This window comes from Xenia sp. Carnegie-2017, unplaced genomic scaffold (genome assembly GCF_021976095.1).
Source record: "Xenia sp. Carnegie-2017 unplaced genomic scaffold, XeniaSp_v1 HiC_scaffold_14, whole genome shotgun sequence".
NCBI classification, from domain to species: Eukaryota; Metazoa; Cnidaria; class Anthozoa; order Malacalcyonacea; family Xeniidae; genus Xenia; species Xenia sp. Carnegie-2017.
In genome coordinates this window covers 8,184,783-8,328,961 of record NW_025813447.1, presented here as the reverse complement: position 1 = coordinate 8,328,961, position 144,179 = coordinate 8,184,783, and the positions used below count along the sequence as shown (strand labels likewise).

Sequence of the window (144,179 nt, the reverse complement as noted above, 5' to 3'; positions counted from 1 at the left end):
TTCATTACCTTTGTCTGTTTTTCGTTCCTACGGATGCTCGAATGAAGTGTTGCCTGCTAACTTGGGCTTTTTGTGCGTTGATGGAAACTTAATTGTATCTACTTCCCAAGTCCTGATTGGCAGGAAAAACTGTAAGACAGGTGACACAGGTAAAAGCTATTCCTCGCGGTGACTAAAGAGTCCAGTAGTTGCTTTTAATTTAAACATTTAGCATAAACGAAAACTTTTTCAAGCTTTTTAAAAGTATACAATTTTCAGCATCAGTGTCTGCATCGTATTCTTATGCCATTTCCATTGCCGTTTTGTACATTAAGTGTTTAATTTCAAACGTCCTGCTGGGGCGTCTAAATGCAGGCACTTGTGATTTAAGGAAAAAATTATAAATTATTTTAAATTTCTGCTCTCATGGAGTCAAAATTGCTCGTGCACTGTATCAGACTTTTCTGGTCAGTTTAGAAGAATTCTAAGACCAGCATTTAATCTATTTGTAAAAACTTGCATTCGTAAACTACTTTATTCCTCAAACATTACGTCATCATATATATTACGTAGATTCATATACAAAGTTTCATTTATTTCTGAGAACACACTAGATTTGTAGGAAACTAAGAAATTTGGCCAATATTATAAGTAAAATTTTTAATAAGTCTATATTCTATAAATGATATAATTTGAGACATTTAATTTTTCTTGAAAAGTCTGTCATTCAAAACGTTGCAACACCCAACTGAGATTAAGTTAAAAACGTTTTCTTTTGTTAGGTTAGAGTATACAACAAATAACGAAAATATAAAACTTTATTACATGGCTGAGACAAATGGCACATGATCATTGGTTTCATTTTGGTGAAGATTAAGTCATCTCTAAAAAAGTCATCTCTTGAAAACATTAACATTTAAACAGAAACGAGGAATGCAGTGAAAGCTGGTTTTGCCGTACAGGGGCTGATGGCAAGAGGGATAGTCTGAAGATTGAAAAGTTGAGCAAATTTTCAACGTTGGTCGGGTCATTGTGATATGGGACTGCTGCATAAAGAAACAAGTTTCTCATTAAAAAAGACGACATTTTCTTTATTTGATGACATTTCCATGTCTTTGCTTATATAACTTACATGAGTATCTTCACAAAAATTTTGCGCCATTCTTGTGAAAGATTTTTTTCAAGCTTTGACATGCAGACCTTAAGTATTCGACATACACAATTTTAGAAAAACGTACGTCATTTAGCTGCTCTGTTTTTACTGATTCTTGACATTTATCATAATAGTTTGCATAAGTTCTTTAAAAAACAATGGGAATAAACAACAGACTTCATTTTATCCATTTCTTCGAATCTAAGCTTCTCTTAAGCTTTTTCAGAAATTATTTGATTCTCTTTCTAAGAAATACATAGACAGGATACATTTACGTTCATTACATAAACAACCAGTGTAATAATAGAGAGTTTAAAATAGGCTACAGCCTTATTTTAAAATCTGCGTTTTATAACTATTCCACTTCAGGGTATCTGATACAAAGTCAAACACAACTGTATTAACAAAATTACCAATTCATCTTTTCTCTAATCAATAGCAACTGTTTGCACGGAAGTTGAGCTAGGATGGTGCAAAACTTAAACAAATTTCTTGACATTTTCATCTGTTTATTACTATTTGTTGAATTGTATAAAAACTCTTTAGTCAAGTCAAGTTTTATAACCTTGTATAAGCAGAACGTCTAGGTTAATAGAATCCTGAGAAGTAGCTACTGTTTGTGTTGATGTTGACTTCTCTAGACTTAGCTAACCTGCGTGATCTGCATCTAAAAACATTTAACGATACTCCCGTGTTTAAAACATTCACTCACATTTACACGTTTCTTAAATCATCTCAATTTGGACATTTTCGTTGTAATTTTGATTTAAGCGACTTTTGTTGACGTGAAAAATACTGGCTTGTTTCACCTGCCGAGAGTCACGCAAACCGCATATTAAAACACACGGTTCTACTAATGAAAAGAATATTTTAAAACAATAATGGCAGAAGACATTTACGTTTATGTTTATTGATGACATTATTTCAAAACTTTGGCAATTTAACGCAAATGCTGAAAAAGGTAAAAATCAGATGACAAAGTCGGTGGGTCATTTGTTTTTAGAAACATTTCGTGACTAAATTTGCTGTGTAGACAACTTGTAATGAGGAATAGAATTTTTGACACAGCGGAGGTTATAAATTTGGGTCGAACAGTTTTACATTTTAAAACTTCCAATTGATGTTTTGAGGAAGACATATATTTCAAAACAGAATTAAGAAGCTAAATAAGAGTTACAGCATACGATGTTCTCTGTTTGAAATTGAATTTCGCCATAGGTAAAAGTCCTGCAATGTATAATGAGAAGAATTCATATGTTGTTTGGAGTCATTGAAAGCAATTGTAGCTAGTTGCACAAAAGCAGTTGTAGTTCAAGTAATAAACACTTGTAGCATACGAGCAAGAAATTTTTGTCTTTTAACAATCGATAAAAATGATAAAAGCAACGTTTCTTTTATACAAAATCAAACGACGTGTACATGGAAATTTCTAGTTTTCCTACACAGTAAGTCCAAAAAAATTCTGTGCTAAAAAAAACTAACAAAATGTCATTACTAAATTTTTCATCTATAGTTCTTTGTTCAAAGCTTTTGCAATAAAGAATTCCGACCAGCACTTTTAGATGACATATATTCAAAAATATTCTGATCATTTACACGCCCATGTTAGCAAGCTACAAAATTTTCAATAGTTTCTTAGCAACGAAAGTGTTTACGATTCAATAAATTCATTAGTAGAAGCAAATAGTATTGCACTGCATGCTGCTATTTGAAATAAGAAAGGAAAACTTTCATAAATGCCTATAAACATATTACGTTTTTCTTAGGTAGAAAACGCCAGTGCAACACATGCAGTAATTGCATTTCAATATAATATTAGTCCCGCAGTTGATAATGGGAAGAACGTATGTATTGATTATCAAGTACTAAAAAATACTTCTCATATATATATTGGATGATGAATGCTCATCATGCAATATAGGTTAGCAGCATGCTCATCTAAGTCCTCATCGTGCATTATAGATAAGCTGTCGCATTTTCTGAAGTTGTTCTGCCACTGTAAATAATGACATCACCATGGCAAAAAATAACAAATCAACGTGAAACAAATTAAGATGGTTTCAAGTAAAATGAGAATATGCAAAGCAACCATGATCTCACTTCACAATACATAAACATATATAAATTTTACAGCATCATTTATTTCTGTAGAAAACTTTTGATTTTTCAGTGCGTCATCTATGCACCAAATATTGTCTTAATTGTTGTTGAAACCGAATTACTGAATTTAGTTGTTTAATTTTTTAAATGCAATTTAGCAACGTTTTTCGTCTTATACCAAAGATTATTTTATCATTGTTAGCTGTGATGTTAGCGTACGCACCTGCTGAAGTGGGTGTGCAACATTATATTCGGTGAATCCGAAGAGAACAGTTGCAAGTCAAAAACAAAGGCTTCTAAGTGTAAGCTTTTTCATTGAATGCATATATTTTTGTAATTGAATGTCCTACAAGACTTTCGATGATAATTTGTCCATTCTTGTATACTTATACTTAAACTGTAAATTGTCTAGTCTTCAAACGATTACTAAAATCAAAAAACTGTTTGCTAATGACATGTCACCCGATGGACGAGATTTTGTACAGACAAATCTGCAATTCAATACCTCATTCTGCAATTTTATACCAATTGTATTCATGGTGTTCTGGGATTCTAACCCAGAGGACGAACTCTTAAATTCGAAATGCTTAAATTCAAAAATTCTCAACCATAAAAATGAATTTGAACACAAAAACATCTGAATCATTGTCATCATTTGTCGGGCCCATATCACGGACACATTTTTTTGCGAAACGAAATGGAAGGAAAACCAGCAAACCTGGTAAAAAACCTTCCGAGAAAACAAAAAGTAGTTTCAATTTTTCAGATGCTTAGACAATACGAAAATCATAAAACAATTTTGGATTTTTTAAGTTTTCGAAGGCTAATCCAGATAGTCTTATACTTTGGCAGCATCATGCACTGGTTTTGATGTATCCAATTATTAAATTGATATTTCAAATGGAAACAAGTTTTTTAAAAAGCAAACTATTAAGGAAATGCTAGTTCTCTACTAGGAGATTAATTAATCATTCCACATTTCCACTTATCATTCAGTGCGCTGGTTTGCTTTTTTAGGCAATCTTTAAAATGGGGCAGTCAGGTCAGATTTTAACTTACTTGAAAAATGCAACCTAAGCATGCGCTATGTGCTTTCCTGTGCTTAATATCAAAGATTTAAAATACGAAATCTTGTACACCTAATTAAAAACTGCAACCTAAGTATATGCTGTTTGAGTCACTGTGGTCAATGTTATAGCTGCAAAAAATGTTAAATCTTGTAACGATATCTCTCTATGAACATGATAAAACTGTGAAGTGAATAAGGCTCCTATCCATCAAAGCAACATTTTTGATAAAGTCAAAATATGTTCTCTTTGTTGGCTTTTTGCAGCTCTCTTTAGTCTTCTAATAACGATGTTTTCAAGTTCTTTCAATGTCATCAGGAAATCCATTTAGCTACCTTGAAGTTAGAGCTTTAAGTATGTTTCTGCGTAGATGCGTGTGTAATACAGATGGCCCAGTTGCCAGAAGAGTCACTTTTCAGGTGAACGACAGCTTTTGATAAATTCATCACGTCATACTTGCCATGCAGCATTTTGACTCATGCAGCATTTTGAAGTTATTTTATGAAAAAGACCTGATTTTTCTAAAAACTTACGAGCTTATGTTGCCTTCATGTAGAATTAAAATTGTTTGAATCCCTACTGTTAATGTGGTCAATCTAATCCCTAACTGTCCATTTTAAAGAAGTGGATAAATGTTTTTACTGTAATCGTTTTTGCGATGATAACTCCATCAAAATTTACGTCGAAGTTCCTTTGCAACATGCACTTATTGTTTAAACGCTAGGGGATCTAACAATTTCAAATGCAAAGGAACTTCGACGTAAGGGAAATGGTTTTGCATTTAGGAAACGATACGATAGTCAATGAAAGAAAAAAACGTCTTTTCACATTCAAAACAGTATTACGCATGCAATTGCCTTGTGTTGTGTATGTCAAGCATTCTCTATTATAAAATAATTAACGAAAAAACCTGAATAGTTGACAACTCATCTACTCTTGTTTTCTTTTCGAATAACACTCTTCACACATCGTAGACTTGACTACCACAATCATTTTAACACCAATGTGTACATCATATTCCCGTATCTCCTTTCTGAATGACTTTCATTTTACGAACGCGAGACAAACCAAATATGGCGTCATATCCAAGTGCAATTCAAAACCTACATTTTCTAACTTTCAGACGTTCAACATTACATAGTTTATCATATTCTTTACATCACCACGGTGCATCATTGCATTCCAACTAGCATTGCTGTTTATCAACAAACCCACACTAAGGTTGTGGTACACTTTGTCCAGTATTCATTACATTCACATAAGTATTGCCATGTCACTATACCTCGAACTAAATACAGCTGTCAATATTACCCATCCTAAAAAGACGTTCGACTTTGATATAGAAGTAGATTTCATGTTTTGAACTTTGAAGTATAATATAAACACAAAGCAGAAAGCATCGCTAATACCTTCCATCCAACAAGAGGAGCCACATCAATAAAATGTTTACAGTAGAGTTGATTCGGTTTAAATGTAGCTGACCACACACATAACAGCGGGGCCCTTCATTGATACATTCACGAACAACTGCATTTGCAACGAATCCAAACTACAGACAAACATTTTATTGGTCATAAAGATTTGTCTTCTCGATGATGAACTTAATTCAACCAAACTTTTCCTAAAACAAACATGCAAGTTCCGAATTAAACTTGACATAAGAATAAAACTGCATTGCTAAGTGTATAACATGTTTTTTTCATCTTGTATAATTTACCCTTCCGTACCATCATTTTCAAACAGTTCGCAGAGAGAAGCAAATTTACTTAAATTTTACAACGGTTTACATATATGACACACACTTTATTCATAAAAACTAGCATCTTCGAAGCATATAGATGAAACTATAATCAAGTAATACTTTCCGTTAGTCGACAACGCTATCAAAATTTTCCAACCTGATTAGAACTTCGTAAATAGTATATATTCATACAATAAACAGCAAACACAGAAGTTCTGTAACAAATTCTTTTACAACAAGGATGGAAAAGATTGTTCTCCTTTCTTGAGATCGCAATCAGACCGATTTTGGAAAGTATATCCGTTCGTTTACACTTCGATTACCTCTTTAACTACTTTATCCTATACTTACATTTTTGAAGCACGTTTCCCCGTCATCTTCTAGAAAAAAAGTAAGCTAATAACACATTTATGTAATTTAATTTGCATACATGCTATACATGCATTCCTCATTTGAATTGATAAAAAGGCGATGCCCGATAATGGACTCGTGGAATTAGCTTTACTACAACAAAGAGCAATTCCACTAGGGCCAGTCACACTTGGCACACAAACAGGATACGCTTACTGTAGGAAACAAACAGTTTGGCCTTTAATATGGTGAAAATCTCTTTCTCCTTCGACTCCTTTGGAAATGAATGTTTTTCACATATTCCCAGTGCTGTTGCTCGCTGAACAATCGATTTCAAGATCAACATGTAGTGAATTCAAAAAAACGTAAAATTAATTCACTCGACGATTGTATATTTGCAATGAAAATATCAGGGTGTATAAAAATACCTATAGAATCATATTATTATCAAAATTTGAAAGCCAAATCACAAATGCTGGTCCCGCTGGTCCGTAAACATGCAAATTCAGATAAATTTCCTATAAGGCATATTTTAAAATGTTCCAGTCATGTCAAATTTTCATGGGCTAAGAAACTTGTGTATATGTACGAGTATGGAAGCATGTAAATATGAAATAATAAACATATAGGTTTGATTTCTAAAGATTTCATTTTATTCAGCCTGTATTATTTGAGATTCCAGGTACTACAGGTTCTATCAGGATACACCGTATCAATAACACAGATTTTAAAAACATGAAAAAGAAGCTTTGCATGGGGCAGAAACATATCAGATTTGGAATATAATTTCGTATGTGTTTAGCAAATAAAAACATATGAAACCGTGAAATAAAAGAAACCAAAATATAGAGAAATAATACTTATCCTAATTGAATGCATTTTAATCATTGATTTAGCATATGAAGTATCTTGAGTATTATGAAAAATCGATCCGGCTCTTGAGATGGATTCCCTTTAATTGATGATATCTACGAGTAAATATTATTTCTTCAGTTGCGTCACCAACGGAACTACGTCAAAAATTGTATGATGATTCTGCTTTTCTATTATACGTCTTAAAGTCTGGCCCTGTACGTTGTTGATACAGTGCATGCTCATCAGGGCTTTGTTAACCTCATTGAAGGCATGGGGCCTTTCCTTTGGGAGGGCCTTTTGGTTTAAACTTCATGTTGCTTAGAAAATTGCCACGTTAAATAGTTGATTCATTATAAGAAAGATCTCCTCCAGCGCATTTAACAAAATTTAGAATTTGGTTGAAAAACTCAACCAAAATACTCGAGTGCATGTGATTTTCCTAGTGTTTAGAGAAAAAAAAATAATAGCGATCAAAAAATACTCAAATAATAAAAATCTCTAAGGTCTGAAATCAGCCCACGTGTCCAAGAAAGAAGGGCAAAATATTTGGGGCCTTTTTCTAACAATACAATACAGTCATCTTTATCGCCATCATATCTAAAGTTTATCTTCTGACGAGTGTGCAGACATTACACAGTAACCTTTCTTGATTTTGTACTGCAAACTCCTTAATGATAACAGACAGATCCAGTCACATATCAGATTATATGGTCATGATCGCTAAATTGCCTGGTATTGAACCATTGACGTGCAGTAACCGTCACTAGAAGATAAATTTGCAAGGCAATCTCGACGTTGGAAAAAGTAGTCTACTAGCATTTGAAGATGATTAACCTGAGCAAGAAGAGCTTGCTGCCGATGTCGTCTGGTTTGTCATGTTCGAAGAATTTGGGAAATGCAACATACTGACATAACTCGCCCTCAAGGACGTTATCAAAATCATCACGGATTCAGGATAGGCAAGTACGAGTTTTCAGCGTGATTCCTTTGAATTCTTCTGGGGACATCTCTGATAGATGACCGAAAAAGTTAAAACGTGGTGAAATAACATGGTAGGCTAACATGTATTAATAATCAAAGTGACAGATTTATCAACAACTGACAGTAAACTTTCCAAATTCGAAAAGTAAAAGTAAAAGTAAAAGAAACGATATGGATAAATTCTCCACACCTTTAAGAACCTCGTGGTCAAATGGCCATAGTCCTTGAACTGTTCGTTGTTTAGAGCTAGTATTATTGTGCATGAGCTTCGTTTTCGTAGCTTGTATCATAAGTACTTCTCAAAACTAAATCAAGAGTTGACAAGGTTTTCGTGACAACTCCAAAGTTTTCAACACTTTGAACATCAACTATTTGTTTGCTATGGACTGTTAGTCCACAATAGATCCGAGCAGCTGTTGTTGCTCTCAATTCTTTAGTAATCTTTTTAAAATTTATATCATAAACGTTTTTCTTTGTTAAGTCAACGGACATTTCTAAGCTGATTCTTAAGATAAATCAAGAAGCTGGCTTGATTTTCTGAAAAGTTCAAGGCTGGCATTACCATGAATTAAAGTGTGTCTAATTTCACTTCCAATTCCTTTCAGACAATGAATGCGTCTGCTCTGATTCGTTACGCAATTTTACTGGTGGGTGGCCCCTGCTTGCTTTAGTTGGGTGGCTCGAGGCCCAGCTCTTAATCCGGCCCTGTATGGCTTCTACGCTAAAGCCTGAGCTCTTTAGTTATCAATTTATTGTGCAATAAATCAAAAATGAAATATTTGTATGTTACTTTATTCAATTGAAATACATTTTCGATAAAAATAAATCTGTAAGTCGTAAATGTAAATACGCTTTCTTTATTGTTTGTGCTTCAAAATACCACAAAACTCACTCTATTTTAGCTGACGTTTTCAAAGTAGTTAAGGTATCGTTATTAGTTTTTAATAATTTTTAACAGCATGTTTGAGACTTGCACCAAATTTGCTTGCATGTAGTTTGAAAAAATAATTACAAGAAAAGCATGTTTCACAATCTTATATTACACAAATCGAAATTGTTCGTACACCTATCAATTTTATTTACATTTTTGAAAATTTTCCGAGAGAATGGAAATCACGGCATTGTAACCAGTGTAACGGGGGGATTTTATAGCCATTTTAAAAGCAACGGAGTAACTTGTTTTGTAGTTTTAAGTTTTAACCTACTTTAAATAGTTAATAAAGTTGCACCATGAATAGTCCTTTATAAAACTCAATAAAGAACACGAGACCTACTGTGTATAGCTATTCCTTAATTTATTTTTATACAAATTATTACAAGTGTAAATGAAGTTATTAAACTAAGCAATGTTTATATCTACGAGTAAAATTACAATTACCAGCGTAACTAGCCATATTTTTAAAAACATTACATCGTAAATTATGCTATAGACGGATATCAAGTGCTTTTTAAACGTTAAGTATCATAGGTTTGGTGTCTAAAATCTGCTTTAAAAAGTGTGAATATAATGTTCGAGCATGAATAATATTGAATCAAGTTGAATTGTTCTGGTTCTTTTTGTTACTTTGCCTTTGCATATCTGCAAACATTTGTTTAATTTCGTTATTTTCTGCCCTCAATTGGTCATTCTCTTCCCTTAATAGGTCATTGCTTGCAATCACTTGGTCAATTCTTTCCCTTAGTTGGTCATTCACGGTTCTCATTTGTGTACGAAGTTCGCCCACATCTTGATGGAAATCTCTAATCAATTCTACAATCTTTGACGATTGCTCCTCTAACAAATTATCCATTCTCGGTATTTCAGGTAAAGCCAAGTTATTCAAATTGGCTCTAATGTTGACAATAAAACATTCTTTCTTGAAATTGGCCAAATTGTGGACAAGATCAAGTCCGCGTTTCAAAGTTTTCCATGTATCGATTGAATGACTATACTTTATAGCTGTTTCCGTGTCTGTAAATAGTTGAAAATATTTATTAGCAATGTATGGTAAGTCTTAACAATCTTAAAAGTGTTATCCTTATTGTTTCCATAATTTCATGGAAGCACAATTGCTAATACGCATTTAATATATACGACGAGTTTTTAAAATGGACATGTTTCGACATCTCATGGTGTCATCTTCAGTATAAGTGAAATAATAAATTATCTTGGTTGTTAACATTTGACATAATACAAAACCCGACAGCACAAATTATCCTCACGTTCGTTTACAAAACTCCCAAGCAATGAAATTAGCACCAGTTAAATGTGAAATTTCTAATCTATCATCTGGTCTTACTTTTTTTAAAACAGCTAAAGTATTTTGCGATATATTTGGGATTGAAGAACTCTTAAGTAATTCACAATATTTTTACATTCACAACATATTGTCACTAAAGCGTAGCAAAAGACGGGGCAATGACAAAGTTGACTTACTCATCCCATCATTACTATGATAAAACGCTATAACAAATATAAGAACTTGGAAACTATATAAAAAGCTTGGCATAGCTGTAGCTATTATTATGAAAGTTTTTTAAATAAGTCTTACAAAGCATGAACTAACTTAAAATTTAAGTTCAATATCGTTGATATAAATGATTCATGCAATGATTTGTTACAGTTTTGCACTTTCACGTGTTGACAGAAAAATGAATGTTTATCAATCATTGAAGATTATATTTATATACATACTATTATAATACTTATATATATATTATTAAAATACTTATTAATAGGGATATAAATAATAAATGTTTTGGAAATGATATAAATGAAAACTAATAACTTTTGCATGAGCATTAATTTAATGACATATAAGATCATTTTCTTCTGCCTGCATGCATGTAAATCTTGTATAGGAAAATTGCAATAAGTGTTATCCTTATTGGTTATCAAAATTGTTATCCAATATAAATGAAAGGAAAAGGTCATTTCTTTTATAGCAATTAAGTTCTCATATCATCAACGTGTATTATATATGATTTTTAAGAAAAAGAAAAATTTATTTTAGATGACGTTTAGTATTTTCCACTAATGAAGTTTACAAAAGTATTAATACTGAACAGAATTGTAATTTCTTGCGCCGTTTTGCTAGCGTATGCAGCTAAAAAAAGTTAATGGGAAAACCCACACGTTTTATTATGTTTTTTTCCAACATTGCTCGCTTGCTTATTAGAATTTTCTCCTTTATTAAAACGATCTTTCGAGAAAACAGGCACCAACATGGTTTCAACGATACAAAATGCTCAGCTAGGAGCCTAGGACTATTTCTTTGACACGCTATATCTTGCAATAACTTTGGCACAATTTATATTATATGTTGCTCTAACTACTTGAAAAAATAAACTATTGATTCACTAATTTTCCTTCAATTTAATACTAACAATCACTGTCGTCAACTTTGGCAGTTTAAAAGTGAATTTTCACATTGCATTGCCGAGGAAAGAAAAAAATAAATTCAAAATAAAATTGTCGATGGCACGAATTGAGCGTAATTCGTATCACAGCAGTTGTCAATACTTCGTCGCTAAGCAATAAGATATAAACGATTGTGACTTGCGTAATGTAGAATAGACAAGAACAAATTTTGAAATATGATTTGAAAAAGTGCTGCTAGAAAAACAAATGGTTGATTTTATATTGTAGAACTGAGAAGAACTCGTAAGGCAAACTTTGTTTGTGCAAATTTTTGTAGTCCTGTACCTCAGGAAGAGCTGAGCTTACGAAACCAATGCGTTCTCTTTCATTTTTACCCAAATTGTACTTTAATTATTACAAGTGAAAATATTTTCACGACGAATGGTTTTAGATAAAAAGTCTGAAAATAGAGTAAAATGTTTAATTTTCTAGAATTTTTTTCAGGAGGGAATTTTTGATTGAGAAGACAAAAAAAATACGATACAAGAAAAGCATCAATAGAGCTCTCTGAAATGCTATAGATACGGCTTTTCTAGCTACTACTACCATAAAACACTTCCTCAACTTATGCAGAGTATAAATCTTGTGCGTAGTAGTGATAAAATTAGTTACATAAAAATTTAAACGTAGCTACATAAGTGTACAAAAAGTACATGCAGTATAGCTTTAGCTGTCATCAAGGGATAAACGTTTTTATAAATACGTCATAAAAATAATTTCATTACGTTTGTCTGTTTTTCGTTCCTACGGATGCTCAAATGATAGTGTTATTTGCTAACTGGGGCTTTTTGTAAGTTTATGTAAAAAATTAATTGTAGCTATTTCCCAAGTCCTGATTGGCAGCGAAAAACTCTAAGACAGGTATCACAGGTAAAAGTTATCTCACGCGGTGGCAAAAGAGTCCAGTAGTTGCTTTCAATTTAAACACTTAGCATAAATGAAAACTTTTTCAAGCTTTTTTAAAGCATACAATTTTCAGCATACTTATGCCATCTTCGGTGTCTACATCATATTCTTATACCATTTCCATTGTCTTTTGTATATCAAGTGTTCAATTTCAAACGTCCTGCTTTAAAACAATAGAAATGCTGCAGTGTGATAAATACAGGCACTTGTGGTTTAAGAAAAAAATTTTAAATTATTTTCAATTTCTGCTCTCACGGAGTCAAAATTGCTCGTGCACTTTATGAGGCTTTTCTGGTCAGTTTAAAAGATTTATAAGACCAGCATTTTATCTACTTGTAAAAACTTGCATTCGTAAACTACTTTGTTCCTCAAACAATACGTCATCACCTATATTGCGTAGATTCATATACGATGTTTCATTTAATTCTGAGAACACAATAAATTTGGGGGAAACTAAGATATTTGGCCAATATTATAAGTAAAATTTTAAATAAATCCATATTTTTTAAATGATATAATAAGAGACATTTGATTTTTCATGAAATTTTTGTCTTTCAAAATGTTGCAACACGCATCTGATAATAAGTTAAAAGCGTTTTCCTTTGTTAGGTTAGTGTATACAACAAATAACGAAAATATAAAAGTTTATTACAAGGCTCAGACACGAATGGCACACGTTGATTGGTTTAATTTTGGTGAAGAGTAAGCCATCTCTAAGAAAATCATCTCTTGAAAACATTAACATTTAAAACAAATGATTCAAATATTGCGTTTAGATGCGAAGACATAAACGCAGAACAAAAAAAAACAAGAATACTTTTGAAAACTTGAGTGATTCGTCCGGCAATTCTACAGCAATGCCGTTTATGTCAGGCAAAATAGTCCGTTCCCCACCCCCAAAGTTTGTATCCAGTGCACCTGTCATGACAAAATAAACCAAAGGAAATGCTTATCTTAACAACAAGTCTTCGGTGTGCGATGAGCATGTTTTGGTTTTTTACATTTACCTTTACAATTCTTTAATTTGCAATCAAAGTATTTTCTGGTGTTTCTTGAATTATAATATTGCCAAGGAAAACTGTTGGTTTTTCACAAAAATTTAATTTAATGAAAAAATAATTAATACAAGGAAAACTGCAAAACAAAGTTTTGAGTTGTAAAATTGTGAATTGCAGTTTACTTTAGCCTTAAAAATAAAGTGATATGTTTTGATATAGAATATACTTAGAGCTAGAACAGAGGCCTCAATGACATTTTTTTACATCTTAATTAGACGCTACACATAAAGCTCTCTTTAATAATCTCACAGAAATTTCATGCGAATGAAATATCGGTATATGTTTTCGGCAATGTACCTATTTTGTACTTCACTAGTATAAAAATACACAATATCATTTAATACAAAGCATTTACCTGTTATCTTTAACTAGATCGATGTCGCTGATACCAGTACTAAAATGACAGCTGTACCACCTTGAAAGTTTTTATCACGAGTATTGTCATGAATAATAAATGTAATAAATGAGCTGTAATTCCCTGAAAGTGCTTGTTATTTATATTTCTACAAGCGTTACTTCATCATATAGAGACGCATTCCACATTTTCTATTTACTTTGCTTTCTTTTGCAATCATTTAGGAAAATCAAAAAGAACCATGAACAAGTACATGCTTAAATTTCAAAGTAACTTATCAAATTATTGGAATTTTACCTTTGATGCGACTAGTTATACAAATATTTGAAAGAATTTGTATCCATCTATATTCATGCTTAAATGATAGTGAGAAAAGTTTGGCTTGTTGCTCTTAACGTTCTGACCATGCACCTATATCTTGCAATTCTGTTATACGTGTTGTCAAACTAGACAAAATTTAGAATTATATAAGTCATTATCTCAGTAAAAAGAATGCCCAATTAGTTTCGTGTGCGCAAAAATATGTTTGTCTTAAATTTGAGAAAAAATTCCTTTTGAAACACAAGAAGGACAAAATTCAATAAGGCTATAAGCTGCATATGTTTCTTAAATCATCTCAATTTGAACATTTTCATTGCAATTTTGATTTAAGTGACTTGTGTTGACGTGGTAAATAATGGCTTCTTTCACCTGCCGATAGTCACGCAAACCGCATATTAAAACGCACAGTTCTACTAATGAAAAGAACATTTTAAAACAATATTGGCAGAAGACATTTACGTTTATGTTTATTGATAACATTATTTCAAACTTTAACGATTCAACGCAAATGCAGAAAAAGGTAAAAACTAGATGACAAAGTCGCTAGACCATTTGTTTTTAGAAATAATTTTTGACTAAATTTGCTGTGTAGACAACTTGTAATGAGGAATACATTTTTTTCACACAGCGGAGGTTATAAATTTGGATCGAACATTTTTACATTTTAAAACTTCCTTCCTGTGTACAAAATCAAACGACGTGTACATGAAAATTTCTAGTTTTCCTGCACAGTGAGTCCAAAAAAATTCTATGTTAACAAAACTAACAAAACGTCATCTCTAAATTTTGCATCTATAGTTCTTTCTTCGAAGCTCTTGCAATGAACAACTCCGACCAGCACTTTTTGATGACATATATTCAAAAATTTTCTGATCATTTACACGCCCATGTTAGCTAGCTACAAAGTTTTCAATAGTTTCTTAGCAACGAAAGTGTTTTCGATTCAATAAATTCATTAGCAGAAGCAAATAGTATTGCACTGCATTCTGCTATTTGAAATAAGAAGGGAAAACTTTCATAAATACCAGAAAACATATTACGTTTTTCTTAGGTAGTAAGCACCAGTGCAACACATGCAGTAATTGCATTTCAATATAGTATTAGTTCCGCAATTGATAATGGGGAAGAACGTCTGTATTGATTATCAAATACTAAAAGAATACTGCTCATATATATGCATTGGATGATGAATGCTCATCATGAACTATAGGTGAGCAGCATGCCGATCTAAATATTCATCCCATATTATAGATGAGCTGTCGCATTTTCTTAAGTTGTTCTGTCAATGTCAATAATAACATCATCATGACAAAAATAACATAAAACTCAACATAAAACAAATTTAAGATGGTTTCAAGTAAAAGGAGAATATGCAAAGCTACCATGATCTTACTTCACAATACATAAACATATATAAATTTCACAGCATCATTAATTTCTGTAGAAAACTTTCGACTTTTCAGTGAGTCATCTGAATTGTTGAAACAGAATTACTGAATTTAGTTGTTCAATTTTTTAATTGCAATTTAGCCATGTTTTCCGCTAATACCAAAGAATATTTTATCATTGTTAGCCGTGGTGTTAGCGTACGCACCTGCCGGAGTGGTTTTGCAACATTATATTCGATGTATCCGAAGACAACAGTTGCAAGTCAAGAACAAAGGCTTCTAAGTGTAAGCTTTTTCATCGAATGCATATATTTTTGTAATTGGTTGTTCTACAAGACTTTCGATGATAATTTGTCCATTCTTGTAAACTTATACTTGAACTGCAAATTGTCTAAGTCTACAAACGATTACTAAAATCAAAAAACTGTTTGCTAGTTACATGTCAGGCGATGGACAAGATTTTGTACCGACAAATCTGCAATTCAGCACCTCATTCTGAAATTTTATACCAATTGTATTTATGGTGTTCCGGGATTCTAACCTAAAGGCCGAACTGTTAAATTCGAAATGGTCAAATTCAAAAACTCTGAACCATAAAAATGAATTTGAACACAAAAACATCTGAATCATTGTCATCATTTGTCGTCCCCATATCACAGACACATTTTTCGCGAAACGAAATGGAAGGAAAACCAGCGAACCTGGTCATCAGGAAATCCATTTAGCTACCTTGAAGATAGAGCTTAAAGTATGTTTCGGCGTCGATGCGTGTGTAATACAGATGGCCAAGTTACCAGAAGAGTCACTTTTCAGGTAGGTGAACGACATCTTTTGATAAATTCATTACGTCATATTTGCCAACTCCATGCAGCATTTTGAAGTTATTTTATAAAAAAGACCTGATTTTTCTAAAAACTTACGAGTTTATGTTGCCTTCGTGTAGAATTAAAATTGTTTGAATCCCTACTGTTGATGTGATAAATCTAATCCCTAACTCACCATTTTAAAGAAGTGGATAAACGTTTTTACTGTAATCGTTTTTGCGATGATAACTCCGTTAAAATTTACGTCGAAAATCCTTTGCAACATGCACTTATTGTTTAAACGCTAAGGGATCTAACAATTTCAAATGCAAAGGAACTTCGACATAAAGGAAATGGTTTTGTATATAGGAAACGATACGATACTCAAAGAAAGAAAAAACGTCTTTTCACATTCAAAACAGTATTACGCATGCAATTGCCTTGTGTTGTGTATTTCAAACATTCTCTATTATAAAATAATTAACGAAAAACCTGAATAGTTGACAACTCATCTACTCTTGTTTTCTTCGCGAATAACACTCTTCACGTATCGTAGACTTGACTACCACAATTCTTGTAACACCAATGTGTACATCATATTTCCCGTATCTCCTTTCTGAATGACTTTCATTTTACGAACACGAGACAAACCAAATATTGCGTCATATCCAAGTGCAATCTAAGACCTACATTTTCAATGACAGGTCATTGAACGTTTAGCTAAGAAAAAGTTCAATGAAATGATTTATTTTGAATGCTTTAAAAAAAGTTTCATTTTTTTAACTCATTCGTGTTTCAACTATAGTATTGTTTTCTCTAATCAAATCTTTTATTCGTTTTGATTCTGCCCACAAATTTTAGTCCTTTTAAAAAAGTCTGAACTGATAAAAATCATCTAGACGAACGTTTCAGCTTCTATCAGGATACACCGTATCAATAACACAGATTTTAAAGACATGAAAGAAGCTCTCTATGGAGCAGAAACATATCAGATTTGGATAATAATTTCCTAAATATTTAGCAAATAAAAACCATAAGAAACATTTACGGATAAAATAAACCACAAATATCAGAGAAATAAGACTTATCCTAATTGAAAGCATTTTATTCATTGATTTAGCATATGAAGTATCTCAAGCATTATGATAAAATTGATCCTGCTTTTGAGATTGATTTCCTTTAAATTGATGATATCAACGAGTAAATATTATTTCTTCAGTTGCATAATAGAGCGGAACTACGTCATAAATTGTATGTGGTGATTCTGTTTTTCTATTATACGTCTTAAAGTCTGGCAACCCTGTACGTTGTTCATACAGTGCATGCTCATCATGGCTTTATCAATCTCATTGGAGGCATGAGGCCCACTTTATTGTAAGGGGCCTTTTTTGGCTTAAACTTCATGTTCTTTAGAAAATTGAAAAACTTAGAAAATGAAAAGCTCATGAATTAGAAAATGAAAAACTCAACCAAGATACTCGAGTGCATGTGATTTTCCTAGTGTTTAGAGAAAAACAAAAATAAGAGCGATCAAAAAATACTCAATAATAAACACCTCTTTGGGTCTGAAATCAGCACACGTGTCCAAAAAAGAAGGGCAAAAACATTTGGGCCTTTTTATAACAATACAATACAATCATCTTTATCGCCATCATATCTAATGTTCGTCTTCTGACAGTGTGCAAGCATTACACATTAACCTTTCTTGATTTTTTTACTGCAAACTCCTTAATGATAACAGATAGACCCAAGTCACGCATGACATCAGATTCTATGGTCATGATTGCTAAATTGGCCTGATATTGAACCATTGACGTGCTCAGTAACCGTCATTAGAAGATAAATTTGCAAGGCAATCTCGACGCTGAAAAAATTAGTCTGCTAGCATTTGGAAATGATAAACCTGAGCAAGAAGAGCTTGCAGCCAATGTCGTTTGGTTTGGCAAATGCAACATACTGACAGAACTAACCCTCAAGGACGTTATCAAATTCATCACGGATTCAGGATAGGCAAGTACGAGTTTTTAGCGTGATTCCATTGAGTTCTTCTGGGGACATCTCTGATAGGTGACCGAAAAAGTTAAAACTTTCTGAAATAACCTGGTAGGTTAACATTCATTAATCAAGGAAAGTAATAGATTTATCAACAACTGACAGCAAACTTTCCAAATTCCAAAAGTAAAAGTAAAAGTAAAGGAAATGATATGGATAAATTCTCCAAACCTTTAAGAGCCTGGCGGTCACATGGCCTAAGTCCCTTGAACTGTTAGTTGTTTAGAGCTAGTATTATTGTTAGCATGAGCTCCGTTTTCGTTGCTTGTATCATAAATTGCTCTAAATTTTTTAGTAATCTTTTTAAAATGTACATCATCAACGCTTTTCTTTGTCAACGGACATTTCTAAGCTAATTTTTAAGATAAGTCAAGAAGCTGGCTTGATTTTATGAAAAGTTCAAGGCGGGCATTACCGTGAATTAAAATGTGTCTAATTTCACTTCCAATTCCTTTCAGACAATGAATGCGTCTGGTCTGATTCGTTACGCAATTTTACTGGTAGGTGGCCCCTTTTTACTGCTTTGGGTGGGTGGCCCGGTGCCCAACCCTTAATCCGGCTCTGTATGGCTTCTCCGCTAAGGCCTGAGCTCTTTAGTTAATAATTTATTGTGCAATAAATCAAAAATGAAATATTTGTTTGTTACTTTATTCAATTGAAATGCATTTTCGATAAAAATAAATCTGTAAGTCTTAAATGTAAATACGCTTTCTTCATTGATTGTGCTTCAAAATACCACAAAACTTAGTTTTTAATAAATTTTAACAGCATGTTTGAGACTTGCACCAAATTTGCTTGCATGTAGTTAGAGACAATAATTACAAGAAAAGCATATTTCACAATCCTATATTACACAAATCGAAATTGTTCGTACACCTATCAATTTTATTTACATTTCATTAAGTGATTTTCTGAGAGAATGGAAATCACGACATTGTAACCAGTGTAACGGGGGATTTTACAGCCATTTAAAAGAAACTGAGTAACTTGTTTTGTAGTTTTAAGTTTTAACCTACTTTAAATAGTTAATAAAGTTGCACCATGAATAATTCTTTATAGAACTCAATAAAGAACACGAGACCTACTGTGTATAGCTATTCCTTTATTTATTTTTATACAAATTATTACAAGTGTAAATGAAGTTATTAAACTAAGCAATGTTTATATCTACAAGTAAAATTACAATTACCGGCGCAACTAGCCATATTTTTAAAAACTTTACATCGTTAATGATGCTACAGACGGATATCAAGTGCTTTTTAGATATTAAGTATATTAGGTTTGGTGTCTAAAATCTGCTTTAAAAATTGTGAATATATTGTTTGAGCATGAAAGCCCAAAATATTATTGAATCAAGTTGAATTATTCTGGCTCATTTCGTTAATTGCCTTTGCATATCTGCACACATTTATTTAAATGCTTTATTTTCTCGCCCTGAGTTTGTCATTGTCTGCCTTCAATTCGTCATTGCTTGCAATCACTTGGTGAATTCTTGCCCTGAGTTGTTCATTGTCTGCCCTCAATTCGTTAATTTGCCTTTGCATACCTGCTAACATTTGCCTAAATTCGTTATTCTCTGCCCTCAAATGGTCATTGCTTGCAGTCAAATCGTCAATTCTTTCACTGAGATTGTTATTCTCGGTTCTCAAATTGTTCTCTCCTTGAACGATTTCTTTAAGCAATTCTGCAATCTTTGACGATTGCTCGTCTAACAATCCATTCATTTTCGGTATTTCAGGTAAAACCAAGTTATTGAATTCGGTTTTAAATTTGACATTAGAAACTTCTTTCCTGAGATTGCCCACATTGTCGACAAGACCATGTACGTGCGTTTCAATGTTTTCCATGTATCGTTTGAATGACAAAACTTTATAGCTGTTTCCGTGTCTGCAAATAGTTGAAATGATGTATTAGCAATTTATGGTAAGTCTTGACAATCTTAAAAATTGTTATCCTTATTGTTTATCCTATATTGTTATACGATATACATGAATACAAAATGTCATTTGTTCAAGTTATATGACAATTAAGGGCTCGTATCATCTCCTATAAAGATATATTATATATAAATTGACCTTTAAGAAAAAACAAACTCAATTTGATTTAGATGACATTTAATATTTTCTTATTTGAAAATTGCCATTTATATCTATACACAGTTAAATATAATAATACTGAACAGAACTGTAATTACTTTCACCATTTTTGTCAGCAAGTGTGGCTCAAAGAGGTAATTGGAAAACCTACACGTTTTATGTTTGTTTTTCGAAATTTCATTGCTGCTTTTTAGAATTTTCTGCTTTATCAAAACGATATTTAAAGAAAACAGACACCAACATGGAGACCCGTTTAGATTAAATTAAAGTCACGACACAGTATGCAATATCCATGACGCTCTACAGCGGGTTTTCATGAGCAGCGTTATGACGTTATCATTGGATGTTTCTCAAAATTTAATAGATATACTATATGACAAGGTCTTTTCAACGATACAAAATGCTCTGCTAGGAGCCTAGGACTATTTTTTTGACACGCTATATTTTACAATAACTTTTGCACCAATTATATTATATGTTGCTCTAACTACTTGAAAAAATAAAACTATTGATTCACTAAATTTTCTTGAATTTAATACTAACAATCACTGTCGGCAACTTTGGCAGTTTACAAGTGAATTTTCACATAACATTGCCAAAGAAAAAAAAAAATTCAAAATAAAATTGTCGATGGCACGAATTGAGCGTAATTCGTATCACAGCAGTTGTCAATACTTTGTTGCTAAGCAATAAGATACAAACGATTGTGACTTGCGTAATATAAAATAGACAAGAAAACATTTTGAAATAATGATTTGTAAAAGTGCTAATAGAAAAAGAAATGTTGGCTTATATTGTGGAACTGAGAAGAACTCTTAAGGCAAACTTTGTTTCTACAAATTTTTGTAGTCCTGTACCTCAGGAAGAGCTGAGCTTACGAAACCAATGCGTTCTTTTTTATTTTTATCCAAATTGTACTTTAATTATTACAAGTGAAAATGTTTTTAACGACGAATGGTTTTAGATAACAAGTCGGAAAATAGAGTAAAATGTTTAATTTTCTAGAATTTTTTTCGGGAGGGAATTTTTTATTGAGATAACAAAAAAATACGATACAAGAAAAGCTTCCCTAGAGCTCTCTGAAATGCTGTAGACACGGCTTTTCTAGCTACTACTACCATAAAACACTTCCTCAACTAATATAGAGTATAAATCTTGTACGTAGTAGCGACAAAATTAGTTACATAAAAATTTTAACGTAGCTACATAAGTGTACAAATAGTATATGCAGTAAAGCTTTAGCTGTCATCAAAAGGATAAACGTTTTTATAAATACGTCATAAAAATAATTTCATTACCTTAGTCTGTTTTTCGTTCCTACGGATGCTCAAATGATAGTGTTATTTGCTAACTGGGGCTTTTTGTGCGTTTATGTAAAAATTTAATTGTAGCTATTTCCCAAGTCCTGATTGGCAGCGAATATTAGGCGTTTAATTTCAATTTAATTTTAATTTTAATTTTAATTTCCTGCTGTGAAACCATAGAAATTTTATGTGGTAAATACAGACACTTGTGGCTTAAGAAAAATTTAAAATTATTTTCAATTTCTGCTTTCATGGAGTCAAAGTTGCTCGTGCACTTTATCAGACTTTTCTGGTCACTTTAAAAGATTTATAAGACCAGCATTTTATCTACTTGTAAAAATTTGCATTCGTAAACTACTTTATTCCTCAAACATTACGTCATCACATATATTGCGTAGATTCATATACGATGTTTTATTTAATTCTGAAGAACACAATATATTGGGGGCGAACCAAGAAATTTGGCCAATATTATAAGTAACATTTTTAATAAATCTCTATTCTTTAAATTATACAATAAGAGACATTTAATTTTTCTTGAAATGTTTTTCATTCAAAACATTGCAACACGCAATTGACATTAGGTTAAAAGCGTTTTCCTTTGTTAGAATAGTGTATACAACAAATAACGGAAATATAAAAGTTTATTACAAGGCTCAGACAAATGTCACACGTTGATTGGTTTAATTTTGGCGAAGATTAAGTCATCTCTAAGAAAGTCATCTCTTGATCGGGTCATTGTGATAAGGGGCAACCGGAAAATGTTGCCCCTTATCACAATGAAAAACAAGAATACTTTTGAAAATTAGAGTGATTCGTCCGGCAATTCTAGAGCAATGCCCTTTATGTCAGGCAAAATAGTCCGTTACCCCCAAAGTTTGTATCCAGTGCATCTGTCATGACAAAATAAACCAAAGGAAATGCTTATCTTAACAACAAGTCTTCGGTGCGCGATGAGCATGTTTTGGTTTTAACATTTACCTTTACAATTCTTTAATTTGCCAAGTATTTTCTGGTGTTTCACAAAAATTTAAGGAATGAAAAAATAATAATTAATACAAAGGAAAACTGCGAGACGAAGTTTGAATTGTAAAATTGTGAATTGCAGTTTACTTTAACCATAAACTTAAAGGGGATATGTTTTGATATAGAATATACTTAGAGCTAGAACAAGGCCTCGATGACATTCTTTCACATCTTAATTAGACGCTACACATAAAGCTCTCTCTAATTTTCTCAAAGAAATTTCACACGAATGAAACGACGGTAATTGTTTTCGGCAAAAACTCTCTTGGGAAAAGAGTTCGGGTAATTGTAAACAACGACAAAATAGTCAATTATTTTCAATTCTTTTTCAAACACTACAACAAAGATTAACGCATTCAAAGTTTAAACATGCGTTAATCGCAATTGGAACAGAATATAGTCCTATCAAAAATGTTATTAAAGTGCCCCTGTCAAAAAAATGAAACTCACACATATGAATCTTTGTGATATGTACATAATGAAAATGGAAATCAGAATTAAATTAAAACGATTTTTGCCGAGTTATTGCGGTATGAATTGCAAAATTTTCAAATTTTAACGGCAAAAGTTTTTTAAAATCGCGAAGTCGGAAACCTGGTAACTAATACGTCACAGTAGGAACCGGTTCGCATCTCAGCTTGTTTACAAATAGTAAAAATTATTGTACAAAGGTCGATATTTACAATCAAAACTCGCTCAATTTTTCTAATAATGTCCTCATCGAACTCAGACACGGAAAGTACTAGCTACCAAACAGACGACTCTGATTGGAATTATTATCCCGGGATATTCGATATAAAAAAGACAAGTGAAGCGTCCGCTACTAAAGACGACAAAAGCACAGATGACAACGCAGACGTTGGCCCATACAGCAATGAACCAGTTGCTGATGAAGAATGGCTTTCTAACTACCGTGGAAGAAAACAAAATATGATGACCGTTTGAAAGAACTTCAACGTAGACTTGACGGCGAAGAGAAATATGACCAATGGTAATTATTTGATGGCTTTGTAATATAATTCATCGGGATTTCTTTTAAATGAAATTTACAGTACAGAGCTTCTTTATTAAGTTTTGAAAATAACGTTTTAAGGTGTAAATGTGGCAATTGTCGAGTTGAGCTTCTTCACAATGTTAAAGAGTGTCAGTGTTGCACGGAAATAGAAGAGTGCGAACAAGCACTGAATAGCGAACTCGTTTTGCAAGAGCTCAACACTGAGAATCCTCCGACTTGCATTGTCAACCATCCTGGTTTTCATAGCCTGTGCTTAGACAAGTGGTCACTTCGTCTAGCAGCTGCAAAGTTACGTACTAAGAAAAGCAGGAGTACCGTCAAACAAGCACAGAAGATAAGTAAGTGCATTATTACTTTGAGAGAAAGACAATGTGTCATTTATGTTTCTGTAATCGTTTCTGTTCATATTCTTAACTCTAAAAATATTAAGATACAATCATACACTACAATTCAAAAAAGAGTTATATATAAACTAAAATACCACCTGTTTTTTGGCCACTTCAATGTATTAATTGCATTTTTAATTTGTAGATTTTTTCGAAGTACGTCTTATAGAAGTTTTATGTGGTTAGTTTTTGGACATATCGGAAATAAAAGGTATCCCTTACCGGCATGTGCATATGACAAAATAAGACGGCAGTTCCAACCAGCTGACAATGACGATTTTGTAGGATTTGTGGAAGAGGAAATCTCTTGAAAATTTTCAACTGTTGTATTTAGGGTTTGTGGGATTAACGTCAAATTATAACAAAAACTATATTTATATGTAATATGATTGTTTGATTATGTAATATGATTGTTTGATCTTGTTATAATCTCGTTTGTTCTAACTCTGTTGTCACTCTGTTGCATCTAATCTGACTCTCTTGTTTTTGGGACAGTCCTTTATTTTGCTATGTCCTGCCATTAAATTTCTGCAGACAGAACACCTTGGTTTTGCTCTGTTGGCAGATGATTTGCCACCCTTTGCCGCCTTTTCTTGAGTAAGGACTACTGAAACTAAAATTTCATTATACGATAAGTCAATCAAGAAGATATTAATCCAAATGACGAAAGAGTTTGGTGTTACATACACATTGAAGAAAAAAAGAAGGATAAGATTAACTTAATTTTAGATTATTATTATGCACCTGGTGTTGTTGGAGGCATATCTTCAACAACAATGGTTTTCTGGCATTTCTCTTCATCACAGCTATTTCTCTTCTCTCTTTTTCAAGCATGGTGTTCATGGGAGCAGGTGCCATCTTATTCAGCTGTTCATAAGCTATCTTAAGACTGCCATTTTGAGATGCTCTCACATATGTCTGGTAGATCTCATCAACATAATCTAACATAATGTCATATTTATTGAAATCATTGCAAGAAAAAATTCACTCTTGCTAGAAAAATTTGAACATTTGACATTCATGCCACTATAACATTACTTACCAAAGTTTTGTTTTTCTTTTATATCTCGAACTGTGGCTTCACCCCCTTTAAACTTTGGATATGATATCTTGATCATTGGGGTGCCATCTTTATTTAATTTTGTTTTGCGGGACAAATTTGCATTAAAGTGAATAGCAGCTAGGATGTGCCTAATATGAGGTAGATGTGTCTTAGAAAATTAGCAAACCACTGACAATCAACATTTGTTGTTTTGACATAATAACCTACCTGCAATATATACCAGAAAATGAATATGCATTCATCTTTGGTGAGAACTGGTTTATGGTTGAGTGGAATCCTTCCAAACAACTAGTTTGCTCAAAGGAGAAGCTTGCTTAATGCCCTTTACAAAGGACTGGTTAAGCATTGCATCTCTTAGCTTTATGTAAGCTGGAGAATCTAAGTGAATGTAAAAAATAAGCTTTCTCTAAAGTAATAGTGCAGGGGTTTTTTGGAACAAAATGGACAGGTCAATTTAAATGAAGCTGTAAACAATGAAATCAACCAACACATACCAGGAAGAATCCACTTTCTTGGAGTCAGTTCACCATGAGCACATTTATCATACAATGGATCATCTAATCCATCATGCTTGTCAATGACATGACTCAGGAATGACTTGAATTTTGCAAGTATAACCATACCATTTCCTGAATGTGTTGATGTAGCACTCCAATAAAAATGATTAATGCATGGCTTTACCCATTCGGCCAGTTCTTCACAATCTGCCTCTTTTGCAAGTTTGTTCAATACCTTGTGTAACTCTTGTAATAAAAGTATGTGAAAACTGTTTAATACTTTGGGTTGATTCTGTCGATATGCTATATGTGTATCGGATACTGATAGAAACTTGATTTGCATTCATTTAACAACAACTTACTTTTTTTCAAGTGCCATAGGTCAAAATAGTGGGTAATTCTTGGTTGTTTCTCTCTCATGTATTTAGCAATGGTTTGATGCCTGTCTGACACCATTGTGGAAATGTTCAGACCATCATCCAACAAAAAATTCAAACACTTCTGAAAACCTTTGAATTCCATTCCTGTGCTGCTTCCAACCTCATTTCTCTACAATTAAGGAAGAGACACAATCAGCATAACCTTTGAATGATAGTCACATTGCTTGAGGTTGAATTTTAAAATTTGTTTATACCTGGATCAAACTAAAATCGATTATTTCAGCTGAAGTACAACAAAATATTGTGTAAGCACCATATTTTGCACTATGACCCATCCTGTCATGTCGTGCGTCACCAGAAATGGTAATTGATTCCAGAGCCTGTAATCTATCAAGAATCTTTCTTTGATAGTTTTTCCAGTGAAGAAAGATTGTCGGAAGCACCATTTTCTTAAGTAAGAATAAGAAATACTATCAAATTCTTCGAACAATTTTATTCCTTTTATCGCACGCGGGGTTTCCACAGGTTGTTTTGACAACAACTAGTGTACCATCTGTTACCATTTCTACGAGCGGCTTATCTGCCTTGCAAACATGGCAAAATTTAAACAGTAACATCAACTGGGATTGGAAAACAATGTATTTTTCTTCCTTCCGTATGTTTTCTCTAGTATTCCTAAACGAAGATAGAGTCATACGGGTGCCATCAAGACATAGAATGATTCACAATTAGATAGCATTTACAAACAAGTCAAATATTTTACCTTCTGCATTCATCTTCTAATTCATCAAATTCCGATCTTCCCGATTCAGCCTCGTCTTCTATTTTAAAATCGTCGTCCGCAACCGTGTCCATTTCAACTTCGCTGTCTTCAGACTCTTCATTTACGTCGTTGCCTGCCGTCATTTCTGATTCAGCTCTGTGCTGAATGACCTCTTCGTCATTCAGTATATTGCACTGAACACCTACATAATAATAAACAAATCGAACAAGTTAATTTAAAAAAGTTTCATAAAGTTATCATTTAACATAAAATGTCTTCTTTTAATTCTATCGCGTGAGTTTAGCAATACAGCTATTGTTAAGAATATTTAGGTAAAGAATGAAAACATCCATTGATTGATTTGGATATATTTATTATAGTTAACAACAACGTGTGCGCAAAAAAGCAGTACGAACAGAACAGAATATATCATCATCACATGACATAGTTGATCATTATAGCATGACTTATATGAAGTTCTTCAACATTCCCACTTAATGATCATACTATAAAAAGTTTTTGTTTTTTTTTTTTTTAACTAATCCAATTAATGTCTCTAACTTGGGAATTACTTAATTTTCTTGACTCCCAACATGTCTCGAAAGTTCTCAAAACTTTTTCTTTGTAGAGCTTTTGTCATAATATCTGCTAACATATTATCTGTCGAACAGTATACCACAGACATCACATCACGATTGACTTGTTCACGGACAAAATGAAAAGCTACGTCCACATGTTTGGTTCGATTATGGAATTTAGGATTTTTTGTAAGTTCTATTGCTCCCTGATTGTCTTCGAAAACTATAGATGGTTCATCTTGCTGTGTTCCAATGTTTGAAAGCAATCTTCTCAACCAAACAATTTCTTGGCTTGCTAAACTTAAGGCTATGTACTCGGCTTCAGTGGTTGATCTGGATACTGAGGTCTGTCTCTTACTTCTCCGACTGACAGTATTATTTTGGATTTGAAACACATATCCGGAAGTTGATCGTCTGGTCTCAATATCACCTCCCAGTCTGCATCAGAATATCCGGATAACACAGGATCTGAACTAGTAGCCGTGAATAACAAACCATAATCCAACGTTCCCTTTAAATACCGGAGGATTCTCTTTACACCTTGCCAATGTACTACGCTCGGTCGAGACATAAACTTCGACAAAATTCCGACTGCCGATGAAATATCGGGACGAGTAGCAGTAGCTGCATAGGTCAGACAACCAATTGCCATTTGATATCTTTGAGTCTCCACTGGTGTCTCATCTTTTGACAATGACTCAAATTTCATTCCAGTCTCCATCGGTGTTGTGACAGGTTTGCATTGGTCCATCCCAAATCTCTTAAGTATCCCTTCCAGATATTTTGGCTGACTAATGGATAGTGTTCTTGTCTTGCGGTTTCGTTCAATCACCATTCCAAGAACATATTTCACTTCTCCTAAGTCGTCCACTTTAAATCTTTCAGCAATCATATCTTTTTCCTTTTTTAGCATCTCTGAATTATTTGAAAACCATAGCATGTCGTCAACATAAATAGCCATTATCACGAAGTTAATCTTTTCCTTTTTTGTTTTACTGACTTAACATAGACGCATGGATCTGCAGTTGATTTCTTGTATCCGTTTGATGTAAGATAGGTGTCAATAGAGGTATTCCAGCACCTAGCTGCCTGCTTGAGGCCATAAATACTTTTCCTAAGCTTACATACGAACTCAGGTCTATCTTTGTCAACGTAACCATTAGGTTGTTTCATGTATATTTCATCTTGCAATTCTCCTTGCAAGAACGCTGTATGGACATCCATTTGATGAATCTCCCAATTATAGATATTAGCGACAGCCAACAGTGATCTTATAGTTGTGTTACGAACTACAGGTGAGAATACTTCTTGGTAGTCTATCCCTTCGGATTGAGAATATCCCTGAGCAACCAAACGAGCTTTAAATCTGTTGACAGTTCCATCAGAATTGTGCTTCACCTTGAACACCCAACGACTTCCCACAATATTCTTGTTGTTTGGTGGAGGAACGAGTTCCCATGTTCCATTATTGATTAAAGAGTCATACTCAGAATCAGTTGCCTTTTTCCACTGATTTGCATGTTCTCCTGTCCACGCTTCTTTTATGTTTAAAGGCTCATCAACATCTTCCGTGAGGTTATCAGCAATATAACACTCGTCGTCAAATCGTCGTGGAGGTCTGCGTATCCTTTTTGCATTCAAGTTTTCAGTCTCTCGCAAGAAACGTTCTTCATAACTTTCTCCCACTTGTTGACCAGGCACCGCATTTTCATTGACATTCATGTCATCAACAATTTGGTCACCTTCATCATTTTCAGGTTGTTTTTCTTGAACTTCGATTGATTTATCTTCTTCGGGATAGTAGAAAGATTTGGGTTGTGCAGAAGAATCCTTACTAAATTCGTAAAATTTCTTTTCAGCGAACATAACATCTCTTCCACGGATAAATCTTTTTGATAATGGATCATAGAGTTTATAACCTTTGGTTCCAGCAGGATAACCAACAAAAATAACTCGTCGGCTCTTTTCTTCAAATTTTCTACGATTCTCGGTTGGAATATGGAGAAATGCTAAGCAGCCAAATACTTTCAAGTGCGACACATTAGGCTTCTGATTAAAAAGGACTTCATAAGGCGTGATTCCTTTGAGTGAGCTATTGGGTCTTCGGTTTCGAAGATAGGCGGCAGTGCTGACAGATTCAGCCCAAAATTCTCTTGGTAGACTTGCATGATGCCTCATACACGTGGCAGATTCCACAAGTGTCCTATTCATCCTTTCTGAGACACCGTTTTGTGCAGGACTATAAGGAGCTGTCAACTGATGACTAATTCCTTTTTGTTTCAAATATGATTCGAATTCCTTTGAACAATATTCACCGCCATTGTCGGTACGAAGCACTTTAACTGGTTTGCCAGTGAGGTTGGTGACATGATTAACGAACTTTTGGAATTTTTCTAAAACTTCACTTTTTCTCTTGATAAAATAGACGTACGTGTAACGAGAAAAGTCATCAATGAAAGTTACGAAATACCGTGATTCACCAAATGAGTTAAGCAATATTGGTCCACAGACATCACTATGTACCAATTCCATGAGATTAGTTGCACGCTTTCCACCTCCTTTAGGATATTCAGTTCTATGTTGCTTTCCCATAATGCAACTTTCACAAATTGAACGTTCCTTACTTTTGTCTTCATTACTTATTCCATAAACCATTTCCCCTTTCATCAATTCTTTTATATTGTCAATACCTAAATGACCATATCGATAATGCCATAGTTCAAGCATAGAATGTTTTTGTGAAATGTATACATGATGATCTTCTTCTTTTGTTTGTAGCAAATAAAGTTTACTTAGAAGATTTCCAACAGCTAGCAACTTCCCATTTCTAGCAATTTCACACCTCTTGCCTTTGAATTCCACTGTTGCACCTAATTTGATCATTGCTCGAACAGAGTAAGTTTTATCAAGATCAGGTAGATATAGAACATCATGTAGAGCTATTGCTTGATTACGATTTCCCAGATCACACACAATATGATAAGTACCTTGACCAAATGCCAGTATTGACCGATTGTCTCCTAGATGAACAATACTTGGTTTGTCAAATGCTATGTATTCTGTTAAGCGATCTTTCTCAGTGGTCATGTGTTGTGTTGCTCCCGAGTCAATAATCCATACTGATTTATTCAGCAGATCAGTAGCTACCAATGCTTTCTCTTCATTAGTCAAAGCATCTTCTTTCTGTGCATACCAAGCTGAATTCTTCTTTTCCTTTTGATGGAAGGTGTTCCCACCACTTTTCATATTCCGTTTGGATAATCACGGGCGATGTGCCCAACTTCTTTGCAATTATGACATTTTCCACGAAATACCATACCATTTTTCTCATTATTGTTGCTTTTGCCTTTCATATATTTTCCCCGTACTGTATATGCATTCTCTTTAGCTTTTGTATTCACACTTCTTTCAACATCGTTCAATAACATATTTTTCACCTTATCATATGATAGATTCTCATCACCCACTGCATCTAGTGCCGTAATCAGGGGTTTAAACTCTTCCGGCAAGCTGGCAAGCAATGTCATGGCCAGTTCCTTATCATCGATCGACACATTCATTTCTTTCAGTTGATCGTGCAAAGATTTTAACTGACTTACATGTTCCATCATATCATTACCTGGATGAAAACGAAGCGAGTAGTATTGTTGTCTTAAGCGTACTTTTGCAGCAATGATTCACGAGCAAACTGCCTTTTCAGGGCATCCCAAGCTTCCTTGGCTGTGTTTGTATCTCTAACATGAATCTGGTATTCGGGTTCTATGGCTAAACATATATATGTCCAGGCTTTCTTCGCACTTGAAACGAATTTTCGTCGCCCTTCTGCATCAGCATCTTCCGTTGGAGTTTCAGCCGTTCCATCTGTATGCTCAAACAAATCATGACTCTCCAAATATAAGCGCATGTTGAAGGACCAAGAGCGGTAATTCGACCCATTCAGTTTCGCGAATTTCAACGTGTTTACATCAGCCATGTTTAACACAAAAATTTCATTAAATTGATTGATTGATTGATTGATTAAACTTTATTAAAAGAGGGTAACACGTGACACAACAAGTGTGAAAAACTTGTGGCCCCATATATATTTTATACACATTCATTCGGTTTACCTAATCGTACTTAGGCGTTAAGAATATTTAGGTAAAGAATGAAAACATCCGTTGATTGATTTGGATATATTTATTATAGTTAACAACAACAGCGTGTGCGCAAAAAAGCAGTACGAACAGAACAGAATATATCATCATCACATGACATAGTTGATCATTATAGCATGACTTATATGAAGTTCTACAACAGCTATAATAACCGGCACCACGGCTGATAAATGCCGGAAATATTATACGGGTTTCCCCTGTAGTGAAAACACGAAACGTGTGCAGTACTTATGAGCCAAACACGATACCTTTAGAACGTTTGGCTTTCACTAATTCATCGTATTTTGCTTTCAGAGCTACATATTTGTTCCATGTTTTCCTTTTCTCTTTCAGTAGGTACGCACAACCAACACAACCATCTGTCTGAGTCAAAGCGCTGTTTGTCTAAAAGAAAAAAGTCTTTCTCAAAATGTATGCATAATGTCAGTAGGGGTCAACATATGTTTTGACAGAAAAGCTCACGAATGGCAAGTCAAATTGTAAGATCGCACTATACTAGCAGGAATAAAGGTATATACTATATACTTTGCTGCAAGGAACATCGCTTGGTATCTCTTCATCCACATTTAATTCCATTGGCACGCAGTGTTCGAAATCCTCTGGCTCTTCTTCTGATTCTCCTGGTCGAGACAAACTTGTGGACAATGCTTCCTTTAAAACCTTTCGAAAATGTCAACAAATTTATGTACAAAACAGTGATTCTCAAAATAGGTTCATGTGTATTTTACTGTATTTACCATGTTTTAAAAAGCGTGCGTTAATCTCTTGAAATGGAATGAATAAACTTACCCTTCTCTTGGCTCTTGCTGACGGGGGACATTCAGCTGCAATATTATATTTAGGGACTGCCACGACGCCAATCTCATCGGTAGCTAATCTAGGTACTTTAGCCGACAGACCAGAAAACATTTGCGAAAAATCTTCTTTTGCGAAATGTGCTGAGCAAATACTGGAATTAGGTGTTGGATCCCATTTTGCCCGTTTCAACCGTACGAAATCAATCCATTGTTTACGTCTTATTTTGGCTTCTGGCCTTTCATCTCCGGAAAACGGTATGAAATGAAGCGAGACTCCTTTTTTTACATTAGAGACATTAGAGCAACAAGCCACAATACATCTATTTGGCATTTTCTATTTTGCGTGACTTTTTCGGGCCGCCAACTACAGTACAAGAACACTTCGAGAATACACGCTCTAATGTTTTCGTGGATCAATAGGCCTGACCGGATCCTACTGTGACGTCACTAGACTGATTTGGTACCAATCTCTTATGCGCGGTTTTCGAATTTTTACTTCTCAAAATTCTATGTTCAAATGACTATAATTTCTGCACTAAATTCAGAATCGAAATTCGATTTTCAAATAACGCATGTACGTATTACAAAGATTCATATATGTGAGTTTCATTTTTTTGACAGGGGCACTTTAAGATAGTAACAACAAAACTACACAACTCTTTGATGTAAAAACAGTGATACAGTGTCGCAATATTGTCAAAGTTGTATGTATTCTGTTTATACGAAAGAAAACATGCATTCCATTTTTAATTGACATTGTGAAGGACGTAAAATTTATTCTTTACAAAACTTTTGAAAGTTATATTGCTGAACACATAAGATTTAGCCAAAAATTGTTAAAAAGGCTTTTGAATAAGCGCTCAATGGTTAAATGTTAAACGTTAAACATACATCACTTGAATTGTGCTACGCGCACATGCACGCAATGCGTACCTATTTTGTACTTCACTAGTATAAAAATACAAAATATCATTTAATACAAAGCATTTACCTGTTATCTATAACTAGATCGATGTCGCTGATACCAGTACTAAAATGACAGCTGTACCACCTTGAAAGTTTTATCACGTGTATTGTCATGAATAATAAATGTATAAATAAGCTGTAACTCCCTGAAAGTGCTTGTTATATTATATTTCTACAAGCTTTACTTCATCATATAGAGACTCATTCCACATTTTCTATTTACTTTGCTATCTTTTGCATTCATTTAGGAAAATCAACATGAACCAAGAACAAGTACATGCTTAAAGCTCAAAGTAACTTATCAAATTATTGGAATTTCACCATTGATGCGACTAGTTATGTAAGAATTTATTATCTATCTATATTCATGTTTAAATGATAATGAGAGAAATTTAGATTGTTGCTTCTAGCATTTTCTGACGTTCTGACCATGCACCTATAACTTACAATTCTGTTAGACATGTTGTCAAACTCGACAAAATTTAGAATTATATAAGCCATTATCTCAGTAAAAAGAATGCCCCATTAGTTTCGTGCGCGCAAAAATATGTTTGTCTTAAGCTTGAGAAAGAATTCCTTTTGTAACACAAGAAGGACAAAATTCAATAAGGCTATAAGCTGCATAAAGAAACAAGTTGCTCATTGAAAAAGTCGACAATTTCTTTATTGGTGGCATTTCCATGACGCTGCTCATTAAATTTTCATGAGTAACTTTACCTAAATTTTGTGCCATTCCTCAAGACTTTTTTGAAGCTTCGACATGCAGACCTTAAAAGTTCGACATACACTATACCGCGAATATTACACAGCTTAGATCTATATAGTAGTACACTTTATCAAAATGGGAGGTCTCCTACATTACCTGAAATAAGAAATTGAACACGTATTAACAAGTAGTTCGAGAATTCTTAATTTAGATGAATATTTTCCAGCATTATGTACTCAAAGATGTGAGCACTAGCATCGATCGATAGGATGAACAAGTACAAGTTTAAGTTAAATATAACACTTGAAAAATAGACCATTTCACAATTTTAGAAAAAGTTACATCATTTAGCTACTCTGTTTTTACTGATGCTTGACATTTGTCATAATTGTTTGCACATGTTGTTTAAAAAAACAATGGAAAGAAACAACAGCTTTCATTTTATCCATTTCTTTGAATCTAAACTTCTATTAGGCTTTTTCAGACATTATTTGATTCTCTTTCTAAGAAATATACAGATAGGATACATCTACGTTCATTACATAAATAACCAGTTTAATAGAAAAGAGTTTAAGATAGGCTACAACCTTATTTTCAAAACTGCGTTTTATAACTACTCCACTTTGGGTTATCTGATACAAAGTTAAACACAACTGTATTAACAAAATTACCAATTCATCTTTCCTCTAATCAATAGCAACTGTGTGCACGGAGCTTGAGCTAGGATAGTGCACAACTTAAACAAATTTCTTTGCATTTTTATCTGTTTATAATTATTTGTTGAATTGTGAAAAAACTCTTTAGTTAAGTCAAAGTTTATAAGCTTGTACAAGCAGAACGTCTAGGTTAATAGAATCCTGAGAAGTAGCTACTGTTTGTGTTGATATTGACTTCTCAAGACTCAGCTAATCTGCGTGATCTACATCTAAAGACATTCAACCATACTCCCCTGTTCAAAACATTCACTCAACATTTATATGCTTCTTATATCATCTCAATATGGACATTTTCATTGCAATTTTGACTTGTGTTGACGTGGTAAATAATGGCTTGTTTCACCTGCCGAGTGTCACGCAAACCGCATATTAAAACGCACAGTTCTACTAATGAAAAGAACATTTTAAAACAATATTGGCAGAAGACATTTGCGTTTATGTTTATTGATAACATTATTTCAAACTTTAACAATTCAACGCAAATGCAGAAAAAGGTAAAAATCAGATGACAAAGTCGCTAGACCATTTTTTTTTAGAAACATTTCGTAACTAAATTTGCTGTGTAGACAACGTGTAATGAGGAATAGAATTTTTCACACAGCGGAGGTTATAAATTTGGATCGAACAGTTTTACATTTTAAAACTTCCAATTGAAGTTTTGAGAAAGGCATATATTTCACAAGAGAATTAAGAACCTAAATAAGAGTTATAACATACTATGTTCTCTGTTTGCAACTGAATTTTGCCATAGTTAAAAGTCCTTCAAAGTATAATAAGAAGAATTCATATGTTGTTTTGTGTCATTGAAAGCAATTGTAGATAGTTGCACAAAAGAAGTTGTACTACAAGTAATAAACACTTGTAGCATAACAGAAAGAAATTTTTGTCTTGTAACAATCGATAAAATTGATAAAAGCAATGTTTCCTGTATACAAAATCAAACGACGTATACATGAAACTTTCTAGTTTTCCTGCACAGTAAGTCCAAAAAAAATTCTGTGCTAACAAAACTAACAAAATTTCATCACTAAGTTTTGCATCTATAGTTCTTTCTTCAAAGCTCTTGCAATGAACAACTCCGACCAGCACTTTTAGATGACATATATTCAAAAATTTTCTGATCATTTACACGGCCATGCTAGCTAGCTACAAAGTTTTCAATAGTTTCTTAGCAACGAAAGTGTTTTCGATTCAATAAATTCATTAGTAGAAGCAAATAGTATTGCACCGCATTCTGCTATTTGAAATAAGAAGGGAAAACTTTAATAAATACCAGAAAACATATTACGTTTTTCTTTCGTAGTAAACGCCAGTGCAACACATTCAGTACTTGCATTTCAATATAGTATTAATCCTGCAATTGATAATGGGCAAGAATGTCTGTATTGATTATAAAATACTTAAAGAGTACTGCTCATATATATATTGAATGATGAATGCTCATCATGCAAGATAGGTGAGCAGCATGCTCATCTAAGTGCTCATCGTGTATTATAGATGAGTTGTCGCATTTTCTTAAGTTGTTCTGTCAATGTCAATAATAACATCATCATGACAGAAATAACATATAAATCAACATGAAACAAATTTAAGATGGTTTCAAGTAAAAGGAGAATATGCAAAGCTACCATGATCTTACTTCACAATATATAAACATATAAATTTCACAGCATCATTAATTTCTGTAGAAAACTTTTGATTTTTCAGTGCGTCATCAGAATTGTTGAAACAGAATTACTTATCTTAGTTGTTCAATTTTTCGATTGCAATTTAGCCATGCTGTTCGTCTAATACCAAAGAATACTTTATCATTGTCAGCCGTGGTGTTAGCGTACGCAACCGCTGAAGTGGGTGTGCAACATTATATTCGATGTATCCGAAGAGAACAGTTGCAAGTCAAGAAAAAAGGCTTCAAAGTGCAAGCTTTTTCATTGAATGCATATATTTTTGTAATTGGTTGTCCTACAAGACTTTCGATGATTTGTCGATTCTTGTATACTAATACTTAAACTGTAAATTGTCTAAGTCTTCAAACTATTACTGAAATCGAAAAACTGTTTGCTAACGACATGTCACCCGATGGACGAGATTTTGCACCGACAAATCTGCAAACCAATACCTCATTCTGCAATTTTATACCAATTGTATTTATGGTGTTTTGGGATTCTAACCCAGAGGCCGAACTCTTAAATTCGAAATGCGCAAATTCAAAAATTCTCAACCATAAAAATGAATCTGAGCACAAAAACATCTGAATCATTGTCATCATTTGTCGGCCCAATATCACGGACAAATTTTTTGCGAAACGAAATGGAAGGAAAACCAGCGAACCTGGTAAAAAACCTTTCGAGCAAACAAAGAGTAACTTCGACTTTTCAGATGTTTAGACTAAACGAAAATTATAAAATAATTTTGGATTTTTTAAGTTTTCGACGGCTAATTCAGATAGTCTTATACTTTGGCAGCATCATGCACTGGTTTTGATATATCCATTTATTAAATAGACATTTCAAAAGGAAACAAGTTTCTTAAAAAGCAAACTATTAAGGACATGTTAGTTCTCTTCTAGGAGCTTAATTGATCACTGTACATTTCCACTTATCATTCAGTGCGCTGATTTGCTTTTTTTAGGCAATCTTTAAAATGGGCAGTCAGGTCAGATTTTAACTTACTTGAAAAATGCAACCTAAGCATGCGCTATGTGCTTCACTGTGCTCAATATCAAATCTTTAAAATGCGAAATTTTGTACGCCTAATTAAAAAATGCATACTAAATATATGCTGTTTGAATCACTGTGGTCAACGTTATAGCTGTAAAATGTTAAATCTTGTAACAATATCTCTCTATGCACATGATAAAACTGTGAAGTGAATAAGGCTCCAATCCATCAAAGTAAAATTTTTGATAAAGTCAAAATGTTTTCTCTTTGTTGGCTTTTTGCAGTTCTCTTTAGTCTTCTTGAAGCGAAGTTTTCAAGTTCTTTCAATGTTCTTTCAAGTACGTTTCTGCGTAGTTGCGTGTGTAATACCGATGGCCAAGTTACCAGAAGAGTCGCTTTCCAGCTGAACGACAGCTTTTGAGAAATTCATCACGTCATACTTGCCAACTCCATGCAGCATTTTGAAGTTATTTTATGAAAAAGATCTGATTTTTCTAAAAATTTACGAGTTTATGTTGCTTTCGTGTAGAATTAAAATTGTTTGAATCTCTACTGTTGATGTGGTAAATCTTATCACTAACTCCCCGTTTTAAAGAAGTGGATAAACGTTTTTACTGTAATCATTTTTGCGATGATAACTCAGTCAAAATTTACGTCGAAAATCCTTTGCAACATGCACTTATCGTTAAAACGCTAGAGAATCTAACAATTTCAAATGCAAAGGAACTTCGACGTAAGGGAAATGGTTCTGTATATAGAAAACGATACGATACTCAATGAAAGAAAAAAACGTCTTTTCACATTCAAAACAGTATTACGCATGCAATTGCCTTGTGTTGTGTATGTCAAGCATTCTCTATTATAACATAATGAACGAAAAACCTGCATAGATGACAACTCATCTACTCTTGTTTTCTTCTCGGATAACACTCTTCACGTATCGTAGACTTGACTACCACAATGTTGGTAACACCAATGTGTACATCATATTTCCCGTATCTCCTTTCTGAATGACTTTCATTTTACGAACACGAGACAAACCAAATATTGCGTCATATCCAAGTGCAATCCAAAACCTACATTTTTTAACTTTCTGACGTTCAACATTGCATAGTTTATCATCTTCTTTACATCACCACGGTGCATCATTGCATTCCAACTAGCATTGCTGTTTATCAACAAACCCACACCAAGGCTATAGTACACTTTGTCCAGTATTCATTACATTTACATAAGTATTGCCATGTCACTATACCTCCGACTGAATACTGCTGTCAATATTACCCATCCTAAAAAGACGTTCGACTTTGGTATAGAAGTAGATTTCATGTTTTGAACTTTGAAGTATAAGATAAACACAAAACAGAAAGCATCGCTAATACCTTCCATCCAACGTGAGGAGCTACATCAATAAATTGTTTACAGTAGAATTGATTCGGATTAAATGTAGCTGACCACACACATAACAGCGGGGCCCTTCGCTGTTACATATATGAACAACTGCATTTGCAACGAATCCAAACTACAGACAAACATTTTATTGGTCATAAAAATTCGTCTTCTCGATAATGAACTTAATTCAACCAAACTTTTCCTAAAACAAACATGCAAGTTCCGAATTAAACTTGACAGAACAATAAAACTACATTACTAAGTGTATAACATGATTTTTTCATCTTGTATAATTTACCATTCCGTACGATCATTTTCAAACAGTTCGCAAAGAGAAGCAAAATTACTTAAATTTTACAACGGTTTACAGATACAACAAACTTTATTCATAAAAACTAGCATCTTCGAAGCATAAAGATGAAACTATAATCAAGTAATACTTTCCGTTAGTCGACAAGGCTATCAAAATTTTCCAACCTGATTAGAACTTTGTAAATATTATGTATTCATACAATAAACAGCAAACACAGAAGTTCTGTAACAAATTCTTTTACAACAAGGATGGAAAAGATTGTTCTCCTTTCTTGAGATCGCAATCAGACCGATTTTGGAAAGTATATCCCGTTCGTTTACACTTCGATTACCTCTTTAACTACTTTATCCTATACTTACATTTTTGAAGCACATTTCCCCGTCATCTTCTAGAAAAAAAGTAAGCTAATAACACATTTATGTAATTTACCAGCATTTTTATACATGCTTATCATTCCTCATTTGAATTGATAAAAAAGGCGATGCCCGATAATTGGACTCGTGGAATTAGCTTTATATTCTACTACAACAAGAGCAATTCCACTAGGGCCAGTCACACTTAGGCACACAAACAGGATACATAGCTTACTGTAGGAAACAAACAGTTTGGCCTTTAATATGGTGAAAATCTCTTTCTCCTTCGACTCCTTTGGAAATGAATGTTTTTCACATATTCCCAGTGCTGTTGCTCGCTGAACAATCGATTTCAAGATCAACATGTAGTGAATTCAAAAAAACGTAAAATTAATTCACTCGACGATTGTATATTTGCAATGAAAATATCAGGGTGTATAAAAATACCTATAGAATCATATTATTATCAAAATTTGAAAGCCTAATCACAAATGCTGGTCCCGCTGGTCCGTAAACATGCAAATTCGAATAAATTTCCTATAAGGCATATTTTAAAAATGTTCCAGTCATGTCAAATTTTCATGGGCTAAGAAACTTGTGTATATGTACGAGTATGGAAGCATGTAAATATGAAATAATAAACATATAGGTTTGATTTCTAAAGATTTCATTTTTATTCAGCCTGTATTATTTGAGATTCCCCGAGGTACTACAGGTTCTATCAGGATACACCGTATCAATAACACAGATTTTAAAAACATGAAAGAAGCTTTGCATGGGGCAGAAACATATCAGATTTGGAATATAATTTCGTATGTGTTTAGCAAATAAAAAACATATGAAACCGTGAAATAAAAGAAACCACAAATATAAGAGAAATAATACTTATCCTAATTGAATGCATTTTAATCATTGATTTAGCATATGAAGTATCTTGAGTATTATGATAAAATCGATCCGGCTCTTGAGATGGATTCCCTTTAATTTGATGATATCTACGAGTAAATATTATTTCTTCAGTTGCGTCACCCAACGGAACTACGTCAAAAATTGTATGTGATGATTCTGCTTTTCTATTATACGTCTTAAAGTCTGGCAACCCCTGTACGTTGTTGATACAGTGCATGCTCATCAGGGCTTTGTTAACCTCATTGAAGGCATGGGGCCCACTTGCCTTCAATGGTGGGGGGCCTTTTTTGGTTTAAACTTCATGTTGCTTAGAAAATTGCCACGTTAAATAGTTGATTCATTATAAGAAAGATCTCTCCTAGACGCATTTAACAAAATTTAGAATTTGGTTGAAAAACTCAACCAAAATACTCGAGTGCATGTGATTTTCCTAGTGTTTAGAGAAAAAAAAATAATAGCGATCAAAAAATACTCAAATAATAAAAATCTCTAAGGTCTGAAATCAGCCCACGTGTCCAAGAAAGAAGGGCAAAAATATTTGGGGCCTTTTTCTAACAATACAATACAGTCATCTTTATCGCCATCATATCTAAAGTTTATCTTCTGACAGTGTGCAGACATTACACAGTAACCTTTCTTGATTTTTGTACTGCAAACTCCTTAATGATAACAGACAGATCCAAGTCACTCATGACATCAGATTATATGGTCATGATCGCTAAATTTGCCTGGTATTGAACCATTGACGTGCCCAGTAACCGTCACTAGAAGATAAATTTGCAAGGCAATCTCGACGTTGGAAAAAGTAGTCTACTAGCATTTGAAGATGATTAACCTGAGCAAGAAGAGCTTGCTGCCGATGTCGTCTGGTTTGTCATGTTCGAAGAATTTGGGAAATGCAACATACTGACATAACTCGCCCTCAAGGACGTTATCAAAATCATCACGGATTCAGGATAGGCAAGTACGAGTTTTCAGCGTGATTCCTTTGAATTCTTCTGGGGACATCTCTGATAGATGACCGAAAAAGTTAAAACGTGGTGAAATAACATGGTAGGCTAACATGTATTAATCAAAGAAAGTGACAGATTTATCAACAACTGACAGTAAACTTTCCAAATTCGAAAAGTAAAAGTAAAAGTAAAAGAAACGATATGGATAAATTCTCCACACCTTTAAGAACCTCGTGGTCAAATGGCCATAGTCCTTGAACTGTTCGTTGTTTAGAGCTAGTATTATTGTTAGCATGAGCTTCGTTTTCGTAGCTTGTATCATAAGGTATACTTATCAAAACTAAATCAAGAGTTGACAAGGTTTTCGTGACAACTCCAAAGTTTTCAACACTTTGAACATCAACTATTTGTTTGCTATGGACTGTTAGTCCACAATAGATCCGAGCAGCTGTTGTTGCTCTCAATTCTTTAGTAATCTTTTTAAAATTTATATCATAAACGTTTTTCTTTGTTAAGTCAACGGACATTTCTAAGCTGATTCTTAAGATAAATCAAGAAGCTGGCTTGATTTTCTGAAAAGTTCAAGGCTGGCATTACCATGAATTAAAGTGTGTCTAATTTCACTTCCAATTCCTTTCAGACAATGAATGCGTCTGCTCTGATTCGTTACGCAATTTTACTGGTGGGTGGCCCCTTTTTACTGCTTTTAGTGGGTGGCTCGAGGCCCAGCTCTTAATCCGGCCCTGTATGGCTTCTACGCTAAAGCCTGAGCTCTTTAGTTATCAATTTATTGTGCAATAAATCAAAAATGAAATATTTGTATGTTACTTTATTCAATTGAAATACATTTTCGATAAAAATAAATCTGTAAGTCGTAAATGTAAATACGCTTTCTTTATTGTTTGTGCTTCAAAATACCACAAAACTCACTCTATTTTAGCTGACGTTTTCAAAGTAGTTAAGGTATCGTTATTAGTTTTTAATAATTTTTAACAGCATGTTTGAGACTTGCACCAAATTTGCTTGCATGTAGTTTGAAAAAATAATTACAAGAAAAGCATGTTTCACAATCTTATATTACACAAATCGAAATTGTTCGTACACCTATCAATTTTATTTACATTTTATGAAGCAATTTTCCGAGAGAATGGAAATCACGGCATTGTAACCAGTGTAACGGGGGGATTTTATAGCCATTTTAAAAGCAACGGAGTAACTTGTTTTGTAGTTTTAAGTTTTAACCTACTTTAAATAGTTAATAAAGTTGCACCATGAATAGTCCTTTATAAAACTCAATAAAGAACACGAGACCTACTGTGTATAGCTATTCCTTAATTTATTTTTATACAAATTATTACAAGTGTAAATGAAGTTATTAAACTAAGCAATGTTTATATCTACGAGTAAAATTACAATTACCAGCGTAACTAGCCATATTTTTAAAAACATTACATCGTAAATTATGCTATAGACGGATATCAAGTGCTTTTAAACGTTAAGTATCATAGGTTTGGTGTCTAAAATCTGCTTTAAAAAGTGTGAATATAATGTTCGAGCATGAATAATATTGAATCAAGTTGAATTGTTCTGGTTCTTTTTGTTACTTTGCCTTTGCATATCTGCAAACATTTGTTTAATTTCGTTATTTTCTGCCCTCAATTGGTCATTGTCTTGCCAATAATTGTTGATTGTTTGCAATTACTTGGTCAATTCTTGCCCTGAGTTGGTCATTCTCTTCCCTTAATAGGTCATTGCTTGCAATCACTTGGTCAATTCTTTCCCTTAGTTGGTCATTCACGGTTCTCATTTGTGTACGAAGTACGCCCACATCTTGATGGAAATCTCTAATCAATTCTACAATCTTTGACAATTGCTCCTCTAACAAATTATCCATTCTCGGTATTTCAGGTAAAGCCAAGTTATTCAAATTGGCTCTAATGTTGACAATAAAACATTCTTTCTTGAAATTGGCCAAATTGTGGACAAGATCAAGTCCGCGCGTTTCAAAGTTTTCCATGTATCGATTGAATGACTATACTTTATAGCTGTTTCCGTGTCTGTAAATAGTTGAAAATATTTATTAGCAATGTATGGTAAGTCTTAACAATCTTAAAAAGTGTTATCCTTATTGTTTCCATAATTTCGTGGAAGCACAATTGCTAATACGCATTTAATATATACGACGAGTTTTTTTTAAAATGGACATGTTTCGACATCTCATGGTGTCATCTTCAGTATAAGTGAAATAATAAATTATCTTGGTTGTTAACATTTGACATAATACAAAACCCGACAGCACAAATTATCCTCACGTTCGTTTACAAAACTCCCAAGCAATGAAATTAGCACCAGTTAAATGTGAAATTTCTAATCTATCATCTGGTCTTACTTTTTTTAAAACAGCTAAAGTATTTTGCGATATATTTGGGATTGAAGAACTCTTAAGTAATTCACAACATTTTTACATTCACAACACATTGTCACTAAAGCGTAGCAAAAGACGGGGCAATGACAAAGTAGACTTACTCATCCGATCATTACTATGATAAAACGCTATAGCAAATATAAGAACTTGGAAACTATATAAAAGCTTGGCATAGCTGTAGCTATTATTATGAAAGTTTTTTTAAATAAGTCTTACAAAGCATGAATTACCTTAAAGTTTAAGTTCAATATCGTTGATATAAATGATCCATGCAACGATTTGTTGCAGTAATGCACTTTCACGTGTTGACAGAAACATGTATGTTTATCGATCATTGAAGATTATATATATATATACATACTATTAAAATACTTATATATATATTATTGAAATGATTATTAATAGGGTTATTGATTCACTAATTTTCTTTGAATTCAATACTAACAATCACTGTCGGCAGCTTCGGCAGTTTGCAAGATAATTTCATCATAACATTGCCGAGGAAAAAAAAATTAAATTCCAAATAAAATTGTCGATGGCACGAATTGAGCTTAACTCGTATCACAGCAGTTGTCAATACTTCGTCGCTAAGCAATAAGATATAGACGATTGTAACTTGCGGAATATAAAATAGACAAGAAAACATTTTGAAATAATGATCTGAAAAAGTGCTCATAGAAAAACAAATCGTTGGTTTTGTATTGTGGAACTGAGAAAAACTCTTAAGGCAAACTTTGTTTGTGCAAATTTTTGTAGTCCTGTACCTCAGGAAGAGCTAAGCTTACTAAACCAATGCGTTCTCTTTCATTTTTACCCAAATTGTACTTTAATCATCAAAAGTGAATATGTTTTTAACGACGAAGGGCTTTAGATAACAAGTCTGAAAATAGAGTGAAATGTTTAATTTTCTAGAATTTTTTCAGGAGGGAATTTTTGATTGAGAAGTCAAAAAAATACGATACAAGAAAAGCATCAATAGAGCTCTCTGAAATGCTATAGACACGGATTTTCTAGCTACTACTACCATAAAACACTTCCTCAACTTATGCAGAGTATAAATCTTGTACGTAGTAGTGATAAAATTAGTAGTATAAAAATTTAAACGTAGCTAGATAAGTGTACAAAAAGAGCATGCAGTATAGCTTTAGCTGTCATCAAGGGATGAACGTTTTTATAAATACGTCATAAAAATAATTTCATTACCTTAGTCTGTTTTTCGTTCCTACGGATGCTCAAATGATAGTGTTATTTGCTAACTGGGGCTTTTTGTTTGTTTATGTAAAAATTTAATTGTAGCTATTTCCCAAGTCCTGATTGGCAGCGAAAAACTCTAAGACAGGTATCACAGGTAAAAGTTATCTCACGCGGTGGCAAAAGAGTCCAGTAGTTGCTTTCAATTTAAACACTTAGCATAAATGAAAACTTTTTCAAGCTTTTTAAAAGTAACAATTTTCAGCATACTTATACCATTTTCAGTGTCTACATCATATTCTTAGGCCATTTCCATTGTAGTTTTGTATATTAAGTGTTTAATTTCAAACGTCCTGCTGTGAAATCATAGAAATGTTATAATGTGGTAAATACAGGCACTTGTGGTTTAAGAAAAAATTTTTTAATTTTTTTCAATTTCTGCTCTCATGGATTCAAAATTAATCGTGCACTGTATCAAAATTTTCTGGTCAATTTAGAAGATTTCTAAGACCAGCATTTTATCTACTTGTAAAAACTTGCATTCGTAAACTACTTTATTCCTCAAACATTACGTCATCATATATATTGCGTAGATTCATATACGATGTTTCATTTAATTCTGAGAACCCAATAGATTTGGGGGTAACTAAGAAATTTGGCCAATATTATAAGTAAAATTTTCAATAAATCTATATTCTTTAAATGATATAATAAGAGACACTTAATTTCTCTTGAAATGTTTGTCATTCAAAACGTTGCAACACGCAACTGACATAAGTTAAAAGCGTTTTCTTTTGTTAGGTTAGTGTATACAACAAATAACGAAAACATAAAAGTTTATTATATGGCTTATACAAATGACGCACGTCGATTGGTTTAATTTTGGCGAAGATTAAGTCATCTCTAAAAAACTCATCTCTTGAAAACATTAATATTTTAAAAGAAACGAGGCATGCAGTGAAAGCTGGTTTCGCCGTACAGGGGTTGATGACAGGAGGGATAGTCTGAAGATTGAAAAGTTGAGCAAATTTTCAACGTTGATCGGGTCATTTTGATATGAGGAAACCCGAAAATGTTTACTGCACCTCCTGAAGTGTTAACCACTGTACGCCTATGCGTCCGGTGACGACGAAAAGCACTGCTAGAGTGAGCTTTGCTCATCGTGCAGAAACAAATGACTCAAATATTGCGTTTAGATGCGAAGACATAAACGCAGAACAAAAAAAAACAAGAATACTTTTGAAAACTTAATGAATTTATAAGCTTAACAAATAATTTATCATTACGAGCTTTCGTGATTCGTAAAAATGCATGTGCATCTGTCATGACAAAATAAACCAAAGGAAATGCTTATCTTAACACAAGTCTTCGGTGCGTGATGAGCATGTTTTGGTTTTTACATTTACCTTTACAATTCTTTATTTTGCAATCAAAGTATTTTCTGGTGTTTCTTGAATCATAATATTGCCAAGGAAAATTTTTGGTTTTTCACAAAAATTGAATTTAATGAAAACCGTAAATATTTGATGATGACATTGCAAGACGCAAACGGCAACAGACAAAAATCAGGATAAAACTGGGAGCTTTAATACAAAAGAAAACTGCGAGATAAAGTTTTGAATTGCAAAATTGTGAATTGCAGTTTACTTTAGCCTAAAATTTAAAGTGATATGTTTTGATAGAGAACATACTTAGAGCTAGAGCAGAGGCCTCAATGACATTTTCTCACATAAATTAATTAGACGCTACACATAAAGCTCTCTTCAATTTTCTCATAGAAATTTCGCACGAATGAAACGACGGTAATTGTTTTGTGCAAACTCTCTTGGGAAAAGAGTTCGGGTAATTGTAAACAACATCGAAATAGTCAATTATTTTCAATTCTTTTTCAAACACTACAACAAAGATTAACACATTCAAAGTTTAAACATGCGTTAATCGCAATGGGAACAGAATATAGTCGTATCAAAAATGTTATTAAGATAGTAACAATAAAACTACACAACCCTTTGATGTAAAAACAGTGATACAGTGTGGCAATATTGTCAAAGCTGTATGTATTCTGTTTATACGAAAGAAAACATGCATTCCATTTTTAATTGACATTGTGAAGGACGTAAAATTCTTTACAAAACCTTTGAAAGATATATTGCTGAATGTAGTGTTGTAGACACGCCCCTTAAAAGTGACAATGACATATATATATATATAGGAATGAGAAAATGTTGTTGACAGACAGATATTAGAGAGCACAATAGATAGATACTAAAGGAAGAAGATAGATTCTAAACATTACATTGGCGACGAGGAATAAAATATCAACGCAAACATGGCAACATTTTTATCTCCCATGCCACATTTCAATCCGGATGAAGAAATCGGAGGAAACATTGCAAATAGATGGCGCACGTGGTTGGCAGATTTTAAAACATTTTTAACAGCCAGTAATATAACAAATAGAACTCGGCAACGGGCTTTACTTCTTTATCAAGCAGGACCCCGAATTCGAGAGATATTTCGACAATTTCCAGACCCGGAGAAGATGATGATTTTGCTAAAGCGGAAATACTTCTTACGGAGTATTTTGAACCACAGAAAAATCGGTTATATGAAGTTTACAAATTTCGACAAGCAAAGCAAGTAGAGTCCGAAACAATCGACCAATTTCATACAAGACTGCGCTCATTATCTAAAACTGTGAATTTGCTGATGTAGATTTTGAGATAATGGTTCAAATTGTTATTGGTGGACGATCCAGTCGTGTACGAAAACAAGCATTAAGAGATCCTAAATATACCTTAAAAGATCTGTTGCTTGAAGCAAGGCGTGAAGAAACAAGTAAAGTACAAGCGGCGGACATCGAAGAGCATTTGGACAGCCACGTTTTACATACACTAAAAAAACCTACAAATAAAAACTCCCAAGCCGATAAACCACAGAAGATATGCTTTTACTGTGGAGGTAACTACCCCCATTTAGACAAACCGTGCCCAGCGAAGAACAAAACATGCGCCAAATGCGGGAAGTTAAATCATTTTGCAAGCCAATGTCGCAGCCGAAACTTGCAGAAAATCAAAACACCCGCTAAACCACGCCAAGACATACGACCGGTAAAGGCTGATGAGGAGAAAGATAGCAGCAGCGACAATAATTCGGAATACTGTTATGCGGTTTGTAACAACAACAAGCCTAAACGTCCTGAAACGTCAATATCGCTCAACGGACTATATGTCAGAATGACAATTGACACTGGCTCAAGCATAAATATAATCGACAAGAAGACTTTCCGGAACTTTCGAAATACTGAGCTTGAACCCACATCCGTGAAAGCATACCCGTTTAACTCAAAAAACGCCAGTCAAGATGGAAGGGAAGTTTCGTGTTCTTGCGGAGTCAAAACACAAGTTCACAGTTGCTACTATATATGTGACATCAGACGATGGCGGCTGTTTACTCAGCTCGGAAACAGCGCAAGAACTTGGACTTGTAAGCATAAACTTGAACAAAATTAACACATCGCCAGAAAACTCAACACTTACAACAAAGGATACAAAGCTCCATCACATTTTGGACAAACATGCACCTGTCTTTGACGGACTTGGGAAGTTAAAAAAATAAACAAATTAGACTAGCAATTGATGACTCCGTGCTCCCGGTTGCACAACCACAGCGACGAACACCGTTCCACCTACGCCTGAAAGTGGAAAGTGAAATACACAGATTAGAGAACGATGACATCATAGAGAAAATACCTGAAGGCATGCCCACTGACTGGGTCTCTCCGGTGGTGATTGTTCCCAAGCGTGATGGTAACATTCGATTGTGTGTTGATATGCGGATAGCAAATACGGCTATCAAACGAACCAGACATCCAATACCAACTGTGGAAGCTGTATCCATGGAACTCAATGGAGCACGTATATTTTCAAAGCTTGATCTTGCTCAAGCATACCACCAACTAGAGCTATGTCCAGCATCCCGCAGCATCACAACATTCTCAACTCATTGCGGTCTCTATCGTTATAAGCGATTAAACTATGGAACTAATGCCGCAGCTGAATTATTTCAACATAATCTGCAGGAAACATTGCTAGGAATTAAAGGGGTCAAGAACATTGCTGACGACATAATCGTATTTGGAAGTAATAGAGCAGACCATGACCGTGCACTGGATGAAGTTCTTACCCGATTACAAGATCACAATCTCACACTTAATTGCCAAAAGTGCAAGTTCCTGAAGAAGAACCTTGAGTTTTGGGTTATTATTCTCAGAACATGGGGTCTGCCCGGACCCAAAAGGTAGAAGCTTTCGTTAAAACTACAATACCCACAACGGTCAGCGAAGTGAGAAGCTTACTGGGGATGGCAAATTACAGCTCTAAGTTTATCCAAAATTATGCTACCATTACAGAACCCTTCGAAAACTAACACGTAAGTGTGCGCGCTTTGCATGGACGTGGGAACACCAAGCAGCTTATGACAAGTTAAAAATGCACTAACCAACAGTCCAGTTATGAGTCATTTTGATACATCAAAGAAACGTCGGTATTAGTGGATGCAAGCCCAGTTGGCTTATCAGCCATATTAACACAAAGAGATCCTAAAACAAACGCCGATAACGTGATCTGCTATGCTAGTCGGGCTCTTTCGTCAGTAGAACAACGATATTCGCAAACTGAAAAGGAGGCCCTTGCTATCGTGTGGGTATCGAACACTTTCACATCTACCTATTTGGGGCATCGTTCACCCTGATCACTGATCACAAACCATTACAACTTATCTATAATAATCCTCGGTCCAGACCTCCCGCCAGGATTGAGCGATGGTTATTGAGACTTCAACAATACAATTTTCAAGTCATTTACAGACCAGGTGACACGAACCCTGCAGACTTCTTATCCAGACACCCAAAATTACAGACTCTCAAACGCAACATCGCCGAAGAATACATCACGTTTGTCACGACAAATGCAGCTCAAAATGCCATATCAATTGAAGTCATCAAAGAGCATACGGCCAAAGACATAAGTCTTCAGGCGGTAAGAACAGCAGTCGAGTCGGGTGATTGGAGCAATCAGTCTGTGAAACCATTTCTTAGCATCAAAGATGAAATATCTGTGGACAACACGAATGGCATACTCCTACGAGGAACGCGGATTATCATTCCAACAACCCTAAAAACAAGCGTTGTGAAGCTGGCCCACGAAGGCCACCAAGGAATAGCCAAAACTAAAGCTTTGTTACGCCAATACGCCTGGTTCCCTAATATGGACAAGGCCGTCAAGGATGAAATTGAAGCCTGTCTACCATGTCAAGTAAATGGATCAACCAGCCCACCAGAACCATTAGCAAGTCCAGAAATGCCAGAGGGCCCTTGGCAAACCATCCATGCTGACTTCTATGGTCCGCTCCCTACTGGACAATATATCATCGTGCTGATCGATAAGTATTCGCGATACCCAGAAGCCGAAATAATCTCAAGTACCTCCGCCAAAGCACTGATCCTAAAATAGATGCTATTTTGCACGGCATGGAATCCCATTAAAGTTCAAATCTGACAACGGTCCACCGTTCAACAGTAAGGAATTCTCCAAATATCTACATAAACTTGGGGTGAAGCACGAGACATCAATCCCGGGTGGCCGCAAGGAAACTCAGAGGCCGAGGCATTCATGAAGCCTTTAGCTAAAGCGATCAAAACAGCCCGTGCGGAACATCGCAATTGGACACAAGAACTTTCAAGATTCTTACTCAGCTATCGCACTACGCCTCATTGTTCAACCAATGTCCCACCAGCTCAACTACTATTTAACCGACCATTGAGAGGTATCCTACCAATGCTAAACCCCAAGGACAAAGTGCTAAATAGACATAAAGAGGCGCAGGCGAATGATTTTGAAGCGAAATCGAAAGGAAGAGAATTGGCAAACAAAAGAAGAAGAACTAAAGAATCAGATATCAGGGTGGGAGACAAAGTCCTCTTAAAACAAAGGAAGAAAGATAAATTCACAACAAAATTTGAGCAAACACCATACACAGTGATTTATCGTAGAGGAGCTAAAGTAGTCGCTGAGAACCATAACCATCAAATAACCAGAAACACATCGTTCTTTAAAAAGATAAGAGACAAGTCGAGAGAATCAACTGATGAAGATGAATACAACATCCACGAACAGCCGTACAGACACAACCAATGCGTACCAGAATGTGAAGAACCAGAACACATCATAGAACCAGAACCAGAAGAGCCAGCTCCAAGGAGATCAACCCGACAAAGAAAAATAACAGAACAATATGGGAACTCAATAAACCCTGACTTTGTTATCCGTTAAGTTGAGGAGGGATGTAGTGTTGTAGACACGCCCCTTAAAAGTGACAATGACATATATATATATAGGAATGAGAAAATGTTGTTGACAGACAGATATTAGAGAGCACAATAGATAGATACTAAAGGAAGAAGATAGATTCTAAACATTACACTGAAGACATAAGATTTAGCCAAAAATTATTATAAAGATTTATGAATGAGCGCTCAACGGTTAAATGTGAAACGTTAAACATACATCACTTGAACTGTGCGTACCTATTTTGTACTTCACTAGTATAAAAATACACAATATCATTTAATACAAAGCATTTACCTGTTATCTGTAACTAGATCGATGTCGCTGTTACCAGTACTAAAATGACAGCTGTACTACTTTGAAAGTTTTTATCACGAGTATTGCCATGAATAATAAATGTAATGAGCTGTAATTCACTGAAAGGGCTTGTTATTTTATATTTCTACAAGCATTACTTCATCATATAGAGGCTCATTCCACGTTTACTATTTACTTTGCTATCTTTTACATTCATTTAGGAAAATCAACAAGAACCAAGAACAAGTACATGCTTAAAGCTCAAAGTAACTTATCAAATTATTGGAATTTCACCATTGATGCGACTAGTTATATAAATATTTGAAAGAATTTATTATCTATCTATATTCATGTTTAAATGATAGTGAGAGAAATTTAGATTGTTGCTCTTAGCATTTTTTTGACGTTCTGACCATGCACCTATATCTTACAATTCTTTTATACGTGTTGTCAAATTCGACAAAATTTAGAATTATATAAGCCATTATCTCAGTAAAAAGAATGCCCCATTAGTTTCGTGTGCGCAAAAATATGTTTGTCTTCAATTTGAGAAAGAATTTTTTTTGTAACACAAGAAGGACAAAATTCAATAAGGCTATAAGCTGCATAAAGAAACAAATTGCTCATTGAAAAAGACGACAATTTCTTTATTTGTTGACATTTCCATGACGCCGCTCATTTAATTTTCATGAGTAACTTTACATAAATTTTGTGCCATTCTTCAAGATTTTTTAAGCTTTGACATGCAGACTTTAAAAGTCCGACATACACTATACCGCGAATCTTACACAGCTTAGATCTATATAGTAGTACACTTTGTCAATATGGGAGGTCTCCTAAATTACCTGAAATAAGAAATGGAACACGTATAGGCAAGGAGTTTGAGAATTCTTAATTTAGATGAATGTTGTCCAGCATTATGAACTCAGAGATGTGAGCTCTAGCATCGATCGATAGGATGAAAAAGTACAAGTTCAATTTAAATATAACACTATAAAAAAAAGACCATTTCTCAATTTTATAAAAACTGACATCATTTAGCTACTCTGTTTTTACTGATGCTTGACATTTGTCATAATTGTTTGCATATGTTGTTTAAAAAAAGAATGGGAAGAAACAACACCTTTACTTGATCCATTTCTTTGAATGTAAACTTCTCTTAGGCTTTTTCAGACATTATTTGATTCCCTTTCTAAGAAATATACAGACAGGATACATCTACGTTCTTTACATAAATAACCAGTCTAATAGAAGAGAGTTTAAAATAGGCTACAGCCTTATTTTCAAATCTGCGTTTTATAACTATTCCACTTCGTGTTATCTGATACAAATTTAAACACAACTGTATTAACAAAATTACCAATTCGTCTTTCCTCTAATCAATAGCAACTGTGTGCAGGGAGCTTGAGCTAGGATAGAGCAAAATTTAAACAAATTTCTTGGCATTTTCATCAGCTTATTACTATTTGTTGAATTGTGAAAAAACTCTTTAGTCAAGTCAAGGTTTATAAGCTTGTATAAACAGAAAGTCTAGGTTAATAGAGTCCTGAGAAGTAGCTACTGTTTGTGTTAATGTTGACTTCTCAAGACTCAGCTAACTTGCGTGATACACATCTAAAAACATTTAACGATACTCCCGTGTTCAAAACATTCACTCAACATTTATACGTTTCTTAAATTATCTCAATATGGACATTTTCACTGCAATTTTGATTTAAGTGACTTGTGTTGACGTGGTAAATAATGGCTTGTTTCACCTGCCGAGAGTTACACAAACCGCATATTAAAACACACGGTTACATTAATGAAAAGAATATTTTAAAACATTATTGGCAGAAGACATTTACGTTTATGTTTATTGATAAAATTATTTCAAACTTTAACGATTCAACGCAAATGCTGAATAAGGTAAAAACTAGATGACAAAGTCGCTAGACTATTTGTTTTTAGAAATATTTCGTGACTAAATTTGCTGTGTAGACAACTTGTTATAAGGAATAGAATTTTTCACACAGCGGAGGTTATAAATATGGGTCGAACAGTTTTACATTTTAAAACTTCCAATTGACGTTTTGAGGATGGCATATATTTCACACGAAAGTTAAGAAGCGAAATAAGAGTTACAACATACTATGTTCTCTGTTTGAAACTGAATTTCGCCAAAGTTAAAAGTCCTTCAATGTATAATAAGAAGAATTCATATGTTGTTTGGAGTCATTGAAAGCAATTGTAGCTAGTTGGGAAAAAGCAGTTGTAGTTCAAGTAATAAACACTTGTAGCGTAAGAGCAAGAAATTTTTGTCTTCTAACAATCAATAAAATTGATAAAAGCAACGTTTCTTTTATACAAAATCAAACGACGTATACAAGGGAATTTCTAGTTTTCCTGCACAATAAGTCCAAAAAAATCCTGTGCTAAAAAAACTAACAAAATGTCATCACTAAATTTTGCATCTATAGTTCTTTCTTCAAAGCTCTTGCAATGAAAAACTCCGACCAGCACTTTTAGATGACATATATTCAAAAATTTTCTGATCATTTACACATCCATGTCAGCTAGCTACAAAGTTTTCAATAGTTCCTTAGCAACGAAAGTGTTTTCGATTCAATAAATTCATTAGTAGAAGCAAATACTATTGCACTGCATGCTGCTATTTGAAATAAGAAGTGAAAACTTTCATAAATACCAGAAAACGTATTACGTTTTTCTTTGGTAGTAAGCGCCAGTGCATACACATGCAGTAATTGCATTTCAATATAGTATTAGTCCTGTAATTGATAATGAGGAAGAACGTCTGTATTGATTATCAAATACTTAAAGAATACTGCTCATATATATTGGATGATGAATGCTCATCATGCAATATAGCTGAGCAGCATGCTCATCTAAATGCTCATCGTGCATTATAGCATGCTCATCGTGCAAGCTTTTTCATCGAATGCATATATTTCTGTAATTGGTTGTCCTACAAGACTTTCGATGATAATTTGACCATTCTTCTATACTTATACTTGAACTGTATACTTAAATCAAAAAACTGATTGCTAATGACATGTCACCCGATGGAGGAGATTTTGTAGCAACAAATCTACAATTCAATACCTCATTCTGCAATTTTATACCAATTGTATTTATGGTGTTCTGGGATTCTAACCCAGAGGGCGAACCCTTAAATTGGAAATGCTCAAATTCAAAAATTCTCAACCATAAAAATGAATCTGAACACAAAAACATCGGTATCATTTTCATCATTTGTCGGCCCCATATCACGGACACATTTTTTTGCAAAACGAAATGGAAGGAAAACCAGCGGGCCTGGTAAAAAACCTTCCGAGCAAACAAGAGTAGTTTCGATTTTTCAGATGTTTAGACAAAACGAAAATTATAAAACAATTTGGGATTTTTTAAGTTTTCGACGGCTAATTCAGATAGTCTTATACTTTGGCAGTATCATACACTGGTTTTGATGTATCCATTTATTAAATTGACATTTCAAAAGAAAAGAAATTTTTTAATAAGCAAACTATTAAGGACATGTTAGTTCCCTTCTAGGAGCTTAATTGATCATTCCACATTTCCACTTTTTTTAGGCAATCTTTAAAATGGGGCAGTTAGGTCAGATTTTAACTTACTTGAAAAATGCAACCAAAGCATGCGCTATGTGCTTCACTGTGCTCAGTATCAAAGCTTTAAAATACGAAATCTTGTACACCTAATTAAAAAATGCAACCTAAGTATATGCTGTTTGAGTCACTGTGCTCAACATTATAGCTGTATAATGATAAATCTTGTAACGATATCTCTCTGCACATGATAACACTGTGAAGTGAATAAGACTCCAATACATCAAAGCAACATTTTTGATAAAGTCAAAATGTGTTCTCTTTGTTGGCTTTTTGCAGCTCTCTTTAGTCTTCTTGAAACGATGTTTAGAAGTTCTTAAATGTCATCAGGAAATCCATTTAGCTACCTTGTAGTTTGAGCTTCAAGTATGTTTCTGCGTAGTTGCGTGTGTAATTCCGATGGCCAAGTTACCAGAAGAGTCGCTTTTCACCTCAACGACAGCTTTTGAGAAATTCATCACGTCATACTTGCCAACTCCATGCAGCATTTTGAAGTTATTTTATGAAAAAGACGTGATTTTTCTAAAAACTTACGAGTTTATGTTGCTTTCGTGTAGAATTAAAATTGTTTGAATCCCTACTGTTGATGTGGTCAATCTAATCCCTAACTCCCCATTTTAAAGAAGTGGATAAAGGCTTTTACTGTAATAATTTTTGCAATGATAACTCTTTCGAAATTTACGTCGAAAATTCTTTGCAACATGCACTTATCGTTTAAACGCTAGAGAATCTAACAATTTCAAATGCAAAGGAACTTCGACGTAAGGGAAATGGTTTTGTATATAGGAAACGATATGATACTCAATGAAAGAAAAAAACGTCTTTTCACATTCAAAACAGTATTACGCATGCAATTGCCTTGTGTTGTGTATGTCAAGCATTCTCTATTATAACATAATTAATGATAAACCTGAATAGTTGACAACTCATCTACTCTTGTTTTCTTCTCGGATGACACTCTTCACGTATCGTAGACTTGACTACCACAATGTTGGTAACACCAATGTGTACATCATATTTCCCGTATCTCCTTTCTGAATGACTTTCATTTTACGAACACGAGACAAACCAAATATTGCGTCATATCCAAGTGCAATCCAAAACCTACATTTTTTAACTTTCTGACGTTCAACATTGCATAGTTTATCATCTTCTTTACATCACCACGGTGCATCATTGCATTCCAACTAGCATTCCTGTTTATCAACAAACCCACACCAAGGTTATGGTACACTTTGTCCGGTATTCATTTTATTCATATAAGTATTGCCATGTCATTATACATCCGACTAAATACTGCTGTCAATATTACCAATCCTAAAAAGATTTTCGACTTCGATATAGAAGTAGATTTCATGTTTTGAACTTTGAAGTATAAGATAAACACAAAACAGAAAGCATCGCTAATACCTTCTATCCAATGTGAGGAGCCACATCAATAAAATATTTACAGTAGAATTGATTCGGATTAAATGTAGCTGACCACACACATAACAGCGGGGCCCTTCGCTGTTACATACATGAACAACTGCATTTGCAACGAATCCAAACTACAGACAAACATTTTATTGGTCATAAAGATTTGTCTTCTCGATGATGAGCTTAATTTTCCTAAAACAAACATGCAAGTTCCGAATTAAACTTGACAGAACAATAAAACTGCTTTACTTGGTGTATAACATGATTTTTTCATCTTGTATAATTTACCATTCAGTACGATCATTTTCAAACATTTCGCAGAGAGAAGCAAATTTACTTAAATTTTACAACGGTTTACAGATATGACACACACTTTATTCATAAAAACAAGCATCTTCGAAGCTTAAAGATGAAACTATAATCAAGTAATACTTTCCGTTAGTTGACAACGCCATCAAAATTTTCCAACCTGATTAGAACTTCGTAAATAGTATATATTCATACAATAAACAGCAAACACAGAAATTCTGTAACGAATTCTTTTACAACAAGGATGGAAAAGATTGTTCTCCTTTCTTGAGATCGCAACCAGACCGATTTCGAAAAGTATATACCATTTGTTTACACCTCGATTACCTCTTTAACCACTTTATCCTATACTTACCTTTTTGAAGCACGTTTCCCCGTCATCTTCTAAGATAAAAGTGAGCTAATAACACATATATGTAATTTATCAGCATTTTTATACATGTTTATCATTCCTCATTTGAATTGATAAAAAAGTCGATGCCCGATAACTGGACTCGTGGAAGTCGCATATATTGTAATACAACAAAAGGAATTCCACTAGGGCCAGTCATACACGGGCACACAAACCAAATACATGGCTTAATATAGGAAACAAACAGCTTGGCTTCTAATATGGGGAATATCTCTTTCTCCTTCGACTCCTTTTAGAATGGTTGCTTTCCACATATTCCCAGTGCAGTTGCTCGCTAAACAATCGATTTTAAGGGTGTGTTTACATGAATCCGGAATGACTTTCGATCCGGAATGAACTCATTCCATTTCAAAAGAAATTCTATAGTATGTTTACATGAATCCGGAATGAGTCACAACTTGATCGGGATCGAGTTCATTCCTATTTTCATTCCGGATCGAAATTTAGTTTTAATCTCATGTAAACACGAGTTGAGTTTCATTCTGGAATGAGATTGTGATTAATGACGAAGCACGCATGCGCCATGCGTAGTGTCTTCTGGGAAATTGAAGCTCGTGAGGAAATAAGGCGGCTAAATGGGGTGTGAAGAAAAACAACAATTAGTTTCATGCAAGTGTTAAGCTGTATTAATGCAGGAGCAACAGAAAAAAAAGTGTTGCTATAATGTTTATGTTCGCCATCTACAAATTTCAAAATTCCCGCGAAATGTCAATCCTTGTGTTGATCTCCCATGTAAACGCGAATTGACATCACGTTTCGATCGGGATTGAAAGTCATTCCGGATTCATGTAAACACCCCCTAAGATCAGCATGCAGTGGATTCAAAAAACGTAAAATTTAATTCATTCGACGATTGTATATTTGCAATGAAAATTTCAGGGTGTGTAAAAATACCTTTAGAAATCATATTATTATCAAAATTTTAAAGCCAAATCACAAATGCTAGTCTCGCTGGTCCGTAAACATGCAAATTCGAATCGATTTCCTACAAGGCATATCTTAAAAATGTTACATTCATGTCAAATTTTCATGGGCTAAAAAACTTGTGTATATGTACGAGTATGTCAGCATGTAAATATGAAATAATAAATATCTAGGTTTAATTTCTAAAGATCTTATTTTTATTCACCCTGTATTATATATGATTCCTCGAGGCACTACATCAAGGTGATGACTATATTTATTTAAATAAATTTTATATAGCTCTTCTAGGAACTTTAAGTGAAAAGCATATTGAGAATAAGCTCAATCATGAACAATATAAATGAAGGACAATTCTTCATAACTAATGAATCAGCTCCATAGAATTTGTCGCAAAACGGAGAGTTTTAAAATTTAAGAAAGGCAATTTCTTTGATTGTTTCTTTAATTGAATGCAGCAATAACTTTCAATGAGTGCTAGTAATTTTAAAATCTTGACAAAGCTTGGTTTTGGAAATTGTATTGGCCCAACCCAACATCTTTTTTTCATAAATTTTTGATTTCTTTACTATGTTATCGTCATCGTTTATATGATTATTACATACTCAGACCCTATAAACGTGACATTTATACAAACGAGTAGCTAAAAGCTCATAATTGTTTGCAATTGTCAGGTCAACGGTAAATAGTTCATGCATGCTCTTTTATCCTTTGTTTTTTTTTAGCAGAAGTTTGAGTCTTCAGGAAATATTAAGTCACACGTTTACCTAAGAAAAAGTGGAATGAAATGATTTATTTTGAATGCTTTAAAAATAGTTTCATTTTTTTAACTCATTCGTGTTTCAACTATAGTATTGTTTTCTCTAATCAAATATTTTATTCGTTTTGATTTTGCCTACAAATTTTAGTCCTTTTAAAAAAATCTGAACTTATAAAAATCATCTAGACGAACGTTTCAGCTTCTATCAGGATACACCGTATCAATAACACAGATTTTAAAGACATGAAAGACGCTCTTTATGGGGCAGAAACATATCAGATTTGGAATATAATTTCGTATATGTTTAGCAAATAAAAAACATATGAAACCGTGAAATAAAAGAAACCACAAATATCAGAGAAATAACACTTATCATAATTGAATGCATTTTAATCATTAATTTCGCATATGAAGTATCTCAAAATATTATGATAAAATTGATCCGGCTATTGAGATTGATTTCCTTTAATTTGATGATATCTACGAGTAAACATTATTTCTTCAGTTGCGTCACCAAGCGGAACTACGTCATAAAGTGTATGTGGTGATTCTGCTTTTCTATTATACGTCTTAAAGTCTGGCAACCCCTGTACGTTGTTGATACAGTGCATGCTCATCAGGGCTTTATTAACCTCATTGAAGGCATGGGGCCCACTTTATGGTGGGGGCCTTTTTTGGTTTAAACTTCATGTTGCTTAGAAAATTGCCACGTTAATAGTTGATTCATTATAAGAAAGACCTTTCCTAGACTCATTTCCCAAAATTCAGAATTTGGTAAAAAAACTCAGCCAAAATACTCGAGTCCATGTGATATTCCTAGTTTTCAGAGAAAAGCAAAAATAATAGCGATCAAAAAATACTCAATAATAAACACCTCTTTGGGTCTGAAATCAGCACACGTGTCCAAAAAAGAAGGGCAAAAACATTTGGGCCTTTTTATAACAATACAATACAATCATCTTTATCGCCATCATCTCTAAAGTTCATCTTTTGACAGTGTGCAAACATTACACATTAACCTTTCTTGATTTTTGTACTGCAAACTCCTTAATGATAACAGATAGATCCAAGTCACACATGACGTCAGATTCTATGGTCATTATCGCAAATTTGGCCTGGTATTGAACCATTGACGTGCCTGGTGACCATCAACTACAAGATAAATTTCAAGGCAATCTCGACGTTGGAAAAGGAAGTCTGCTAGCGTTTGGACATGATTAACCTGAGCAGGAAGAACTTGCAGTCATGTCGTCTGGTTTTTCATGTTCGAAGAATTTGGCATATGCAACATAGTGACATAACTCGCCTTCAAGGAAGTTATCAAAATCATCACGGATTCAGGATGGGGAAGTACGATTTTTCAGCGTGATTCCTTTGAATTCTTCTGGGGACATCTCTGATAGGTGACCGAAAATGTTAAAACGTGCTGAAATAACCTGGTAGGCTAACATTCATTAATCAAGGGAAGTGATAGATTTATCAACGACTGACAGGAAACTTCCCAAATTCCAAAAGTAAAAGTAAAAGTAAAAGAAACGATATGGATAAATTTTCCACACCTTTAAGATCCCGGTGGTCAAATAGCCATAGTCCCTGGAACTGTTCGTTATTAGAGCTAGTATTATTGTTAGCATGAGCTCCGTTTTCATCGCTTGTATCATAAGTTACACTTATCAAAACTAAATCAAGACTTGATTAGGTTTTAGTGACAACGCCAAAGTTTTCAACAGTTTGAACATTGTTAACATGATACAATATAACATAAAGTATTTCATTTGTTAAAGTTAATGTTAATTTAGTTCATTAGATATAGATCAGTGGACACGTGACAATCGAACGATTTTAGATACATCTGGTGTGTATATATATTTTTGTTGTTCTTAGGGCCTGTTCATATGAGACGGGCCAGCCCGCCAAAGCCAGGCTAGCTAGTTTGCCGGGCCAATTTGTATTCGCATTCATATGGCGAAATCCCGCTCCCTTCAAGCGATCTGCAGTTTTAAGGTTAAAACCTACTTTATTTTTATTATTTTTTTTTTGACTCTGAAGATGACTACCGGTTGTCGAAACGTCAGTCAACAACAACAAAAACAGTCCTTCTCAGGACTATACCAACCTGGACAATCTACATTTACAAACATCTACTTTAAATAGTTAATAAAGTTGCACCATGAATAATTCTTTATAGATCTCAATAAAGAACACGAGACCTACTGTGTATAGCTATTCCTTAATTTATTTTTATACAAATTATTACATGGGTAAATGAAGTTATTAAACTAAGCAATGATTATATCTACGAGTAAAATTACAATTACCGGCGTTACTAACCATATTTTTAAAAACATTACATCGTAAATGATGCTATAGACGGATATCAAGTGCTTTTCAGACGTTAAGTAACATAGGTTTGGTGTCTAAAATCTGCTTTAAAAAGTGTGAATATATTGTTCGAGCATGAAAGCCCAAAATATTATTGAATCAAGTTGAATTGTTCTGGCTCATTTCGTTAGTTTGCCTTTGCATATCTGCAATATTTGTGTAAATTCGTCATTGGTTGCTCTCAATTGGTCATTGCTTGCCCTGAGTTCGACATTCTCGGTTCTCATGTTGATTACTTCTGTACGAAGTATGCCCACGTGTTGATCGACTGCTCTAAGCAATTCTACCATCCTTAACCATTGCTCGTCTAACAATCCATTCATTTTCGGTATTTCAGGTAAAACCAAGTTATTCAATTCGGTTTTAAATTTGACACTATAAACTTCTTTCTGGAGATTGGCCAAATTATGGGCAAGACCAATTACGTGCGTTTCAATGTTTTCCATGTATCGATTGAATGACAAAACTTTATAGCTGTTTTCGTGTCTGTAAATAGTTGAAACGATTTATTAGCAATTTATGGTAAGTCTTAAAAATCTTAAAAAGTGTTATCTTTATTCAGGCATACTTCGAACGTTGTTAGGGGTGTGCATATTCCTTATATTCGTTGTTGCCCTACTGATTTCTTTTGAAATTCAAATTACAGAAAGTGGTTCATTTGGGCAACGAATGAATATCACACCAATTAACGTTCTAGTTACGCCACTGTTTTTATTGTTTATCCTATATTGTTATCCGATATACACTAATGTAAAATATCATTTGTTCAAGTTTTAGGGCAATTAAGTGCTCGTATCATCTCCCTTAAAGATATATTATATATAAATTGACCTTAAAGAAAAAACAAACTCAATTTAATTTAGATGACATTTAATATTTTCTTATTTGAAAATTGCCATTTAAATATACACATGTTTGTAAATGTAGATCGTCCAGGTTTGTATAGTCCTGAGAAGGGCTGTTGGTGTTGTTGTTGACTGACGTTTAGACAATCTTAGCGGTAGTCATCTTCAGAGTCATTTAACAAATACTTATGTACATCATTATTCTTATTACACACCTTTATTGACTTAAGATATACGATTGTTCACGCGAAAACGTCTCCCGATACTTCTGCGAGTCTCGTCAAACTGACCATAGTAGTCCCAACTCAACAATTTATTTCGTAGTTGTCCCTAATTTGCAATCTAAAGCCACAGGAGGTTCTAATTTTACGTGGCATTTTAAGAAAATATTTAATTCGAAAGGAATTTTCAAATTCCCACAACACCCACTTTCTAAACTTATGGAAATTCCATAACTGATTCATGTTGATCCTGTTGGGTTCATTCAGGAAATAGAAAGAACGCTGGAACACACGCGTTATCAATATGAAATAACTTCTAGTAATTGCATATTTTTTTTATATGCAAAAATCGATACTATAAGAAACACTTGCTGAAGTAAAAAGCCCTTCCCCTTTGATCAACACAGAATAGTCGGCAATATAGACAGTATGGTATTACCAAAATACTATGACAACAATGACCTTAAAAATAACACGATCTAAAAAAATTGCATGCAGAGTATAAAATTGCCTGTAGCCAGGGGCGTAACTAGAACGTTAATTGGGGGGGGTGCATATTCATATTTCCCTCATGCCTTCCTGATTTCTTTTGAAAGTAATTCGAATTTCAAAAGAAATCAGTGGTAAAACTGAATATAATATAATCAACGTTCTAGTTACTGTGTTATTACGGAAGCTAATTGAACCTCCAAATCGATACGTCCGTGTACTTCATACGGAAGCCAAACGGAGCCAATCATAACACAATCATTAATTTTATGTCAACTCATCGCATTTTCAAGTTTAGGAAATACGTTTTTTAAAACTGCATTATTCAAAATAATTGTTTATAACTATCATATTTTTTCAAAACAGCATAAGTGCAACTTTATCGAAATAGCATACTGAAATAGCTAACAGGCAACAGCAATTTAAAAAAGCATGTATTGAAATGGCATATGAATATTTTGAATAGTTTCTTTAGAAATGGGTCGGCAAAAATAGAATGATTTGAAATTTATATGATTGAGAATAGATACCATAAGACCTACAATTGTCAGAGTTTTGGCTATTTCGAAGATGGATTTTGGTGTAATTACTGGTAACGGTTATAGTTCATCATTTTCCCACATGTAAAGTAAAACTATCAACAAATCTTGTTCCACGAGCAAATGTTCTTATTCATTCTACGTAAAATTTATGCACATAATTATTTTCATCACACGCCTCTGTCACTGGGAGAAAAGAAATTGTTCACGTGAGAAAGTCGTGATAACTTTACAAATCTTATAAAAAAGATGCTCTTTGTTTCGACAAGAACGGAATTTGTAGAAATGTCTTCTCCAATAAGACGTGCCGTCATAATCAAAAGCCACAGAAGGTTCACATTTAGCTAAGAATATTAATACTAGAGTATCGATTTGACTATTGCTACCATCAAACTACCATACACGAACCGATTTCCTTACAAGCTAAATGAAGGCAATACTGCATGTATATGAAATTACAATATTTTTGTGTTCCATTTTTAACGAATCAGGAAAAGTCTTTACATTTTTGTACGACAATACGAAAAATGCTTGAACAAACATGCCTTTGTGCAACAGATTAGTTAGTTGATATAGATAACGTCAGGTTTCTATGTATTGTATTCAATTGTATGAAATACATAAAAATTTCTGCACGCAATATTTCATGCTTTTGTTCCTTCCGCTAAAGGAAGTCGTACTTGGTGAAACTTTGTAGAGTTACACTGGTATTAATTCAACCTAAACACGGAGTAAATCATGTAGAAGTAGAGTAGAAGTACATCATGTAATAAAAGTTGCAATATCAACAAGTTGAGATTGGCATAAACATTCTTATAACACCCACTCTCAAAGCTCATAAAAATTGTGTTGAACAGAAACATTGCACATTTAACCTAATACACTCATTCATAAGAAAAAACATCATAATGAACTGAAAAAGTCACATCTTCAAAATGCCGTTTTGCAAGTCAAGTCGTGATGACGACTCATAAAATATTTATGCATTTTTTTAAAGCGAACATGTTTCAAACATAAATTCCATGTCGTAAGAGCACAATGGCACAACAGGCTAGCTAGTTTGCCGAGCCAATTTGTATTCGCATTCATATGGTGAAATCCCGCTCCCTTCAAGCGATCTGAAGTTTTAAGGTTAAAACCTACTTTATTTTTATTATTTTTTTTTTGACTCTGAAGATGACTACCGGTTGTCGAAACGTCAGTCAACAACAACAAAAACAGTCCTTCTCAGGACTATACCAACCTGGACAATCTACATTTACAAACATCTACTTTAAATAGTTAATAAAGTTGCACCATGAATAATTCTTTATAGATCTCAATAAAGAACACGAGACCTACTGTGTATAGCTATCCCTTAATTTATTTTTATACAAATTATTACAAGGGTAAATGAAGTTATTAAACTAAGCAATGATTATATCTACGAGTAAAATTACAATTACCGGCGTTACTAACCATATTTTTAAAAACATTACATCGTAAATGATGCTATAGACGTATATCAAGTGTTTATTAGACGTTAAGTAACATAGGTTTGGTGTTTAAGATCTGCTTTAAAAAGTATGAAAATATTGTTCGAGCATGAAAGCCCAAGATATTATTGAATCAAGTTGCATTGTTCTGCCTCATTTCGTTGATTTGCCTTTTCATATCTGCAAAAATTTGTGTAAATTCGTCATTGGTTGTCCTCAATTAGTCATTGTCTGCGCTCAATTGGTCAATGCTTGCCCTGGGTTCGACATTCTCGTTTCTCAAGTTGCTCACTTCTGTACGAAGTATGCCCACGTGCTGCTCGATTGCCCTAAGCAATTCTACCATCCTTAACCATTGCTCGTCTAACAATCCATTCATTTTCGGTATTTCAGGTAAAACCAAGTTATTCAATTCGGTTTTAAATTTGACACTATAAACTTCTTTCTTGAGATTGGCCAAATTGTCGACAAGACCAAGTACGTGCGTTTCAATGTTTTCCATGTATCGATTGAATGACAAAACTTTATAGCTGTTTCCGTGTCTGTAAATAGTTGAAACGATTTATTAGCAATTTATGGTAAGTCTTAACAATCTTAAAAAGTGTTATCCTTATTGTTTATCCTATATTGTTGTACACGAATGAAAAATGTCATTTGTTCAAGTTTTATGGAAATTAAGAGCACGTATAATCTCCCTTACAGATATATTATATATATATTGACCTTTAAGAAAAAACAAACTAAAGTAAATGGTTTGAGCCCGGGAGTATCGTTACATGTTTGTAAATGTAGATCGTCCAGGTTGGTATAGTCCTGAGAAGGACTGTTTTTGTTGTTGTTGACTGACGTTTCGACAACCTTAGCGGTAGTCATCTTCAGAGTCAAATGAGGAGTAAACGTCAGGTTAGCCGTATTTGTTATCTGGTTCTTACGTCATTGTATTGTGTAAAAAACAAACTCAATTTAATTTAGATGACATTTAATATTTTCTTATTTGAAAATTGCCATTTATATATGCACAGTTAAATATAATAATACTGAACAGAACTGTAATTACTTGTGCCAAGTTTGCCAGCATGTGTGGCTCAAAGAGGTAATTGGAAAACCTGCACGTTTTATTATGTTTTTTTCGAAATTTCTTTGCCACTTTTTAGAATTTTTTCTTTTCTTAAAACGATCTTTCGATAAAACAGGCACCACATGGAGACCCGTTAGATTAAATTAAAGTCACGACACAGTATGCAATATCCATGACGATAATTTGTCCATTCTTGTATACTTATACTTAAAATGCAAATTGTCTAAGTCTTCAAACTATTACTGAAATCAAAAAACTGTTTGCAAGTGACATGTCACCCGATGGACGAGATTTTGTACCGACAAATCTGCAATTCATTACCTCATTCTGCAATTTTATACCAATTGTATTTATGGTGTTCTGGGATTCTAACCCAGAGGCCGAACTCTTAAATTCGAAATGCTCAAATTCAAACATTCTCAACCATAAAAATGAATCTGAACACAAAAACATCTGAATCATTGTCATCATTTGTCGGCCCCATATCACGGACACATTTTGGCGAAACGAAATAAAAGGAAAATCAGGGAACCTGGTAAAAAACCTTCCGAGCAAAAAAAGTAGTTTTGACTTTTCAGATGTTTGGACAAAACGAAAATTATAAAACAATTTTGAATTTTTTAAGTTTTCAACGGCTAGTCCAGATAGTCTTATACTTTGGCAGCATCATGCACTGGTTTTGATGTATCCATTTATTAAATTGACATTTCAAAAGAAAACAAGTTTTTTAAAAAACAAACTATTAAGAACATATTAGTTCTCTTCTAGGAGGTTAATTGATCATTCCAAATTTTCACTTATCATTCAGTGCGCTGGTTTGCTTTTTAGGCAATATTTAAAATGGGGCAGTCAGGTCAGATTTTAACTTACTTTAAAAATGCAACCTAAGCATGCGCTATGTGCTTCACTGTTCTCAATATCAAAGCTTTAAAATGCGAAATCTTGTGCACCTAATTATAAAATGGAACTTAAGTATATGCTGTTTGAATCACTGTGGTCAGCGTTATAGCTGTAAAATGTTAAATCTTGTAACGATATCTCTCTGCACATGATAAAACTGTGAAGTGAATAAGGTAATGTTAATGATAAAGTTTTTGATGCCCATTAAACGGTTCGTAAGTCATTTTTCCAGATTTTCATCCATTTAACAAGTACTTATGTACACCATTACTCTTATTACACACCTGTATCGACTGTAGATATTACTTATACTACATAAAAAAGCAATAAATTTCGGCTCTGATTATAAAAAAATTTAAAGGAATTTTCAAGTTCTTACAACAATCACTTTCTAAATTTATGTAAATTCCATAACCGTTTTAAGTTGATTCGGCAAGTGTTCTTATTCATTCTATGTAAAATTTATGCACATATTTATTTTCATGACACGACTCTGCCACTGGGAGTAAAGAAACTGTTCATGTGAGAAAGTCGTGATAACTTTGCAAATCTTATAAAAAAGATGCTGTTTGTTTTGACAAGAACGGAAGTTGTAGAAATGACTTCTCCAATTAGACGTGCCGTTGTAATCAAAAGCCACAGAAGGTTCACAATAAGGAGTGAAGCTTATACATTTTTGCATGACAATACGAAAAATGCTTGAACAAACACGTTGCCTTTGTGCAACAGAATAATTGGTTGATATAGATAACGTCTAGCTTCTATGTATTGTATTCAATTGTATGAAATACCCAATAATACCCCTTAGAAATGTCCTTTCCAATTAGACGTGCCGTCGTAATCAAAAGCTACGGAAGGTTCAGATTTAGCTAGGAACATTAATACTAGCGTATCGATTTGATTATTGCTACCATCAAACTACCATACACGAACATCAAACTACCATACACGATTCCTTACAAGCTAAATGAAGGCTAAAATTTATTCTTTACAAAACCTTTGAAAGATATATTGCTGAAGACATAAGATTTACCCAAACAATGTTATAAAGGTTTATGAATGAGCGCTCAACGGTTAAATGCGAAACGTTAAACATACATCACTTGAACTGTGCTACGCATATGCACGCAACGTACCTATTTTGTATTTCAAAATACACAATATCATTTAATACGTAAAATGTTAAATCTTGTAACGATATCTCTATGCACATGATAAAACTGTGAAGTAAATAAGGTAATGTTAATGATAAAGTTTTTGGTGCCCATTAAACGGTTCGTAAATCATTTTCCCACATTTTCATCCATTTAACAAATACGTATGTACATCATTATTCTTATTACACACCTGTAACTACTTAAGATACACGATTGTTCACGCGAAAAACGTCTCCCGATACTTCTGCGAGTCTTATTATACTGATCTTGCTAGTCTCAACTCAAAGGATATACGGGGTTAAATAGTTTTTCCCTAATTTTCAAACAAAAGCCACAGGAGGTTCTAATTTTGCGTGGCATTTTAAGAAAATATTTAGTAACTTATTCAGGCAATGATTGCTGATGTTTCGAATATCACTGCGAATATTACTGCTGCTAGCAAGCAACTAACTAACTTTCACGACAAAATTCCTTATACTACATAAAAAAGCAATAACTTTCGACTCTGATTATAATAAATCGACTTCTAAACTTATGGAAATTTCATAATTGTTTTACTTTGGTTGAATTCGGCTGCGTCAAAGTACAGGAAACACGAAGATGCTGGGACACACACGTTATCAATATGAAATAACTTCTAGCTTTTGCATATTTTCTTTATATGAAAAAATCGATACCATGAGAAACAAATGGTTTTTGTTTCTCTTTCATCTTTGTTTGCATGTTGATTTTCCCAAAGAAAATAAATAATGCAAAACCCATGGCTATCATTATTGTAATATTTTGGGAGGAATTACAGTCGAAAGCAAAGCTAGTGTAGTCAGTCAAGAAAGCGCGCATTATTTTCCTCTAGTATGCGTAATTTTGAAGCAAATACATCCGCATACTAGACACTGCCCCACTTCTTTCTCAATAAAACTCAAACTATTGGGAATGGCGATTTCAAAAGAGCGTTCAAACGACTGAACTTCAAAAACATGATAATAAACGCCTATCAGGCGTTCAATATGGCTACCTGAGTCAGGGTTTATTTGCTTATAATGCTCAATATGACACCTATAACAACATTCACGGTACTGTGGCATTTTATTATGTTAATCTTATTCTGGGGTACGTGTGCCATAGGTGCGCACACATGTGAAACCATTCAAGAAAGTTCTTGATTGGTTCAACGCATTATTTATGCAAAGTCATGTGATCATATTGATGAAACAATAGTCACATGATTTGATGCTGACTGATTTTAGTATCATTTTACAGATCGAACGTTATAGCTCTCTCTCCTTCTGATATTTTATGATAAAATTTTTTTGTTTTTGTAGTATTCATGCAAATCGTATTGATTTATTTGCTGCAGGAGGTAGGAAAATGCTTTCTTCAATGTTCAATGATGTAAAACATGTTTTTCTAACTATAATGAATCCTACGACTGAAAGACATTTCAATCACGTAATTTTATCATAAATGTTAACTTATTAATAACACTAATCACGTTTTTAATAAATCTAGTATGTATAAAAAAGGGAAAAGAGAAGAAGATAATTTGATTGTCGCAAATACTAGTCTTCATAAAGATGGCTTTCAACAAAGTTTTGTAGCCAAGCGATCTAGGGCACCTGGATTATATACTTATGTTTTCTTAGGAATTTCTTCGACCGACTGACATTGTGCAACATGCAAAGAAGTCTAACCTTGAGGGAAGCATAAAGTAATTAAATGTAAATGACTTCACACTTCACATATGACAAGGTCTTTGAAAAGGCTTGAACAATAACAAAATTAAAAACAACATTGTCAGTGTTCTTACAAAGTCGATGGGGGTCTTTGTGATTTATTTCACATTATTATGATACGCAATTTCGAGTCGCGGCTTGAAAACGATAAGATATAGTATATAAAATAATTACATAAGTCAACTTCATGCAATCATTAAATGGACAAAAGTTTAAAAGAAACAATGATTTAATACGGCCGTTTTATCGGCCGGTATTTTCGTTTTACCACAAATAGAGCTGTTAAATTCATCTACATTTTCATATCTGTGTGTAATCACTATTGTATTTTAAAGAGCACAATCTAAATTTGTAAAGAATTATATTCCAGGAAGAAAGGTTAATGTGCACAAAGTGACCATTTTAATCATTTCATATATCAAGTGAACGTCATATTGAAGTGAAGAAAATGATTAAAATGAGCTTTAAAGATAAAACAGAGAAACAATCAAGAAAGAGAAAATACATTCAAGTACCATTATTTGTATTTAACTTAGCTCTGTTATTTGCATGTCTTCTAACTGTAAGTCAACTGTTAGCCTGGCTTACAATAGCACAACATGAAAAAACTATTGAATTATTGTCTGAGAATTTGAATCATGCAACAAAGACAACATGGAGAATACGGAGAATTTAGAAGTTGATGAAGAAAATAATATCCGTAAGGTATGTTGATCTTTAGAACAATAAATAAAGAGAATAGAAAGAAAGCAAACGTCATTAGAGAAACACCAAATAAGTTGAAAATCCATGCATATGAAGAAGTCTGAAACAAAATTCACTATCCAGTGGTTCTATGTCATTATTGTGTTGTTATAAACTGAACTAAAACATAGAACGACATAAAATATCTGGAATTGTTAAAACTAAAATGCTTGGAACGTCATTTATAAATGCAATATTTTCATACGATTTGATATGTCAACAAAACAAAATGGGAGAAAATTCCTCATTATCTTTTGCTTTAAATGCATTCGGCTCATGTAAAACGCGACGTTTGAAACAGGCCTAATGCTCGGAACTCTAAATCCCGTAGAACACACGTCATCATTCTCTAATCTTTACGAAAACGCACTTGAAATAAGTTTAAAGCTTGAAATTTTCAATTACAAGAGCTGCATTTCGTACGTAATTTCTTTAATCATTTACAGCAAAATCATGCAAATTATATACGTTAACTGATTTCAAAGATGAGCAGTTTTTAGAGACAACCTGTTTTTGTCTCAAAAAAAAATAAACAAAAGCGGAACACGCACATTTATGCATGCACATTTAACTAAAATTTGTGGCATATTTAAATAGTATTGTGATGCAATTAATGATATTGTTTACATGCATTACAAGTTTTCGTGTCGCATGTGTATGAAATTAGGCATGTCAACCGTTAACCCCATATACCACACGTGATTATATTCTCTAGCTATTATTAAATCTATGTATAAAAAATCAAAAACAGTCGGCAGCTATAAAAAAAAACAAGAAAGCGCAGAAACAGTAAATCTATATTTGTATTAAAATTAATTTATGCCCATTACACACTAAAGAACACATCCAATATTAATTCAAAACGTAAATTAATTAGACAATGCCATGCCAACTTATGTTATGTTCATGTTTTCAGAGTTGGGGCACCCCATCCTGGAAGGACCACAGGCAGGCCGGTTCAGACTTATGCCACTGGTTGGCAAGCTTTTTTTTACTATGCCTTTAAGTTAGTTACCTCTATATATTGTCTTAGAGTTACAACAGGGCTTTTTCTTTCCTCTATCAAAACACATTGGTACTTTTGAACGGCCGTATTCGGTGCTTCTGTGTCCCGTCCTCGTCATTATTGAAACCCAAGTTAAAACAAACTGCCTAAATCACAATAAAATTACATCCGCAGATGACCAATGAGCGACATTAAAGCGCATTATATGGCTTAACAATTTTGCAAAGATAGATACTCTGTAACAGTTAGAGCGTGATCACTTGAGCCAAATAAGGTCATTTTGTCTAATTCTTGAGAAATTATATCCTATAGAGCACATTTTATCTTGCTCTAATCCTCAAACAGGAAATTATGTTTTGCTTTAAGACATCTTTTCCTATATTTTTTGTTAACATTTGATGTTGTAGTTAAGTTTGCCCTTTCCAATTATTTTTAGAGGAACTTGCTTCCTAGACATTCATCTGGACGAAGCCTAAAAAGTGCTTTTCTTAAGTTGGTTTGTTCAATATCTTTTACGAGCTGGAAAAAATCTCTATTAGTCGTTCCCGGTGCTAGAGTATGCTCTTCAGGACTTCCTCAGAAGAAATTTATGGATCAATTTCAATATTTTCCGCAAACTCTTTCTCTTCCCTTGAATCGTAAGCGATATATCGAATGCAGCTAATATGGACTGATACTTCCAAGTGAATAAAACTCATCCTCATAAAAGAATATTCTCCTTCGTTAAACAGTACGTCAGCTTCATCTTTAGTCATTGCAGGTACAGCTGCTTAATTCTTTGAGGTATCTGCATGGCACCTGTTAAAAAATTAAAAGTGCATTACCTAGTCAGTTTTAGTGTAACAAAATCATGTAAACTCACAACAACAAGAAATAACTCACCAACCCGTAACAATATAATACGATTTTTACCAAGGTTAATTCAAGATAACTTTCACATTTCGTAAATAGAAGGGCAGTGCTGACGCTGCTCTTGCATGAAGAATTATCTAGACAGACGTTGGCGTTATCAGAAGTTAACACCCATTCTTGACATCAATAATTCTAGATACAATCCGAAAACTGAATTTAATACTTATTTCACGTATTATTCATTTCAACTAACTGAAATAAAAATAAAACATTTCGAATTTTCGATGTAAAGCATTTTCAATTGGTTAACCAATCAATACAGAAATTGCATATATAGCGTTAAATGATGGGATTTTGTTGGTCTCACGAAATAATGATTTTGATTATGCGCAAATGATGACAAAATTTCAAAAAAGTTGTAAATATTATGGCGAATGGTATCTTACATTCAGACTTTTACACTTTTATAATGTTATTAAGAAGTTTTTTGAAGAGCTCGGCAATTCGCCATTTTATGTATACCAGATCACTTATAAAGTATGTTAAAGTTTGTTAACCCAATTGGATTTTTTCATTGTAAAATTATAAAGGTCAAATAAAGTTTTAATAGAGTTCATGATCAAGTGTTCTCGCTCAGTGTGAAGATTTTAATCCTCTACGAGCTTCTTTACATTCAAATCCCTTACGCTATATTCAAACGAGGCGTCAGATACGCGATCCCTGAATAAAACTTTAAACGAGGCGCCTGAGTAAAATGTTAAAAATTTGATTTAATTGATGATAACTATTAAAACCATATGTATATTATACACGTCAAATCACAAACTTCGAACAAAGATGGTCCGAAAACAACCTAATTATTTCTCTATCCATACGTAACATTTAACTGAACAAAGATTATTATTCCATTGTACAATATATAGACAATATTTTCATGTTTTACTCATCGCTGTGTTACATCAAATCTTCACAAATCGTCAGCTTCTTTCTTCTTCTTACCAAGCTCATCCAAAAGATCTTGGACAAATCTAAATAAATGCGGACAGTCATTACTGCAGACAAAGTTTGCAAAGATTTTAAAAACTTCCAACAGTGAGGGTCAATAGTTTCATATGTTAAAACAAATCATTTCAAAAATACTTCAACATAGCAATTTCGCAATTGCAGTTTGGAGTTTACAGACAAGACGTTTTCCAAACATTGTAGATTCCATAATTCAGAAAATTCTCATTCTGTACGCACTTCAATATCCAATACGTTCTTACTTTTGAAAAGTCTCCGTTCCTTGTTGCAATTGTTTTTTAGCTTCGTGTGTCTCTGTTGATAGTTGAAGCAATCTATAAATAAAAATTTAGGCAAATTGTTTGTAAGCGATTTTATGTCCTTTTGGAACAAATGAAAAAATGTATACCGCCATGATTTATTAACTGAATCCTGCAACAATTGTCAAAATTTAAACAACATTGTGTTTTCTGGAGTAATCACCAGTTCAGTAAGGGCCTCCAGTGTGAATCATATAGACCGTTAATAAGTAAAAACATGTCAACGACAAGTCGTAAACCGTACAAATCAAACGCACAAATTAAATTCTTACTGTTCATTTATGTCCTCAATGAAAACAGATCTGATTTCCGCCCCCTTTCGTCCGTTCGGCAAATCGTCTTTGTCGACATACTGCTGGTCAGATGAATTGCTTTGCACGCTGATTGCACGACGAACCTGGGAACGAACCTCGCTCAAGATGTTTTTCATCCTAGTCATGTGATTGGCCCGCCACTATGAGAAATAATTAAAACAAAATCACCGCCTGCACACTATGGTCTGCAAGACAGGCTACCCTACATCTAAAATTATCAAACTCCATTTCGAAGTGCATGTTAAGATAAACCGGCATGTCAAAGTTGTATCATAAAAGGCCTTCAGAAAAACACCTTTAGCTATATCATTGAATGGCAAACCTGTTCTTCGCTAACAGAAAGAGCAGAAAACATGTCGGCGAAGGATTCCAACTCTTCTCGCCTTTTTTTCAGGTTACTTCGGCGATCAAAAACAGTTCTACATATAACAGGTGAAAAAGATCAAGTTTTAAACGTGTGCTTTAAACGTTCGTTTTTTCAGAAATCACAAAAATCACGTAATCTTCTCATGCAGATTCGAAATATCGTACACAAAAATTCGTGTCGACCTTCTTCGTGTAGTTACTCTAGCCATTTCTTAAAGTTGTCGTGCAATATCGTACACAAAAATTCGTGTCGACCTTCCTCGTGAACTTACTCTAGCCATTTCTTAAAGTTGTCGTGCACAGTTTGTCGCCTCAGTTGACACTCCTCCAACACTTCTTTGGCTTTTTCGAAGTATTCCAGAAGACGCAATCTGCACACGGAGAGGAACGACAAAAAAAGTTAGAAATTTTTGTTTCAGATAATCCTTCTTCTTCGTTTACCTGCATTTTATTCGGGGTGGGAAAATGTATAACGCCAAAAAATGTATTATCACTTGCATGAATACAATGAACTGAAAAGTTTATGTACCTATATGTGCCTAGATCAAACACTATGAACACTAGTGCACTAACACATCCACTTAATCTAAATTCGTTTTGTTCAAAATATATTTACTGTCGCCTAATGCAGTTGGCCGTATAGTTCAACTAACATTTGACAGAAAGTTTTGTTAAATTTAAATTTAACAAAGTTTTGTAATGGACAAAAAAACAACCATGTGAATGAACACGTGAATTGAATGAGTGAAAATTGAAAAGTGCTGCTAGATACGTACCTAGCTACACATAGGATAACGTACAATAATGCATGTAACTTTTCACTGGTTCTTATTTTCTTTTGAAACAGCTTATTTGAATTGTTTAAGGTATAGTTATTTTTTCAGTAAGCAAATTGATCGAAACATCTGACAAACATAAGAAACTTTGCGAGAAGTGTTGATGATTTGAAATGAATAAATTTGCATAAATGCTATTCGTCATGATGTTTCGTCAAACCAGCGGAGTTTACCTTTCAAATTTATGATCTTCTAAGTCACTTTGTACACATTCTACGGAAGATTTAAACATAGTAAGGTATATTATAAACGTAGTTTCTATGTTATAAAAAACTTTATGCCACAAGGTTTTGCTCCTGATCAAGAAACCGAATGACAGATAGCCATCGCAATAGGCTAGGGTGCATCTTTCACGCATTTTTAAGACATTGTCATTTATACAAACATGGACAAGATATTGCAATTGTGGTTTTATGCGCAGTAACTTAATCACTATGAAATCAAATTTCATTTTTAGGCCGCAAATCCAAGGGAGGGAGGAAGGAGGGGATGAGCCCCGCATTTTTCAGTAAATAAATAGAGTACAGACTGTAAAGCAAAACGGACTCTAATAACAGAACCTGAGATACTCCCCCCTTTCCAAAACAGATTTGCGCACTTGTTTTATTTGCTTTTGAAGTACTTACCCAATGTATCAGAGAGATATTTTGTAACTCAGAAGTACCAAAGATTCGATGCGATAAAAACAATTTTAACTAGCGTAAACATTTCTCAGCGCATATGCTGATGACAAAAATCTTAGTTTGCTACTCTTCTCTCATTTACTTATCGGATGAAATAATCGAACCCATGTCTCGATGCCTTGAACATCATTATATGTATTCACTTACGGTGTTTTCTTTGAGAACGACAACCAAAACTATACACGATTTTCTCCACCTTTAGGGCGTACGTCTCGACGATCTTCGTACTACATTGACAATGAAGAATCATTAATAGCACTGTTTTTTCATCTGAGAGAGTGAACAGGCATTCTCATGACCAAGATCAAACAAATCTATATCAACAGTTTACTCACTAATTTTTAGCCTCGCCGACATTGTTCATGTTCTCCCATAGTTTCGTCAGTTCGTTTTCTAGCAGAAGAGATTGCGCGGTCGTTTGTAACAGCTTCAATGGTTCAGCCATTTGCATTTGAAGCTAAAAAGAGAATATACGAATCAACGTGGATGTGCGAGATAAAATGTTCCACGATAACGCCATAAATACGACAGTCATAGAGCAAAACAAAACTTCTCTTTTTTTACAGCGTCAAGGCCCAAATGCATTATGGTATTGCCAGTCATTTAGTGGTTGAATCAATAGAGCCCTGTATTTGGAAGAGTTGGGACACGTATTGTTCTTTGCATTTCGCATCATTATCATGGTGATTGGGTAAATATGGTCACATGGATAACTAGCCGCCATTTTTGTCCAAAAGCGCGAATTATAACCATCTTTTTGACAGGAGATAAATTACAAAATTTTTTTACAATGATTAGAAATCTACGCGCTTCCTTGTGGCAAAAACAGTAATAAAGGCGGATAAATTACACCCACAGCATGAAATAAATGCTTTTTTATTATTATGACATCTATAAACAACTGAATTCTAAAGGTAGTGATCACTGTCTATTCATGAATAAGAAAAGACAACAGAAAATTTGTCTTTCCACCATTTAATGCTCTATATTTGCTGGCTTTTGGCGGACGCGATTTTACTTCCGGTGTCCCAACTCTTTGTGAAGTAGGGCTCTGACCCCTACTGCAGAGAGCTCGTTTTGAAAAAGAGCTTCTACTTAACAATGTTCTCATTTCTTAATAAAGCGATGAAAACACCGTCGTGTCGCATATACCATAAAGTGCAAAAATATTCTACTTTATTACGTTGTCCGAACAAGAAGCTACAATTTCATATTACCGCTTCCATTTTTGTTTTGAAACTTTCCGTCTCCTTCGTTAAAATCTTTAACTCGTTCACAATTTCTAAAAGAAGACAGAGAAAACTGATTACAAAGGGGAAAATTTCATTCGAAAAAGAAGCCAAAAACCAGCAACATCAAACGCACTTTCAGGTATATCTTTATCATCACCCAATGTCTGCAAGACTTCCACTTCAAAATCGCAACTTTCATCAAAGCACAAAATAGAAATGAAATTATTTTAGAGCCAAATACCAAGACATTTCCCACAACCATTCAACAAACTACACGTCAAAACACATCTGCCTGTGAGCGACAAATTCTCATATGATGTTTTTTCTCACCCGTTGAGAAGTGTTTTATGTTTCATCACAATACACTGGCAATGATTCTCGATTGCTTTGGCACTATCCAAATACTTCTTTGCCTTCCTTCTCAGTAACATACTACAAACACAGTTCATAACAAACGTAAATGGCCTGGAACATTCAACATGGATCAGGAAACAATTTATCTCGTCAAGTATATCATCTCACACGACATTATCAGCAGCGGCCAACATCAGTTCCGTCGATAGCTCAAGATTCTTAACGTCGTACAAACAACGATAGATGCTCTTTGCTGTAATCTTAATGAAATAGATGATAGAGAAGACCTCGTACGAGCTAAAAACTATTAGCTTTTCAACGATTAATACCTTGCTGACAGTATGATCTTGTTGCAAATCATTCAAAGTAAAAGGTTTAGTAAACTTTGTCGTCTTCACTGGTGTAGAGTATAAATAAAGATATGATTTAAAAGGAAGTTCACGCTTGGCATGTAAGTTATTCGTGGGCTTAAGAGAAATAAACATTTCGCGATAACTTGAGCACACAAGTGACAACTCCACATTTACAAAGTTGACATACTGGAGAAAATTCTTTGACAGAGATAGATATTATCCATATTAATAGCGATGCAGATTCATATTATAATTAATGAACGGCTAGTATACTCACGATCAAGTTGAGTGAACAGTTTTTCCGAGGGTACCATATTGCCGCCAAGAACAAGAACAGGTTGATTTACCTATGGATGTAAAAAGTTAACTTTAGAAAATTTTGATTGGACACACTAACATAGATCACAACACTTTCCCTGAAATTCATTGCAATGGAAAATTAAATCTAGAAAGACACCCTTTCGTAAATCAAGCATTGTTTTCATTTCTTACTCTTGCACACCATCGCCTGTATTCTAAAAGCTCATTCAAACATATAAACTCAAAGAGTGGAGCGATTCACATACACCTCATAGCCATTGGAAGACGGCATTTTCACTACACTGATTGCTTGATTTGAAATATTTAAGCGATAATTTTGCCATCATTGAAGGAATGAATTTGCCGTTGATTGTGTGGGAGCGAGATTTTTGTGTAGAACTCGTTCAGTGTAAGTGTAAGCGACCGTTCAAAATACAAGCTTAAGTCTTGGGCAGAGCACCATAACTTTTGTTCAATTGATTTAGTAAACTTTTTTCATTCGTACTTTTGTCAGCGGATAAGAAGACACGGTTTCCATTGGAGAAGGTTTGAAAACGTCATTATTGAAAAACAAGTCCTGTTGACGAGCGCCAACTCCTGTCTGGATGGCCACAAGCTCTTGAAAACGAGCAAAGCTACGAAGGGATATAGTAGGTGAAACATTGCAATGAGAGCAATAAAAATATTTCTAAAAAGGTCAATGCTTTCCACGCATGAAAAAATACGCTAAACCACGATGAACTTCACTGGATATGAAGAACGCTTTAACAGCCAAACAAATGGATTCGTTAATGAGATAAAGTCCTCATTTTCTAAGATACTAATTACATTTACGTCTCGCGAACGAGACTGAAAAAGTCAAAAGTCTGGAGAGCAACTTACTTGTCATTGGGATTCGCGTAAATAGTATAAAATGTTCCTGAATGCAGGCTGTATACGTGGATTACCTAAACAAATGATTGGTGAAAGCTAAAGTCTTCGTGTTTCTGTACAAAGCACAATATTAAAAAAACAGCGCTCAAAAACTACAATAAACAAAACAACAATGTTTCAATGAAAAACTTTTTGGTAAATACCTTCATTGCTTTGATATTCTCAACAGCATCAAAAAGTTCATTGAATTTCATTCCTTTTTCCACGTCCGCCTCGAGAAGTCGGGCCAGAATTTTCACAAGAATCTCCTTCAGGCCTCTGGCAATAAATTTGTGAAAAGTATGAACGTGATTTTAAAAGAGAACCTCCTTAGTTGCTATGCGACGAACATTTTTTAGCAAATCTTCAAAATCATTAAATCTCTGTTTCAAATCTGCAATATTTACAACTTCACCTACATTTATTTCATTGGTTATTTTTCCAGTGAATAAATACATAAAAGTGCTGGAGTAAAATTTGCACAGGTTTCGCTGCTATGACAGAGCACAGAGCTTTTTATTTTGCGTTCTTGTTTTAACTTGTTGGAGAAAAAAATTGCCAAAAATCTTGACAATTTTCTATACTTCAATGGTTAATATCGTCAAAATGGTACAAAAACACATCGTTAATTGATCTTCGTGCGTGGAAAATGTAAAAGAAAGGAAAGTTTTCAGACATTATTTTATCAAAACAAATTGAAATATTTTGGTTCGGCCAGAAAAAATACACAGCTCATGCCATGCTTTCCTGAACTCAGTAAGTTTATGGGTGACCCCCATTCAAAAAAATAAAACTGCACATCACCATTACACCAAAACAACTGAAGCATTTCACGGTTTGCCGTATACAAAAATTAGATGACTCACTGAGAAAGTCTTGTGTGTTCTGGCAGTCTATCGCTCCACTCAACAGGACCATTATCGTCTTTTTGAATTCCCGAAATAATCCCGGGTTTTTTCTTAGTCAAGATTTCATACCTGTAGAAAAAGCAGAAAAGACCACTTTGAGCAAACAACAGCTCAACAAGAAGCAGCAATTAAGATCAGTTTATGAATAAAGTTTCCCTCACATCTTCAGTCGGTTCACACGACTCTGAAAAGCTCTGAAAGGCAGTTTGCCCGTGGCAACATGAAAGAAAGTAACACCAAGACTCCAAAGATCAATCTGGATAAAGATTGCAGTGTAAATGTAGTCCAAAATTCTTAGAATGAGTCAAAATTCCTGAACTAGATTAGCGACAAAAACAAATGGACTCGTTATTCCAATTCATTTTCTCAGAGTAGCTATGTTTGGATTGTATAAATATTACAATAATAATTGCATGCATTGATGTGCGCATTCATCAACACACACTCTCTTTCTTCCTTGCATGAAAAAAAAACAGAAAATATTTTGTCTTACATTAGCTCCAAATTGTTTAGGGGCCTGTCTTTTAAGTACTCCTCTTTCGTAAACGTCAGGATGCTAAAAAAATATTGTATTGAAAACAAACCCAAACAAAAAAGAGCTGACCATAATGTAGGTTCCCGCAGGATCCTAATGGACGAAAGGAAACTTTTTAAGATTCTTAAGATATCTGTTTTTCTAGGGAAATTTTAAATGCTAAGCTGTTTGTATCCTGTCATAATCCTGAAATTTCCAGAATCCAAATACAATCTTGCATTCAGGATCCTAACTAACAGAAACCGTGAATAAAATCTCGTAAATACGTTCAAAAATACTTTCTTCTGCAAACGGAATTGAAATTAATTTGTCTTTTTAAGTTGATCTTACTACAGCTGTCAGAAGCTAAAATTTTTGGACACTAGGAAATGATACTGTAAGAGCTTACAACCTCCGACCGGAATCCCTTAAGATCCTGCAGGATCATGAATCAAATTGAATATTAAAATTTAAAGATTCTATAAATTGAATAAAGGAAAAGTCTCAGACACAAAGTTTTTGATACTAAGTAAAGTATACTGAACCGATTCGTAAACATTAACGGCAAAGACAATTTTAATAAAATTTCAATACCAAGTATTCTTCCGTGCCGTAAACTGATGTGAATAGTTCGTCAGGTCCCAGTTCTCTTGCAGCGCCGAAATCAGTCAATTTGTAAATGGAACTGCGAAGAGAAGTACGCAAAAGTTTGAGTTTTATTGCTGTACTTTGAGTGGAGATGTTGAAATGACAAGAAGGAAGTATATAATTATGATCACCTGCCATCGTCTTTGATATATCTCAAAATATTTCCAGGTTTTATATCGCGATGAATCAGTCCTTGCTCCGTAAGATATTTCATTCCTGACACTAAGACAGAAATACATTATTTTAAAAAGATGAACTCAATTGTAATAGGATTAGAATGCTTCAAACATATTTAAATAGATATAAAACACCATAAATTTACACTATATATCTAGGGGTCACCGGAGGCCCAAGTTGTGCCAGAGCTGAGTCGGAGGCTCAGTACTTAGGAACTTTTTCCCATCTTCCGGAGGCGACATTTCGATGCTTTTTATCGACTCAGGTTAAAATGAATTATGGAGCAAAAAGTGTGGCATGTGCTGAAGTGAAAAGGAAGATGAAAAGTTGTCTAGAACTATAGTTAAAGGAGTAGTGGATAGCAAAATAAAATTTAGTTTGAAGTGAGCAATAACTCTAAAGATTTAACGTGGAGAGGATTCAAACTAAAGTTAGAGCAATGTGAACTGTGAAGAAGAGGACTGAAACTGAGCGTGGTGCCGGAACCAGGGGGAGGGGGTTGGGGCTGAAGCCCTTACAACTTTGTATGAACGTAAAGTTGGGGGGGTGAGCCCTCACCCCATAAAAACCGAAAGTTTACACGATTTCGTGATTACTTTGATTACTTGATAACTACTACGACTACGATGATCATTACGGCTCTTGTTGTTGAAGTGACTACTTGATAACTACTACGACTACGATGATCATTACGGCTCTTGTTGTTGAAGCATTCTGATTGAGAATGAAAAGTCAAAAGATTAAAAGTTTTATTGTCGTTTCTGAAGGGCTAGAAAAGTCTTTGGGTACAAGGAGCATTGCGATATTGTACAGTTGGCATTGCCCAATAACTATAAGTTTTAAAATGATACAAAAACTTTTTGATGGAAAGCACTTTAACGCCTCCACTCCCATCGTTGGGCCCTTCGTGCATTCAAACCTTCATTACCACAAAGATTCAGCCCCCTCCCAAACTCAAACCTTCTTCCTTCGCTTATGGCGTGATTGGAACATATGTAAATGGGAACATTGAGTTTGATGCGAACTGGAACTGCAGTCACTGTATGATATAGCCTTCAGGTGATGATAGTAAAGTGTTACAGTAATGACATGGTGTTTAAACGTCTTTATTATGACCTCAGTAGGAATGTTTAATGCAACATCAGGTTGATTAATGCATCAAGAAAGGAATACTTCATATAATGTTTCTTCAATACACTCCCCACAATGCCTCCTCAAACGTTTCATTGCAGAATCTTACCAACATCGAAGACAACTTGTTTGAAATCATTTTCTTCAAAGCCAAAAGAATTTTCAGGTCTCTCCAGCATGTGAAAAAGACTTCCCCCAGAACAATTTTCCATTATTATGGCATGCTCATTGAGCTTCATCTAAAAGAAGAGATCTATGTAGAACCATATAAATAATATGGTTTTATCACACGATTCTCTTTTTTACACAATGAAGGAATAAGTTGCACAATATTACCTCCTTCTCAATTGCAATTACTTTGACGATATTCGGATGGTTGCAATCCATCAATTTCTTGAGTACATCAAGTTCTCGCTTCATTTGATATTCATAACGATTCATCCCTTGAATACTAAAGATTTTGACAGCAAAGTCCTTCCCTGTTTCCTAAAGCATTATAACCAAAAAGTAAATCAGGTACACCTGCATGCCTTCTCCACTTCTTTTCCGGTTTTCACATAAGCAGACCTTCCAACCCCATAAATTTGAGAACCTTGAGATTTTAAATAATGCCTTGCTCAAAACTTGAGATTTGGTCATCAAATCCTGCAATATTCCCTTATACCCAAATATTTCCCCCGATAACCCTTAAAAAATGAAAAAATATCAACACTAAAAGTAATGGATAGTCTTAAACTTCAACAGTTAGTAGTTCTTAAGTTTTGCTAAATGGAAGTAAGAGCAGATGCCAAATATAGCCAAATAGTTGAAATTCTTTTAGGATTATCAACAGCAGTATCTTCTGTTTTGAAGAGCTTACTTTCTGCATATCTAACCTTAACAAAAAACATGCATTGTAGCATCAAAGGTTACTCTATAGTAATTATACATAAAATTATAATTCAAGTTAATCGAACAAAGAAAAAACGAGGAAAGCATAAGACTGAATACAGCTCTAGGTTGTTTTATTGAGATCATCATTTGTGCAATTATTGCAAAAATGTGCAAGATTTCGAGGCTAAACAGTAAGTTTGTGAGATGAGACCGAGAGAGTTGGAAGGTTGGCAAAAAAACCACTAAGCAACAGTTTGCATTTGTATGTGTTAGATATTTGATCACAGATCAAGCCATTGCATTTCATACCTTGTGCTGACATCGAAAAACACGACTGGTAGCACCATGACCAAGTTCAACGTCATTATACCAAAAGTAATTTCTGCTTTCAAAACGATTTCTCATTTCAAACATTTGACCTATGAGAGATAAATAAAATGTAAATACAGAGGTTCCTGATCGTATAATAGCTACTTTCTCAGTATAACAATTATCTCATCTTGGCATAAAATTCAGGGTCATTACGGCTAACAATATGAAAGGGTTTCGATGAAGATTAATGGTAAACAGTAGCATGGCACCTTACCCTAACAGGCGCTATGCAAGTTTAAAATTTCAACAACTTCCTCAACTAAACTTCACAATACTATGTACAAGATTCCCTTCGAAAGACAATCAATCTAAAATTTCAAAGTAGGTTAGTTCTACGTACAAACTTCGATATTTCTGTTTAAAGAAACATTTCGCATGTTCTATAATCCAAGAAAAACAATTTTATTTAAAGATACACTGAAAAAAGCGAAAGACTTAAATATCGTCAAAATGTAAACAAGTCATTAAATTCAATATGTATTTTTTAATACGAAATTTCAAAGCATAATCTGGGTTTGTAGACTTAGCAAAACAACTGAGCTGAACACACCTCTTTAAAATGGCTGATGAAGCAGTCCTTTCGCGTTAAAATGACCAGGTTTCGACAAAATTTCAGCTACAACACAACAGACGAGTTGGTAGACATATATAACCGGAAGTTACATGTACCAAAAAAGACTACGTATTTATTTTAAATGTACATTCTAGACAAATTGTGTATTATATATTGAATATTGAATTCCTCTCACATTTCAAATTCTTAAGACGTAAAAACAACATTTACATAAACGCATCAGAGCTTTTTAGCTTTTCACACAAGCATTAAGAATTTCAATAGTTAAACGCGTTGATTTTACGTGCATATGATATTGCAGGGTAAAGTCAGTAGAGTGATGTAATTTGGTTTAAAAATAACAGGGGAAGTCCCAGTAGTACCATACTTCATGTTCGCTACATAATTTGGAATAGTAGTAAGACAAAAAGCTGTTTGTAGGGTACCATCAGGCGATATTTCTTATTTTCTTTTACGTTTAAAAACAAGTTGATATTCGGCCGAAAAATCTTAAGTGTTTCGGAAATAGATCAACACACCTTAGGGCGTAAACTGCAAAATATGTATAAAAAACTGTTACGAAGCGCATAGAAAACGCTTTAAAAACACACCAAATGGTAGCTTGCAAACAGCCGGGTGAAATTCACCAGCCTGAACCATGTATTTTATACATAGTTAGACAAATCTCTCAAATAAAAAAAAGTTCAAAATCGAGCACTCTCATCCATTTTGAAGTTCACACCGATCATTGGACAACTGGCTTGAACCACTGTCACGATTTAAAACTGTTAAAAAACGCCTAAAAAATCGAAACAAACTTCATGGTAATTTTCTTGGATCATTGCATAGAAGCAGAACACATAAAAATTTCCTTCTAATCAAAATAATTGTTCCTGATATTAAGATAAGTCAATTCTCTAAATCCATGATCAAAAGAAGAGGTGCACAAAAAGGTTGAATAACCCTGATTGGGCTTTAGTTTGGCTATTTCATACCAGCATCAATCTACTATTTCGAAATAGTGATGTTTGAATTTCAAATACTACCTTTAAGAAACTTTTAAATTGTTTAACGTCGTCCTGTTCCACATGTCGACAATACTCCTGATAAAATACAAAAAAAATATACAGACGTTATGAGGTCGAGTTCTACACATTCCTCGCGTATTAGTTCAACTACGCATGTACAATAATTGATCGTCAATATGTGCAGATCAATGTTTTCAACTGGATTTGTATGCCATGTGTTTGACGACGATAAAGTAAACGAACAACCCACCTGAGCCATTTCAGAAGTAAGATTGAGCGATGGTAAGTACTTGCTTTGCAAAAAATGAACAAACTGTTGACCCTAAAGGAAAGATAATCACTGTAGTAGCCGTTGAAACACCAAGATTTTGCACAAAACTAACGCTGACTTAATACAACCGTACCTGCTTTTGATGAATGGTTTTCTGTACGATAGCAATTTCCTGTAGCGTCTACAATGAAATCAGAAAATGGAGAATATCCCGTAGCTTATATCAAAAACACATTATTTTTCGTAAAACATGAGAACATAAGTCAGCGAATCCCGTTAGACGTACAAGCATGGTTTGCGCGTCCGTCAGATCAAATTCGGGTTTGGATGGCGCCACAAAGCATGATGGGATAATGTTATTGGTGATGAAGTCTTGAAACGCAAGTGGACCGTTGGAGCCGTCTAAAGGGATTTGGATATAAGATAAATTTCGAGCATCGATATGCATTTAGATATTAAAGCAACAAATCACAAGATAACACAATTGTAAATAAAACAAAACAATCATATGAGCACTCAATATTGTAATATCCTTCTTACCCCAAATCTCAATGAGTTTCTTCAATATTCCGAAACAAGATTTCTGACACTACATTGGAATATTTGGCATAAATATATTCAAATTTTAGTCTGGACGGGTGGAATAAACTGACTCTTGCATCGCATATAAAAATTTGAACAGAACTTAGGATCAAAGTTCATTTACAAGAAGCATTACTTTGGAAATGATCATTGAGCTAAATATAAAAAGTGGAAGGCCATCTTTGAGTAAAAAAACAATCCTAAACTTGCATTAAGAAAAATTTTACCTTGAACATATTTTTGGGAGTGCGTGTGGAGATTGGGACTAGTTAAATTCTAGCTTAAATGTTGAAGGACGGTGGCCTAGCAGCTAAGTATTCAGTTCAATGAAAATCATTTAGATATCACAGACACGCTCAAGACTATAACTTAATTTCCATTTGCAAGAATATGTTGAACTTACGACGGGGTCTGTAGCATCAACTGCGCCTTGAATTATAGTATTGAGAACCTCCTTAGTGTTCTGCGGTTCTGGAAAGATCACAAGAAGAAACGTTGAATTCTTACAGTGTTGCCATTCATACAGGAAAATACAAAAATCTTACTTACCTTGGTTGAGTATAACTTGGACAACGTTGTTGTTCACAAGACAGGCGATGAAATGAATGTAGCTGCTCTTTAACGACATTTTTTCTCTTGTTGCCTTCAAAAGATCATAAACAGCCGAGGAAAATAAGAGAGCACGGAAATAAAATCTTCTACGTTAGAGCAGTTTCGAAACCTTTTTAAAAGCTTGTATTAGGATGTATGGGTGGGGGATGGATTTAATAAGGGAGAGGATTTATCTTAGGATATATCAGCGATGGATTTAATAAGGGAGAGGATTTATGTTAGGATATATCAGGGATGGATTTAATAAGGGAGAGGATTTTTGTTAGGATGTATCATGGATGGATTTAATAAGGGAGAGGATTTATGTTAGGATGTATCATGGATGGATTTAATAAGGGAGAGGATTTATGTTAGGATGTATCATGGATGGATTTAATAAGGGAGAGGGTTAATGTCAGGATGTATCATGGATGGAAGCAAAAGCAATTGTAATTTGTGTTTAACGAAGCACACTTTCAAAAAATATCTTGAAATCATGGTACGCATGAGAGCAACAGACTAAGAAAAAAGTTCGACATGCCAATACAACACCAAAAAGTAGCCACAGAAATCTTATCCAAAATAAACCAACCAAAATCATCCTTGATCCATTCTTGTCGCGTATGCGCGAGAAGAAAATACTTGAGGATAATTATGTATACCTGTGTATCAAGAGAGTCCGTAGGTCGACTGATAACGGAAAATATGGTACGTACAATCGGCATGAAAATTTCTTGAAGAAATGGAGTTATATGATTCTAATATTAAAAAAAAATATGCACTCGTTAAGCTCATAATCTCCAGAATGGAAAAATAGTGCTTTCGTAAGTTCAAGAGAGCATTATCATTATTATGTACACACCTTAAATTTCGATATGATTTGGTTAATCAAAGGAATAAACTCTTGGATATCTTTGGCCTTTAAAAGTATGCGGAGAATAAAACCAATGTCAACTTTCTTACATTGGAGAAACTACGCTAAATAAAATTTGACAAAACTTCTCCTCCTAACTTCAAAAGATGAAAGAGAAATGATTTTGATGGGTAAATTACCTCTGGATCTTTAAGCAAATGTGTAACGGCGACGGGAATGTACGGTAAAACATCTTCGCCAAGACATATTATCATTCGATGAAGGTATTGCCGCACGCCAGAGTGAATAAGATCTCGATGAATGCGGACGGTCAAAGCACGTAGGAAAACTGGCAAAATCTGTAATCGCAAGATTATACATGTTATAAACATCATCTCATAGACAGTCCGCTCTTTCATCTAACAATAAGCCACAAAGACAAGAAAGAGTTTAACAATTAGCTACAACGCACCTCCGAGAAACACGTTGTGCAGCCGCATAGTTTCATAGTTTGTTGGGTTGAGAACGCCTTGCTTAAACGACTAGAATAGACATGTGAAAGTTTAGACAAAATCGAAGAACTAATGACGTATTATTTATGTGACTTGATGATTCTTGTGACAAAAAGACGCCTCACCTTGCAAATGACGCCATGTGGAATAAACATTGCGCGTGAGGTAAGAACTGTTCTTCATTCAAACTACTTCTGTTTAACTGCATGAATACACGGAATTAAGAAGACAGAAAACAGTAAACTACAATACCTGCATAATAGACAGTGAAATCGAAATAAAACAGTGTACGTATTTCAAAAAAAAGAGTATTTAAAAATTCTGAAAAGCGACAACATGCATGTCTAACATTCCACCTTTTTATGAACAAAGTAGATACAAACAACATTGTATTTACAACATATCAATACCGATACACTATTACATGCAGATGTGTAATCTACTATACAACATGAAGTAACTTGTATAAGTGAATAAGAAGCTTTAGGCAGTTAAGTGGGAAAAAGAGCACAATAGAACTTATTAAATGATTCTTATAAGTTTATATATAAGAATTTATAAATTTTATAAATAAGAATTTATAAATTTATATATATAAGAATGTATATTTATGTATATTTAAAGTGCCCTTTTCAACAAAAATTTAGCGATATTAAATTTAGGTGTGATTTTCAACGTATCAGTGAAAAAAGTTTTTAAGTTTGTCATATCGTTCCATTTTTATTGCTATTTAAAGTTAGCAAAATAGTTCCTATTAATGGCCTTGTCCGTCGTTCGAAAAGTCTGGAACGACTTACCTTTGTGACGTCATGCAAGGAATTCCTCAATACAAAATATATATACCGACTACCTTGGATGACGTCAGAATTTGCCTAGACCCAGACTTCATGTAACGAAGGACAAGGTCCATTTGAAGACAGCTTTAAGCCTCCATAACAAGAAGACAATTTGACCAAATTGAAAATTTTTTTTACCGATATGTAAGATATTACATCAAGTTTTGATATCACTAATAAAAATTTTTGCTGATAGGGGCACTCTAAGAATCAAAACAAGTTGTATGAATGAAATTTTCCAACTCTATTTGAGCCCGCGTCATAGCGTTATCAAGTGATAAAAAATAGCGCCATCTTGCACAAAAACAAACCTTATCGAGGACTGCATTAAATCTTGTTACCAATGGAGTTAAAATACATCTCATGTCTTGCTCTTGTTTCTACAATACAAACGAGGAGAAAATGTCTTTCGACTTCTTTATTCATTTTCTCGTTTTCAACGAGAGTCAAATAACTTTCTGCATCTTGTGGAAGATCTAAATTTATATCTTAGCCAAATCATGACATCGAACAAAACGTGCGTATCCTTACCTCTGGGCCAGAGCCACTGAAAACGATAAGCAAACCAGCAGTTTCGTACAAAAACATCTACAGTAAAGTATATTACAAAGTATATTATACACTGTGCAGTAAATAACCTGGTCAAAGCCGTAGTAAAACCCACACATCATAAAAAGACGATCGTATCCATCAAAAATGCTTAAATAAAATACATCCATTCACAACCAATATGCGTATTTCGACAAGCAAATGCGCAAAATCTCATGGATTGGACGTACAATACACATCGTTAGGATACGAGTCCTATTGTTTTAAATGTTTGCAGCGCCCAAGGTAAATCTAAAATCTCGTTGGTAGGCCTCTTATCGCCTACAAGTATACCTCGTCATCAGCTCAAAATTTAGCTATACCGTTGAGAAGTCAACATCCCAGATGCAAAAAAATGAAAGAAATGTCGTACCTGATCATCAGCGGAAAACATATTTTGATAGCCATTGTTCTATAAGGAAGATACACGTAACGCATTAAAACAGAGAACGTACAATTACCGAATCTTCTTAAAAGATGATACAGACTATTGCTGATTCAAAACTTACAGGAGACAAAAGAATAGCTTGAAATCTAGTGAAGACATCCGACGCAAAGCTGTGCACGTGATTTCTAGAAAATTCAGAAGTAATACAAATGGTACGTCACGTGTAGTTTATTAATGGTGTTGTTTGATAGTAAAAGCCCAATTAAATATGACTGACTTAACAATGGTGGGACGTAATAAACAAATAAACTCGTTAGTGAACAACGGAACTCGTTAATGAACGACTTAACACGAGAATGAACAATGGAACTCGTTAATAAACGACTGAACACGATAATGAACAACGGAACTCGTTAATGAACGACTGAACACGATAATGAACAACTGAACTTGTTGATGAGCAAATGAACTCATTACGTAAATAACTACAACAAATGAAATATTCTTAATATAAATATTAAAGCCCAGCAAAGTGCTTTTAAGAGCCATTCAATACAAAAGTAACGTTTCGTCTTGACTCTCAAGACATCATTAGACAGTATTAAATTACAAGTATAGAGGGATATATACATAGTAGCTATTTACATATTATTAATTTACATGGTGGGATGAAAACGTGAAAGTAAATGTGGGATAAGATTTCGTCCCATCAAATAATTTAATATTAGGTAAATAGCTACTATATATATCCCTCTATATAGTAGCTTAACTGTAATTTAACACTGTCCGATGATGTCTTGAGAGTCAAGACGAAACGTTACGCTTCTAAAGAAAAAAATTTCTTTTTATACGTTATTTTTGTATTGAATGGCTCTTTTAAAAGCACTTTGCTGGGCTTTAATATTTACATTAAGAATTCGCTTCCCGCCCGGTATATCCCTGGTCACAATTCAAATGAAATATATAAAAAAAATCGCCATCAGCACACTGACTTGTGACTTCTTAGAAATCTCGCTACAAGATAACATCCACGACTACGGACTTTACAGTTGGCATGACTCAAACATCGCTCGTCGAGGAATGAACTCTGCAAAAGATTATCGAGGCTAGAAATCAAAGCAAAAATTGAAACGCATTTACTACGATATAAAATCAAACACAACCAAACGAACCAAGACTTCAGGAATAAACTGAGGTTGCGCAGTGAAGAATCGATCGTAGCGCACCAGCAATTCGAAGTACTGGAACGGCACATAGAAGAAATGAATAATTGTGAATACAAAACCAATATTAATGACTACTGTGGATCATAACTCGCAGTGAAAAGACTTACTAAAATTGAAACAGAGAAATGCGTCTGTGAAATTATGTTGCTTGATATTAACTAAAAAAGAGAAAGTTTATACATCAGGTTTGGAGTAGAGTGAAGCCAGTGACAGACAAAGGGAGTAGTTTCAGTTTTGGGACTATCTACGGCAGAAGCAGTTTCAGACGATTCGACGTGCTTCGCGAAACAAGGTTTTAAAAACATAAGTTTAAAACATTGGTACACAAGAAATCAGTTCTGATCCAACGTGGGTTTCACGAGAAAGACAGACATAAAACTCACCGAAGAAAGTATGTTTTGCATAATCTCCCATTTTACAGGATCGGTGTACAACTGTTGGTTCTACGACAATCGGAAAGCAAGAAACAAAAAAAATGAAACACGAATCAAGAAATTGTAAAACACAAAAATTCAACGAAAGATTGACAAACCGGGACAGCTTCGCCCAAATAATAAACCATTCTCATTGCGACTTCAACATCCATAAATTCTAAATTCTTCCAGTCCCTGCATGGTAGAAATCAAGAAAACGGTGTTGAAGGAAAAGGAAGAAAGAATTGCAAGGATATGATGTGATATAAAAGCGATATTCACAAATGATTCTATTATCATTTACAGACCTCCGAAAAAGTAAAAGAAAACATTCTGGAAACAGCCAAAAGTGATGGTAATTTAAATGGCGAAGCAGCGATGAAAGTACCGTACGATTAAGCAAACTGAGGCTACCGTCTTTAAGGGCAAGCGTAAATTTATTGCATTATTTATGACGTCACCCGTGGTCTTGCATGTAGCACTCGAAAGCTACCACAGTACACTTCACAGAACTAAGTAACCACTTTACAGGAAAAATTGCTTTATTAGTCTCATATGCACCGCTCAATTACCACGTTTTGTAACAAGCAGTGAAGAGCCACTTCGAACGACTAGCTCACAAGAACACAAGCAGAGACGAACCACTTCGAACGACTAGCTCACGGGAAAACAATTTAATGTTTCACAGAAAACAATTTATGCATAACAAATAGAAACAAGAACAAAAAACTGTGCGAAATGAGGAAAAGAGACAATGGGCGTAGTCAACTCCACAATTGGGTGGCACATTACTACATGCATTTTCTGTTTTATTAAATTCTTCTAAAAATAACTGTTCCTACGGATAATAATTTAGCAAAGTTTACCACGTTATCGCTTCGAGACCCCCCTCCCCTTCAATTATTCAGACTGTCTAAGCTCCCGCTGATAGAGTACATACTTAATAAGTTTTAATACTTTGAATATTACCTCAATGTATGCAACACATACTCCATGACAGTCGACAACAACAAATTCGGATCCTTCAAAAGGAGAGATCATGTATGTTCAAGGTAAGTGTTTGAACCTCCACATCGATAGTCATAACGTATGTTACCAATTGACCAATATTTTGAAACAATATCTTCAACGTTTTTCTAAACTCGAGGAACATCACTTCGTCGTCACCCTGAAAGTTAAACAAAATAGTTTCATCTTTCACACCGCACTTTCACGTAAACACAAAAATATCCGTACTATATCACACTTCAATTTTCGGCGGAAAGCTCTAAGCAAACGATGGGTATTCATTCAATTTTATTATTAGTCAATGGTGCAATTGTAGCAGCTTTTAATCATTATAGCCAAGCCAAATGAGCTTTGACAAGTAAGAGTTGCTGGTGAAAAGCGTTTTGTGGTTCAAGATTGCTGTCTTTAAATGACTAACAGGATTATGTTTTCAAAGAATACAAACAATCACAACGTTAAAATAGAAAAACAATGAAATGTTTTCCAGAGAAGAGATATCTTAAAGAAAAACTCTCGTTGAATAATCCACCAAAATATGCACACTAAAAACCATACAATACCTCTTGATCAAAGTCGTACGATTCGTCGTATTTCATTTTTTGAATAACAGTTAGAAGCAAGCCCTGAACAAAAAATCTTATAAGCGATCCACAAATACGAAATCAAATCCAAAAGGAAAAAACATTTTTCACCTTTATGACGCCTTTTTGTTCGGTCGACAAATTTGGCGACTGTCAAAGAGAAAAAAACATACTGGTCTGTTACAAAAATATGTTAAGTAAAGGGGGAAATTCAGATAATCGCTAACACAAACCCAAGAGAAGAACAGCAAGAAATTTGCACTCAATAACTAACTAAATGTTCTAAGTACAGGGGACAAGTCAAATAATCTCTTACACAAAATCCAAGAGAAGAACACAAAGAATTTTGCCGTAAATAGCTAACTGAATGTGCTATTTGTGACGGACTTTCTAAAGCATTCATATTAAAATTGAGCGTCAAACCGTACTTGTTTAAGTAACGTAATGTAATCTTTCGCAAAACTGTGTACACTTTGTGATATGTCATCGGCTTCATTTGCAAGAAAGCTATCAGAAAACGAAATTGAAAAATATATAAATGAACGTTAATACACTATTTGAATAGCTATAATGTACAACAGTGTACGCTGAAACCAAATATTTCAATTTCTTCTACATTTAAGAAAGACAATAAATGAAGGATCGCCTCAGTAGCTATGTGTTCACAAGACCGCAGAGAGAGAGAGAGCGCCATTTCTTTCTTAATCCGAGTGTTTTGTGTTTCATAATCGATCTACGATATAAATATTGATATAAAAACACAACACACCCAAACATATAGTTGAGTTTGCTTTCGATAATACTCAACGTCTTTGACGCTTCGTCTTCACTGCCTGCCTTTTTAAGCCTGTTAAAGCAAAAAATTGGACAACATTACTGAAGATACGCGTATGTACAATGCGTTATCTAAGCCATCTTTGTGTGTCACGAGTCTAAAAAGTGTTACATTACTTTGACCAGCAGATAATCAACTGAGTGCCAGCAGCGTTGATGAGTTTTGCTAGTTTAGCCTGAAAATCACTGTCGTCCGACTAAATGAACACACACACACAAAAAAATACAACTTTAATGTTAATGTAGTTAACTATATCAAACAACAACCTTTTTTTTGGCAGCATCAACAAATGTAAGAACGCTATCTTACACCATAATGTTGTAATGTAGTTTGCAAACAACAAGCATGAATTCTTACCTCACTTGGTGGTAAAACTTTCGTATCTTCCAACACTTTAAGCAGCGATTGAATCAACTGTATTTTGTCTAGCGGCAACATTCCTGAGGTGAAAAGATTTAGGAATTACATGAAGCTTCAAGCTAGACCGTTCGTTCATTGGACAACGAAAAAATCAGAAATTGAGGAATAGGATGGAGAAGATAAACAGAGAAATAAATAAAACAAAGGTAGACAAACATGCTCACCTTTATTTATAATCTCAGCCAGGCAATCGCAAGCGCTTTCCTGGAGCAGGTCGATCGACAAGTGGTTCAAAAATATTCTGTTACAAGTAAGAATGAAAAGATGTATCACATGGTCAAGTCAAATGGTGCACGCTAATTGGTTCATTTAAGGTATGAAAGTAATGAAAGTAAGGAAAGCAAGGTGCTAGAAGGAGAAAAGCACAGCTTAGTACGTCGTTCAGTGACGGCAAAAAAATTCCTAAGGTGATTTTGAAGTATATCGATTTGTTGGGTCGTTTTTATCATTTGGTTTTGTTAGCTCACGATCAGAACCTGTCTATATACTGTGTTAAATGTTTTTGAATGTAGTAAATTGCTTTCTTCATAAAGTAACATTCTGGTTCTGGCAACAATTTCATTTACATATCCATCAAAACGATGCTTGAAAAGCCAACCGGAATGCGCAGCTAACAACATACATGTAGGCATATGAAATATTTGTTACCGTATAAATTTATCATTAGCAATCAAATTAATGTCGATCCACGAAACATATCGTCCAATCACATCCAGACACAAACATATAATTTGCGGTTGAACGTTTTCAACATCACTCTGAAACGGGAGTTAGTTTGCGCGTAAATGCTGAGAGAGTAAATACTTCGGAGTAAACATTTCCACATCATATATAATTTTTTCCTTGTGGATTAGAAGGGCAGGAACTAGAGTACAGAGAAATTCGCCCAACATATTCAATACATCAGTCAATAAAGGAGGAAGGGTGGGTGGGTGGGTGATAGACGCAGATTCCCCGTTGGACGACATCACAATGTGTATTAACACGTAAAAACTTAACTATTTGTAAGATTTTATTCTTTCAAAATTTTTAGTCGACGACATTCTTATAAATAAAGGTTATTTCGAAATTAAAATAGAGCAACTATAGCTAATTTATATAGCCTAAAACGATTCTGAAACGCGAAAGTCTCACTTTAATCGCGTATTCGCTAACGACAGATTGTTGAAGCACATTATTCACCAACTCCAAAACCATTGCAGTGTTCATCAACTAATTCAACAACGCAATTGAACTGTGAGCATGAAAACTCCATCCTTACCAATATTTTGTACCACGCTTCAACCAACTCGTTCACGCACTGCACACGCATCGCATCCTTGACCAGCGTACTTTTCTGTACATCCTATAGGATGAAGACACAAGAAGTGGTTTTAAACATGAAAACAACACAAGGAGTATACAACATCATACTACAGGATTAAGTGGAGCAGAACTACCTGTTGTGATTGTTGCACTTCCCTGTTGATAACTTCTTCATCGATATTCTTTAAGATTGTCAAAAAGTTTTCCATTCCATTTTGTCCAAATTGAAGAAGTGAAAGAATATCAGAGAAAAACGACGGCCACTAAAATAGGATTAACATAACAATAATCAGTGTAAAAAGCCTATAGAACATGCAGACTGTATTGAAAACATCTGGCTTTTATCTCCTAAGGAGTGAATAAGGACAATACAGATGTTGCTGAAAGCCTTGATGTAGAGCGAAATTAATGAAAAATTGTTGGTATTTCTGCAAGTTGTAACTGAACTTGCAAATGAGAGCAAATGGACTTTCCCTGGTGAAAATCATGAGCAGGATCTTGCTTAGGATCATAAATGAACATTATTTGAGATCCTGTAAAGTCCTATCTTATCCAAGATCCTGCAGGATCGAACACAGGAATTTGCCAGGGCTGCAATGCATATGTGATTCTGGATTACCACATGGTAAGGAAGGTGCAGTTTAGTATCAAATATGCACCGTATATTTCTAAATGCATAGAAATGGATTTATATTATTTATTGATTTAAATAAATTTCCAAGTACGTAGATATCCTAATCAACAAAATGTTCCATCATGATATCATTATTATAATGCGACAATTTCTTTCAAAAATTAAGTGCTTTCGAAATGACAGACATTCCATTTCAGAAACACAAATTTAACCAACATTTCAGTCTTCATGGGGAGATAATATAAGCGCAGCCGACATCACAGTCAGCTCGTGCTACATTTTACGTACAAACCTTTTCAGGATATTCATTGATGAATATCAAAGTGATAACTTGGGCTCCTTTGTTTGATATGAATGACTTTTCCTTCTCCACATTTTGTAATGACTATGTAGGAAAAATTTGAAAATGAAATAATGCATGACAAAAAGACAAGACGAGACGCTAATAAATCACAGGTTCAATGGTATGATTAAAATTTCATAGAAACTTGAAACTTGCATAAGCTTTGGACAAAATCTTACTTTATGAAGCCAGGACATAAGCATTTGTTTAAATAACTGTTGGTCCGATTCAGCCATTGCATTATACCTAAACGCAAAAACATTAAAAATGTGAAAATATTCAAGGAAAGATGTTGAATTCTTGCTTCTTAAAAGAAAATTACTTTCATAAAGACATCACAGAAATCCTCATGTTAGTCATTGTTGATATATTCATACCTCTTTTTGGCATGGTGCTCAAGGACTTGAAAACAGAAGAACTTATGGTGATCTGAGCTGCAACACAAAGATAAATGAGCAAAGGATTAAGATAGTAAAAGAATGGATACATACATTAATAACATGTGACATTTATAGCCATCAAACCTTGCAGTTCCTTGCAGAAGAGCCTGGCCACAAATCTTCCATCCATCAGAAGAGTTTTTGAATTGCTCAAGATATGCAACAGTCTGTGTAGACAAATATTCAAATAAATTTATAACGTACAGTTATTAAATTAAGTTAATTACACTAGACTTGAGGAATTCAAGTTTCAACATCAAATTATTCCTGACGAAGATAAGACAAACCGTTAAATACGGGACGAAACCCATTTAAAATTAACAATAGTAGCCTGTCCCACTTTTACTTACCTTTGATTGTGCCGATGGATTTTCAAGTGGCGATTGTAAGTATCCCTGTAACGACTGCTCGTCCATTACTAGTTGTACTTGAACTATACGTGAACTATACAGCTATCTTTAAGAGTTGGTCTTTAAAAAATTGGGAGACAAACATCACATATCTTGCAACCACGTGCAAGCCTTTGGGAATCCGTGATTTTCAACTACATTCTAGTTGACGAAGATCGCTTCCACCTCTAACGCGTTTCCCCTAACTATTTCTTATGAAGATTTAACGTGTCATTGCTGTAGGCAGAAGGAAATAAAAATGACAAAAGAAACCAACAATCCTAAATGACACAAGTAAACATCTTGGAGAATTTCACAACACCGTGTTTTTATTTCGTCAGATTTATAGCGCACTTATTTTCGCGTCAAATTTGCGACTTCTTTTACCGGAAAAAACTTCGACCAGAAAGCAAGATTTCAGTAGCTCTAATAATTTCTTAGTTTTAAAGTTTCTACAGTCTACTAAATTTAACTTTCTACTTGAGAATTTGACACTCATGGTATTAAATTGATCATTGAAGACCAAAGCAAAATATCATATAATAATACTAAAGCAAAATTGACTGGAATCTTAATCAGACAAGTCCGTCCGTTTACGTCAAAATCACTAATTATGCTCCTTTCAAACCACGTTCAATGTTTGGGATAACAGGTATTCCAAAACATATCACATGCACCAATTCGAAGTAATTTTTTTGGTGGTAAAGTTTCAAATTATAAACAACTAACGACGCTTATCATCGTAAAATTAATTTCCTGAAAAGCATCGGAGCAACGTGATTTTAACGTGACGTCATTTTCCAATTACCAGTCAATAAACAAGTTCTTGGAAATGAAAGACGAGAATGTTCTATTGTTCAACGGTTTCCAAATCTTTCTGCACTTGAGAGAAATCTATATCTTCACCGGTACAACGTTTGTACAGGTGCTTGATGTCTTCGCAGGTCGTTTCAAAATGTGTCGTGGCATCATATGACGTTGTCAAAAATACCTGGAAATGAAATGCGATAAATAGTTACTTAATAATAATCATAATCGATAATAATAGTAATTAAATTTGACGACAATAACAATAATAATTGTACTAAATAAACTTGATGATGATAAGAATCATAATTGGCCCTTTTTATACTAGAGGGATCATCTGCCAGGACGGATCATCTAAGTACAAACACGAGACGAACTATCTACACGAACAGCATATAGACGAACTTGACAATTTCGTCGACATTCCGTATTTTCACTCACAGACGGATCATGCGTTGAGACGAACTATCCATGCAAATTCGTCAATATAGACGAACTATTCAGATTATTTGTCTTGCCATCGAACTAATATACATGGAACGCTATCTGAAATAAAAAACCCTAATTCTTTGAAGCCGTGATTCTATCCCAGACACGCGTGTGTAGTCGATCAATTGTCGCCGACGAGAGTCTCGAAGCACTACACACGCGTGTCTGGCGTAAAATCTCACGTGTCTGAGTGTAAAATTCGGCTTCAATTATTTTCTTCAGGTAGCGTTTCATGTATTTTAGTTCAATAGTCTTGACAGATGATTCTTCAATGTACACGTATTTACACAAAGACGAACTTGTAGACAAACTACGTTTTGTTAGCCCACGTCCGTCCAGACGGATGATCCGTCTCTAGGATAAATTGGGCCAATATTTGAACACAGAAAACATTGAAAGTACCACTTCATAAAAACTTCTTGCGTAACACATATGTTATATCGTATGTGTTGTGACTACTCCACCATATGGCAGACAGTCAATTGCATTTTCTGACAAATAGGAACGGTTAAGCGCTGTATTCGATATACATTATTGAGTCGCAAATTTAAGTGTCCTACTGTCTAATCTTCATACTGTGTATCAGGCGTACATGAAGTAGTAAGGTCATGATGACTGTTGTCGTGGTTTGACTGAAGTGCTAAGTGCTTTCCTGAGTGATTCTCCCTTTGCATTTTCCAGCAGGAGTTGTATGTATTCAATAAAATATATTGTTTCCTAACTGTTTGGCCAGTAAGACATGGCAGGTGAATGACCCCAACTGTCAGGGCACTTTAAGCTATTAAATAACAAGCGCCATGCCTCTGTACAATTGTTAACTATTGCATACGTTATACTGTATAGCTGTAGAATAGATAATGACTTTAACCTGCTTTCGTCGTCGATTATAAAGTGTTGTAAATGTCTTCAATATGCTGTGTATGTCATGTGCTGTTGTAGCTACACATTTTTATTTATTAATGCGAGCTACACCAAGCACAGCACCTTCTACCGGCAAGGCGATTGTGTTCTTGAATAGAAACGGGGTAGAGTGTTTTAAATTGATTCATTTAAGGTGTCTTCAACTAACCTTACTCTTAGACCCATCATCGGTCGGCTCAAACACATCATCAATGGAAAAAAACCTAAGAAATATTATAGCACAAATTAAAACCACCAAAAATCACAAACGGCTATCACATTATCCCGGTGAAAAACATTTCTGAAAAGACAATATCTTCATTTCATGTGAAAATTTCTAGTATAGTGTTTAGGCGATAGGGGCTTTGATGGAAACGTTTTGAAGCCAGGAATAAAACATGTTTTCTGTCTTTAATATATTCTCCGGCATATTTGATATATTTGAGCTATCACAGCTTAAAGCTATCATCGATGATCAATCATATCAATATAGACAACAAAATAAAGAAGTTGCTTGAAAAAAATGCGCGTACTTTTCCTCAATAGGAGCTAATACATCCAGACCAGGTTTGAGTTCAGCTTCGGGATTGTTCGTCTCGACCGTCGTGCTCACCATAGCGACGTAGTACTTATCCGGGCACACGTGATGCGAGCTTGACACACAGCACACGTAGATGTCTGGAAAAGCAAAAAATGGCAATATTAACAAAATGTTTATTGTGTATCTCGCAAAGCTTTACGGGAATACCGCAATGTTCTGGGAGAAACCTGCATACGTAGTGCTATTTCAAGGCATTTTTCAAGGTTCTCATGACTACCGATCCTTACAAAATACTAATAATGTATCAATAATTTGACATTACATGATAACAGGATCGATGATTCGGGCGAAATATATTATACATTAAACCCCTCAAAAATACCTGATTTGCGACCAACTTGATTTTGTGGAATAATGATTTGACACGATGCAGAATTAGCTGTATCTCTTATGGGATGATTTAGAATGCAAATGCATCGCGCAACCTATTCAGAAACGAGAGAAAAACAAAAAGGAAGATCTTAACCCGATTATAGGGATGTGTTATGACTGCTTTTTCTCTGTTACTTACACATCTCGCGCATCATTTTCTTAGTATCGTACATTGCATTCATTCAGCCCAGGACATTAAGGTACATGTTTGGTACTATAGACTACCCGTGTACAGGTAGTGTCAGCATTGAACATTAAGGTACATGTTTGGTACTACAGACTACAGGTGTACATGCTTAATCACACTATCGCGCTTTATTTTATATTTGATGTCCACATAAGTATGGAATTTATCAGAAAAGAAAATTAGCCGATCGTAAAAATTTCGAGGTTGACACCTTTTAGCAAGTACATTATTGAGTAAATTTTGTTGTTAGAAGTTGCGTTGAATTTCCAAGAGCGGAAAAGCCTTTCGGGCATGTTAAAAAAATATAAAAATAGAAAAGCGGTGGAGGTATTGAAATAATAACAAAAGGTTGGTTTCTAAACGTCTCCTTTTTTGACATACCCCTTAGTCAAAACAAACGAACTACAAACACTCAGGCATATTTGCGTACATAAACACACGAAGCTTGCCCTACCTGTCCAAATTTCTTGACCTTATCAGGAAAATAAGTTGGATCAGCAATCACGCATTTTGTCTTGACAGTCTCTCCTTGAGACGTCACGCCGTTAATGGTTCCAGTCTCGTCGTAAGTGTAGCCCTCGATTGGCTTATCCAGCATATACGTACCACCGTATATGGCACTGAGACGCGCAAAGCCTTGTGGGAGTTCTCCGAGGCCGTACAAAGGATAGAGATACGGCGATTTGCCGTAACGTGCCAAAGAGTTGCTGTGGAAACCGTTTATGATTTAGGTGATAATGTAGTAATAACAATTTTTAAGAAAAACTGCCTATCCTAAACTTGTTTAAAACATTTTACTTGGTAGTCCATGCATTTATAAATACACGCACACAATTTAAAGAATGTGTGTCAACCAAGATGCGTTGCGCGTTGATCACGGCGTGGCGGCCATTTTTTGGGTACGCGAAAATGGCGGCCTGTGTTACTATTTGTTGTCCAACCGACAACTTTAAAATATAATTTTAAAGTAATTTTAAATGTTTTGATTTGAAATGGCATCGTTTCCTAAGCGTGGAAGGCGAAAACGGAAAGTTGAACAACGCCGGATTCGTTTACAGATTGAATTATACTACGAGTGGATAAGACAAAAAGAGTTAAATAGAATGGCACAATAGACAGATAGTGACTTTGCTGCTTATTTTATTCAAATTTTGAATGAAAAGAAAAACTTAGCTATAGTCCTACGTCTATAATTTACAACTACAAAACTAGTAAATCGCCATTAAAAAATAACAACGTCGAGTTTTACTGTACATACAATAACTGTATTTTCTAAGCATTTTAATATAAATATGTTCTGCAAAGTAAAATTTACTTGTACTTGTGTCCGTTTCGAAGTTTGTACCAAATTAGCACTTGTAATTACAGTCAAAATTTTTGAATAATGATTTTTTGCTGAATTTTTCAGCTAAATTAGATGACGTATATTTGCGAACAAGGATTCATTGGACCGATGACTCAAAAATTAACGACATAAACATAAACAAAAGCATGCAATGCATCGTGGTTGACACACATTCTTTAAATCTTTCATTGCTATAGCACACAGAACTTTAAATTAAACTTCGATGAAATCAAAGAAAATGGATTTCTTGCTTAGGGTGACATAAAGTTAATATTAGACAAAAAGCGCATTCAAATCATGCACCACAAAAAGTCATTATGAAGGCGTTGAATTTTAAATGCAAGTACAAAAATAAAATGTACAAGTACTAAAACTTAATGTAAAAATGTTAAGAAAAATGTCTAAGAACTATATAATGAACACTCAGTGCTGACGATTGATGAAATTGAAGTAAAACAAGCAAAACAATGCATTTAACTCTAAAAACATCATCACTATTCCTTCCATAGACACTAAGAACTGACAATAGTTTGAACTTTAAGAAATACCTGTAAAGATTAATCTTCAAAAGCGCTTCTTTACAGGGCTGAGACTTATAACTAAAAAATTAGAGAAATATTTCAAACTAGCACAATGTAATAGGCCATAACAAGTACTTATGAGGTAAAACCAAAGAGAAGATATGTGCATTATTTTTTTCATAAAAAAACGAAAGCCAATTTTTTAAAACATGCTGCTGTCGTTATTCCTTGAAGGCCATTGGCTTATCTAGTTACAAATTTATAAAAAGTTTAAAAACGTTTCATTCCAAGTTTGCTGTTTTTTTGATTATTTAATAAAAGCAAGCGTACCTGTCGTCTCTATACAAAGCTAGGGCATGGCCAGTGAAATCTTCTGTGTTCATGTCCAATCCAAACTTCTTATAAACCTCGGCCATTGTAGTCTTTTCAGGATCGACACCTTAAAAAATGCAACATAAGATGAAGATGAGCACTATCTTTCATAAGCAATATCTTTTATAAGCAATATCTTTCATAAGCACTATCTTTCATAAGCACTATCTTTGATAAGGCTATCCCTTCAGGATGCCATTACTACACCATAATATCCCTACATATACCTTGCCATGTTTTAGGATCATGCACATCGAAACCGGAGACAAAACTAAGGAAATTTTTAAATCTCCTTTTCTCAAATATGCCCATCAGCGAAGATGCCAGAGCTTCTTTCTCGTTAGCAGGTACTTTGTAAATTTTCCCACCACTCTTGTAGACAAAACTACCATCGATCTGCTTGAATTCCAGGTAACGAGTAACGCCACTGAGAATTAAAATTTTCACAAGTTCACCTATGGAGGACAAAAGACACTAGAAATAAATCATTTGACTGAAAAGAATAGAAGAATATGAATTCCTTGATAAACCTACTTTAACTGTTCTTACATCACAAGCTTTCACAAAATACAAATTTTAACACACATGATTCACAGGTCCCAAAGTGACCATCGACAGCAAACAATTTACAAAACAGATATTGCATCACTTGTACAAACATGAGCCAAAGTTTCAACTTTACCTACCATCAGCCATTAAAAATTTAGGAATCAAGTCGACATTCCAGTCCCTTCCTCGACCCAGTTTCTCATTGGGTTTGTCAGCTCGACTAAAATGCTCGTACAATGTTTCCAAAGGCGTCAGAGAAGCACTAAGTCCACCATAGTACTTGTTGCGATCCATGTGAAGGACTTTCTTCTTGTTGACCGACAGTAGTCCACTGAGAATGCATTCCTAGATGTACAGTATTGGCTAATAAAGGCATGGATTCGAAGAAGCAGACCTATTTCTAGTTATCCCAGTAAAAGCTACATCAAGAGCTATTTCACATAATCAAATAGATCATTTGTCAAAGTTAACAGAAAGACTGTCTGATGAAGTATGTTTTATTTCCATTTACACAAAGGGTAAATATCTTCGACTACTAAAACGGAAGTATAGCTAAAAACGCTATATATAACCAATTGCTCTTCAACAAAGACGATTTCAATTCAATATCTAAATTGATAATCATTAAATCTGACAAGAAAGTCACACACATTCCACGCTCAGAATCAGGGTTGAAACAAGACACAACACCGAATACCACACAAAATATAGAAAAATTCGAAGGCAAAAAACTCAAGTACTTCACTCCTAACAGGAAAACGGTAAAAACACAACAAATATAGGTAGAGCGACGTGTACTTTGTTACACAATTAGACGTTAGCTGACTTGAATCTGCGCAGGCAAATCATAATTTTCCGGCTGCAGAACTTCGCTGTTTACGAAAATCGTGCACTAAAACCCACCTTCAAGCCAGTTCCCAGAACAACATAGTCATATTCTACGTCCATGGCGAATAGAACAAGCGGATATTTTAAATAAACCTTGTTGAAAAGTGCCGTGAATGTGAACTGGTCGTCCGAATCACACCCTGCCTGTGACTGAAGCGGTGAAGCTGAACGACGTTGTTGGGAGAAAGTAGGTGAATGAGGGACAAACGAATGGAATGTTGGATTACTATAGGATCAACTAGGGTAATTAAATTTTAACCCACTACTCATCAAATCAGGATGATACAAAATGGTCGAATAAGCGCCGCAGCTTTATTAATTTTCATATCGGTGAAATATCAAATAACGATTTAAATACTTTCGATTACTAAACTGTTATTTCAGTTTGATGGAAAAACATTTGAGCGTCTACCAGCTACGTATTTAAATAACATGGATAACAAAATCAATGAAGTGCTAAGGTATGTGATTTTTTATGTGCAATAAAATACAGGCGGTCAGGCACGTTTCTACAACCCTTAATTTGTCTTCTGAGAGTCAATATTGATTATTCCATTGCATTTTAATCTGTTAAAAAACAATTAAGAAAAAAGTACAAAACAACGACAGTTCGATGCAGTGCAAAACTACGAATGTACAATGTACATATATCTGGGGCTGGTCGCACTAAGCCTGGATAGCTTTATCCAATGGATAGCAAATGTTTCTGAACGTTCACAAAATATCTTCGAGGAGAAATATATACGATTTGAACTGTGCAATCACGGAAATAAACTATTGTATCGAAAATTACAAAATTGCTTTGTCATAAGAAAAATATAAACACCTTTTTTACAAGTTTGAAAATTTTCGCTATCCAGGCTTCGTGCAACCGGCCCCCGTAGTTTTCTAACGACATTTCAATCACCAAATTCTTGACTGACGTCACTATTAAGCAAAAGTAACTGAAAATGTGATATTACCACAATGTGAATTTTAATGGTGAAGTCTGGTAATTGTTACCTTTGACGCAAAAACTCAATGTTTACTTTCTCAACAGACCTGTACTAACACAGATGTAGACAGATAGTTGCACTTTAAAACGAAGCTTTCGTAAGCACAATGAGTGCGCTGGAAAAAATCTTCTTAACGACAGAACTCGAAGACTTCCACTCATTCACGTGATCTGTGAAGCTATTTCAGTCTTGGGAAAGCTTAGCTGAGAATGTATTTCACGAATGTAGCAAAAACGAACGTTACCAGTGAACACCAAAAAAGAGCTTCTGCTTTCTTTGAACACAAACGACAAATATATACGTACATGGTTTTCATCACCTATTTTCTTTTTCGTTTTTAAATTGGTCCCTACGTATTGTTCCAAGTTCATATAAAAAAGTTGATTTTGTAGTTGTGTTGACGTCGCTAACCACTATTCTGTCAAAAGTACAATTTTCAAGCTACATTTTATGGTATTATATTATACATTTTATAATTTTCCGTGTCTCCAGTCTCACGACGAGGAGAGCTTTTGAAAGCCAATCGAGTCCTTCGTAAAGACCGGTTCCATCTGTTGCCACACAAGTTTGAATATACCACTAAATTAAAGAAACGAATGGACATGAAAGAGAAGATGGAAGTTGCAATATATATATATATATATATATATATATATTACGGATAATAATCCTGGATAAAAAAACGCTCAATATTCTATATATTAGAAGAGCGTAATATGATTTTCCGTATAAAACAGTGCTCGATGCCCGAGAGCAGAGCGTGAGCAATCACGAAACAGGCTTGTCGAGATGAATCTGTAGTTTTGTGATTTTTCTCAACACCACTACACATATATATATATATATATGTTTAAAGATTGGTAATCCAGGCATTACATTATATAAACAGACATATCGACATACCCATCATATATTCACAACTAATGAAAAAGGACAAAAAAACAACAAACAACACCAAAACTACATTATTACACTCTAATAACATTAACACCGATCATATTCACAATACACCAAAACCCATGGCAACGCATTTCACCCCATCCAATCACATGATTCCACCCGCTAATCCAATTAGACGCTCTAAGCGTCTACAAGCTAAAAGCAAGTGTAAATAGATAATTTCCTCATTCTGATGAATGCTCGAAGCAACGAGTCGAAAGCTCAATAAAAATCATATAACATATACATTAATGTCTTTTAAATGGAATGGCGACTGCTGGCTCAAAGGGAATAGTGAGGGTAGGGGTAGGTGTGCAGTAAGATTATTTGGGCGGGGGGCTAGAATAAAACAGTGTCTGCTTTATTTTTTCTGAGTCAAAGTCCGTGAAATTCAGATTTTGTGCGACATTTTACCGAGCAAGTTAAATATCAAACTTAATATGCCATAGATGGGCAATAATCTTAATACGAACAAAGGGAATGAAGCTATATTTAAAGTATGGATAAGAATTATGAAAACCTAAAAACAATTCAGTTCGTTTTAAGTGCAGCTGCATAAAAATTAATTAAGAAATTGCTCGCTATCTATGACGACCGACGTGTTTTAAAAATAAGACGTCGAAATTTTATAACTATTTTCAACAAAGTATTCGGCGCTAATTTGTACATGCAAACGCTTACAAACATCAACAATAATTCATGTGGAAAGGCACATTCAATTCCGTGGGATAGTTTTAAGAGATAAAAAATTTTCACAATGCCATACATTAATGTTCATCCACTGTGTTTATCCCAAAGCCATCATCCAAAGAAACAGAATATGAATTCTAATGAGAACGGTTATTGCGACGTTCAATATTTTTGTATAACGTTCACTTATATTGAAACGAATATTAGTATCGAACGCTTGTACGACAAATCTTTCATCTTAAAAGCAAGCTGAATTTTGCTACCGACTAACAAAAGATAAATATTGTACGCACAAATAGCATTACAAGGATTAGGAAGCTAATGTATTCTTCAAGACAATGCAAAAAACAAGCGCAGTGCAGGCACTTACGTGTCGTTTGACTTGGTGAAGATTCAGTTTCTCAGTAAGATCCGATGCGCTCATCGCGTTCGGTAGATCTTGTTTGTTTGCAAACACCAATAACACAGCATCCTTCAGTTCATCTTCTTCCAACTAAAAAGATAAATATATTGACGACAAAACTCAAGGATAACATTGAGCACTGTGACAAATACATCTTGATTTCAAAGATGCCTGGGGCTAAGAAATTACAAAATCATTTTAAATCGCAAAGCTTGAATAAAAATGACAATTTAATGATTGAAAAGCAGCAAGGCAGCAGCCTTCCCTCCAATGGTTTTCATGTCAGAAAATGTCTCAAGCAAGATGAAAACATGGGCGAAATATACACAATTACAGTGTGCGTATTTTAAAAATAAAAATGAGCAATATTGATTGCGGAGGAAAAACATATGTTCTTGAACATCCAAATTCACACAACAACAAAGGACATGCCCAATTTGAATGTGAATTTCACAGTTAAAACATTCTTCCTTTACATATGTACAGCAAACATGTAGATTGCAATTTTAAAAAAATGGCTAATGGCAGCCATAAAATAGTAATGCTTAAATTATCTTTAAAAGCACACCATGGTTAGGGATTCAAACACAAGATATTTAGTTTTATGGTTATAGTTCTGACATAACTATTCAAGTGTTAAAAACTTAAATAAACACTTTTGAAATCTTACCCCTATTCCCAACCGAAGTTTATTTTTATATCTTATTGCTTTGGTTCACAAAAACATTGAAAGAGAAAATTGATTTCGAGAAAGAAAATATATTTATCATTTTGGACAAAATATGAAAAGACTTGACTGCATTCAAACTCACTACATGCATCTCATAGTCTTGACAGTAACACTTGCCACTCAGCTACTGGAGTGTTTAGAATAAATCAGCAAACCGTACATAATTTTATATCATAGTCCACATATGTAAATATGATCATAAGAACTATAAACATTAAAGCTAATGATCTGGTGTCCAATCCCAAACCACATCACTTAAACACATTTCAAAAAAATACCATTCTTTGCAGTTCCTCGGCTGACTCATTTATCCTTTCACGATCATTGCTATCAACTACGTAGATTAGACCCTAAAAACCATTAAAATAAAAACATTACAAGCTCCTCATTTTCGACATCATCGGGTTAGCTTTCAAAATGTGGTGCACCTGTGTATTAGAAAAATAATGCCTCCACAAGGGACGGATTTTATCTTGTCCACCAACATCCCACACGGTAAAACTGATATTTTTGTATTCTACAGTTTCCACATTGAAACCTAAATAACAGTGTCATATTCAAAAATTTAAGACAAAAATCAAGAAAAACACCATTAAAAGATTAAATGAATGTGCGAGAACATAATCAAAAGAGCTCATTCAAAGAGCTTGTGGTTGGAGTGAAAAATAAAAAATAGTAAGTAAACCGAGTTCACTTACCAATTGTAGGAATTGTTGTAACAATTTCTCCTAATTTCAGTTTATATAAAATAGTTGTTTTTCCAGCAGCATCAAGACCAACTAGAAACAAGAAAGAAACTTAAAATCAATGGTGAGCTTTAAGGGGAGATACTATATCACGAAAAAATCCTGTAGGATTATCCAATCCGCATGCAGATTATCTCAAATGAACGGAATTTAACCTTAACATGTGCTTTGAGAAAAGCCATAAATTGCTACACCTGGTCTTGCATGTGCTCCTCTTCAAGCACAGGTGGAATTTATGTATACTAACAGGATTATTTTGGAAATTCTTCAATCAACAGGGGGGGAGTGACAACTTGGCATTGTTGAAATAGAAAAAATTTTGAGCAAAACTGTGATTTGTTAAATAGAAAATCTTGCACTAAACTATCATCGCCATGATATTTTTGGATATCCAATTTTAAGAAGACGCCCTGGCGTTACAAGGCACTTTTCTATGGGAATATGGCTTCCAGGTCACCGTCTAATACAGAACTTGCCTTCATAGGCTTCATTCTTACCCATCAAAATCCGACTTTGTTTCTGCCCAAACAGGTTGTTGAAAAGATTTGAAAACGTCAGTCCCATAGCTCTCTACTTTCTCTCGGATAGACACAGACAACACTCGCGCATTGGCAGAAAATTCAAACAAATTTTAATAAACAATGAATATGCTTCGGCCACGTCAAGAACCAAGTCACTGAAGTCAGCTTTGTGTCAGTCACGTGACAAAATCCACCGCGACAAGCCAGCGGTTGGTTAGACAGATATCACATACTTTATGTAAAGTGGACGAAAGAAAATATTCATAAAACCAATTTGATTCCGAAACCTCAGTTTGGCTAAACGTAAAATATGCTTTTACAACAATCTGGATTTTGAGTAAAATCTGTTTATATCTTTTAATGGGCATTATTTTAATTAACCAACATATTGTATTTTTTAAACACCGTTGTCTTGGCAACCATAATCCATTTTTATTTACACTTATTTTAAAGGTTGCAAGTTCGAAGTGTCAACCGTAAAAAGGACACCTGTTTATACTTGACTATTTCACGAGAAATTTCCACAAGCTTTGCGCTCGGGCTTTGTGAAGTAAATTTGCTATGAGCAAAGTAAACGACCAAACGAATTTCCCACAGAGCGAAACACGCTTGCCGATCAAACAGAACGCCGCCGCCATCGAATCAACAAATGAAACGTCGAACGACACAAAGGGAACGAAAACGACACCTCAGAAACGGTCCGATGCTTATCGTGTGGCGTTTTACGGAAGTCAGAAGGAAAAAGAAGCATATAGGTCGTAAGGTTTAAAATAATGAACTTACTATTGCAGCTTTGTTCATAGTAATGGCAATGCCGCTCTAATTGCAATTTCCTCAATGAGAATTATAACAATAAACAAGTAGCATCAGCCAATAAGATTGCATGCATCTTTAAGAAAAGATGAACAACAGTATCTTAATGAGGAGTAATGCATCCACTTATAGTGAAAGCCCATTCTGAGTCGTTAGACTACTGTGTTCATGACATTTAATCCGATATCATCCAATGTAAAGAATTATTCTTTCCATTTTCCAATCAGTAGAGATCTGTGGTTTTCTTTCTGCATTAGTTGCGATCATATTTCGAAGCCAATGTACTTGAAGTACATCTCTAGTTCAGGAGTGATGTAGTGTCCAGTCCTTTTTTCTACCAACTTCGGTCTTCATAGGCGAATAACCATTTGAGTTACAAACTTGAGGTTCGTTTCAGTATACAAAGTTTCTTCATTTTTCTTAAGGCAAAACATAAGATCGCAGCTGAAGGAACAAGTAAGAGAAAAAGACGATCTACAACGTCAACATTTGATCGACAGGGTTGCCGAAAGCGACAAGGCTGTTGCTAGCGATCGCATGTCAAAACAGGAAGATGATGCCATGAGAAAGAAAAAAGCGGAATACCTCAAGCAATTTAGCAACGGCAATAAGAAGGTATGTTGAAGCGAAAGTGAAACAGTTTTTTGTCTTACATATCATACTCTTGTTAAAAGGATTCGCTCTATTTTTTATTCTGTCGACAATGTTGTCATGTTGCAAAGATCTTGTCACAAAGTGACAGATTTGTTTTCACTTACGTAGCCAGATCGCAAGTTTCAGTCCTACTGTGTACTTAATTTCAAAATTTCAGTCCTACTGTGTGCTAAATTTCAATACCTTAATTTATTCATTTTGTTAGAAATGTGTTGTTTTTGTAGTGAGTGAAGGAAGAAAAAATGAAATTGGAAATCACTGAGCCATGAAATGAAATTCTCACAAAGACTGTCTTTGAAAAACCATTGCGAGTATACAGCTCCATGGTTGTAAACATTTTAAGTTGAAATACTCAACTACAACTACATCCAAATAGTTTTCGTTGAATTATAGCTAAAATAATTAAGTTTTACTATTTTCATGACTTTTGACACTGAGTTACTTTGTCAAAGTGTTTTCTTCTGTGATCTTTTTATCCAAGAAGTCCAATCTTAATTTTTGTTCTTTCTGTTAGATAATGGAAGAAAAAGAAATCTCCTCACGTAGAGTGAAAGAAGCGGATGTAGAACTGGAAAGGAAGTTATTGAACATGAATCCAATCAATTGGAACATGACATTACATTAGCAAGATTATAGACGAGCTGCTAGACCAAGACATTTTACAACAATGTTTCATCAAAACGCTTTATATTCGTCTGCATTTCATTTTTCTAAAACAAATCTCAAGATGAACATAACCATCGATGAACACTGAATTCGATTCCTCTGTAAATATATAGTCATCCTTAGCTAACTACTATTACATAAAAATTATAAAATTATTAAGTGCACGAGAAATAATTTAACACATTTACTCAGTTTTTGTTACATAAACTCTGCACGCATTGAAAACTTATTTTTGATTAATAACAAAATGAAAGAGTCGCACTTATTTTTTTATTCAAACTGGCCTTTCTCAATGATCAATTGATTTTGGACAGTAGGGAATAGTTCGTGGTAGGACAGCGGCCCATAGTCTTACCTGCTGCGCATGTTATAATCTGCAGAAAAAATTAATTTCATAGGAACTTGAAATGCATAGAAAATGCATATATGAATATTTTTTTTACTATGAGACCAGCTTGCTCGTAAAATGAAAACACATATTTTTTTACAATAATTGCTAATGGCAAAAGTAAAATATCGTTTCTTTGCAGTTTAGTGGCAACATGAAGATATATGAAGTTATTACGTTTCGTACAAAAAAAGAACAATAGAAATTGCTAATTGATGTAATATTCAACAAAAAATTGATTGTTGACCAGGATATGGAACGATTCTAAAATAGTAATTTCGTTTTACTTAAACTGTAACTACTCAATTCATTACATTCAATTTTCTCGATTGGTTTGAATGTTTAATAAAAACGTTTTATATTTATTTCATAACACATTTTAAAACAGAGCTTAAGATTATTATAACCATCAATGGATACTGCATGGGCATTAGTTTTCTGTAAGGACGTAGCCATCTAGTTACTATTACATTGAAAGTATATGAAAATGATTAGGGGGAAAAATATCTATGTACACGTTGAATAACTCATCACTACAGTCGAGATAAGCAGTTACATGCAGGGCTGAAAGTAGAACTTTAATTCTAGGGGGGGAGGTAGTTATTCAAATATTCAGATGCGCGCCCAACTGCTTTCTTTTGAAAGCCAACTTTTGGGCACGACTGAATATATAAATATTTTATTGTATTCACCCCCTCCCCCCAATTAACATTCTAGTTACGGCGTTTTTTGTATGATATAGTAGCAAAAAAAGAATTTTTATATTTCATTTGAAAAAAAAGTGTATCAGGAAAAGAACTAAGCATATTTCATTTGGTATAAATAAAGCATAATCCAAAAAAGAACATTTTGTAAACTTAGATTCAAGTTATAACTAGGGGCTGATTGCGTGAGCCCGGGTAGCCGGGATTCAGCGAAGAGTTAAATGATTTTGGTAAATGGAAAGGATTCAGTACTTATCAATAGATAAATCTTTTTGAGCAATTTCAATGTATGCTGACTCTATAAATACGCTATACATTTAAAATGAAAATAACTAATTTGGCGTAATTTGACAATTTCAACAGAAATGACTTGTGGTGCTTAACAAACAATTGTAATTTTTACGCTTGAAGTTTTGTCTCCTTTCAATAAATTTCCTGAATCCGGGCTAGCCGAGATCATGTAAACAACCTCCAAGAATTGTAACATTTCGGTTTCATTTCAAAATCATCATCCGAATTGTAATGACACCAAGTTATTCGTAAATTTATGTTACGGAGACAACACATAGTTCGTTACACATATGGGTATATTAAAACATACGATCATTATTATTTGTTTGCTGTTCAGTGGCAACACATATTAAGATATTTCTAAAACGAAAGAAGAATTAAAATAAGTTATTTAATTAGTTAGGTGTTGTCCATGCATCGAATAACAAATTAATAGTTTCCAGCAAGAAATTATTCTTATAAGTTTCTATTATAAGAAAATGCTATCACTCAGTTTTTAGATTGCATTGCAAAGACAATTTAAAACGACTCAATTACTTTTTTATAAAATAGTATTGATTTTCATCTTTGTTCCTCATGGAAATATTATCATTATGACATTATTAGCTCTTGAAACTTGTACTTTTCCTCGACATTTTTCAGCAAGACGAGAAGCCTTTGCACTCTTATACACATATTTATATACACATGTATTCATCACAATGTATACTTATGGAGAAAACCAAGGCTTTATAAAATGTCATAATCCAATGTAATGTTATCGTGAAGATATTTGCATGATGAGCAAAGTTAAATATCTCTAGAAAGAGGTAAGCAAACACAAAATACTTTTAACATCGCTTACCAAACCTTCTTTTGAGATTTTTTTCTATGTTTTCCATTTTTTCTACTTTCACCTCTATGTTCGGTAGCACTCTTTAATAGAATGGAAAAAAGTGCCATATAGCTATCAAGGCAAATAACAAATAACATTTAATAAATACCCACCTTGCATGGTTTTAAAGTGCTGCTGTCCTTTCTTTCAATGTATTTGAGAAAATTATGTGAAAGATTACTCAGCTTATACTGAACCTTTAGCTTTTCGGCAATCCAGCGACCTACGTCTAATTCGTCACTAAGACCAACTTTTCGAAGCTTTGCTTTTCCCTCGTCTGAATTCAAAGTGGAATCGTTATCAAAAGCAAACACTGCTAGTTTGAAGTCACGTTGATGCCCGTTTTCTGATAATCCAATCTTCTTTTTTAACACCTTGAAAAAGGCATATTCTTTTTAAGTTAATTAATGACAATTACAAGATGTACGATAAAGTAGAATGACTAACAACAACCCATCTAACAAATGAAACTATCTTACTTCTAATTGAGAATCCACTCCAGCTTTTATTGTATCTATGTCATTTTCACAATTTTTCCCCATTAATTCGGCATAAAGTCTGTCAGCAAATGTAAGACAAACAAGAACAGGAACATTTTCTTTCTCGAGTGTAGAAAGCCATTGTTTTGTTGACTCAGTATGAGCTTTCCTAAAAGAGTAGTCGAAAACAATCCAATTCTTTTAAAAGTGAAAATTTATATTAAGCATTATAATCGAATAAAATTGATCAAATTAATCAAGAATTATAAAACGAATCACAAAATTTGGCTAGCTTAAAAGAAGTTTTTACCAAGAATTGAAGCAAGTCAAGAGACAAAAGCTAAAAAAATTTCTGATAATTTTAAATAAAATTTTACGTTTGTCATACCTGTAATCAACGACAAATACAACAATCCGAGTCAAACTTAACAATAATTTTGCCAACTCAGGAATTGTCTCATCACGATCATCCACACCAGGAAAATCAATGACATCTAAACCTTTAAAGTGCTTATCCAAGTTGTAAATCAACGGAACAGTGGTTCGCTTCTGATCTGTGGTACCAGTCACCGTCTGAGAAAACAACGTATTTAAAAATGAATTGCTATATTTCTATATAAAAAAGACATAAGCACATATTTCGTATACACATATCATTTTTTAAATCAAGTAAATTGCAGATAAAAAATGGCTTTTGGAAATGAGTAAAGTATCGAAAAAGAGGCAGTGGATTTATTTTTTTTAAAAAAAACTTTGAAACGAACACAATTTAATCGGAATGCATTTACAGAAATTTTTGTTTATCCTTACAGAAGTTTTAAATTGACTGTGTTTTAATCAAGCAAAAACTGATATATATATATATATATATATATTCACAATTTGTTTGCATAACTGCTTCCCATCGAGAACTCTCAAAAACGGGAGTAAAGAGGGCTTAATTTATTGGTCTCGTATTTCCCCATATAGCTACCTTGCCTACTCTGGAGGGACAGCGGAGCAACATAGGAATTGCGGGTGCTAAGTCTTCAATAATATATGTTTTACTACAATGTCTTACAGAACACTTTTAAATGATAACTTCAGCTCAAAAAATAAAAAGTGTAAATGTCTTTTTGTTTTTGAAATAAATATTTGATAAACGATAAAACAAGACAATTATAAAAATCAAACACAAACATTCAAATTGAGTACCACTGAACGTCACTTAATTGTCAATGAAAATCTTCATTTGTGGATTGGCCGAATATCTGCCGTCAATTGTCATTTAAGGATGGAAAGGAATTTGCATCAGAAATTAAACTCAATTTGGGCAATCTACCTTCGTGAGTGTTCAAAATGGCAAGATTGTTAAATCTTGCTTGTAGCATGTGTAAGCGTAGCCAAGTTTTTACTCTTCTTGCTGTTGTGAAAGATCTTTCATCCGTTGCACTCGTGGTAGGTACAACGTGAATCACTTCACACATTCTAATAACTTGGTCAATACGCTGTTGTTCATGTCGTTCAAGCTTCATTACTACAATCAAAATATCTTGAAAACATTTCTGCTCTATACGTCTTTCTTAAGCACTCGAAAAGTGCATAACTAAGCAATTAGAGAGTTCACGTTCATATCTTTGTTAAATTTCAACGTTTGATCCTCTATTTTCTGGGAAATTTCTTCTGCTTTTGATGATTTTAGAAGGAGCATTTCCAAATTGGCATAAACTTTAAATTCAGGCTGATTAAAGCGATCCTTTATGGACGACATTAATTGATCCGCAGCTTCAAATTAAATTTTCCTGCAGTAATGTGATTGGTAATTCAGTTCAGCATCTCCCATTTCGTAGTGTGCAGGTGTGCGTCGCTTTCTTGGAACAATTGGTTCAGCAATAAAAGAATGCTCTTTTAACTTAACGAGAACTACATCGTAAGACCCATCAAATGACTCTTCATTTCTTATGCTTTGCAATGTTTCTCTTGTAGGACTTGCAAGACGCTGACCAGCTAGCTGCGGCTGAACGATTTGGAGATTGAAGGGTTTTTGAAAGATTATAGAATGACTAAAAAAACCTTTACTCGGATGAAAACCGAAAAATAAATTAAATGTTATTATTTCGCTACCTCTTCCTACTATACGAGCTTTAACGTCAGGATCAAATCTTTCTTCAAGGGAAACTTCCCATGCTTGAAAAAGTGAAGCATAGTTTAGCAGGATGCAATTGTAGCACGCCGCAGTTACAGTCTTTCTAGTTGGGCAAAATTTCAAAATACCGGCGTGTCTTCCTTCTTTAGAATTTTCGTCTTCTATGTTATGTTTCACACAATTGACAATAGGAATAATTCTACAACTCTCAAGATTGTAATGTCTCCTGCAGCACCCATAGTATCAGACAGCAGTTTACAGTTTTTCACCACACTTTTGACGCCCAACCTTAAAGAATGTGCATGACAATGAGTCACAAAAGCTTTAGGTTGCTGCGCTAAACTTTTCTGGGAAGCTCCTGAATTCTTTCCAAGCATATATTACCAGTTCCATCATAACATTGCCTTCTGCAGGTATTCATGGAAAGTTGTAGTCTTATCAAGGCGTCATTGATTGCACTTGTAATGGTTTCTGCTTTGATGTCTGGAATCTGGCAAAATCCAATGAAATCTTCATAGGCCCTGAGATTGTCATCGATCCATCAAAGACATAATGCTAGTTGTTCGCGTAAAAGTTCAAACCAAAAGGATTGAAAGCATCGACTTTGCTTTCTGTGTTCTTCTTTTAATGGAAACTCAAATTGTTTATGTTGGTTCAGTGTTGTAGAACTAAATTTATCAGATGGGGGGGGCTCTCTTGACGAAGCTGAAGCCATGAAATTATGAAAAATTACCCAATTCAAAGGTAGAAGAGGGGCTCCTTCCCAAGCACCCCACTTCTACAGCACTGGGTTAGCACTGCTATAGTGGCGAAAATCTCTCATCCATACGCAGTTTAAAAGAGATTTGACTCGTCTCCAATCCCTGTGGGCTTGGTAGCTCAATAGTAAGAGCGGCGGACTAGTACCCGAAGGTGCGAGTTCAAATCTCGTCCAAGTCACATGTTTTTCATGTGCATATTAAACCGTGTTAGGATTAAAATATTATATATATGCACTGGGTCGGTTAGGGCCATTTGGTACAATTATAGCTTATACCGAGTTTCCAGCTGGATCTTCCATTTCATTTGTTTTTTCATCAACTACATCGTAATGATCTTTATCTTCAGCGACAGTATTCCCGACTTTCAAATCTTCGGAAGACACAAAGACTCTACATTTTTTCTCATATTTTGTTTAGGTCTAATCAGGAAATAATCTGCTTTTTTCGGCGACATTTATACATTCTTTATAATAATGTTAAGCTAACTGCCGTGAAATCACTGACTTGCTGGCGCAGCTTTTATGACTGGGTAATACTTCTTGTTTTACTCAGTTATCACGATCGATTAGTGCGTTTATAAAAATGCAAAAACAAGCTAGTAATACTGATAAACATACTTTGCAGTAAATCTGACTTACTGGATGTATTTCAAAATAATGAAGCATATATATATATATTGATAACAAGAAGAAAATACACAAAAACTACAATTTCATCCCGACAAGCCTGTTTCGTGATTTCTCACTCTTCAGGGAATAATATTAAATGAATACAAAAGCATGTGCTAGATTATATATACAAGAGGAAGTTAGGGTAAAAATTAAGATAGAATTACATAATATGTTGAGTGTACGATTACAAATTGGATAAAAGTGCCTTGTGTCTATGGCGACAAGAGGAGATAAGTTCGTCACGTTTGTTGAGTGATGATAGTTGTGGTTGGTAGGTGATAAAGAATTTTTCTTTCAGGCATAGGTTGCATCTTTTGTTGGCGCTGTTGTACGGTTTGCTGCGAGTAATGATGCTCCATGGAGATATCGTGAGCGATGTTGTGGTCTTTTAGTGTCCATATGTGTTTGCTAAGTTCGGTGGAGTTTCTTAGTTTTTTGTGGCGGAAAGAGGCAGTGTGGTTCCTGTGTCGAGTCTTAAATTCGTTTTATGTAAGTCCGATGTAGGTCTCACTTGTGTTAGTGTCCAAACGTTTAACAGTTGCTTGGTAGATGACAGATGATTGTAGGCAGTTTCCGTTAAGTGGGCAGTTTTGTTTTTGTCGGCAATGCATGTTTTAGTTTGTGTATTTTTGTTATTGATGGTGTCATTAGTATTGTCAGGTTCTCTCAATATGCGTTTGTTATGGTTATTAATAATATGTTCCAAATGGTTCATGCAGCTGTAACTTAATTTAATTGTGTTGCGGTTAAATAGTTTTCTGAGTTTGTGGTCTATGGGAAAGTGCTTGTCAATTAGTGAAATGAATTTGTAGCCAATGTTTGTGCTGACGTTCTTGCTGTATGGTGGGTTGTACCAGAGTATGTTATTTCTAAGTCTGTATTTCCGTTTCGTAGTAGCGTTCGGGTCATATTTCAGTGTGTAATGATATCCATTTTCGTCAAGTGCTTTTGGTATGGAGGAATAGCTTGGTCGAATGATGCTCCGTCGGATGATAAGGATGAAAGGCGTTTGTTAATGGTATCAGTTATGTTCTTTGTAATGCTTGAAGGATGGTTGCTTTCGTGGTGGATGTATTGCAAAAAGGTGTTGGGCTTAGTGTAAGGTCGATGGGAAGAATTCTTTAGATTGAACGTGATGTCGAGGAAGTTAATGACTTTTTTGTTAGCTTTGATAAACGCAATCCGTTATTGTTAAACACGCGGCACATCTATTTTTTGATTTTTTCAGTTTCTTTAGGTGTTGCTTTAGTAATGGCTAGTCCGTCATCAAGTGGTTCAACTCCATCAAACACAAACAAAATCTCAACTTCTGCTGTGCGGGTGCAGATCCCTTTAAAATCTCAACTTCATATCTTTCGACATTGTAGACTTCTACCCGTCTATCAACCAAGACCTCTTAAACAAAGCACTTGATTTCGCCTCAACCCACGACAACATCACAAACCAAGAGAGAAACATCATCATACATGCCAAGAATTCATACCTCAACCAACAACCCTGGCAAAAGAAACACAACTCCACATTCGACGTGACAATAGGGAGTTTTAGCAAGAGTACGACTACGACTACGAGTACGAAATTTGACCGTGTAAGGGAATGGCACGAGGAAGTTTGTTGTCGTTGTCGCTTCGTCAAAATTTTGCTTTAGTTGTAAACAACAGAACGAGCCTTTTTATTGTGTAAAACACCGACGTTTGCGAAGCAGCTACGGCTCTATTTGACAATAATGATATCAAAGAATCGATAATACTGGTTTTGCGAGAATATAAGACTCTTTAGACTGAAAAATCTTCACTATTTTAAGTTTTATGTACGATATATTTGCACTATTTTATTGTTTGTTTACCTTTCACTTTGCGTACGAAATACATGAAAGTTTTGAAGGTCATATTTTCCTTTTTAATATACATCTGCGCTCAAAAAGAGTTCTAAATTAAAGCCTGGATGCTCGAAAATAGTACTGTAAACTAATTTCTTACAGAATGAAGAAATATACCTACTTTCTTTGCTTAAAAAGACATCGTAGTCGCGACTACGAATTTTTTACAAAACATCGTACTCAGATTGATGACGGCTACGTGTTTTTGTTGTCGCAACAATGTTTTCGCGCCAAAATGACGTAAATCGTACTCGTAGTCGTACTCGTAGGCTCTGCTAAAACTCCCTAATGGGCAGCTTCGACGGCGCCGAGACATGCGAACTCGTAGGAAGCTATCTCCTCTCACAACTACAACACATCATCACTAGCATAGGACTCTATCGCGACGACGGACTAGCCATTACTAAAGCAACACCTAAAGAAACTGAAAAAATCAAAAAATAGATGTGCCGCTTGTTTAACAATAACGGATTGCGTATCACTATCAAAGCTAACAAAAAAGTCATTAACTTCCTCGACATCATGTTCAATCTAAAGAATTCTTACCATCGACCTTTCACTAAGCCCAACACCTCTTTGCAATACATCCACCACGAAAGCAACCATCCTCCAAGCATTACAAAGAACATACCCGATACCATTAACAAACGCCTTTCTTCCTTATCATACGACGGAGCATCATTCGACCAAGCTATTCCTCCATACCAAAAGCCACTTGACGAAAATGGATATCATTACACACTGAAATATGGCCCGAACGCTACTACGAAACGGAAATACAGACTTAGAAATAACATACTCTGGTACAACCCACCATACAGCAAGAACGTCAGCACAAACGTTGGCTACAAATTCATTTCACTAATTGACAAGCACTTTCCCATAGACCACAAACTCAGAAAACTATTTGACTGCAACACAATTAAATTAAGTTACAGCTGCATGAAAAATATGTAACATATTATTAATAACCATAACAAACGCATATTGAGAGAACCTGACAATACTAATGACACCATCAATGACAAAAATACACAAACTAAAACATGCATTGCCGACAAAAACAAAACTGCCCACTTAACGGAAACTGCCTACAATCATCTGTCATCTACCAAGCAACTGTTAAACGTTTGGACACTAACACAAGTGAGACCTACATCGGACTTACAGAAAACGAATTTAAGACTCAACACAGGAACCACACTGCCTCTTTCCGCCACAAAAAACTAAGAAACTCCACCGAACTTAGCAAACACATATGGACACTAAAAGACAACAACATCGCTCACGATATCTCATGGAGCATCATTACTCACAGCAAACCGTACAACAGCGCCAACAAAAGATGCAACCTATGCCTGAAAGAAAAATTCTTTATCACCTACCAACCACAACTATCATCACTCAACAAACGTGACGAACTTATCTCCTCTTGTCGCATAGACACAAGGCACTTTTATCCAATTTGTAGTCGTACACTCAACATAATATGTAATTCTATCTTAATTTTTACCCTAACTTCCTCTTGTATATATAATCTAGCACATGCTTTTGTATTCATTTAATATTATCCCCTGAAGAGTGAGAAATCACGAAACAGGCTTGTCGGGATGAAATTGTAGTTTTTGTGTATTTTCTTCTTGTTATCAATATATATATAAATATATATGTGCATCACGTTAATTAAAAGAAACTATTGCAAAAAGCTCCGGCGTCCGCGTCCTTGAGTAGACATTGGCTAAAAACGAATTCCAGTTATTAGAGATAGTCTCATAAGAAACTTAAACGACAAAAAAAGTTACAAAAAAAAATATAATAGAAAATTTACTCAGCTTACGTTGATTTCAAACATGGAGTTGACAAACTTTGATTTTCCTGAATTGACTAACCCAATAACACCAACAGCTGTTTGCTTGGCTAAAGTTTCTCGAAGATTGTTTATCATCAGTGACCATCGGATCCATCGGGCGACCAGTCTACGATATTTTTTGATACTAACTTCAGAGTTTATCCCTCAAACTTAGTGTTCCATTGTTGTAGAATAATTTCAATGGGTGTGTGGTAATATATGTTTCTTTTACTGCATTGGTGCTCAAGTTGGCGTTCGAGAGGGTAACTAACGTAGTTCTTGTTCCATGCAATGCTTTTTTTCATGCTACCCAACAGAAAATGCAATTTCTCGTCGTAGTCAAAAAGCTCACGTTCATCGGTAGGAAACATATACTCACGAAAATCGTTAAGACGACGGGATAATTCAATAACAAGCTGTCCAAATTCTCCTGATGATCTTATCATTTGCTCCAAGTAGTTAAACGGTACAATCAGCAGTCCCCAGACAGACAATCCAAATGAATTAGCATATCTGGCAATTTCATTAACGTACTTATCGTTACCAGCATGCTCGAGAGGAATTTGTACCTGGGATTGCATGAAGGTGCCAAGCAAAGTGCTACAGGTCTCGAACTCATTAAGTAAACCATTCAAAACTTCTAGCATCCTGTTATTTAAGCTACAAGAAGATATTTCTGATGTTGCACATTGTTGTGGCTCGGCAGTCAATTCTTCGCATAATTGTAGGAGTTTATTTTTTCCATCATTCAGCAAAGTCATTGGAGCTTTGCAACTACGATCATTTTTTTTGGTACCGTCAACTGCATCGACATTTGGATAGATGACGTTAAGATCGGTCTTATAGATAGGTGCAGATTTTCTTCTTCTATTTCTTCTTTTAGGTTTTCTGTCCTCAAGAAGATGCATAATGTGGGAAGTGCTTTTCTTCAGCATGGGGCCAATTTTTTCCAAAGACAACTGAGAAACAGATCGCTCTTTGAAATCTTTTCGAGACGATAAAACAAACTCTTTTAATCCAATTAAATGATGACGACGGGCAGACACCTCAAGAGATTCATGCATGAGAATGCGATAATTTTCAAGCGAAGACATTTCATCAGTTAAGTTTTCCTCAGGTAAGAGTGATTGACATCGGCGAATACGAAATAGAGCATTTTCTAAAACTTTAACAGAAATCTCGGAGTTGGTTAATGTCTCGGAGTTAATCTCGCTAGTTGATAATATTTCACAGCAGTCTAATATGACGTCTGAGCTACTTTCTCCTATAGCATAAAAAAGACTTTCGATTGGAACTACAGATACAGCATCGGTAAAAAAGTCTTTAATGGATTTCATTTTGATGGAGCTGTGAGTTGTTATTCGTTTTTCGAGTAGAGCACTGAGAAAAGCTAGTTCAATTATTTCGCTGGGACGGTGTTTTGCAAGCTGTTGTTGCCTTTGTGTAACAGAGTATGTCTAGAATTAAAACAATTGAAAAAGTAAAAACAAGCAAATGAAATTTTCTTCTATGGTAAAATAAGATATCAACTAACCGTGGTTTTAGCAGCTACGTGGTCAAACGATGGAAGATATTTTGAATTTTCAAAGTGTGTCTTCACTTGAACCCGCACTTCTTCTTCATAATGAACGTTTTTTTCTTTTATTCTTGTCTGAACATCGGATCCAGAGGATTTAATAACGTCCACTAACATATTTTCACAACAAAATTGTTCACAATAGATCGACAGCTCATATACAAACCACATATCATTTCCGGATACTTTGACAGCAACATCTTCACCAATGTGTTCGAAATGAACGGTAGATACTTTCGGGCTACCTTGATTTTCTGATGAAATATGATTCATATTTGTCTTGAAACGCTTCAGATCTGGAAGACTTTGTAGAAAAGCAATCTCGACTTCATGAACGTATCTCTTAAAACTATGCTGCAAATTGAAAAAAATAATGATCTCATTTAGATAAAAGCAATTATTAAATACTCCTTTCATTTTATGATGACAAATGATTATTATCTCAAATTTATAAATAGTTCAGTCTTTATATACCTTTAGTCATTAATAACGCAAGCAAAATTCTGTCAACAAATATTCAAGGAAAGAAGCTTGGAAGTTATGAATTATGCTGGAAGATACATGTTTTCAGTATAACTGTTCGTCCCGCTTCCTTTTTTTAAGTACTACCGCAGTCTACCGACTTGATAACTTTATTTTAATAATTTTACAATTAAAATAGTCTTGAGAATTATGTATAAACTTTTACTGATTAATTTTGACTCACGTTTATAAAATACTGTTTACGTAAACTCGTGATGCCATCGTTCTCACTTATTCGTAGGTAACCAACAGCTTCGGATGCAGGTAATTTTTGTACTTTCAACTCGTCGATGTCTCCAAAATGTAATATACTCCAAAAATGTCCAAACGATCGAATCCCATCAAGTGTCCAAAAGGACGAGGAAATTCTTCATTGCCAGTGCCCGTTTTGAGCATTGACCACAAATTAGATTTCTACGAAAGATAACAGAAAGCCAAATGTGGACGATAATTGTATAGGCTCGCAAATAAATGAAATTTAAAAAAATATCTATATAGATGGAAGCTATTAAAGAGAACACTGCGAAAACCTTGTGCAAAATTTTGTATAAAGTTTATTTTTGGTAGAATCTTACTTCGTTGGAAACACCGTCTGACGTATGTTTATAGATGACTTGACTTGTTTACGTTTAGTTGACAAGCAGATCAGGTTGAATGCTTTTAGTCAACAATGGCAATAATTGTAAACCTCTTCTGGGATTAATCTGCCTGCCTACAAAACGTAAACAAGGCAAGTCTTCTATTGAAAAAAGCGAATGAAGAAGGTGACTGAATAAATGCCTCCCATGTTGTTTTGCAATAATAACATTATGCGACTTTATGCGTTCCTTTATTATGTTAAGAATATACTCCAGAAAAATTTTGTTGTATCGATCATGTGTTGATAAAACAAGCTCACGTCTATAGTAAATATCACGTTTTATTTCATAAATATAAAACGCAATACGCAGTCACTTCTGTTATTGTTCCTGCTCATGCTTTAACCACTGACTTAATTGCTTACACTTGTGGAAGTCTCAAAAAAAGCATTTAATTGATAGTTTTTCTTCTAAAGTGAAACAAACAACATGATATTCCATGACATAATATTTCAAAACTACAGTCGTTTATTTAAGAATTTTATTTCTCCAACGTGTTGAAGTTGGATTACTTTTTTTTGAGACACCCTGCTTGTGTTGTCTGACCACTCAGTTTGCTGCATAAATTAACCAGCATTTTTGATGAAATTATTGACAGTTCGTCGTCTCCGGTGGGAATGGTCTGTCATTTAACTAATGTAAATTACAAAAAAATACTGCTCATATTTTTTGCAGCAATTTAACTCAAAGTTAATGCAAAAATCTATGTGTTCAGGTGTATATATTCTGTAGATGAAAATTTTGCACTCTACAAAAATTAGCAATTGTACCTTTAGTTCCTCAAAGTTGAAAGACTGCTCAATGATAGTTTTCACAATATTCCACAGCTCCTTCTGAAAAAGACAGTAGTTTTTTCAGTTCATTAAGGATTTCAAGAATTCATACTAGCAGTTCACATAAAAATAAAAAATGTATATTTTATGTGCAAAAACCATCTACAAGTTAGTCCATGAATTTTTTAGTTTTTAGCATTTTGTGACAATAACTTGTGAATAATTTGTAAAAACTGCTTATAAGAGTTTTTTCCAGTTTGTATTCAGCCCACTTACAACACATGGAATAAAAATGAAGTTTACACTAATCACAGCGAAACTTTACCACATTTATTTCAAACCTGAAAGGGTAGATTTATAAACATTATTGAACATATTCATTTAACTAAGACGTATGAATGCACTTAAATAATGTTATCCAATTACCAAAGGCGCCGGTAAGGAAGAGTAAGAAGGAAGCTTCCCACCAATATTTCTCATACTTAGGTTTTTATATGTAGCTTGAACGTGTCGTCATATAAAAGAATGCGTAATGCAGGTAAGTGGCATTTTGGAGGTGTTTTGCATCCCCAAATTAAAATCATCCCGGCACCACTGCAGCCAATTACACATAAATTTGCTATACTAATCCCTTCAAATTCCTTCGCGTTGTACTGAAATCGTTTTTTGGTCTGTTCACAGAAATATTTAAACAAACTTGAGCTGCTTATAAGAAATGTTGACGAAATACTCTTCTTATACCTCCAAATGCGAAGTATTTAACGCTTCAAATAGTTTTGGTATTATATCATCCTTTTGAACGATATGACTGAAACATTCTTTTGCACCAGGTATTGACTCGACATATTTTTTGAACATGCTGTCTGCCATTGGCATAAGACCAAAAGTTATACATTTGTGTAGTATAGTTATTATGCAAATTATTAGTGTTTTGTACGTCATACTACGTATATTATAATTAAGTAAAGATCGGTATATAAGTAACATGACTAAGCAATAAAAAGGAGAAATCTCACAATATTACACCTGGCGACAAAGATTATTAAGGGACGAAGAAATACGACTTGATCCTGAGAAAGATACTACATTTCCAACATGACAGCTTTGCCTAGCTTCCCGACGTACAACCTAGAAGAACCAGACCTTAGAAAAGCTTGGGGAAAATACGTAACAAGATTGGAGAATTTGTTGTTGGCAATGAACATCACAAACGCCGCAAGAAAGAAGGCGATGCTCCTGCACTATGTCGGTGAAGAAGTTAATGAGATATTCGAAACTCTAGAAATTGACGAGCCAGATAGAGAAGAAGATGAATTTAGAAAAGCGGAGAAAGCGTTACGAAATTACTTCACTCCACAGAAGAATATAGAATTCGAAGTTTATAAGTTTCGTCAAGCGAAACAACTCCCAGGAGAAAACATATCCGCATACTACACGAGATTGAAACAATTGGCCAAATCCTGCGAATTTCATGAAGAAAGCAGAGAGATAAAAACTCAGATCATACAAAATGGTTTATCTTCAAAATTACGGAGAAAAGCGTTAGCAGACCCAGAAATAACGATGGAGAAATTAATACAAATGGGAAAAACAATGGAGATGTCAAAAACACAAGCAGAAGGCATCGAAAGCACGAATCGAATTTGGCATAAAAGAAAGCAGTTCAAGACGCCCACGGAAAAAACCTCAAATGCTTCCGAATATTCATCGAAGATCAAATGTAAATTTTGTGCTCGTGAACATCGTCCAGGGAAAACAAATTGCCCGGCATATGGAAAGAAATGTCGACAGTGTTTAAAGTGGAACCATTTTCAAGTTTGTTGCTATGAGAATCGAAGAGGCAAAGAGCTGATGCAAGACAATTATCAAAGTTCTCGCGCTGAATCAACAAAGCGAAACGGACAGATAAAACGTAATCAAGTAAGACCTCGACAAGTGAATACGGTGCAAGAAATAACTTCCGAATCAAGTACGGAAGATGAATATGTATTTTCAACGTTGACCGCGCAACAAAAGCTGCCGAAATTTAAAGTTAAGATCAATGGTACTCCTGTGTCAGTCATGGCAGATACCGGTTCCATCGTAAACCTCTTGGATGAAGTGAATTTTAACAAATTGAAGAAAAAGCCAATATTGCAGGAAGCAAATGAGAAAATCTTTCCTTATGGGTCGAAACAACAACTATCAATTAAAGGAAAATGTCAGTGTGTGGTCGAAATCGATAAACTATATGGGTTGGAGACATTTTTTGTTGTTAATGGGAATACGGGTTGCTTGATAAGCTGGAAAAGTTCTCAAAAATTGGGCCTGGTACAAATAGTTGCATCCATAGAAGGAACTACAAAGTCTAAACAGGAACCCGTTAAAGAAAAGGCACAAGAAAAAGTGAGAGAAGATACCAAAGTGGAAGAGCTAATTAACAAATATCAAGAAATCTTTCAAGGACTGGGAAAATTGAAAGGGTTTCAAGTTCATCTACACGTAGATAAGGACGTACAACCTGTCGCACAACCTCATCGTCGGGTGCCGTTTCATGTGAGAAAAGACTTGGAGAAACAGGTAAAACGAGACGAAGAACGTGGAGTCATAGAGAAAACGGATGGACCAACGCCTTAGGTTTCACCAGTCGTGGTCGTACCAAAACAAAAAGGGGAGGTCCGAGTTTGTATAGATAAGAGACAAGTAAACAAAGCAATAAAGAGAGAACGACACTTGACTCCGACGATCGGTGAAATTATAAGTGATCTAAATGGTGCTGTATGGTTTATCAAATTGGACTTAAATCAAGGCTATAACCAGTTAGAGCTCGATGCAGAATCAAGATATTTGACAACCTTCTCAACACACATTGGTCTACGGAGATTTCGACGTTTGAATTTTGGAATAAACTGTGCTGCAGAGATATTCCAAAATGCCATCAGAGAAACGTTGAATGGACTGAGAGGCGTGATTAATATCAGTGATGACATTATGGTTTTTGGCGTAGACGAGAAAGATCACGATGCAAATTTGAACGCGGTATTACAACGAATTAAAGATCGAGGACTAACTTTTAAGAAGGAGAAATGTCTGTTTAAGAAAAGAAGTTTAATATTCCAAGGGTATGTGTTCTCAGAGAATGATATTGTACCGGATCCCAATAAAGTGAGAGCAATTAAGGAGTGCACAAATCCTAAAGATGTAAGAGAAGTACGAAGTTTGTTAGGCATGACCAATTTTTGCTGTCGATTTATTCCACATTATGCCACAATTACGGAGCCGTTGCGTCGACTTATCAAGAAATATACCCCATTCGTGTGGACAAGAGAACAAGAAGACACAATGAAAGCCCTACGGAAAGCACCAACAGATGGGCCAGAAAGTGAGATTTAGGCTTCTTTTCAGGCTTGTGCTCTATTTCTAGCATATTCTTTAAACTTATAATCTTTTTTCCAATCTGCTCCTTAATTTCGTCGCGAGAAAACCTAAAAATTTCTTCACTAAGTAAAGACTCATCCAGTTTCTCATCTAAATATGAAAGAAACATGTCGCAAGTACTTCCTTGAATGTGCTGTGCGGCTTTAGCATGACTGGAGGCGAAGGAATCTTTCAGAGTTTGCTGAAACGACCCGGCAAAAGACATAATCTTTTCGCGAAGTTCCATTTCGTCACGCCAAATCAATCCAAAACGGTTTTCTTTGATCATTTGCAAAGGTTCATTAAAATCTTTCATTGCTGTGTTAAAGACATCATCAAATACCTCGAGGGCAGCTGCATGAATCTCTAGACTTCAAATCTTCGCCATCACTTGTTTCGCCTTCTTTCATTGTGAAATTATCAACACAATTTCAATTTTGCTATATTTTACCGCACAATGTCTGCCGCAATTTATAGTTTATACTATGGCAAGCCAAACCTGCCAAAAGTGTATCGAGATTTATAAGTCGTATTAGAATTACTATAAGCCTATTCGAGATTCGTAAAGTGGTACTCGAAATTACTATAATGCGGTGTGAAAACTATATTATTATTGTTGAGTTGTGTATGACGAGATTTATATGACGAGTTGTTTTATAAACTGTGACGAGATTTATAGGATGAGTTTTATATGACGAGTTTCATGTGACGAGATTTATAAGACGAGTTTTATATGACGAGTTTCATATGACGAGTTTTATATAACGAGTTTCATATGACGAGATTTATAAGACGAGTTTTATATGACGAGTTTCATATGACGAGATTTATATCGCGAGTTTTCCTCTAACAACATGAAGTATTGAGTTAAAGAACACGTGTTTCTTTCAAAAGCAGTTATTAATTATATGCAAAATTTCGGCGGGCTGGTAACTTTGTATTTTCTATCTATACTGTATCGCTCTCACCAAAATGACAGAAATGAGCAATAGAGAAATTATTCAGGAGCTTCTTGGCAGAGTTACAGAGCTGTCTGAAAGAATATCACCTGACGTGGACAGTTCTGTAAGGTCAGAAGTGAGAACTATATTTGGACGACATACGACCGCTTTAAATTTGCCAAATGCTGAAACGAGACGCCAGAGAGAATTAACGCATCACCCTAATCAAATGACATCAACAGCTACAATAGAGAATCGCCTCCCAATTAGAAGAAATTCAACCACTGCATTTTAATCGAGGCGCTATTTTCCCGCAAGTAGACCTGCTGCAAGAAGCCGAACAAGGCGAACTCGTTCATCAACAGTAATTGATAACAGGCCATTTTTGAGAGATTTAATCCTATTAAGCGGCCCCAAAGATAATGCAGTTCCACGGCAAGGCACTCGGCTGATGTTGGTAGAAAATGGACACATGATTTCAGGTTGTCGGTTTTCAAAAGATTTGTCAGCCGCTGCTGTCGAAACTAATATAATGATGGCCTTTGATGGAAAAATTCCGCATGGTACAGATATAGAACTGTTAACATCAGTACATTTCACTCTGGTTGCGCCAACATTAGCCCCTGGTCAGACATTGCATGGTGTTATCCTCCACAGATTATACGCACAAAAGCCAGTGTATGTACGACCTAGTGTCCAGCTGCTTAACATGGGAAATGCAACAAAGGTTGGAGAATTAGATTGCTACATGCTCATCATGTAAATAGTGTGCTTTTAAAAACTGATATGTTGTTCATTTACAGGAACCAGGCAGCAATTCTAGTGAAGGTAAAATACATAGATTGGGTAAAAGCAAAGGATCTTTCCACATTTGTCATAAGAGGGGATCAAGTGATTGTACACTAAAATAATGTAAAAAGTATTTTTTTAAATTCAAACAAACTTTTTTTACAATTGTTTTTTTGTGACAGTAATATGTCGAGGTATATCATTTTATATTTATAAGGGCGAATAGATGATGCTCATTGAACGGATCTAACAGGTTTTCGTTTTCCATGAATTTAAAGACACCAACGTATAGAGCAGTAAGAACCCGGTTTACTTCTGCCCACAACCGTTCTATCCTTTGGTTATGCACACTTCGCCCGGCAATGAAACTACTTCTATTCTCACCACGACGTGATATCATTAGCCGTGCTACGTCAACGTTTTCGACACCTCGATCTCCACGAACCCTCGAACGCAAACCGAATTCATCAATCCCTTTTTTGAAAAGATCAACTACTGTCTGAGCTCTATTATCAGCGCAGCACTCTAGGTAAATGACTGCCCGACTAAACCCGTCGATGCAACCATGGATAACGAATCGCCAGGATATAAGCTTATGGTTTGAGTCAATATGCCAAAGAAAATTCGGCCCGGGAACGTTATAAACTCGTCTACAAATCGCATACCTCCTTCGCATATTTCTTCCAATAGTATCGATTCTCCGAAGACTTTCTCTAACCCTTTCTCTTTGGACATAGATCTTTCTAGCCCTTAAACTACCCCTGATATAACATTCTCTACTATATGGGGTAAGCCTTAAAATATCTCTTATCTGCCCATCTAAACTATCATCGGTGATGTCTGTAAAGCTAGCCTCAACTCCATATTCAATCCTTCTCCGGTAAATTGTTTGTTCTGATACACCTAGGAAGCTAGCTATACTTTTCCATTTCATTCCGGTATCTCGTAATTGCTCTATCTGTACTTTGGTTATATCAAAACAAGGCCTCCCTCCCTCCCGACTCGTTTCAGCATTTGGCAAATTTAAAGCGGTCGTATGTCGTCCAAATATAGTTCTCACTTCTGACCTTACAGAACTGTCCACGTCAGGTGATATTCTTTCAGACAGCTCTGTAACTCTGCCAAGAAGCTCCTGAATAATTTCTCTATTGCTCATTTCTGTCATTTTGGTGAGAGCGATACAGTATAGATAGAAAATACAAAGTTACCAACCCGCCGAAATTTTGCATATAATTAATAACTGTTTTTGAAAGAAACACGTGTTCTTTAACTCAATACTTCATGTTGTTAGAGGAAAACTCGCGATATAAATCTCGTCATATGAAACTCGTCATATAAAACTCGTCTTATAAATCTCGTCATATGAAACTCGTCATATAAAACTCGTCATATGAAACTCGTCATATAAAACTCGTCTTATAAATCTCGTCATATGAAACTCGTCATATAAAACTCGTCTTATAAATCTCGTCACAGTTTATAAAACAACTCGTCATATAAATCTCGTCATACACAACTCAACAATAATAATATAGTTTTCACACCACATTATAGTAATTTCGAGTACCACTTTACGAATCTCGAATAGGCTTATAGTAATTCTAATACGACTTATAAATCTCGATACACTTTTGGCAGGTTTGGCTTGCCATATTATACAGTGCAATACGATGCAACGACTATAATTAATAAGCCACTGTCACGTAGTTCGCAAAAGCCACTGCCACGTATGTGTGCAAGAATAAATTATATTACAATAAATTATTATGGTATTTCCGTTGTTCACTGTGCAATATTATGCAACAACTGTCGGAACAATGAATTATAAATGATTTGTTTTGTTTCTGCTTTGCTGGCAGGCAGATCAATCCCAGGAGAGATTAAACATTGTTGCTAGTGTTGTCCAAAAGCTCTCGATCAAATCTGCCTGCCAGCAAAACGTAACAAGGCAAGTCATAAATACAGTTTGACTTCAACTTGTTACAAGATAATCTAGCTTCCAACTCCAACAAAAATGTGCATGAATTTACTGAATAAACAAACATAAATTTTCAATATCAGAAAAGACTAGTGTTTTATAAAAATATTTAGTCAAAATCACATTTTTCACATCTTCGTCAGGTTAAACGAATAGAAAACATATTTTAACGGGATAACTCAAAATTTCACACAGCTGCCCAAATGGTTTGCATGACCAGGCAGGAAAACGTTTGCCTTGTTGAAATGAAAATCATTAAATTTTATAAAATCCTCACAAGTAATGCAGAGGTTATACTCCCAGTAATCCACTTTTGCATAATTTGCTTCTATCAGATAATTAATATAGATTGGCCAAAGATATAAATGGGCATTTTAGTAGTTAGTACTACTTACTATGAGTCCTGTTAATGTGTGTATGACATAACATTAGTAGGATACATTGCATTAAATCTACCTTTTGTATAAAATCGATAATTTGTTGGAGATTTAAGTTATTTGGGAAATGTGAAAACAACTAAATGTATATTGAAGACGAGAAATATGATGCTGGGGCACGAGGAATTCCAATGGGCAATTCATTCACAGACTTAATTATCTTTAATGTACTTTCTTTCTGTGCGCTTGCTGTTGTTATATATACTCAAGGAACGCCTCCATCGATCCTAATTTCAGTGAATCGATGTTTAAAAACAGATAAATAAAACAATTTATGACATTTTGTTTCAAATCAAGGAATTTTGGATACAACTTTTGTGCAAAAAATTCTGTGCGAAAAGTTTTAAACTTTTGGTTCAAAAAAAATGCTTTGACCTCCACCTTCTTCAACTGAATTTTTGTCACCATTGTTTCCCTTTGTTGTAAAGTGTCGATGGTTTAAAACTCAAGGCATTCGTGCAAAACTTTGCATTCAAGGAAAGCGAAGGATATTTGATATGTTCCAACGGTTCATTATGCAATGCAAAATGAACAAATCAAAGATGAAAAACCTATTCAAATTGAAAACAAATAGAAACGTGCGTTCTCTGCTAAAAAAAGCCTTTCTTTTCATTAAAATATAATTTAGATATAGAATTTTCATTAACACTTTGAATAAGTTTCGATGGATGAATGTGCTCTCACGTATCAACACTTCTGTTTCATTGAAAAAATCGTCATCTTATTATATTGGAACAATAACACGCGAGTCAAATTTATTTACTATGTAAAGAGTACTATAGTTGCAAATTGTAAATTAAACGCATGTTTCCGTAACAACGATTGTTAGAGGTTACAGATGCTCGATTGTTTGATAAAAAATCTTCATGAATCGATTTCATTTTCTAAAAATTTAAAATGTACAATTTTTCGGTCAACTAATCATAAAGAATTATAATTGGTAGAAAGCAATTGATTTCAAATGAGCCTAATGCATGAATTAAAATATATGATTGTAAATCAATATATGAATGTTGGCCGACACAATTATCGAGGCCACATTGTAACTCGTCTACCTATAGATATGACATGTTCATTTATCTCGTAGTCAACATGAAATAACGTGCAACCTGTGTTAAATGATAGGTTTATAATATGTTCATACTCACTCCTTTTCTTTTGCTTTCTTTCCACTTTTTCTTTGTTTTCTAGTCTTTATCGTTTCCTTGTTTTGCTTTAAAAATAAATGTACTTTCTAAGAAAAACAAATTTCGATAAAAAATATATTTTTTTGGTATGATTGCAATATATTTAAGCTAAATTACCAGACATGGATGTAAAGTGCTGCTTTCTTTGTTCTCGATATATTTTAAAAAAGTCTGTGAGAGATCATGTAGCTCGTACTGATCCTCCAATTTCTCTGCGATCCAACGACCCACATCAAGTTCATCACAAAGACCAACTTTACGCAGCTTTGCTTTCCACTCCTCAGAATTGAGGTAGGAATCGTAGTCAAAGGACAACACTGACAGTTTAAAATCACGTTGATGGCTGCTTTCTGGAAATCCAATTTTCTTTTTGATTGTCTAAATATAAATAAATGTCCACGTCAAGTAAACATCTTCAATTTAACCGGATATTCGCTACATTTCGCAAAGTTAAAATAAGAGGTGAGTACTTGCACACAAATATCTACGTGTGATTTGTAAAAGCGTCAACATATAATAGTTCAGCTTAAAGACCAATTTAAGGAAAATGCAAGCAAATAAATAAGCGAAACGTTTATATTACATAGTTAACAACAAAGAACTTATCTAGTACTTCCACTTCATTTTCCACGCCCGCTTTTATCGTGTCAACGTCACAATTTCCCTTTTTACCCATTAATTCAACGAAAAGTCTGTCACCAAATGTTAAACAAACAAGAACAGGTACGTTTTCTTTCTCGAGTATAGAAAGCCATTGTTTTGATGACTCGGAATGAGCTTTTCTATGATGAAACCAAACAATAAGATTGGTCAATCAAATAAAAAATTTGTTCTTTGACTTAATATTTTACCAAACATTTTTAAGCCACGTTACCTGTAATCAACAACAAATACAACAATCCGAGTCAAACTTAACAATAATTTTGCCAACTCAGGAATTGTCTCATCACGATCATCCACACCAGGAAAATCAATGACATCTAAACCTTTTAAGTGCTTATCCAAGTTGTAAATCAACGGAACGGTGGTTCGCTTCTGATCTGTGGTGCCAGTCACCGTCTACAACACACATATAATTGTTAAGCGGTTTTCTTTACCATAACAAACGTAATGGAACTATTAGTATAGGTAATAGTATAGTTTCCAGTGCAATGACGCATAAACATGCACGAGTGTGTTTTTAAAACTGCAGCGAAATAGGGCGAGTCCAAAGGACGAGTGCTACTTAAGGTCTTTTAAAACTCACGAGTGTATGTTTAGCCGTAATTGTACGAGAAACTATACTATTACTTAATAACAAGATACTTTCAGATATTTCTTGACTGTACCGTCCAACTCTGTCTCGATCGCTTCGTACTCTCTATCGCTTCATAAATGCCTCCTTACGCGGCATAACTGTTAAAAACATTCATTAAAAAAAACAGTGCTTGCTGTTTTATTTCTATTCTTTGCATTCTTTTGTAGCCAATTCTTGAGTTTCAAATGATTGCAATTGTGGAAATCTGTGTTTACTTACAACTGCTGCTACGTTTTTTTTTGAATTGAAAAGAAGTTTCTTTTTGGCTCTCACTACTTTTCAGCCGACCAGTTCGGGAAATTTGCAGTACAACTACACATTTTTAAAGTACAATCACAGATTAATTGCACTGTAATGAACCAATCACAGTCGAAAAATATATCAAAGTATATTATTATAACCACAAACGATTAATAAAACCTATATGAAACTAATATCGCTGAATTAAAGCTCTAAAAAGTATCAAAGGATCCATACATATACACAATTGCACAACAACACTAGTCATTTTTTAATGACCCAATCACATACAAAGATAGTCAAACAAACGAGATAAAATGGATAAATGTTGACCTCAACAACAGTGCTTACCATTACTTCAAACATTGAGTTAACAAGTTTTGATTTTCCAGAGTTTATCAGTCCAACAACACCAATAGAAGTTTGACTGGCTAACGTCTCCCGAAGTTTATTAATCATCAAAGACCATTTAATCCAGCGAGCAACCAGTGGGCGATATTCATTCGGTACAAACGTTAAATTTTCGTTCTCAAAATTAGCGTTCCATTGTTGAAGAATACTTTCTATTGATGTGTAATGAAATATGTTCCTTTTTCTACACTGACGCTCCATCTGGCGTTCGAGAGAGTAACTAATACACTTCTGATTGCAAGTAACCCCTTGTTTCATGCTACCAACAAGAAATTCTAACTTCTCATCGTAGTCAGGAAATTGATACCTTTTGACAGAGGAAATAAACTGGCGAACATCATTAATGCGATGAGAAAATTTTATAAAAAGCTGTTCAAACTCTCCAGATGATTTCATCATACGCTCCAAATAGTTGAAAGGCACTATCAGCAGTCCCCAAACGGATAATCCAAATGAATTAGCATGTTTGGCCAACTCATTCACATAACTATCATTACCAGCTTTTTCGAGAGGAATCTGCACTTGAGATTGCATGAAAGCGCCAAGCAAGCTGCTACAGGTCTTGAATTCACTCCGTAAAAAATTTAAAGTACCCAGCATCTTACTGTTCATGGAAGAGGAAGAAACTCCAGAAGAAAGTGATGATGCATCAGATGTTAATTCTTCGCTTAACTCTTCAATCATTTTTTTCCCTTCAATCAGCAAAGTTATTGGCGACCTAATACACGTGTTTGTTTTTTTTTTGTCTTGGCACTCAGAAGATGGAAAAAGCACCTTAAGATCAGTTTGACAGAGAAGCACTCGTTTTCTTGCAGAATTTCTTTTGCGGCGTCGTTTTGAACGCTTTAGAATTGTAAGAACGCTCGAAATACCTTTGTTGAGTAAAGGATTAACCATTTCCCATGGAACTCGTTCGATAAATACTTGTTTAGGAGAATTATCATTTTGAAACATGTAAAATGGATATCTGAGGTGTGAATGCAAAAGCCTAAAGGTAAAATATTTTTCACCGGAAGTCAAATCAGAAGGAACGCTCTTCATCATAGACTGATTAGAACGCAAATAAAACAATGCATTTTTATAGCATTTTCTGAAAATTCGGAGTCTGCAACTGCCATTGGAATACTTTTGCAATCAGACAGTATTTGGCAGCAATTCAGCATTACATTTAGTTCACTCTCAACAATAGTATAAAAAAGACTTTCAATTGGCACCACAGACACAGCATTTTTCAAAAAGCCTTGGATGGATTTCATTTTAATAGAGCAATTAGCTTTGTGCGTTTTTTCCAGCAGAGCACTTATATACGCCAATTCAATGACTTCGGAAGGACAAAGTTTAGCAAGTTGTTGTTGTCTTCGAGTTATAGAATAGGTCTAAAATTAAATTATTTAATGAAGAGGATTAACTGTGTAATCATTTGTCAAGAGATGAAGACACACACACTCTGGGGTGAAATTTCAACCGAGAAATTATTTCATATGGACCAACACTATATGGTAAAGCTCAATAACGCTATTCTGGTTAAATTGATCAACCAGTATTCCTTGTTAAATTAAACCAATTTTAACTTTTTCTACCGTATTAAGTATGTGCTTCGCGATTTTCAATTTTTCTTCAACCAGTATCCTGCTTAAGTTATTCTGAAATTACCAGGATTTCAACCAAAACCCTGGTCAATTTCGATTTATCATATTTTAGATTCGAATTCATTCAACATATATTTTTCACCAGGATACTTTAATAGCCCGTGCAAATTACTTGACAATTCATGATTTTCACGTACCGTTGTCTTTGCAGGAACAGTAAATGACTCGAGATACTTGGAGTTTTCGAAATGTGTCTTCATCCGAACACATACGTTTTCATCGTAGATGATGGTCTTTTTCTTTATTCTTGTTTGAACTTGAGAACCAGATGATCTAACGAAGTCCACAGGCAAATTTTCACCATCAAAATCAACTTTTGTGACAGACATCTGGTGTACGAACCACATGTCGTTACCAGATACCTTAATGATAACCTCTTCACCGATATTTTCGAAATGAACACCAGATATTTTAGGAATGATTTCATTGGCGTCGATAGTATTGTTGCTTGTCCGTTTGTAACAGGCTAGGTCAGGAAGCTGACCTCTGACAAAAGCCAGTTCAACTTCGTGCACGTACCTTTTAAGGCTATGCTGTCGAAAAAGTAAATCAAAAATTTTCCTTAATGCACTTAAAAGGGCTTTAAGAAATCAAGCCATGACGAGCTGTATTCTTGATTAATTCATTATATTCCTCATTAAACTTTCTAATTGCAAGTGCATGGATGAGTTTGTTATGTTGAATTGCAGCATATTGATAAATCATATGCCCAAATATGCGGCTTAAGCATTATCATAAACTTACGTTACATTAAATTAATGATACGTAACTTACGTTAATAACATATTGCCGATATATGCTCAGAATGCTATCGTAATTGCAGATGGTTAAGTGATCTTTAGCCTTTGATGCAGTCAAAACCTCAAACTTTGATCCATTGGACTTTTTTTGAAGGATATAATAAATTCCAAAAATACTCAAGCGATCGAAGCCAGTTAAATTTCTCAGAACAGGACTTGCACGCTTTGCTTTCTCAACAATCATTTTAAAAAACTTTTTAACATCGGAAAAAGGGTCCTAAAGAATATAACAAATTCAAGTAGTTGGATGAATTTTACACACATTATTACATGCAAATATTGATCCCAGCAAGCGAAACTGAACATATAAAAAGACAAGTTTAAAGATCGCAATGCATTTTGAAAAATTTCCAAACAGTTAGAGACGTATTAAGTGTTGAAAAAAGTTGGGTAAATGGGGTACACTCCTAACTCCTATTTGTTGATGAAATTGTGTCTAACATAAAGTTTTTGAGTCAAACTGAAGAGCTGAGTTTACGTTGAACTGCAACTAGCTACATATAAAATTTTTGTGTTGCTTTTCTCACTGTTGTTACAAACAGAATTGTATAAATAATACGAATCAAATTGCTGATTTGCAAAAACTCAAATTCTCAAAGTTGATTGTTTAGATACAATGATACTTATTTGCAAAGAAACATTTGGGGAGTTTGACTGAATGCGTAAATGCGCAACTTGTATGAGCAAAAAGTAACCATTGGGCATTTTCTTCAAAAACTGAAAATTGTGTGGAAATAAAATCATGAGATATTACCTCTAATTTAAAATATTTTCGTCAAAAAGGAAATGCTTTTTTATCTCACATCCCTTTTGACTTGGTAACAGAAATACTTTCAAAAATGGTAAAAAAATTGTTGACAGAGGTAGTAAAATAAGTCAAATTAGAAACCTAAGTGCCGTTCCACTGAGCTCCACAGCCAACTGCTTTTACTACAGATCTCTTACCATATAGCAGTCCACTAGAAAGCAGTCCACTAGAATTGAAAATGATCATTTATACCTTCGACATCATAAAATTTTTTTATTGTTTTTACAGGGGTGTACAAAAAAAGGGATATAAAATTATTGTCATAGGTTGGTATATAGCTTGTCTTTCTCAGAAAAATGTTATAGAAATGAAGGCTTACTTTTGAAAAATATATGAAATAAAAATGTAATGTTGAGCAACTATATCACTTTAATCACGCAATTAATAATAATCCGGGTATTTCATGGTAAAACACAATCGTTTTCACGTGCGTATCCTTCTGTAAAAATACAGTTGAATAAAAGGTCTTTTAATTCATCGCTGGTGAAATAATCTCTAATGTTTAAGAGAAGTGTGCCTACTACAAACTTTTTTTTTATTTTTGCAATAAAATGTTTTCATAAGCTTTCGTTTCTAAAGATTTTGCACATATCAAAACTTTGACATAAATGTCTAGCCCACTAAATTTTTTTATTTTGATTAGATTTTACATAACCCACAATAATGAATTTCCCTAAAATGTCTCGTTAGCTTTGCCCTAAAAATTATATTCACAGAATAGCAACTATTGGTTATTGCAACGTCTGGATTCTTTAAAATATTGATTAACCTAAAAAATTTTTGCATCCTGATGTTTTGTTTAATGTTTCTATCTGTTAACATTATTTGATTCCACTGAAATGAGACGTTTCCTGAGTTTTTCAATACTAAATGTCCAATCCAAGGAAGTTGGATTAACCTAACCACTCACTTACCGAGAATTGAAGCAGGACTTTGATTTGAGCGTTAAAATTTATAGAAAACTTGACCTGAATATAGACGACTTATGTTTTTTATTGTAATAGAAATTTGGAAAAACTTACATCAAGTGTATCAATAGACTCTTGGATGACACTCTCAACAAAATCCCATAACAGATTCTGTAAAGACAATGCAATTATTCTTTGCAGGTCAACAAATTTATATGATATACATGAATTGTTCGTTATCATTTGCAGACATGCACTTTTATTGCAAGTATTTTATTAAAAAGAAAATGAACATAAATCGATATGCAGGCACACAAAGCAATCAATAATTTTCTGAGCTATTTATTAAGCTAATCAATTATAGATGAGAAAAAAAAGTTAAAAAAGTCATACCTCAAGTTGAGTACCATTAAAAGTGCCAAATAGTTTTGGAATAACATCATCAGCTTGGACAATGTTAGAGAAACAATCCTTTGCTCCGGGTATTGACTCCACATATTGTGTTAAATTACTGTCACCCACAGGTAATAAGCCAAACGTGAGACATTTAAAACGAGATTTTAAATATGATTCATCTTGTTGTTTGAATTCCTCGAGTAGAAAGATCAATACTAAAGATGCAATTGCTCCACCACTGGAATGTCCTATAAATGACAGAATAAAAAAAACATTTCACATAATATTTAAAGAAGCCAAGATTAGCGTTCACCCCCTAATTCAATGGCAAAAACAAAAGCTCAAACTCCCACTTTCTTTGGGCTTCGGGCCCAAAAAAAATAAAGCAAGATGAATAATAGCATGATGCAAAGATTACATAAAGTACAATAAAAGTGGGAAACAACTGTGGGAAAGCATAGTTATTGATACAAAGTGACGTAAAGTATATGGTTTAAATGAATGCAAGGATACCGAGTTCAAAAGTAAAAATGAAGAAAAGGAGAGGGAAAAGACACTGAAGAAAACCTGAATTATGATACACCGAAACAGACTGTCCCAGTATGCTACAAATTCTTTGGATGTAAGAAAAACGATCAGATACTAATCAAGAAGTCTTAAAGACTAGAGAGTTAAGAAAGAAATGGAAAAATACTTTAAGAATTTTTTGAGCAAAAATTGGATTAGAATGGTGAGAACAAGAATAGCTATAAAAAAGCAGACACCTAAAAACAGGAGAATTCAGTTAAAACTGAAAAGCAAACGACAGTATATACATGTTATTTGGATGTAAATATTAGCAATGGATAAAGCATACATCAAGACATGACAAAGCTTTTCAAATATTGGTAGAGCTGGGGTTATAGTCATCATCAATTACAATAATTAAGAAAATAATGATCATTGATGACTCAGGTAATGGATGGGCTTTGCAAAAACATAAAGTAATAGAATAATGATAGTTAGTGTATTGCGATAGCTATCAACTATAAATAGGTGATACTAAGCCAAACCAATAGAGAATCTGATCAAATTGTCAAGAAATGATTTAGGTGGTTCGTGTGTCCGCACAAGTAATAAAAGCTTTTTTGAATTTCAAATCTCACAATTTACCTGAAAAAATGATCCGTTTCTTTTGAAAAAATGCTCTGACGAAATACTTCAAAGGGATTTTCTCAGCTTCTTTTTTCACATCTTAAAACATGTTTTTTAAGAAAATTTTTTCAAAATTTCTCTAGATTATTACAAGTACATTATATGGACAAGATTTAATGTTTTGATCAAAATCAGCAGCAACCATTAGGCAAGTTAGACAAATAACAATGTCAGGGACGAAACTAGAAACGTTCGTTATGTTTTTCATCAAATCACCCATCTGATTACACTTAGCATCGCTCATAAAGAAAATATTTAGCTTTTACTTTATGACTTTATGTCTGGGCATAAGCCCTACGGCTGTTCACTACAAAATCAATTCTTGTGATCAAAAGCAATGCATGGTTTACACGTTTATTCTAACTCCTGCATAAACGACAATTAATTCAAAGCAAAACATCAAAGCGCCTGGGTACGAGGCTGCTACAGGTAAACATGAGACAAAGTAATCTGGATTTTTATTCAAATCTTCTTTTGTTCTTTTTTATGCAATGAAACATGACACCTTGCGTTTAAAATTTCAAAACCATTTCCAGACGCTCACGCCTCACTTCACTTCGCAAAACATTATACTTTGAAATCTGAAAACAAATTTTCATAATTACTTCACTCCCAAACTTACGACCGATCAATTAGCCGAGACAAATACATTATACCCTTGTGATGAGTTCCTTACGCAAAATATTCTCCAGACTTAGTGAGACAAATAACTTAAAAAAGGAATAGTATATATGCTTGAAACTTATTCGAATCAATTTCTCCTCGATGCGTGGTATTCATACCAGTTGGTCTATACGACCGTAGTCCCTTGAAGCTGACATAGATAACATCACCACACTCCGCCATCACATATTTAGGAACATCCTCGTTTTCATAAGAAACATAAACATTGCTAAGTAAATGTTCCTTGTCCAACTCTTCAAGGTCGTTCATTCTATATTCGGGGTCTTTGCAATTGTACGCAAGTTGGCAACATAGTAGGGTATGATGAATGTGGATAGCATCAAACAGGTCTGTTTCAGAAATCATGACTTCAAGGTCAGATTGAGGTTTTGATTCTTCTTTGCATGTTTTCTCAAGTGTCTTCTTCAAAGCTAAAAATCTTTTTATTGAGCTCATCCTTGATTTCGTTGCTAGAAAACTTGAATAATTCTTCGCCAAGAAGAGATTCGTCAAGCTTATTGAATAAATACTCAAGAAACATGTCGCAGATACTCCCTTCAACATGCGTTGCGGCTTCGGCATGATTGGATGCGAGAGAATCTCTTATATTTTGCTTGAAGGACACCGCTAAATTCATGACCTTTTCATGAAGCTCGAATTCTTCACGCCAAATCAGCCCAAATTCGTTTTCTTTGATTTTTTCCAATGGCTTTTCAAGCTTTGTCATTGCTTCGTTGAAGATATTGTCGAATATCTCCAAAACAGCTGGACTTATCTCTGTTAGATCAGAGCTAGAATCCAAGTCACAATCACTATCTTGATCCATTGTTGCCGTTAAAGAATCCAATTATCCAGCCACACTCAAACAATATTAAAAGACCTTCCTTCAGTCTTTTTCTTTTGTTGCGAAGTATCTTCTACGATTTGCTATTCGCAATCAACGAGCAATATACAACAGATTCTAGTCAATTAAAACACAGTACACGTAACCATAAGCACAGCACGTTCTTTTGAATCTTTTCCAAGAAGTACTGCGTAGCAAACTGAAAAATTCATTCCCATGCGCTAACGTATTCCAAATCTTCGATGACATGTATCGACCTCGATCTGTCGATCATATGACTGAAACATTCTTTTCAAGGTGCAGTAGCAACTAGCATGTTTCAAAAGTGATGTCAAACCAAATTTACAAAACAGTTTAAAGCGTGCCTACAAAACTTCCGAAATCACAACATAGTCTTGTCAGTTTTTGCTATAATTTGACTGTCCATTATAATTCCATTGCTCACGCTGTGGTAATAGGATATTCGAATTCCCTTGCTCAAATATAGACACCAAACTGAAATATGATTCCTTGTGCTTCACGTCTCAAGATGTTTGCAAATGCTCGTACCACACACTGCAAAATGCTGAAGGAAACTTAATAACTCTTATCTTTGTATTCCTGCACCAGCAATTAATAGTCAGTGCGATAAAGAATGATCGGACGGTGACTATTTTGTAAAGGCTAGACTCAAACAGGGAAGTAACGAGAAACCTTAATTCCAAATTCCAGTGTTGATTACTTCTCCCAAATCGCAATTAAATGAATTATCCATTGATAAGCCGTTG

At 34.4% G+C, this 144,179-nt stretch overlaps 11 protein-coding genes and 3 long non-coding RNA genes across 18 annotated transcripts in view; 2 read left to right on the top strand and 12 right to left on the bottom strand.

Annotated features, from left to right (window-relative positions):
* The window catches only part of LOC124433963, a 7,653-nt gene extending 7,464 nt beyond the window's left edge, over window positions 1-189 (bottom strand). Inside the window, exon 1 of the long non-coding RNA XR_006944658.1 lies at window positions 9-189. This is a non-coding gene — a long non-coding RNA (uncharacterized LOC124433963). The remainder of the gene's footprint in view (window positions 1-8) is intronic.
* A 19,403-nt stretch (window positions 190-19,592) lies between these two features.
* On the bottom strand, window positions 19,593-21,968 carry LOC124433965. The gene is made up of 2 exons (XR_006944659.1): window positions 21,905-21,968; window positions 19,593-20,397 (listed from the first exon to the last, which is right to left on the bottom strand). It is a non-coding gene; the product is annotated as an uncharacterized LOC124433965 (long non-coding RNA).
* A 2,263-nt stretch (window positions 21,969-24,231) lies between these two features.
* On the top strand, window positions 24,232-24,781 carry LOC124433966. Its single transcript, XR_006944660.1, has 2 exons — window positions 24,232-24,289; window positions 24,483-24,781. It is a non-coding gene; the product is annotated as an uncharacterized LOC124433966 (long non-coding RNA).
* Window positions 24,782-25,659: 878 nt separating this feature from the next.
* On the bottom strand, window positions 25,660-26,390 carry LOC124435192. The gene is made up of 3 exons (XM_046985139.1): window positions 26,260-26,390; window positions 25,895-26,143; window positions 25,660-25,778 (listed from the first exon to the last, which is right to left on the bottom strand). The coding sequence occupies exons 1-3, from the start codon at window positions 26,351-26,353 to the stop codon at window positions 25,660-25,662; spliced, it is 462 nt and encodes a 153-aa protein (XP_046841095.1). The 5' UTR covers window positions 26,354-26,390.
* A 596-nt stretch (window positions 26,391-26,986) lies between these two features.
* LOC124433962 lies at window positions 26,987-32,950 on the bottom strand. The gene is made up of 4 exons (XM_046983835.1): window positions 32,565-32,950; window positions 32,301-32,435; window positions 32,024-32,159; window positions 26,987-27,242 (listed from the first exon to the last, which is right to left on the bottom strand). Exons 1-4 carry the CDS (start codon window positions 32,901-32,903, stop codon window positions 27,037-27,039), a joined length of 816 nt encoding a protein of 271 aa, XP_046839791.1. The 5' UTR covers window positions 32,904-32,950; the 3' UTR covers window positions 26,987-27,036.
* Window positions 32,951-73,415: 40,465 nt separating this feature from the next.
* LOC124434860 (serine/threonine-protein kinase TBK1-like) lies at window positions 73,416-84,941 on the bottom strand. 3 transcript variants are annotated; one of them, XM_046984785.1, is made up of 27 exons: window positions 84,710-84,941; window positions 84,511-84,576; window positions 83,898-84,007; window positions 83,052-83,201; window positions 82,825-82,954; window positions 81,539-81,629; window positions 81,354-81,444; window positions 80,739-80,801; window positions 80,407-80,501; window positions 80,204-80,314; window positions 79,502-79,616; window positions 79,308-79,372; window positions 78,931-79,060; window positions 78,403-78,472; window positions 78,102-78,169; window positions 77,941-78,032; window positions 77,749-77,850; window positions 77,552-77,610; window positions 77,404-77,468; window positions 76,522-76,643; window positions 76,334-76,413; window positions 75,677-75,716; window positions 74,940-75,038; window positions 74,624-74,720; window positions 74,260-74,441; window positions 73,931-74,002; window positions 73,416-73,693 (listed from the first exon to the last, which is right to left on the bottom strand). In XM_046984785.1, exons 3-27 carry the CDS (start codon window positions 84,000-84,002, stop codon window positions 73,633-73,635), a joined length of 2,355 nt encoding a protein of 784 aa, XP_046840741.1. In that variant the 5' UTR covers window positions 84,003-84,007; window positions 84,511-84,576; window positions 84,710-84,941; the 3' UTR covers window positions 73,416-73,632. The 3 variants fall into 3 exon arrangements, with proteins under 3 accessions (XP_046840741.1, XP_046840740.1, XP_046840742.1); XM_046984784.1 differs by having other exon boundaries at window positions 84,511-84,941; XM_046984786.1 differs by lacking the exons at window positions 84,511-84,576; window positions 84,710-84,941 and adding an exon at window positions 84,175-84,220.
* LOC124434859 (exportin-T-like) lies at window positions 84,620-97,943 on the bottom strand. The gene is made up of 39 exons (XM_046984783.1): window positions 97,718-97,943; window positions 97,452-97,534; window positions 97,305-97,361; window positions 97,107-97,173; window positions 96,877-96,969; window positions 96,085-96,213; window positions 95,907-95,990; window positions 95,294-95,403; window positions 94,810-94,886; window positions 94,583-94,665; window positions 94,342-94,421; window positions 94,160-94,237; window positions 93,819-93,897; window positions 93,502-93,540; window positions 93,370-93,432; window positions 92,898-92,969; window positions 92,771-92,823; window positions 91,921-91,996; window positions 91,772-91,831; window positions 91,496-91,546; window positions 91,335-91,403; window positions 91,155-91,249; window positions 90,284-90,347; window positions 90,148-90,186; window positions 89,718-89,774; window positions 89,498-89,566; window positions 88,476-88,552; window positions 88,311-88,380; window positions 88,039-88,197; window positions 87,848-87,904; window positions 87,648-87,743; window positions 86,944-87,037; window positions 86,798-86,865; window positions 86,353-86,401; window positions 86,099-86,214; window positions 85,946-85,993; window positions 85,792-85,863; window positions 85,560-85,616; window positions 84,620-85,312 (listed from the first exon to the last, which is right to left on the bottom strand). Exons 1-39 carry the CDS (start codon window positions 97,781-97,783, stop codon window positions 85,286-85,288), a joined length of 2,883 nt encoding a protein of 960 aa, XP_046840739.1. The 5' UTR covers window positions 97,784-97,943; the 3' UTR covers window positions 84,620-85,285.
* Window positions 97,944-98,166: 223 nt separating this feature from the next.
* On the bottom strand, window positions 98,167-104,969 carry LOC124434864 (rab GDP dissociation inhibitor beta-like). The gene is made up of 10 exons (XM_046984789.1): window positions 104,803-104,969; window positions 104,037-104,244; window positions 103,578-103,805; window positions 103,309-103,417; window positions 103,006-103,056; window positions 101,567-101,819; window positions 100,876-100,978; window positions 100,486-100,630; window positions 100,122-100,176; window positions 98,167-98,747 (listed from the first exon to the last, which is right to left on the bottom strand). Exons 1-10 carry the CDS (start codon window positions 104,845-104,847, stop codon window positions 98,607-98,609), a joined length of 1,338 nt encoding a protein of 445 aa, XP_046840745.1. The 5' UTR covers window positions 104,848-104,969; the 3' UTR covers window positions 98,167-98,606.
* Window positions 104,970-106,029: 1,060 nt separating this feature from the next.
* Window positions 106,030-109,969, bottom strand: LOC124434866 (ADP-ribosylation factor 4-like). Its single transcript, XM_046984792.1, has 6 exons — window positions 109,788-109,969; window positions 109,243-109,323; window positions 108,973-109,082; window positions 108,823-108,894; window positions 107,782-107,904; window positions 106,030-106,361 (listed from the first exon to the last, which is right to left on the bottom strand). Exons 1-6 carry the CDS (start codon window positions 109,852-109,854, stop codon window positions 106,239-106,241), a joined length of 576 nt encoding a protein of 191 aa, XP_046840748.1. The 5' UTR covers window positions 109,855-109,969; the 3' UTR covers window positions 106,030-106,238.
* On the top strand, window positions 109,945-112,197 carry LOC124434867. 3 transcript variants are annotated; one of them, XM_046984793.1, is made up of 4 exons: window positions 109,945-110,020; window positions 110,265-110,566; window positions 111,050-111,239; window positions 111,793-112,197. In XM_046984793.1, exons 2-4 carry the CDS (start codon window positions 110,373-110,375, stop codon window positions 111,901-111,903), a joined length of 495 nt encoding a protein of 164 aa, XP_046840749.1. In that variant the 5' UTR covers window positions 109,945-110,020; window positions 110,265-110,372; the 3' UTR covers window positions 111,904-112,197. The 3 variants fall into 3 exon arrangements, with proteins under 3 accessions (XP_046840749.1, XP_046840751.1, XP_046840750.1); XM_046984795.1 differs by lacking the exon at window positions 111,793-112,197 and adding an exon at window positions 111,503-111,772; XM_046984794.1 differs by lacking the exon at window positions 109,945-110,020 and adding an exon at window positions 110,092-110,148.
* A 1,220-nt stretch (window positions 112,198-113,417) lies between these two features.
* LOC124434865 lies at window positions 113,418-122,159 on the bottom strand. The gene is made up of 6 exons (XM_046984790.1): window positions 121,954-122,159; window positions 115,069-115,253; window positions 114,681-114,849; window positions 114,315-114,575; window positions 114,172-114,242; window positions 113,418-113,687 (listed from the first exon to the last, which is right to left on the bottom strand). Coding segments are annotated over exons 1-6 (795 nt in total). The 5' UTR covers window positions 122,062-122,159; the 3' UTR covers window positions 113,418-113,686.
* On the bottom strand, window positions 122,124-124,453 carry LOC124435191. The gene is made up of 3 exons (XM_046985138.1): window positions 124,248-124,453; window positions 123,500-123,895; window positions 122,124-123,422 (listed from the first exon to the last, which is right to left on the bottom strand). Exons 2-3 carry the CDS (start codon window positions 123,812-123,814, stop codon window positions 122,124-122,126), a joined length of 1,614 nt encoding a protein of 537 aa, XP_046841094.1. The 5' UTR covers window positions 123,815-123,895; window positions 124,248-124,453.
* A 9,145-nt stretch (window positions 124,454-133,598) lies between these two features.
* LOC124434863 lies at window positions 133,599-137,186 on the bottom strand. Its single transcript, XM_046984788.1, has 6 exons — window positions 136,091-137,186; window positions 135,077-135,261; window positions 134,816-134,984; window positions 134,320-134,580; window positions 134,164-134,228; window positions 133,599-133,899 (listed from the first exon to the last, which is right to left on the bottom strand). The coding sequence occupies exons 1-6, from the start codon at window positions 137,102-137,104 to the stop codon at window positions 133,893-133,895; spliced, it is 1,701 nt and encodes a 566-aa protein (XP_046840744.1). The 5' UTR covers window positions 137,105-137,186; the 3' UTR covers window positions 133,599-133,892.
* LOC124434861 lies at window positions 137,186-143,843 on the bottom strand. Its single transcript, XM_046984787.1, has 7 exons — window positions 142,688-143,843; window positions 141,864-141,944; window positions 140,709-140,959; window positions 140,430-140,486; window positions 138,574-138,816; window positions 137,937-138,332; window positions 137,186-137,526 (listed from the first exon to the last, which is right to left on the bottom strand). Exons 1-7 carry the CDS (start codon window positions 143,148-143,150, stop codon window positions 137,191-137,193), a joined length of 1,827 nt encoding a protein of 608 aa, XP_046840743.1. The 5' UTR covers window positions 143,151-143,843; the 3' UTR covers window positions 137,186-137,190.
* Between the last annotated feature and the right edge of the window lie 336 nt (window positions 143,844-144,179).

Excerpts from the sequence above, each read along its gene's own strand:
- LOC124435192 (XM_046985139.1), bottom strand. The coding sequence starts at position 26,353 with ATGGTGTCAGACAGGCATCAAACCATTGCTAAATACATGAGAGAGAAA. Across the intron at positions 26,144-26,259 it reads CCTATGGCACTTGAAAAAAA|AGTTACACAAGGTATTGAAC; the intron begins GTAAGTTGTTGT and ends TTTTATTACAAG. Across the intron at positions 25,779-25,894 it reads AAGAAAGTGGATTCTTCCTG|ATTCTCCAGCTTACATAAAG; the intron begins GTATGTGTTGGT and ends ACATTCACTTAG.
- LOC124433962 (XM_046983835.1), bottom strand. The coding sequence starts at position 32,903 with ATGCCAAATAGATGTATTGTGGCTTGTTGCTCTAATGTCTCTAATGTA. Across the intron at positions 32,436-32,564 it reads CAGCAAGAGCCAAGAGAAGG|GTTTTAAAGGAAGCATTGTC; the intron begins GTAAGTTTATTC and ends CATTTTCGAAAG. Across the intron at positions 27,243-32,023 it reads GAAAGCCAAACGTTCTAAAG|GTGTTCAGTGCAATATACTG; the intron begins GTATCGTGTTTG and ends ATTATTATGTAG.
- LOC124434860 (XM_046984784.1), bottom strand. The coding sequence starts at position 84,002 with ATGTTTGAAATGAGAAATCGTTTTGAAAGCAGAAATTACTTTTGGTAT. Across the intron at positions 79,061-79,307 it reads TACGCGAATCCCAATGACAA|CTTTGCTCGTTTTCAAGAGC; the intron begins GTAAGTTGCTCT and ends ATCCCTTCGTAG. Across the intron at positions 74,442-74,623 it reads TTTCTGTTAGCGAAGAACAG|TGGCGGGCCAATCACATGAC; the intron begins GTTTGCCATTCA and ends TATTTCTCATAG.
- LOC124434859 (XM_046984783.1), bottom strand. The coding sequence starts at position 97,783 with ATGGACGAGCAGTCGTTACAGGGATACTTACAATCGCCACTTGAAAAT. Across the intron at positions 92,824-92,897 it reads TTCAAAATATTGGTCAATTG|GATCCGAATTTGTTGTTGTC; the intron begins GTAACATACGTT and ends CTCCTTTTGAAG. Across the intron at positions 91,997-92,770 it reads TATGTGTTGCATACATTGAG|GGACTGGAAGAATTTAGAAT; the intron begins GTAATATTCAAA and ends TCTACCATGCAG.
- LOC124434864 (XM_046984789.1), bottom strand. The coding sequence starts at position 104,847 with ATGGACGTAGAATATGACTATGTTGTTCTGGGAACTGGCTTGAAG. Across the intron at positions 103,418-103,577 it reads TGATCCTAAAACATGGCAAG|GTGTCGATCCTGAAAAGACT; the intron begins GTATATGTAGGG and ends GCATTTTTTAAG. Across the intron at positions 100,177-100,485 it reads TTAGCTCCTATTGAGGAAAA|GTTTTTTTCCATTGATGATG; the intron begins GTACGCGCATTT and ends AATATTTCTTAG.
- LOC124434866 (XM_046984792.1), bottom strand. The coding sequence starts at position 109,854 with ATGGGACTGACGTTTTCAAATCTTTTCAACAACCTGTTTGGGCAGAAA. Across the intron at positions 109,324-109,787 it reads ACAAAGTCGGATTTTGATGG|TTGGTCTTGATGCTGCTGGA; the intron begins GTAAGAATGAAG and ends TCTTGTTTCTAG. Across the intron at positions 108,895-108,972 it reads ATTATTTTTCTAATACACAG|GGTCTAATCTACGTAGTTGA; the intron begins GTGCACCACATT and ends AATGGTTTTTAG.
- LOC124434867 (XM_046984793.1), top strand. The coding sequence starts at position 110,373 with ATGAGCAAAGTAAACGACCAAACGAATTTCCCACAGAGCGAAACACGC. Across the intron at positions 110,567-111,049 it reads AAGGAAAAAGAAGCATATAG|GCAAAACATAAGATCGCAGC; the intron begins GTCGTAAGGTTT and ends ATTTTTCTTAAG. Across the intron at positions 111,240-111,792 it reads TTAGCAACGGCAATAAGAAG|ATAATGGAAGAAAAAGAAAT; the intron begins GTATGTTGAAGC and ends TCTTTCTGTTAG.
- LOC124434865 (XM_046984790.1), bottom strand. The coding sequence starts at position 122,061 with ATGATAAACAATCTTCGAGAAACTTTAGCCAAGCAAACAGCTGTTGGT. Across the intron at positions 115,254-121,953 it reads ACTCCATGTTTGAAATCAAC|ACGGTGACTGGTACCACAGA; the intron begins GTAAGCTGAGTA and ends TTGTTTTCTCAG. Across the intron at positions 114,850-115,068 it reads GTATTTGTCGTTGATTACAG|GAAAGCTCATACTGAGTCAA; the intron begins GTATGACAAACG and ends CTACTCTTTTAG.
- LOC124435191 (XM_046985138.1), bottom strand. The coding sequence starts at position 123,814 with ATGAATCATATTTCATCAGAAAATCAAGGTAGCCCGAAAGTATCTACC. Across the intron at positions 123,423-123,499 it reads ACGTAGCTGCTAAAACCACG|ACATACTCTGTTACACAAAG; the intron begins GTTAGTTGATAT and ends TTTTAATTCTAG.
- LOC124434863 (XM_046984788.1), bottom strand. The coding sequence starts at position 137,104 with ATGTTTCAAAATGATAATTCTCCTAAACAAGTATTTATCGAACGAGTT. Across the intron at positions 134,985-135,076 it reads GTATTTGTTGTTGATTACAG|AAAAGCTCATTCCGAGTCAT; the intron begins GTAACGTGGCTT and ends GTTTCATCATAG. Across the intron at positions 134,581-134,815 it reads GCGTGGAAAATGAAGTGGAA|ACAATCAAAAAGAAAATTGG; the intron begins GTACTAGATAAG and ends ATTTATATTTAG.
- LOC124434861 (XM_046984787.1), bottom strand. The coding sequence starts at position 143,150 with ATGCCGAAGCCGCAACGCATGTTGAAGGGAGTATCTGCGACATGTTTC. Across the intron at positions 141,945-142,687 it reads ACGGTCGTATAGACCAACTG|ATGTGAAAAAAGAAGCTGAG; the intron begins GTATGAATACCA and ends ACATGTTTTAAG. Across the intron at positions 140,960-141,863 it reads GAAACGGATCATTTTTTCAG|GACATTCCAGTGGTGGAGCA; the intron begins GTAAATTGTGAG and ends TGTCATTTATAG.